The sequence below is a fragment of the Calliphora vicina genome, chromosome 5 (assembly GCF_958450345.1).
Source record: "Calliphora vicina chromosome 5, idCalVici1.1, whole genome shotgun sequence".
Lineage (NCBI taxonomy): Eukaryota > Metazoa > Arthropoda > Insecta > Diptera > Calliphoridae > Calliphora > Calliphora vicina.
In genome coordinates this window covers 19378432-19522610 of record NC_088784.1, presented here as the reverse complement: position 1 = coordinate 19522610, position 144179 = coordinate 19378432, and the positions used below count along the sequence as shown (strand labels likewise).

Sequence of the window (144179 nt, the reverse complement as noted above, 5' to 3'; positions counted from 1 at the left end):
GAAAATAACTATTTGTTTTTTTTTTCATCTGTTTGTACTTCAATTTACAAACATAAAATCCCACTCATCATCAGTGTCATTATTATTACTTGTTCATCATTATTATTACATACTTTCATTGCCACCTCTCGCTCTCTCTATCTCCTCTGCTCCTTTTGCCGTTGTCATCATGACAAAAAATTATCATTGCATTAACAATCAAACAAAAAAAAAATGAAACTGCGAACTGAAAATCAATTTGGAATCAAGCTCACAAGTTGTAGCTATAGTGTTAAAACTGCCGCTGGGATTTATTGCAACAAACAAGTTTGTAATAAAAAATTCAAAAATTTAATTTCAAATGGATTATTGTATGACAGTGAAACAATATAAGCGAAATTTCGTTGGAATTAAATTGGCATTGGTGGTAGGTATATTTCTGATTGCTATATGAAGTGGTAGAAATAGGGATAGAATTACAACGCATGGAATTACAGATGCTATAGGCATAATTGCATAATAGGAAGTACTCAAGATCTTCCTGAACATTCGAACTTCGGTGGTCTCTCCCTTGGCTTACTGTGGCTATCCGTCTATATGGACGGGTCCAAAAAAGGGCAGAGTAGGTGGGTCCAAAAGAATGTGCTTATTATTCAAAATGGGTGTAGTATTATTCAGACCGAGGTATAGGACATTAGGAGATAGGACAATGTGGCTATCCGTCTATATGGACGAGTCCAAAAAAGAGGATAGAGTGGGCGGAGGTGTCTACATTACTGAATTTGGGATAATAATGTCCTTTAGACTTCCAAATGGATGTAGTATTATTCAGGCCGAGGTATAGGACATTAGGAGAGCGGCCAACTGGCAGAGATATTGCAGAATATCTGGTAGGGATATTCGTATATATTCCGGCAGAAAAGCTTCAATCAGCTATTTATACAACATCGTGCATAGTCCAGGAATACCGGGCATTCTTCAATGAGATGGCGAGACATTCAATAGTTGTACTCACTTGGGTACGTAGACACAGGGATAATGAAGACAATTGTATTGCTGATAACCAATTGTGTTGCTGATCCTTGATGTCGGAAGATAAGATGTAGCATTCCGCTGTCCACATGAACTTGCATACTATGAACTTGCCCAAACGAGGTCCACCTATGCGATTACGAGGATGATATGGCCTGCGTTGGACTGTAAACGCAACGTCGTATCTACTTGGTTGACCAAGACTTCGACTCAGCAATATAGTGGCAAGACTTGGGCTGCTTCACCATGTCTTCTGCAGGAGTTGTCAACATGAAGAGGAGAAAGATACACTTCTTCTGTAACTGCCCGGCACTGGGTGATCTGCGCGCCAGGCTTTTAGAGGAACCATCCTTTAGCAACCTCTCCGAATTATCTGGGAAGGAATTAAGGTGTATAGAAAGCCTTTATTAGGAAAAGCAGGTGGTTAATTAGACCGTGAATGCAAATGGCACCGCATAGTGACCCCGTATCTGTCGATGGTCTGCGCTCTCTGGAATTCTTCTCTACTCTAACTCATCTAAGTTCTATCTAAAACTTCTCTAATCAACCCTACTAATACTAGACTCAACTTATCGCCTTTCCTCTTCTCTTTTACTTCTCTATCTCTCCTCTCTTCTTTATTTGTCTCTTCCTTAGGTAACACAAAGGGAACAATCAATGGACACATGGAGCTCTACATAAGACGAAAAAAGGATTTGGACGGCCACCTTTGAACCTAACCTAAGCCAATTTCGGATACTCTGTTGCAAAGTGAAGCGTATTCCAGAGAGAGCGTTCTGCATCGATCGAAACTAATAGACTGTTGTCGCGTCCGGCCCAAAATCCACACCAAAGAGTGACTTTTTCGGGGTGCATTGGAATTGAAAATTAGGGTCAATTTCCAAGTTCCAAGTCACATTGCAAAATTCGTCAAGTTGTGTTCTGCGAAAAGGACGAGTTCTTGTGAGCGACGCGAAATATTTTGCCCTATATTCTCCTGCATACTCTCATGGACAGCGACGATGTTTTCGGCAGATCTTGCATTTCGTCGTGGTACGGATGTTGGTTCATTATTTACTGTACCAGTAGACTCAAATTTATCCTCCACACTGCGAATAGTCCTCTCGTTAGGACGATTATGGTGACCGTAAAATTGGCGAAGCTAGTGGAACATTGCACTATGCAGCCAGTTCATATCACCTCCACATGAGATGACCATGCCCTCAAATCTCGCGTGCAGAATGTCCAATATGGCATAAGCTGTGCAGCACGATGCGTAGTCCTGTTGAAACCACATGCCGTTGGTGTCCATATCATACAATTCCAGCCAAAATAAGTTGGTAATTGTTTACTATAGTAGTAGATTCGAATTTATCCTTCGCAGTGCGAATAGTCCTCTCGTTAGGACGATGGTAAAATTGTCGAAGCTCGTGGAACGTTGCACTATCCAGCCAGTTCACATAACCTCCACATGAGATGACCATGCCCTCAAATCACTGGTGCAGAATGTCCAATATGCAATAAGCTGTGTAGAACGTTGCGTAGTCCAGTTGAAACCACATGCCGTTGCTGTCCATATCATATAATTCCAGCCAAAATAAGTTGGTAATCATCGACCTAAAACACTCGCCGTTGACGGTGATGGCATGGCCCACGTAGTTCTCAAAGAAATATGCACCGATGACACCGCTAGCCAAAAATCCACACCATTAAGCGGACACACGTCGCTTAATGGTTGCTAATCATCGACCTAAAGCACTCGCCGTTGACGGTAATGGCATGGCCCACGTCGTTCTCAGAGAAATATGGACCGATGACGCCGCTAGCCCAAAATCCACACCATTAAGCGGACACACGTTGTTGTCTATGGTCGTTTACCTTAACCTCCTGGGTCATTTGAATTTTCAACGAGTGCTGGCTCAAGTCACGACGCAAACTACGTCATGTTGTGGTCTGCGAAATGCCGAGTTCTTGTGAGCGACGTCGTCGTAAGGATATTGGTTAATTTTTTACTGTACCAGTAGATTCAAATTTATCCTTCACGCTGCGAATAGTCCTCTCGCTAATCTCTTGGAATGTTGCCCGAACAGAACACCCATTTTGATAAAACAATTCTATCGTATGCAAGTGTTGTTGAAACCATTATCATTCCATGAGAATTTGTCACAACAAACTGAATAAATGACAGCTAATTTGACAGATGTAGCTTCAACAATATGGAAGCTATCAACTGTCAAAGTTCCGAAGTCCCTAATGGAGGACGCTCGGTCTTAAATGTTTCTGGCATATTAGGAACTCATACCTCCAAATTATATTGCGTTCCATATTTGACCATAGCTCCTTCACAAAACAAATGGACCTAATTCACAGTCTTCTGTTTAAACTTGCCGCCACACAACTCATTTTAAACTTGAGATTAATTGTTTGAATTTTCAATGGTTTTATTTTAAACCAGACGAACATTTCAAACACTTTCAAAATAAAAATTAAAAAAAAGAAGCTTAACATTTGAAATCATAGCTCCCTTAGTGGGGAAGGAGGGTGTCCCATTGTTGCAAAGCAGTCAGTTGGTGGAAAGAACTGTTGCTGTTGCTGGTGCTGCTGCTGTTTATTGTAGTTTTAATTCAATTAAATACCACAATAACAACAACGTGTATACACAGAAAAGCAGAGAAAAAATAAAGAAAAAGTAAAAAAAAAAACGAAATAAAATTATAGAAAAGTTGAAATGTGTGTTTAAAAGGAGTCTGAGCCAGAGAGTGGGTTAGTGTTTGTATGTATATTTGCAAAAGTGACGATGATGATGTTGAGGAGCCCAGTCAATGATGATGCCATTACTGCCAACATTTCTGCTTTTGCTGTTTTTGATGTTTGATGATAATGACCAAATGTTCATTCATTTATTTCATTTTTATATCTTTTTTTTTCGCTCTCAGTTCATCTTCATTCTTGGTCACTGGAAAACAGCCAACCATTCTGTTAGTCAGTCATGGTGTCTTTCACTCCATCAGTGATGGGTAAATGCTTATTTGTGTGATAAGTATTATATATTATATTCTTTAGTTTGTTGTTGTAGTTGTTTAATTCGTAGAATGAATTTGATATGCTTGAATATTGGCCAACATTTAATTTCCGTCTCCAAACATACAGACAGATACTTGTAGTTGAGGCGCGCGCTCTCAAACAAAAAACTACATGAACATTTTAAATTAGAAAAAAATACGGTGGGAATAAAAAAAAAAGAAGTTCAGTTAATGGACAAATTGAATATGTATAACAATGTTACGGCAACCAACCAACAAACAAACCATCTAGCAAAACAGAAAAAAAAAGATATAAAAATGGAACAGATTATTACACCAATGCCCCAAAATCGGGTTTATTACATTTCCTAAAGATGTTCAATTGAAGAATATAGAGAAGTGATCAGATCAGAAGTGATGATCGACGAGGTCAGCCAAAAAAGTTTGAAGACTACTACTTTGAGGCATTACTCCATGAAGATTGTTGTCAAGCTCAACAAGAGCTTACAAAATCATTGGGAGCTACTCAATCTGCAATTAAAAAAGCAGGAAAAAGCGGTACCATACGAATTGAAGACGAGAGACCTTGAAAGACGATCTTGCATGTCCGAAATTATGCTGAAACGCTATAAAAGTAATTAAGTTTAGCACAGAATCATTACTTGCAATGAGAAATGGATCCACGACTATAACCCGAAACGTTAGAAATCGTATGTGAAGCCCGGCCAACCAGCTGAATCGACACCAAAGCCAAATATCCATGGCACTAAGGTAATTCGCTGTATTTGGTGAGAGCAAAAGGGTCCTATCTATTATGAGCTGCTGCAATCTGGACAGACCATCACAGGGAACCTGTACCGAACTCAACTGATTCGTTTGAAGTGAACATTGGCCAAAAAACGCCCAGAATATGCGGTCAGACATGAAACTGCAATATTCCATCATGAAGTGCTTGGGAAGTTTTGCCTCACCCGCCTTATAGTCCATACCATGCTCCGTCCGACTACTATTTGTTTCGATCGATGCAGAACGCTCTATCTCGTGTACGCTTCACTTAGGAACAGAGTATCCGGAATTCGCTTGATTCGTTCTTGGTCTTAAAAGATGAGTAGTTCTTTTGGCTCGGAATCCATATGATGCCAGAATGATGGGAAAATATCATAGATAATAATTAATACATTGAATTAATTTATATTGTACAAATGTTTCAAAATTAAAGCGAAAAATTTAAAAAAATCCCGCCAATAGTTTGAACCATAGAGAAAACACATAGAGCGGAAACTCTCCTGTCAAAGACCTAACTCAGTTGTCAAAAACCTAAGTGGTGAGAATGTATTATGGTTTGAAACATAGAGAAACATAGAGCGGAAACTAGAAAAAAACTCAAACAAAAAAATTACTCAAAAAAGGTACACATACGAGTGCTTTTATTGTTTTCACATAGCTTTTTCTACTAATACATTCTCACCACTTAGGTTTCTGACAACTGAGTTAGGTCTTTGACAGGAGAGTCCGCTCTATGTCTATTCTCTATGGTTTGAACGGTCTTTTATACAATAATTTATTGAGAATTAAGGAAGTGTTGCTCCCAAACTGTTACCACCAAATAAACCACCGTTTTTAAAAGGTAAAAACGTAACAATAATCTATGTGAATGACTGAACTTACCCAATTTTTTGTTTTTGTGCACCTAAAAGTTGCAGTGACATCAGCTTTCAAACTTCGAAATAGAAGAGCCAATAAAGAAGGGTGCACTTTCTTTTCCTCTAGATAGACTATGAAGGCCTTATTGAAATGAGCAACGATCACTTGCGTCTCTGTATGTCGATCACTGTCAAGAAGACAAAGACCAACAGGAATTAATTAAAGTGAATTGATATACCCTTCTTTCAGAGTTTAAATACTGGTTGTTGATTCGAATTTGATTTACAATGTTTAGGTGATTCGCAGTGAAGATTCACTTAGAAACACAGCATTGTTTTCCTAGGCTCTGGTGTAATTTATTCTTTTAATTTTATGTGCTTGGCATTGTGTAGATTCTATTTTTAATAGAGTATCCTTATAAATTTATGATGATTTCGAAGGACGTAGTACAAATGAGCAATCAGCATTTGACATCTTTTTATAAGAAACAACGAAAACAAAATAAGTAATACACAATAATGCTCTTTAAAAGTTAATACCGTTTTTAATATAGACTATAGGGGGATTTAAAGAAATATTTAACTTGTCTAAATTATAAAAATACACAAAATTTAGGCGATGTTAGCACAAAAAACAATAGAAAGCTGGTTTGTTAGATAACGGAGGAGGAATTTTTCATTAGATTAGACAAGTTAACTAGTCTAAATTAAACAAGTAAGAGAGCTATATTCGGCTGTGCCGAATCTTATATACTCTTCACCAAATTATACTTTAAAATAAATTTTTTTAAATATTTTTAGGTAAACAAAATTTAATTTTTTTTTTAATTGTTTTTCAAAATTGTTTTTTAACTTTTTTTAAATTTTTTTTTTTTGGAAAAAAATTAAGACAAAAAAAATTTTTTTGATGAAAAAAAAATTCGTGTCAAAAAATATTTTTCCCGATTTTGACCCATTGTAGGTCCAACTTACTATAGCCTTGTATACATCGTTGCAATGGACTTTGAAATATCTATCATTAGATATCCATATTGTTTATATTAATGAATTAGTAATCCATATATAGATCAAAACTAGAGGTTTCGAGAGGTATTTCTTGATGATATTTTATACAAATTAAGGTTAATATTGCAATAAATTACAAAATATTGACTTAAATTTTCAAATAAAAATCATTGTCTAATGGATCAGAAAACATTTTTATAAATAGAAAATGTTCTTTCGACATCAACTGATGTTATAGGAGCAAATTTAAACAATATTTCTTTAACACTTACCCCCGTTAACACGAAGTCTGGTTATGCCTTAACTAATAGTTATACTGTCGGTTAAAATTATTTTTGTATGAAAACTGTCAGTATAACTATTAGTTAAAACATAACCAGACTTCGTGTTACTGGGGGTTAGAACGGTTAAGTTTGAATTAGAACTAAAATTTATTATTATTATTAAAATAGTGCTTATTTTATATTAAACAAGTAAACAAGTATACCCTTCACCAAATTATACTTCAAAATAAAAAATTTTAATATTTTTAGGTGAACAAATTTTTTTTCAGGTTTTACATTTTTTGGAAAAAAAAAATTTCGAATTGTTTTTTTAACTTTTATTTTTTTTTTTAAATTTAAAAATTTTTTTTTTTGATTTTTAAATTTTTTTTGGTGAAAAGCCATCTATTTTTCAATTTTGAATTTTAAACAAAGGAAGTAAAAACCAGTAGTAACACAACAGCGAAAAGTAAGTAAGACAAAATTTGTTTTTGATAAAGTCAAAATATGCTATTAAACAGTAAAATATGCTCTAAAAACGCAAAAATATGACATAAATATGCTCATAAAACAAATATATGCAAAAATATGCACTTAAGGGTAAAATATGCAAAAATATGCACTAACAAATCGATGCCAAAATTCTTAAATAGTTCTGAAACGTGTAAATATCTTATCCATGTGCCCAGTAGACTCACCAGAAAAAACATGCATTTGCATATTTTGGTTTCCCTGGTGATCACAGATTGAGCTTATTTTCTTTAAGATCACCTGAAAATATTTGGATCCTTGGAGTACGCTGTTGCTGTAGCAGCTGAAACTGTAGAATTTTCTAATCCGAGTTTTCCGGATGGAGGTTCAGGGTAAGGAAACGTGATACTTTTATTTGAATAGCCCAAAAATCATTTGTCGAAATGAAGTAAGATTGTGGAGATCTACGCTCATGGTTTCTGGTACATCATTCTTTAAATTGTCTTTCTGAGCTTTCAGACATGAATTTAGAGTGCATCAATGCCTTTATCAGGAATAGCAATTGGCTAATTAAACCAGACACGGGAGTATCCACAGTGGGATCTAATATCCGACAATTGACTGATACTTAATATGCTCTTCTCCTTTCTTCTTCAGACCTCTTTCCTCTTCGTTTCTTTTACTTCTTTATTCCATCTAACTAAGATTGTGGAAACTCTGAAAACTTGGCATAAATTGGGACCAGCATTACACCTGTTCCTCCAGCTCTCGATCTCAGTTGTGTCTGAACTAAACTTGCTTTCCACGGCATGTTCTTCTCGGTGCCTGCTATGAGGAGTGGGTGTCCTCCAAGTATGTTATTCATGCGTTATTCTGCGACTGCGGTGTTGTTGATAGTGTCTCTGTGAATGTCTTTCAAAGTTGTCGCATAAGAACTACAATCCAATGAATCGTATACTTCCCTATGTTTGTTCTCCTCTCATACTCTGCGGTGCTTTCTGACATGCATCCAAGGAGAAACTGAGCTAGGAACTAGGTTATGTTCGATGACTGGCAGAACCTTCGTTTCCTCGTATAGATTTGTCCCTAAGTTATTTTCAAGACAAATTTCTCCACTATTTTTGATTCACAGTTAGAATTTGGAGCTGTAGAAGTCGTTGGATTAACTTAAATGCAGAGGCCATGGATCACTTCAGTGGCTTAAAGACACATATTTAAACACCTAAATTAGTTAATCTTAATATTTAATATGACCGTCAAAAAATACTTCAAGGAAAGAGAATGAACAAATTTAAACAAATGTTTCAAATATATTCAAATGATCTCTCCAGATTTTTTTTAATTTAACTATTCGGTTTATTACTTAAAAATGCGAAATTTTGTAAACTTTTTCGCTTTAATTTTGAAACATATGTACAATATGAATTTATTCAAAGTATTGGTCATTATTAGCTATGCACTTTTCCCATCTTTCTGGCAACATATGGATTCCGAGCCAAAAGAACTGCTCATCTTTTGAGGCCAAGAACGAATCATGCCAATTTCGGATACTCTGCTACAAAGTGAAGCGTATCCCGGAGACAGCGTTCTGCATCGATCGAAACAAATAGTAGTCGGACGGGACAAGGTCTGGAATATAAGGCGGGTAAGGCAAAACTTCCCAACCAATTCTCTCTAAATAGTTTTTAACGGTATTGCAACATTGACGATTTTCGACCAATGCTTGCTTCATACGAATCAGTTGCATTCGATACAGGTTCCCTGTGATGGTCTGACAAGATTACAGCAACTCATAATAAATAGGACCCTTTTGGTCACACCAAATACAGATTATTACCTTAGCTCCATTGATATTTGACTTTGGTGTCGATTCGACTGGTTGGCCTTGCTTCACATACGATCTCTTACGCTTCGGGTTATTGTAATGGATCCATTTATCATTGGAAGTAATAATTCGATGCAAAAATGATTTTCTTTTATATCGTTCAAATAGCATTTCGGACATTTAAAATCGCCTTTCAAGGTCTCTCAGCTTCAATATGGTAAACAATTTCCCTGCTTTTGGATGAATCCTGCTGCTTGCAAACGTTTTGAAATTGCTGCTTGAGTAGCTACCAATGATTTTACAAGCTCTTGTTGAGTTTGACAACAATCTTCATGGTGTAATGCCTCCAATTCTTGATCTTCAAACTTTTTTGGCTGGCTTCCGTATCAAAATCACCACCTCTGAACCACACAAACAATCTCTCGCACGTTGAAACCTATGGAACATATTCACCATAAGGTCTCTCGGCTTCAATTCGTATGGTAGACTCTTTTCTTGCTTTTAGATGAATCCTGCTTCTCGCAAACATTTTGAAATTGCTGCTTGAGTAGCTCCCAATGATTTTGCAAGCTCTTTTTGAGTTTGACAACAATCTACATGGAGTATTGCCAACAATTCTTGATTTTCAAACTTGTATTTCTGGCCTGGGCGATCTTTGTCTTCCATGTCAAAATCTCCACTTCTGAACACCACACACCATCTCTCGCTCATTGAATCCGATGAAACACATTCACCATATGCTTCGTTGAGCAATCGGAGTGCTTCAGCGGCACTTTTTTCCAATTAAATAAGTAAAGCAAAACTTCCCGCACTTGACACTTTGTTGGTACAAAATTCGACATTTTCGAAGTAAAAAAAATAATGTTCAATAGCTAATTGAGAATAAAAGACAGACATGTACCCTTCAAAACGTATAAGTTATTAAAAACAAAAGCCGTGTTCAAAAGATACGACATCTATTGTAATTCTCGCATTTTTGAACTCTCTAGGATTTTTTGAATGCAATTAAAATGAATATTGAAAGCTTCATAAGCTACACAAACATGAAAATTGACAAGGAGTGATCGGTATGATTCAAATGATCAGAAAGGTGAAGATGCTAGAAACTATTTGAAACAAAATTGCGAAAGTTTAGTTAATTTAAAGTGTTTAAGGAAATTTCACATTAATTTTTCAAAATTAAAATGCTTTTAAGCAGTATCTAAGATCAGCTCTAATTAAGTCTAGTAAAAGTACTTTAAAATGCTGGAAATTCATAAAGAAATTCTTGCCACTCTTTAATTCATAAACTTTTCCAACTATTCCACAATCATTATCTCACATAAAACCTCTTAAACTTTTGTAAATGCAAAAGCAAATGAACTGAACAAAACTAAACTAAAGTTAAATTGAATTGAATTAAATGAATATTGTGGTAGTAGTCGTATTTAAGATAATAGTAATAATAACTAGAACTATGTAATTATAGAAATTAAAATCATGAATAAAAATGACCAAATGGTATATTTTTCAAAAAAGAAACAAACAAATAAACTCTGACTAGTAGCTGGTTGGCTGGCTAACACTTAAACTCCTTACCACTAATGAGTTTGAAGCAAACAGACACTGAACTGAAATGAATTAAACAATAAAACCGAGGATATTGTTGGAAGTTTTCCTTGCAACATAGACAATTTTATGTGTTACCAGTTAAACATTTACAACATCTTTTACTTAAACTGCAGCCAAAAAAAAAAAATAAGAAAAACTTTATTTCTATCAGTTTTCTACTCTTTTCTAATGAGATTAGAATCTACTAATGTTTGCAACTTCTACTTTTTTGTTTTTGAAAAATAGAATGCGTAAATAAGCAAGTGGAGATGTGAATACATTCAAATACATAATCTACATACAATATAACCACTTATAGCCCTACTACTGGCTTTACATTATGCTGCTTCTTGTGTAGCCACTTGTTTTCTTTAGCTGCATTTTCAAAATTTCTTAAGAAATGCCAGGCAGGAACAATGTACGAACAAACAAATGGAAATAAGGACTGCCAAGTACAAGAACTTGGAAAGTTTGTTTTTGAAATCCCAACAGGCAAACAGCCAACATTTGAAATGTTTTGCTGCATTGGCACAGCCCAGCACAGTACTCACTTTATTCGCGTTAGTGCTATTCCTAGCAGTTTAGTTGTTGGCCATCTGGCATTACAATATTACAATTCCTATTGCATTATTGCAACACTTACACTTTTTTTGTGTTGGTCTGGCTGCTGTTGCTGCTACAAAAGAGAGTTGGAATACGTACGTTTGCCTTGTTCACACATTAATTGTTATAGCATTCTGTGAGGAACCGACACGTTTTGTTAACTTTGTTGATACACTTTGCAAAAAACAAAAAATATAATGGAGGATTTCTTTCCAAGAATGGGAAATTGTTGTCAACTGTTGCTGCTTTATTATGACTTCCAAATTTTTATCAAGTTTCATTTCTTAAATAAAATTTGAGGTATTTTAAAGGTTTTCATCAAAATTGTTTGGAATTACATTCTACAAGGTGGCGTAAAAGTAAACTTCCGATGTTTTTTGGCTGTAATTAAAAAAACAAAATTAAAAACTTTGATTCTTCTTGTGGATTATTTTTATTTGGTCTTTTAGTTTTTTTTACATCAAGTCGAGAATATGATGTCATGTAAATGGCCGCCGCCACAGTTGATTGTCATTTGAGCCCTTTTTATGGCATTTTCCATTACTTTGGCCAAAACGGATATTGTCTTTGAGAGCTGCAAGAGTCTGAGGCTTGTTGACATAAACCCGCGACTTCAAAAAAGCCCCACAAAAAGAAGTCTGGAGCGGTCAAATCAGGCGATCTTGCTGGCCAGTGCAAATCGCCAAAACGGGAGATTAGGCGCCCGGGAAATGCATCCTTCAGCATATCGGTTGTGGCACGTGCAGTGTGTGCCGTTGCACCGTCCTGTTGGAACCACATGTTTTCCAATCCCAATTCATCAAGTTGCAGCAAAACGAACTCGTTGATCATTGCTCTGTAGCGCTCACCATTCACAGTAACCGTTTGGCCCGCGACTTCTTCGAAGAAAAAAGGTCCGATGACTCCTCCAGCGAAAACAGCACACCATACAGTGACTTTGAGCGGGTGTAATGGCACTTCGTGGGTTACATGCGGATTTTCAGTGCCCCAGAAGCGTAAATTTTGCTTATTTACGTACCCGCTAAGATAGAAATGGGCCTCATCACTCATGATTATTTTTGATGAAAGTCACCGACCGATTATTGGTCAAATAAATAGTCAGCAATATTCCGCGTTCTGGAGCAGTGTAGCGTAACATTGTTTATTAACGTGTATTTCGCATGTGTTTACTACACAAATGTCAAAACAGAACTGACATTAGGGGCCAATCGCAAAATTTATAGCATTTTCTGATAGGAGGATTACTTTTGCGCCACCTTGTAGATTAGAATTATTAGGCAGAGGAGAACATATTACTCCATGAAGATTGTTGTTAAACTCAACCAAAGTTTTGAAAATCATTGGAAATCCTAAATAGTGCTGAAACTCCACAATTAAATATAACCAATTAATCACAACTCTATCACACATTGACAATAGAAAAATATCGTTAACAAATCTTTGCATTCACTTCATCCCCAAAACAAAGCCATCATTATGAAATGGGAGAAAAGATCGAGTGGATTACATCTAAAACACAATCCTGATAGAAAAAAATTACAATAAATCATTGTCTTAGTTCATCCTCAAAAGGATTCTCTTGCTAATCCCTAATAGTGGTAAAACTCCTCTGAAGAAAATTAATATAAAGATGGGAATAAATTGCTGTCTTCAGTTCATTGTACCTTCAGTTTAAGTTCCCTTCCTAATCCCTAATAGTGTTAAAACTCCTCTGAAGGAAATGAAGAAATAATTGCTGTCATCAGTTTATTGTCAAAATATTTCTTCGACAATATTAAAGGGAATTGTTTCCCATTGGGAAACAAGAGAAAGACTGAAGGAAGTTAAAGCAAAGATCTTTCAAAAAATCATCAATGGCAGTCATGGGGAAAGAAACAAGTCTAAGAAATTATTACCTTATTGAAAACAAAATACTTTAAATGTTCTCTTTTGAAGATTTAACAAAATCTGTTCAAAAAATTAAGATACATTAAGGACCAATATGACTAAACTGAAACATATCAAAGAACTGGTTCCTCTCCTTTATTTTCCAAAGTCTTTATCCATTTGTAGTTTTCTAAAAGGAAAGAAGGAAACCAAAAATACTGAATGAAATTAAGGAGCAGAGCATTCTAAAAACATCAATAGCCGTCATAGGGAACAAATCTAGGAGCTCATATCCTAAACGGAAACAAACTACATTGAATATTTTTTTGGTAAAATTAACGAAACACTGTTAAAAAGGACTGTAAGGACTAATATGACTAATTTGAAACATCTGATAGAACCCCTTCTTCGTCTTTATTTACCAAAGTCTTTGTTCATCAGTAGTTTCCTAATAAGAAAGAATGAAACCGAAAATACTAATGGAAATTAAGGAAGAGAGCATTTTAAAAAAACAACAATAGGGAAAGGAACAAGACTAAGAAATCATTACCTTAATACTTCAAGTGTTCTTCTTTGATGATTAATAAAGACTTTCTACAATCGGGAAAGAATCAAGTCTAGGAAATCATTATCTTAATATTTCGAATGTTCTTCTTTGATGATTAACGAAGTCTTCCAAAAAAGTAAAGAGACTCTAAGGACCAATATGAATAATTTGAAACATTTTAAAGAACTTGTTCCTCCTCTTTATTTCCCCAAGGCTTTGTCCATGTCTTTAATACTAAAAACATAATGTGACAATCTAAATTGTCTTGGACTTAAAGCAACTGCTTGGCCTTTAGTCATTCATTGTCCAATTGCAAATTACTAACACGTCAGAAGACGAAAACCGAAAAAACTGAAGGAAGTTAGAAAGAGAGCATTTTAAAAGTTATTAATATCTGTGGTAAAGAATGGAACAAGGAGGATCAGGAGATTTATTGGGAACAAAATTCTTTGAATATTTAACAAAAGTCTGTTAAAACATATCAAAGAACTCCTTCTTTGCCTGTATTTTCCAAAGTCTTTGTATACTTTCTTGATACAAACGAAGGTTTTTGAAAATCACAATTTCCATGAACCAATACGAATAATTTGAAACATTCAAAACGTTTGCGAGCAGCAAGATTCATCCAAAAGCAAGGAAATTTTGTAACAAACGAATTGAAGCCGAGAAACCTTGAATTGCTGCTATAAAAGAAAATAATTTTTGCAACGAATCATTACTTGCGATGAAAAATGTATCCATTACAATAACCCGAAGCGTAAGAAATCGTATGTGAAGCCCAGCCAACCAGCCGATTCGACACCAAAGCCAAATATCCATGGCGGTAAAGTAATGCTCTGTATTTGGTGGGAGCAAAATGGTCATATCTATTGTAAGCTGGTGAAATCCGGCCAAACCATCACCGGGAAGCTGTACCGAAAGCATCTGATTCGTTTGAAGCGAGCATTGACCGAAAAACACCCAGAATATGCGGCCAGTCATGAAACCGTAATATTCCATCTTGACAATGCTAGACCACATGTTGCAATACCTGTTAAAAAGTATTTCGAATGAAGTGGTTGGGAAGTTTTGCCTCACACGCTTTATAATCCAGACCTTTGCGGCGTCCGACTACTATTTGTTTCGATCTATGCAGAACGCTCGCTCTGGGATACGTTTCATTTTGGAGCAATGTTCCCCAGTATCGGATATGACACGTTCTTGGCCTCAAAAGATGAGTAGTTCTTTTGGCTCGGAATCCATATACTCGCCAATTAAATGTTATATAGATCCAACAGTTCAAGGAGAACAGACGATCGTAAGTATATCATTTGTTTCCTCGCCTACGCCGGAGACTGGTATAAGAAGTTTTACACACTCTGCTCGTTTTCATATTTGGAGATCCGACAATATTTTTAAGATTCCCTTCCATGGGAATATCCAAGTGATCTTTATGTTAAAGTGCTTAGCCATTTAATCAATTTAAATTCAATCGATCTAATTTACTGGAAAACTGAACTGAATGTCATGTGTGCAACTAATATGAGAACTCAAGTGGCTTAAAGTGGGAGTCCAAGCTTCCTTTCGTTATCAGAAACGAAGATTCCAAGGGCGCAATGGAGATTCAACTGAATAGATATTCAGTGTGTTTACGCAGATGATATTTGATCAAAATCTATGTCCGATAAACTCTGTAGTGTTTCGGGACAGCTCAGCAATCCCCTTCATATTTTGGGCTACAAAATTTCAATTGACCAACTTATGAACTTAGGTGGCTTAAGGTGGTAATCCAAGCTTGTTTTCATTCTCAGAGACGAGGATTCCAAGGACACAATGGCAATTCAACTGTCAGAATAGACATTCTGTGTCTGAATAATGTGTTGTGATACGAGATCCAGCTGTATGCTTAAGATATAAAAGATCAGCAATCTGAGACATGCTTGCCTACTCTTTAGCACTCCTAATCATTCCCACGGCAAACAGTTCTACGCACCGGAATGACCCGAAGTTTTTCAGACAAGGGCTTGTCAACGCAACAACAACTCTACAATTTTTAATTTCGTAGCTGCATCTTTCGGCAATGTTGCTCTGTATCATATTAATTGGTACCAGAGTTTAACAAAATCCCCGTCCTTAGTTCTGCACTGTTTGCCAAAACCCGCAACTTATGTTTGGACTGGTCTCATCAACTTTTTCGAACTAAGTCATGAAAGGGAATTCTCGGAAATTTACATTGCTCCATGCTGTCAACGGCGTTTTCGTCACCGCAATATCAGCGACACCATAGATTGAAGTTCAAAGACCTTGATGCTAGAGATCGATTTCTTGAAGGTATTTCAGTCAGATCGAATACAACGAATTTGGAAATCTATAATGACTATATTCCGTCAGTAGTTACACAGGCTAAAATCTATATATTATGACCTTATTGAATGCTGATACCTGTTTATTCCTTGGGGACTTTAATGTACACTATCAGCTCTCGCATTCACATCTTGAGGACGACCGGAGAGGTGTCGTTATCGGAACAAATTAATGAATAAACCTTCCAAACACTGAATGACAATTTCGCCATACGAATTATGGGAAATTCCAATAGTTCGCCTGATATCACCAGTTTCTCTTGCATCAGATTTAACCATAATTGTTTGTCTGGATATACCTACGAATTGTATCGATCTTCCGATCCAACAAAGGAGAAGCTAAGATGAAGCAGCTAGACTTGCAGACGAGCGTGACGACATGTGAAGTACCAACCCTGATGACCCTAAGACCGTCCAGCTGAATCTGAAAATGGTTTGGTCACTTGAAGAATGGCATGTTGTTTTCTACGGTCCGGTCTCTCTCCAACCAGACAAAAAAGGATGAAAAGGTCGCGATTTACTTTGCGGATACTAGCACTCCGAGATGGACTTGTCGAAAACAAGTAATTATTGTTCGCAAGCTTTATAATCCTTCAGTATCAGACATATCACATTTTTATACACCAACAGTATTTGCAGAAGCCATCAACGCAGCCAAAGACTATTCTAACCGACACAGTGGCGAGCTGAGGCTGTATGGTTTTAAATTATCAGTGAGGAGAGAATGGAGTTTGGAAAATGGTTCGAGTGATCCTGCTGAAACCCAGGAAAATCGAGTGAACTAGATGATCACAAGCCTATAACCATCAGAGGCCTTAAGCACGGACTATTCAAGTGACACATGACCTGTAAAAACCTTCGACGCTGTCAGTCACGCAACGCTGTTCCAGGACACCTTGAAGTCCACAAACTTCGAAGAAATGGCTAGTGAATTAGCTGAGTGACCGACAGTCGTTCATGTAGTGCTTATACAGGAAGTCCCTTAAATCGGATTCCAATCACCACTTTTGTGTGACTGCTATCTTCCCCCCACAAGGATATTTGAGATCAGCTTCATTATGCTCTCCACACATCGAAGAAGATTTGTGAAGATTTCTTCCAGTGTCTTCAATTTCTTTATTTTCTGCTGCACTATGTGTTTTTTTCTTACGTTTGCCTTCATCTTGCTTCTTCCTTATTTATTTATACCCTGTGTATGAAGTCCTCCCGCTTCGTTTGGCTTCAACAGTGTGGTAAAACAACTCTTCCGCTTTTCCTTTTTACCACTCTTATCGGTTTAATTAGTTTTCGAAAAACTTTTATTTGCTCTTTTTGCAGTTTCTTTCCTTTTCTCGTTCGTGGGGTTTCTTTTTCTATGCTTAAGCAAATATTCTAACAAATAATAAAAAAATTAGCTGGAAAATTTTTATTTTATCTAAAATATTTGTTTTTTCCAACAAAAAAGAAATGAAAATAAGGAACGTTTTTGGTATAATCAACTTGAATTTTCGCATGAAATCAAGTGTATGAGAACAACAAATAAGTTTGGTCCTTTTTGCTCCCTTTTCACAAGATATAAAGAAAAAAAACAAGTGATATGAACTTAACAGGACAGGTTACAACATGCACACATGAGGGCAAAGTTTAAATTTAAATGACATGTAAAAAGTCCTGTGTGTATTTTAGGGGTGGGTAGGGCAAAATCATGCAGTCGTATGTTTTCAGGCACCTTTATTTACAAGGACATTAAGCATAAAAATATAAGATAAGGAGAGAGAGAGTGAATGTCACAATATGTTCATGCATGTGGGCGTTTGGTAAAATTGGCCATTAAAACTGAAAGTTATATTTTTCAAGTTATTCCCCTACGAATATTACGAGCAAAAGTACATTTGCAAATGTTTTTTAAATGATTTTTAATATTATTTAAACACATATTTACTTTTTTTATATTTGCTTGGGTAGAAAAATAACTTAATTATTACCAAGAGATACGAATGCCGGCCGGAGTATTTTAAATTTCAATTTAGTTAAAGTAAGAAATTTCACATACTTTTAGTGGCCACATTTTGCACTTGGTGGCTTTTTTAATTGGAGCCAAATGTTGAGGTTAAAATGGAATAATAATATGGCAAAGGAATAGTTTGTTTTAATAACTTTTAGATATTGAAATGCTTAATTGGGAGCTAATAGAAAGTATTCAAGTATGTTTATAGACTAAGATTCAAGAGAACAAAAGCATTACCTCATTTTATAATTTATTTTGATTCCATATGGAAGAAAACTAAGCAGAAGGCATTAAGCCTTCAGTTTTTATTGCTTCGAAGATGTCGAATTTTATGCCAACAAAGCGTCATATGCGAGAAGTTTTGCTTTACTTCTTTAATTTAAAAAAAGTGCCGCTGAAGCACTCCGATTGCTCACCAAAGCTTATGGTGAATGTGTTTCATCGGTTTCAACGTGCGAAAGGTGGTTTGAGCTGTTCACAGGTGGTGATTTTGACACGGAAAACAAAGATCACCTAGGCCAGCCAAAACAGTTTGAAGAACAAGAACTGGAGGTATTACTCCATGAAGATTGTTGACAAACTCAACAGGAGCTTGCAAAATCATTAGGAGCTACTCAAGCCGCAATTTCAAAACGAGCAGCAGGATTCATCCAAAAGCAGGGAAATTGGGTACCATACGTATTGAAGCCCCGAGACCTTTAAAAGAAAATCACTTTTGCACCAAATCATTACTTGCGATGAAAAATGTATCCATTACGATAACCCGAAGCATAAGAGATCGTATGGGAAGCCCGGCCAACCAGTCGGATCGTCATCAAAGCCAAATATCCATGGCACTAAGGTAATGCTCTGTATTTGGTGGGAACAAAAGGGTGCTATCTATTATGAACTGCCGAAATCTGGACTGACCATCACGTTAAACCAGAACCGAAGCGAAAAACGCCCAAAATATGCGGCCCGACTTGAAACCGTGATAATCCATCATGACAACGCTCGACCACATGTTGCAATAGCTGTTAAAAAGTATTTAGAATGAAGTGGTTGGGAAGTTTTGTCTCACCGGCTTTATAGTCCAGATAGACGATCGATGTAGAACGATCTCTTGTTTTGGGGTTAGTTTGGTTGGGAAATTTATCATGAAAAGACTCACGTCATAACCACATTTGCAAATTGTTCAAATTTTGTGTTGTAAATCATGGTTTAATTCGTCAAACTTATCTTGCACTGCGATGTTCATAATCGTCCTGCTCATCAGAGCAATTAATACTAGAAACTAACGATTATTTGGAGTGATGATAATCCTCAAGCTATTGTCGAACCAACATTACATCCAGAAAAACAAAATTTAGCGCACTTTATGTATCAGGAGAATCATTGGTTCATATGTCTTCTCGAATAACGATGATCAGAACATTACAATCATTGATGAGCGGTATAGAGACATGCTTACTAACATGTTCGTGCAACCACTGGAAGGTATTAACATTGTAGACATGTGGTTCAGCAAGATGTTACACTGCACCACCTCTTTCATGTGATTTGACACCTTTAGAAAATAATCTAAAGGCTAAAATCTAATGGGGAAATGTAAAGTACCAGCGTTCGATACGTGAATAATGCATATGTTCCGATATGTCCAATCCTACAGAGTCCAGTAAGTATAGCTGTAAGAATTCTAATGGAGCATCTACTAAGAACCAATAGAGTCTTGGTCCTATCGCTTTCCACTGCCATAGAGTTATGGATATTCTACTAGTGGTAATCGTAGACCACATCCCATACTAATTCGACAAGGTATTGTTGAAGTTGAGCCAGTGAATTTGATGTCGAGAGCCTTGATTGTTGCTAGATATCAATGAACTGTATCAACTCCAACCGTTACATTTGCGTACTTCTTTTCCGGAGTAGTTTGTTCGACCAAGGAATTTATGACGTGTCTATGAATGACGCACAGTGGGGGATCTGAAAAAAAAAGTGGAAATAAATCTGTAACTTCTAAACGAATAGCCCGATTTTAATAAAATTTCCCATGGCTATAGAGGAGGTGTCGATAAGTTTAAGTTTTGAATTTGGCAGCTCGTACATTATAGAGACGTCATGACGTCTCTATAATGTACGAGCTGCAATCCAATAGATCCTTCACATTGATCTTTATGTTCTCCTTTTGCTTACAAATACTTTCTTGATATGTCTCGGTGTAGACTGTATGATGTTGTTTAGAAGTTTCCTTTAAGAAGTCTCTATCAAAGCTGCCATGTACGCGCAGCGATCAAGTGGATCGTTCACATAGATCTGTGTATTCCCCTATTACATACAAATTATATAATGTCATGAGCGGAAGAAGAGATTACGCAGCCATGTACGAGCTGCAATTCAGTGGATACTTGACATAGATCTGTATCGGTGAAGAATGTATGATGTTGTTGTTTAGATGATTTCTTTAAGAAGTCTCTGTGAATGTCGTTCAAAGCTGCCATGTACGCTCTGCGATACATCCTCCGATGACATCCCAGGAGGAACTGCTGTTTCAAGTTGGCAATGTATATCTTGATGGGGATAAACTTGTTTCCTCGTTTATATGCTCCTTTTGGCTGATAATCCAATGGGTATCACTCAACTTTGGAGCAGCGTAATAGCTAGAAGCCCTTTCGAGAGTGATTGCTGTGGAATGAGCTGAGGAGATCAATAGCCCGTCAATGGTGAACTCCACAAATTTTAGTTGATTGACAGTCGGAATTTGAACTCCAATTTTGAGCTTTGGCTCCTACGTCCAGGTTATAATGGTGCAGTCAACCGTTTATGAAATAGCTTTCACTCCTTCTGGAGATATAAGAAGAGAGATAGTAGCCAAATAGGAGTTGCTTCAGGATTTGTTCCTAAACTTTGATAATGCACGGTCCATTGTTGTTGGACATTATGAACTGCTGGATATCCAGAACACGTGATATATTGTCACTAAGAACGTCCTTTCTCAAGGCGACTACTATTGAAGCTCTATGATATCATAGTTTTGGCTATGACGTTTGATGCGGTGATGCTACTGTGATGGGGAGGAGACAGGCCAGTAAGATTTTCCTCGGTTTCTATGTCTCAATACTGTTATAGCTCCAGCTTTTTTCCAGATAGTTTGGAAAGCATTGTCAAGTACTCAAGTCTCCTCTCGCCAAGAGGAACTAAATGATTTTTTCGACTTGGGACCGATCTAAGCCAAAGAAAGTCATGTCAAGCTCGAGTTAATATATCACTTCCAATGAAACAAGATGAAATGATTTTCAATAAGTGTTTGTATGTTAAACAGATGTATCTACTGACAATCCAAACTTTAGGCCTAATTGTCACTTTTAGGCCTAACCATCAATAATTTCGCGTTCTGTTTACTCGCAGAAGCTGTGTTCCTTCCAAATCTCCAACGTTTGGTGGTCGAATTCTTATTCACCTTTTAAAGATATCAATATTGTGTATAAACGAAACGTCAATGAAATTAGTTGAGAGCAAGAGGAGAACTTTCGGATAAATGCTGGTTAGCAAAACCAAAATTAAGGCGAACGATGATATTTAGTTTCCAATTTCAATATATTTTTCAAATATTCCAGTTAATACTAATCTGAACATGGCTTTTGCAAAGGTTTTAATTTAAAACCTAAATTTAAAATTTGTAGCTCTGTACAGCTCATTTGGAGAGATTCACGGTTGGTTTTGGTCTTAAATTGTTGCTATTAAACTATGTATTTTGGAGTATCTCTTCTTTCTTTCTTTCTTTCTTTGCTTTTATTTTCCATATTCAAAACCATTGAAATATCTTAGGGGAATGAGTTTAATAAATTTATGTGTTACCATTATCTCATTTTATAAAACTTTTTCCTTAATTTCCTTAATTGTCTTTTTTTACCTTTCCATTGAAATTAAAAAATGTTCCTCACTTCCGTTCTATATTATTCAAATAAAACTTTTTCAATAATGTGCAACATGTTGCCATTGAAACACAAAAATTATACACAAATTTACGCACAATTAATGCATTAAGACTTGAACACCTTTTATTTTTTTTGTTGTTTGGTTTGTTGGCGCGACAGGCAACAACAACATAAATTAAAACACCTAAATAAAACAACAACAGCAAACCAAAAATCTGTCAATTTTTAACACCAAAAATGTATTTTGTTGTTATTGTCTCTTTTGTCTTTGTTTTTAATTTTATTTTCATCATCATTAGCTGTATTCACATAAAATGGCTTCATTAAAATAATTGACGATGAAAAACACCAGACACCATTAAAATCATTATAGTCACCCGGGTAACAACAACAGCAGCAACTAACTACAGAATCAAAAAAGCAGCAGAACAGCATCAACAACAGCAATAAAAATGGCAAAGAATCAGGGTTGGATGAAAAAGTTGTTGAATTGGTACTTTCGTAAGTAGTTAAAAAGTAAATGGTACTTAAATGGGGTTAAATAAAAATAACAGAAAAAACAAGTACAAAAAAAGTATAAATTTATTCTCAATTTGTCAAGTTTACTTGAGCAAGTCTTGAGTTTATAGAAGAAGGAGGATATTATAAAGATTTCCTCTTTTTCTTCCTCTCTCTTCTATGAACTCAATACTTGCTGAAGTAAACTTGACTTTCCGGGACGGGACTCAAGGCTTGGATTTTCAAAGTCCTGTTACCTAAAATAGCCAGCCTATTCCCCAGATAAAATGATCTAGGTAATAGATTGTCTTGATCTATATCCATCATGGAATCTTTCTCATTTTTGCCTGAGACCCTGTAATATAGGACAGTTACCCAGAATATGTTTATCTGTTTCTAGTTCAATATCCTCGCACATCCTACAGAAGACCTGTGCCCCATGTCCCATTTACCAATGAAGTGTCGCTCCTGCTAAAGACCTGAGACTTTTCCTATACCACCAAATTAGTATTCTGGTTGTCATTGCATCCAACTTTGGCCAAATAGCCAAAGCATCGCTCCTGCTAGACCTGAGATTTTTGCTTGTTGGCTTTGCATATGGCCAAAATTGGATAGAAAAAGTCTTGGGTCTTTAATAGGAGTGTTTAAGCAGTGACCGGTAATCACTCCTGCTAAATACCTAAGACTTTTCATATCCAAACCAATTCGTATTCTGGTTGCCTTTGCATCCAAATCCCCAGTGATAGCTCCTCGTCAGAGAGCATATCCATCTCCTCGAACTTTTCAGTGGTACTAGATTCACCAAGAGAGTCTCTCGACAATTCCAAAAGCCCTCCCACATAAAAGACCCTAACCTGCCCTTCGTACTCCATTATCCTGGCATGAACCTCCGTTATGTTATGACCTCCCTCTAAATTACTATTATTCCCCATGGATTCCCTTTAGTCCCTGAAAGCCGTATCATCAAACCCAACTACCGCTTCATCAGTTCCATTTCCTTGCCATCTACCACATCCTTTCCAATTAAACTTTCATTTTCAATCTTGTTCCCACGAGTATGCTCGTATTGACGGCAAGAGTGGACTAGGCAACTAACATTCAACAGAGCATTGCCCTGACTCTAAAGGAAGCTGTGAGCAGTTGGGCTTAAAAGAGCATATAACGTTTCATCCATCTGTAAATCCCCTACCAATCAAGCAGTGAACCTAGTCTAATGGATGATCCGTTAAGAATATTCTATGTCTAGATAGCAGGACAGACAGCGGATGATGAGATGAGTAACCTTATGTCACGCATTCTTTCAAAAATTCATGACCTCAGAACCACAGAATGCACTTTAGACCACTCATCTTGGCTGATAAGATTGTTGTAATAGATGGTCATTCCTCATTTATAGCTTGATACCATTTATTTGGATATCGATGTGTCAATTCCCGATTTACCTTTATAATTCTTTCTATTTAAGGTAGGTTGACTGTGCTGTGCCCACTGCATGAAATTTACACCTTCCTGTTCTAAAGACCACTTCACCAATTTGAATGTGTGTTTAGGATCATTGTCATGTTGCAATATCCATTTGGTGTGGCATGAGACAGCAGCTTTTCCTACAATATATTTTTATACACACAATACCGCAATACATTTTGTGTAAAGGTTGTAAGAATGTCCATGTTTAACTGTCCCAGTACAGTATTTTGGATTTAGTCTGTTATTGACAGGTCGTCGAACTCTCCACATTCCATCAGAATCCATAAAATGAAATATATATTCATCGACAAATAAAACGGTATTCCATTGTTCAAGTCCATTCAGTTCAAGTTTTCTCGAGCAAATTTAAGTCAAGCTATTGAATCCAGCTGAAACTGCTCTTCATTGTACAGTTCGTACACTTAGCTTTAGATTGAGAAAATCTATTAATCTAGAAGCTGACGTGAATGGATCTTTTTTGAACTCTCTCACAATCCGTGCATCTTCCTTAGTTGTCTTGGCGGGTCAATAAGTCCGCGACTTTTTGAATGAAACACAGGTTTTTGCTTGGTTTTTGACAACAGACTTGGGTTTTTGGCGCTCAGTTACCTATCTAGTTGTTTTCTATGGGTTTTTGGATAAAAAATCATTTTATATTTCAACATTGTCTCCTTTGAGCTCTATACACTTTGTTCTACGCTTCTGCAATTTTTGTATCTCTTCCGAAAAATAAGATTTGTCGAGGTCATCAAAATAGGTATTTGTTTGTGAGATGATTTCATCGTAGTCAAATCTCTTTCCTGAGAGTCATTTCTTCAGGTTTGGAAAATAGCCTAATTCAATGATTTTTGCCATGGAAACTGCACATCATTGCATTGTTCTGGTGAAAAACAACTTTTTTCTTGGCCAAATGCGGTCTCTTTTTTTCAAATCCTCAGGATTGAAACTTTTCGTATGATATATTTTTTTGTTTTTAAAAACCAGCAAATTTATTTTCCCTTTAGAAATAGTATAAAAGCAAGTTATTTCCAATATGTATTGATAGACACAGTTTTTTTCCATTACCCCTCTTGGGGGCATTTGGCTTCCACAAAGCATCTCCATCTAATACGATTTGTTATAGTAGATTTTCGTGTATTTTCCCATGTGAGATTGCACTGTCCTAGTTATTGGATTATAGTGCGGTTCCATGTACGATGTTACGATTAGATCCAGTCTTTTTGTTATTTTGTAACCATTTTAGTTAAATGGATAGACACTGTAACTGGTGTGTATTTATTACAAAATTTTAAAATAACCCAAATCAATGTTGTGAGTTTCTTTAAATTTCTTCAAAAATCAAATGTTTATAAAACTAACTCTGTAAGGACATTTTAAATAAAACCTTAATAAATTCAAAATTTTATAATAAATAAGGCTGTTTACATGTATCCTTGGAACATTTAAGGCCAAAAAAGTACTTTTTTCCAAAGGTAGAGAAAATCTTTTGCATACAACAACACAAACAACAACAAAAGGGTTCAAAAATTATTATAACGGGATTGTGAAAATAAACACAAAAATAAAGATGCTCCTCGTTCGTATGGACTACGTCCAGTTTGACCAGTTTCATTGCACGCACACATGAACTCTTTTTTTCGCATCCCCAAACACCTTCTCACAAACACCTTCCCACTCACTCACCCATTCAGCAAAAACATAAACAAAACTGTAATATGGCTGAACACAAGAAGAAGCAGGGGTGGGGGGTAAAGAAACAAAACAAAAATAAAAGTAACAACAGCAACAACAAGGACACATTATAAGAGAATAATTACGGTAATTATTAAAAAGTTTCTCTCGAACAATAACAACAACAAACAACTAATTTTATAGGAAAATACGTTTAAAACTCTGCAGCAGAGACATCAACAACAGCATTCTAGTAGTGGTGGCGGCGGCATCACATGCAAATACCTGTGTGCAAAATACCAAGCAGCAACAGCAGCAGCAAAAAGGATCAACAGACAGGATGATGGTATTTTTAGAAAGTTTGTTTATGGCAAAAAATTATTTTGTTACACTCGATGGTCGTTGGTCCTTTTTGAAGGCAAAAATTAAAACATCAAGTGGTAGAGAAAGAAAGAAGTGTTGGGGTTGGCAGGGGGAAATTGAAAATATATAAAATTATTTTCCAATCACTGAAGTTATTAAACCGAAGAAGAACAAGGTTTAACCTTTTTATGACACTTTTACTAGATGTTATTATTTTTTTTTCCTGTTGTTAGTTCTACTTTTTTTAATTTTTCCTTTTTTAAATGACGTTAAGAACAAGTAAAAGTTGGGTTATGAAAAAAGGTGGACAAAACTGATGTTATAAATAAATATTTTGTGGGACAATTTAATAAGTATTTATTAAAATAACTTAGTTTTAATAATATTTATTGAGTTTTTCATAAAATTGCATTTTATTTTAAATTTAATTAGGGACCCACCCACGAAGCCGTTATATTGTAAACTTATATAAAATTGATTTTTTATGAGACTATAGAGACTATTTGGGACATCGTTCCTTAAATAGTCTTTTTGATCTCTCGGACATGAAGCTAAAGTGCATTAATGCCTTTATCAGGAATAACAATTGGCTAATCAGGCCAGTTACGGGAATCTCCACGGAGAGACTTAATATCAGCCAATCGACTGGTGTTTAATAATATTATCCTCTCCTCTCTTTTTCGGACCTCCTTCCACTGTCCCCTTCTTTTTATACCCTTCACCTTCGTGAGAAGGGTATATATAAGTTTGTCATTCCGTTTGTAATTTCTACATTTTTCATTTCCGACCCTATAAAGTATATATATTCTGGATCCTTATAGATAGCGGAGTCGATTAAGCCATGTCCGTCTGTCTGTCTGTCTGTTGAAATCAATTTTCTGAAGACCCCAGATATCTTCGGGATCCAAATCTTCAATAATTCTGTCAGACATGATTTCGAGAAGTTTGCTATTTAAAATCAGCAAAATCGGTCCATAAATAACGGAGATATGAGCAAAAAACCGGGACAACCTCGATTTTTGACCTATTTTTGATCTATATCTGGATTACTAAGTCATTAATATAGACAATATGGATATCTAATGATAGATATTTCAAAGTCCATTGCAACGATGTAGATAAGGCTATAGTAAGTTTCATCAAAAAATTTTTTTTGTTATACATTTTTTTCCAAACAAAAAAATTTAAAAAAAATTTTTTTAAAAAAATTAAAAAACAATTTAAAAAAAAAATTTGAAAAACAATTAAAAAAAAATTAAATTTTGTTTACCTAAAAATATTTAAAAAAAATATTCAGGCATGTGATGAAAAACGATCGTTTTCAAAACTGAAATCAATTTCAAAAACGATTTAGGTGTGATGAATTTCGATTGATTTCATATTCAATTTTTGTTTAATTACGTATCATTTTTATAACAAAAAACAACAAAATAAGCAACTCTCCATTTGTTTACCTTAATTAATGTGAAAATTTAATTTTAATAAATTCGCTTTTAAACAAATTCGAATTTGAAACTAATATGACAAAACGATTCAAACAAACACATCGCACCTTTTGTCGTTTTCAAATTGTTTTTGCATCTAAATCTAAACTAAAATTTAAACTATTATTACAATATTTCCTTTTACGCCATATCGTGGGCGCATATTCCATAATAAATTTCAAGGCTTCGTCTTCCTTGGGGATTCCAGTCAAAGGCTTCCTGCAGATGTCATTGTTGTCAACAACTATTGTCATAACATTACACCTTCAGTATAATTCGCCATTAAATATCGAGTTGTTTGGCCGACAAATTCGAGAAATGCTCTCAATTTTGTTGGAAAGGTTTTGCCTTCATTATTCATTATGCACCGCCACCTGGTGAAATTTTACTGTACAAGTAGCAGAATTCGTCTACCGATAAATTGATCATATACAGCCCAATTATGAAAAAAAATTCCCCGGGAATTTTTTTCGCTTTTCTTTTTTATACCCTTTACCTTCGTAAGAAGGGTATATATAAGTTTGTCATTCCGTTTGTAATTTCCACAATATAATTTTCCGACCCTATAAAGTATATATATTCTGGATCCTTATAGATAGCGCAGTCGATTAAGCCATGTCCGCCTGTCTGTCTGTCTGTTGAAATCAATTTTCGGGATTCCAATCTTCAATAATGCTGTCAGACATGCTTTTGAGAAGTTTCCTATTTAAAATCAGTAAAATCGGTCAACAAATGGCTGAGATATGAGGAAAAAACCAGGACAACCTCGATTTTTGACCTACATATGTATATCTGGATTACTAAGTCATTAATATAGACAATATGGATATCTAATGATAGATATTTCAAAAACCTTTGCAACGACGTATATAAGACTATAGTAAGTTGGACCTACAAAAGGGTATATAAGATTCGGCACAGCCGAATATAGCTCTCTTAATTGTTTTAACATAGAATTTGAATAGGAAAAATGAGATAAGGGAAAAAACTCCTGCGGAATTTTTTTTTTCATAATTGGGCTGATAAAGCAAGAGGCTGCGGATTGAGAGTAGTACAAATCGCGGTCTTGATTTTGATAGCACTAATTTTGAGACCGTATTGGTTAGCTGTACTTGCTACGTTGTTGTTGTTGTGAAATCGGGTCATTCCGGTGCGTAGAACCGGCTGTCATGGGAATGTACTTGTTACGTCATTTATTTTGCTTTGCATAACATTGTGTCGTTTGGATAGGAGGACAATATCGTCAGCATACACAAGGTTATTCAGATCTTCCATTCGAAGTAGGTGCCAAATTATCCCAAGTCGTTGTGCGATTTTGAACCATTGTAGGTCCAACACCATTTGTAGGTCAATGCATTAAGCCTTCAAAAGCCATTAAAATTTGGGAAAAGAGCGATGGATAATCATGCAGGCGGATTTATCTTCTGTCACTCGTAGCAAAGACATTCGAAGATCTTCTCCTCCCCCAGCTGACCAGCTAACTACCAGCAGCTCGCTACCAGCATGGATTTCGAAAGATGCACAGCAGCAGCACATCATTATCCGGCAGTCACTCAGATCTCACATGGCATAAATCAGCAGAGGCCTTGTAAAAAAACTATCCTAGTGGCACTTAACCTATCGAAGGCGTTGTCAGTCACGCCACAATCTTTCAGGACATCCTGCAGTCCACAATGCCCAACAATACGAAGAAACGGATAGTGTGAAGTTTAGAGACAAATGTTGAAAACACTGTAGAGTTAAACAAGGGGTCCCTGAAGGCGGCGTCTCGTCGCCGCTCCTGTTTAACGTCTACTTATCTAAACTTTCATCGCCCCACAAGGAAATCTACAAATTCTTCACTCATCATCGGCAACACTCTTCACTAGGCTGATGGTCGTCGGCTCACAAATTCTAACAGTAAACCACCCGAAATCTTGGGTGTCACTTTTGATAGCCTTTTTACCTCCTCAGCACATGTCATTGCGAGGTCCTCAAGGTACTAGCCGGCAGAACTTTTGTTTTGAATAAAAAAAAACTTTCCTAACTACCAATAAGACGATTGATCGGTCAGTGGTCAGCTATGCTGCTCCAGTGTGATCACTTTCGTTGAGTGATGCCTAGTGGAGAATATTCAAAGCTGTCAAAATGCAACCTTAGGGACCATCACCGCCACGTTCCCACGACAATTGGATCTAAGCTCCGGAACGACCCTATTCCCGTCGCAGGTTGTCTTAACCTCCGAACACCGTCTTCACGATGAGATTAAGGTTTTACAGGTCAAGGTACACAACATCATGTTGACGCAACAGTTTCTTCTCAGATTTCACCGGAGGAGCCATCTAAACTTTAACATCACAGTTGGAGTCAGCCCCGAAGCATGTCAGACAGGTCCTACGTACATATATACGAGAAGAACATACAGAGATATGTGACGGATCCATTTGAATGCAGCTCGTTTATGACAGCTTTGAAAGACATTCATAGAGACAGCATCAAGTACACGGTAGCAGGATACCGTATGGATGTTGTACTTGGAGAAGATTCTGCCGCGTAAAACAGGAATCCTTCTGGCACAATAAAGGTCAGAAAGGTGCAACAGGCTTAATGCCTTCCGGTACAGTCCTCATGACACCCCCCACATATTCAATGTCCGCGGACATTACTTCTCTACGTTTAGTGGATTTAGGGACTCATTCTTTCGAAGTAGCACAATTCCTTGGACTTGATCTACATGCAGAACCCCCCGATAAAATGTTGTAAAATTGTTTATGCTGCTACAACAAAAATTTTGGACATGTATAACTATTTCAACCTGCTGAGCCTGAAAAGGATTTTATTTACGACGAGATTCCACAGAAGTGGAGAGATGACACCACCTTGTGGTGTGCCTCTTGTCACAACTTTCCTTGTCCTACCAATGCCAATATTAGAGTTAATGACCTTGCTCCTAAGCATATTTTCTGTCCAATTTCTTATCCGCTGATCAACACCTAAGTCACCCAAAGCATCAACTATTGCGGATATGTTCACATTATTAAACGCACCCTCTATATCCAAGAAAGATGCCATAACATACTCCTTTTTGTCAAGTGTCCCCTCTATAGTTCCGACAACGTCATGCAAGTCAGTCTCCACCGACCTCCCTTTAAGGTATGCGTGCTGTGCCCTACAGAAATTATAAGGGGAGAGGATGTTCCTTCAATAAAAACGATGACAGACTGATCGGTCTATAGTCCTTGGCGGTACTGTGGTTTACCTTTCCCGCTTTGGGGATAAATACCACTGTAACCTCTCTCCATTCTTTAGGAATATATCCTGTTTCCAGGCTGTACCTAAATATCATTATAAGCCATGGCATGATGGTTAAAATGGATTTTCGGAGTAACGCTGGGAATATGCCATCTGGCACCGGAGATTTATAGGGCTTAAAAGATGACACCACCCACGAAATTTTCTCCACGCTAACAATGGAGCTAACTAATTCACTTATGTGGATTTGAGAAGCTGCAAGGTGCTCCGAAGCGGAGCCCTCATTTTCATCATCCCTGCAACCCGGAAAGTGTGTGTCCATAAGCAGTTCCAAAGTTTCGGTACTACTTTCAGTAAAGTTACCATCCGGCTTCATCAGGAATCCAGGCGTACCAGGATCTTTGGATAGTACCTTTCGTAGACGCGATGCCTCCGTGGTATTCTCCAGTTCCTCACAGAAACGCTCCCAAGATTCCTTCTTGGGAGCCCGTCTGGTTTCCCTCTTGAAAGAGTTTAAGCTTTGAGATTATCGTCCCAGCTCAACAAGTCTTGGTCCCTCTTCGCCTTATTAAAAAGTTTTCTACATTCCTTCCTTAGCTGCATTAGTATAGGATTCCACCATGGTTGCCGGAATTTCCTAGGTCCTTGCCGCTCCCTACACGAAGCATATTAGGCTATGATAACGTAAAATCTAGAAGGTGCTGATAATTTATATTTAATATTTTCTCCTTATATATATCTATTTACTTATCTTATTTAAAAAATACTTTACAAATTTCAATACTCCCTTATAAATACATAATTATCTGGCCTTAGACTTAATTTCCTACAACAATAATCGCCCAAATTAAATTTAAATAAAACTTATTTCATCGACACAACACCATCCAGCCATCTCCTCTGTCCTAGGATAATAAACAAAATCCCCAACAAACTAACAAAACAAGTTTAAAACGTCAAAACGTTGACATACATACATATATATTTTTATTTATTTTTTTTTAATTAAAACAAAAACACCACAACACACTTCCGTTTCCGCTCCAATGAGTTGACTAAGAGCAACTTTTAATTTTATTATTATGTTGTTGTTTTTTTTCCGTTGTATTACTACGTTTATTTTTGGGGTAGATGGGGTGCGTATTTGTCGCCGAGTTGGTAGCTGGTATAAAATTAAATAGGTGCTCTAACGCTGTGGTTTATTTTGGTGACAAAAACATTTCACGGATTTAACACCTCTCGTTATATGTATGATTTTGATTTTTTGTGTAGTTAAATTTATAATTTGTTTTCAAATGTTTATATATGATGGTTTTAGCAGGAGCAGGAGCAGGAACAAATTTAGGGGAATTCTATGAGGGATAGAATTAAAGAGCTTAGGTGTTGACTATTAATTAAATATTAGTTTAATTGGGGGTTAAGGTATTTTTATGTTTAAAAAAGGGATGTTGTAACTGGTTCCAATATTGTTGATAGTTCTATGCTGGGGAAAATACTTTCGGTGTCGCTGAGTTGACTATGTTTGACAGACTATTAGACCGAACTAAAGTTGCGTTGTTAGTTTCCAAAAGAGCATTACAGATGACAGCTAACTGGCAGCTATCATTTTCTGTTCCCAAAGACTCAGTACGTTCCGGATCGTAGGAACGTACTGGAACCATAAGGTCCAGTAAGTATTAGCGTAAGTGGGGAGTTTTAATTCGCCGAAACTAGACGGTGTTGAGCTAATTTGATCAGGGGAAGCCAAGTATTTAGGGACCTTCCTTGATAGCAAATTATCATGGAAGATAAATACTCAGGAGAACTTAAAGTAGGGCCTTAATGCCTACTATACATGCAGGAACTATGGTGTATTGGATCTTTACATCTGTTGTAAGTCCTTTTATTACTTATGGTAATAAAGTGTGGTGGAAAGCAATGAGAAAGCTATTTATAGGATTATAATCAACAAAGATCAAAGGTATGCATGTCTAGGAATAACAGGTGGCATCACTCCACAGGCGGCCTTGGATATAATCCTAAACCTACTACCTATTGAGAATTATGTTGAGAGTGTGGCGGCAAGAAACTTACTTAGCCTATTTGAGTCCTCGTTAGTAAAACCATTGCGGGAAAGTCACACTAAGATATTGCATGAGGCAGGTCTCATTGATCAGTATAATATACCCACGGGAATCTCGGATCACTTCGACCTTTAACTTCGGAGTCTCACCCACAGTAGAGATGAATGTAATGGATACGTCAGTTTTCACTGATGGATCCAAGATGGATTCAGGTACAGGTGCCGGGTTTTATATTGTCGACAACGGTATTAAACGATCAGACTCTCTGACAAATGCAACGCCTTCCAGACAGAGATCTTCGCGATCTGAAAAGCCACGAAGTTGATAAAAGCACACATCACAGAAGGGTCTGTAGTGACAATTTATATGGACAGTCAGGCGGCACTTATGGCTCTGAAATGTCATGTTATACATTCTAGCATAGTCGAGCACTGCAGGAGAGCTCTTGAAGAGCTATTAGTATACAACTCAATCAGATTATGTTGGTTACCAGGGGGGTTACTGCGTAACTCAATCCGAAAACGTTCGAAAATGTGTGTTAAATACATTGTAATTCGAAAAGAATTCCTTTCGAATCGAATTAGGGAGTAACCCCCCAGGGCACTGTAACATACAGTGAAATGAGGTAGCAGATCCCCTATTTGTCACTACTACAGGCTAATCTTTGAAAGATTCCGTGACTCCACCAACCAATGCTGGAATAATGGGACGGATTGTCAGGTGTCCAAGACCTTTTCAACAAAACTGGATGCAACCAAAACACTAATTGGGTTGGATAGGTGTAGTCTCAGAATTCTAGTAGGAGTTATAGCCAGTGACCGTTCAATTGGAGCCATTATAAGTAAATTGGATTATAGCACACAGGATTTTTATAAAGTGTGTGGGGATGTAGAGGAGTTGGAGACAGTAGAGCACATTATTTGCAGCTTTTCGAGACTACAAAGTCATAAATCTAAATGGATAGGTACTAGATTTCTTGGTAGTGTTGCTGGCTGTAAATTGTATAACATACTAGGTTTTATCAGGGGAAAAGGCTGGCTATTAAATTCGAATCTGTAACCACTTTCACCCTCTTTACGCAGATTTGGAGTTTCTCCTTTTACAATCTCTAAGACACTATCTTTCTTCTTCTTTCATGTCTTTATGTCCCCTTTTTTAGGCATGGCATACTTTTTTCTCTGAAGGAAATCACAGTGAACCTTATGGTCTTCGAGTGGAAGTGCACACCCCTTCCAAAGTAAACTAATACCGTAAGTATTACTATGCCGCCCCTGTTGAGCGATAATAGCTTCTAGGATTATCACTTTGACTGCGTTACAAAACGCCTCGTCTTTATTAGCACAAATATGGTACCCAGTAGCTCACAAATTTCGACTCAACACGGTCTTCTTCCCAGAGATGCTACCCACAAAGTAACGTCGTGCCTCCTGTAGGTCAACCGAATCTGTAACGACTTTCACCCTCTTTACGCAGTTTTGGATTTTTCTTTTTGTTTCTCCTTTTGCTATCTCTAAGACACTTTTTCTAAGGGGATCTAAAGAGTCCTCTTTTTTAAGAATGTCATACTTTCTTCTCTGAATCTGAATTTTGAAGTGGACCTTATGGTCTTCGAGTGAAAGTGCACACCCCTTCTAAACTAAACGAATAGCGTAAGTATCATAATCATAATTGAGCGACAATAGCTTCTAGGATTATCAACTTGACTGCATAACAAAACGCTTAGTCTGTATTAGCCCAAATATGGAACCTAGTTGTGTACAAATTCCAACTCAATCCAGCAACCGGTCTTTTCCCCCCAGCATATCCGTAAGAGATGACAAAGAAACGCTCAGGCCCAAAGAAGTATGTTGTGCCCCATGTCATAATAGTGGGTCTCTATTTCGTGTATAGACATCTCAAGAATCCTTGCAGCCGTTAAGCATCTCCTCAAGCACTCTATAGCGAAGATGGTGTAAATTTCCGCCTGAATTTTTGAGCGATATATTTTCATTACCGTGACTCTTTTTTAGATTCGTTTATGAATATGATGGTCTAAATTTACGCCTGAACTCTTGTTGGATCCGTTTGTGAATCATACTTGATCTGCCACCTCATGCCTACAAGAATATGGAACCCAATTGCATACAAATTCCGACTGAATCCAGTAACCTGTCTTTTCCATTAGCATATCTATAAGATATGCTCTATGAAAGGCTCTGTACCCACAAAGTAATGTTGTGCCTCCTGTAGGTCAAGTAATCTCCCTTGCTTTCATTAAACGACCTTCAGGGCCAGGTATCCAGCTAAATGTCAAAAATGCCATAATTGTGGCTGCCTATTTCGTGTATAGATGTAGAACATTCTATGTAATATACGAGGTTGTCATATAATCCAATTATTGTCGGAATCGATTTTGAAAAAGACAAGACATTATGAAATCCAATGTAATTTATTGTTTAATCGATTAAGAATTTACTTCTAGATCGAATATAAAACCAATACCATTCGATTTCACGAGTCCAATGAACTTTTTCTATCGTTTTCAAAACCGATTCCGACAACGATTGGATTCTATGACAAACCCCGATAGTCCTGAGTGAAGCCTGTCTATCTGTTTCACCATTTCAAGAATCCTAGATGGTGTAAATTTTCGCCTGAATTTTTGAACGATATTTTTCCATTAGCATCTCACTTTCTGGATCCGTTTGTGAACATGATGGTGTAAATTTCCACGGATCTTGTTGGATCCGTTTGTGAACCATTCTTGATCGTCCACCTCATGCCTACAAGACTGTTCAGTCCAATTGTCGAATGAACTATTCAATACCAAAACCAGTAACCTACAGTCTGGTACCCTGATGAATATTTTCATGTGTCTCACTATGTCTTCGCCTTTAATGTCGTCTATTCCTGCTAAGCGATTTGCAGATTTACAAATCTCGTCCTTTACCTAGATGTTCAAAGGCGGAATGTTCTCATAGCCGCAGTTATAACTGAGTCAAATTAATTTTTCCTGAAATCTGAGCCGAGGAGCCACAGTTTACAAAATTATTATACGATATTTTTAATATCCAAGCAGCAATTATAATAAGCATCCATTTTAGAAGGAGTTAAAGCCAATTTTTCCCTCCATAAAATCATGGAGAACTCAAATAATCTCAAATTTTCATATTTGACTCTGTACGCTATGTAGTTTCTATAACTTTATAAGTTTCATGCTATTTTTGAATATCTTTCCAAAGATTTCCTTCATTTTTTATTGAGTACAATAAGAGATTGACTGTTTAATTAAAAAAAAAAAAACACTTTATTAGAACGCATTGTTCTTTACACTCACAACAATCACTGATCATTTAAATATATGTTTGTTATATTACAACTTTTGTTTTATTGCTAAATTCAGAATAAACTAGTTTCCACAGAAAATTCCAACTTAAATAACAGCTAAATGATGTATTTTACATAATGTATGTATGATCAAATTAAAGCCGCAAAAATTTATAATACAAAATTAAAGTTATTTATTAAAAAAAAAAAAAAATAGAAGAAAGGAAATAATAATAAAAAGTAGTAGAACAAAATCAAAGTTGAAAATTTTTCAGAGGATAAAAACCAAAATGAGTAAGACGAGTGATTAAATTAAGCATTTAAAGGAAATATAAATCAATTATTTTTAAATTTGTAAAAAGTAAAAAATGAAAGCCTACTTTAATGGCTTCAAAACTCAGTTATTTTACAAAACAATATTACAACAATTGCCTGTATTACGTGACTGTTGTTAGCTAGATATTTATCTTTGCAGATTTATTAAGGCACCACACACAATAAGTATCTCATTGAGATACTGATAAAGCAATGGCTCTTGAATGGCCAACGGCTGTAGAATCTTAAACTCGTGCAGACAATTGATCATGTGACGTATCTGCAAACGACACACGGTATCCCGTACACGCATTGTGGGTATGCTAAAGTTTTTCACCCGCCTTGAAGTCAACTCACTATTTACCACCGTCAAACTTTGATGGGAGGCCAGCTCACCGGCCACTCGAGATGTTGTGTACTTACTTAAACGTCCCTCTTCCGTGTCGTCGCTTTGCACAAGATCATCTGCTGATTCGTCGGCCGAATCGGTTGTTGAATCCGTTTCACCATTGTTGGTGTGAAAATCTGGTTGCTGCTGTTGTTGCTTCGCTGACGATGATTTTGGTTTGCGTTTGCGTCGTATCGCTTTGCCGGGATCGGCTACTAATGATAGATACTTGGGTATGACATCTTTAAAGTTGGCCGCATTGAAAATGGTTAAGTCATCGTGGTGGCCCACAAAAGCGTCGGATATATAGGAAATAATGCCTGGGAAGGAGTAAAAAAAAAATAAAAAATGTAAACGTTTGTAAACTACCGCAATATAGAAAAGATGCTTTATGACTTTCAGGTCACACTTCAGTCTCACAATACCAGTTAATGGTACATGCTACTGCCTAAAATATGTTAATTTCATGGTATAAGGGTCATTATGGGACGCAACTGATTCAATAAGGGTACTCATTTAAACGCTTAAGTTTCCCATTTGTGCAAATGGGCAAATTTGCGCGACATGTTTCATGAACCCACCTTTTCAATTTTGTGCAAGTTTATACAGAAAATTTATATTTGTCAAATAAAAATACATAAATTCAACAAAAGCTTTAATAATTTTTTTTCAAATTGTATACATTTTAATTTTAAAATGTTGAATGAAAGTTAAATCTTTGGAACAAACGGTGGTATACATAGTTTGGAGGATTTTGTTTATGTTCTAGCTGGTTAATGTTTTCATACACAATGTCATTTAATACAATCATTCTGTTCCAAAGTTACACAATTTTAACATGCACAAAATTTTTATATTTTATTTGATTTTTATTTCTTATAAATAAAAGTAAACTAAAGCAGCTGATTCATCAAATGCACAATAAATTCAAGTTTGCGAGTCTAAATTGTCGCGCAAACTTATCGGAGTTGTGCAAACGAATTTCCATACATTTTTTGACATTTCATTTGCGAGAGTGTAAAAATGCACAGATTGCACAGTTTGCGAGGCTTTTAAGCGTTTACATGAGGACCCTTAATATACCTTGTCAATCCCGAGATAAGTACAACTCATTAGATAGCCGAAGCGTTGCGACAAAAGAATTGCGTAATTTTAACTTCATAAATTATTATTTTGAAATTGTTGTGCCCACTACCACCCTAGAATCGGACGAAACGTTAATGGACTACTTTAGTTTTAGTTGGTAAATTATTGGTTGATGGCATTGACGAAATTTTATTTTCGCTAATGCTCTTTCAAATATAATGAATTCACTTTACGATACCAAGGTAGTAATAAAGTCAAAATTATTGTGTATTAATTTAATTAAATTATTGTGTATTAATTTAATTAATTTTTCAATTATTAATATAGTTTTTGCAATTTTCGATTAAACTAATAATAGATTTTTTTACCATAATCAAATAATAGAGTTATCCATTTCATTACACTTGTTATTGCATACTTTTCTACAATTTCAAACAATTTTAGTAAATTATACAACAAATATAGGAAAATGTTTACAAACAAGAGAGCTAAATTCGGCAGTGCGGAATCTTACATACCCTTCATCAAATTATACTTTAAAATAAAAATTTTAATTATTTACCAACAAAATTTAAAAAATAAAAATTTTTCAATATTTTTTTTTAAATTTTTTTTTAAAAAAATTTTGTCTTTGAATTTATTAGTGAAAAGAAAAATTTATGACAAAAAAAATTTTTTGGTGAAAAAAAAATTCGGGTTAAAAAATGTTTTTTTTTTTTTTTTATTTTGGCCCATTGTAGGTCCAACTTACTATAGCCTTATATACATCGTTGCATTGGACTTCGAAATATCTATCAGTATTAGAGTTTTTCAATTACGAAATCCCGGGAAGTGGTACGAGAATTCCCGGTAATTATATTCCTTAGTTTTATGTGATGTTTTTTGAACTTGACTTCCTCTAAAAGGTACTTAATACTCCAAAACAAAAATTTAACCCAAACAGACTAATAACAAGTTTATTATTCAAAATATTCCAAAAACTCATGAACGTTCAGGGCTGTCACAGAATTATATTCCGATCGAAAGTGGAATTATTTTAGTAGTTTGCTTTTTCACAAAGGGGAAAACGAAAATTTTTGGAATTGAATTTTGTCTAATATTATTGTAAGAGAGCTATATTCGGGTGTTTTTTTTAAATTTAAAATTTTTTTTTTTGTTTTTTAAATTTTTTTTTTAATTTAGTAGGGTATTCAATAGATTAACCGTTAATCGGTTAACCGATTTATTTTTTCCGGTTAACTTTTTGAATAATTTAAAATTGACGATTTTCAAATAACGAATAAACCGATTAACCTTTTTTTAATCTCCTTTTTTGCACAGACATATTTTTTAAATTTTATTTCTTAACTCGTGAACATTTCCATTTAGCAATAGTTTTTTGAACTGTAGTACGAAAACTGAAACTAAGGAATTTGGAAATGACATTTTTCTAGAATATTCTATGTTGAACTTTGTCCTAATGAGTCGAAGGACGACATGGTAATAGACAAAACTAAAGACATTACTGAAACGAGTTTTTAATCAGAACTTAACAAAACTATTAAAGTATTAGAAATCTAAAAAATATGCTTAAAAAAAGTTTAATTAAAACTAAAAAAAATCGTTTAAAATGGAAGCATTTAAATTACCTTCTTTTTTTAAAAGATTATTTCAGAAGATCTCCCTAAAATCGAAAAAAGAACTCACATGTGTATATATTTATTTTTTTGTTGAATTATTATGTTTTGTTTGTTTTTTTAGTTTTTGTTCTTTTTATTAACAAAATGCTTATATAATTATTCGGTTAATCGAATAATTTGCTCGATTAACCGATTAATCCAGAAACCCGATTAATTGAATACCCTAATATTAGTGAAAAAAAACTTGGTGAAACAAAAATTCGGATTAAAAAATATTTTTTCCGATTTTGACCCATTGTAGGTCCAACTTACTTGGTTTTTTCCTTATATCTCAGCCATTTGTGGACCAATTTTCTCGATATAGCAACCGAGCCGGAAGAATTCCGGGGATATTGATGTATGAATCGAGTATGTAAGTTATTTGGGGGTTTAGGAAAGTTGATTTCAACAGACAGACAGACGGACATGGCTTAATCGACTCCGCTATATATAAGGATCCAGAATATATATACTTTATAGGGTGAGAAAATTATATTGTGGAAATTATAAACGGAATGACAAACTTATATATACCCTTCTCACGAAGGTGAAGGGCATAATAAAAAAATATTTATTTTTGGCGAATTAACAGAATTAATTGGAATCTAACGATGGTAGAACAAAATCTAATGGAAATTCAAGTCATCCTGATACAAATGACAGGTTTGTATATAACCAAAACTAGAAATCGAGTCAGTTTATCTCTTTATATTAAAATTTTAGAGGATTTTTTTATTTGCATCCAATTACATTTTAAAACCAGACATTTTTTAGATTTTTAAGGAAGTCTATGTAGATTCTAAAATTTGAATAATTTGCTCTAGGCAGGAATTCCCGGGATCCCGGAAAATTTCAAAATAAATCCCGATTTCCCGGGAAATGAAAAATCATTATATAACATATTGTCTATATTAATGACTTAGTAATCCAGATATACATAGATTGTGGGGTAATTTACAAATAAAATAAAATACGTCCGACTCAAATAGTTCCAAAATTAACAATCATAAAATTTTATTTAAGAAAAAATAATAAAAATCGAGGATGTCCTGGTTTTTCCCTTATATCTAAGTCGATTTTAAATAGCAACCGAGACGGGAGAATTCCCGATATATTGATGTATCAATCATGTTTGTAAGTTATTTGGGTGCTACGGAAAGAATGGCTATATCGACTTCGACCCAGAATATATAATATACAGTGGTTCAAAGACAAACTCGTACACCTAACTCTTTATTTTTTAATATTAAAACGCTGATTATTTAAAAATGATACATGAAAACAATGTATGGAGGGTTTATTGGGTAAATTGTTCTCTATCGGATGGGTATTTAAACAAAGGAATTATGTTAGAAGGTAAGAAATTATGGGCGGTTTAATTAAAAAAACATAAAAGCCAAACTCGTACAGCGAACCTTATTTATGAAAATAATGGCCCATAATCATAGTCAAACACTAAAGTCGGTTCTTTTTAAAAACAACTTTAAATTAAAAACCCACTATATATTATTTCCCAACTATAGTCAAAATTAAAGTATGTTTTAAATTGAACCGACTTTAACTGGGTGTCACCTCACATGTAGAAAATGTTTTCATACAATATACAAGGAAATACAGACAAGTGGCACCGCTGAACAGCTGACATAGAAAATTAAAACAAAAACCAAAAAAGGTAAACAATAGAAGTAACCGGGAAAACTAAAGAAAAAAAAGTTTTTTGTGGTGGAAAAATGGAAAAGATAAGATTAGTATCATATTTAGAATATTTTGGTACTAATTTTATTGAAAACTGTTCAATAATTGCAAAATCTCTCCCAAATTCTTGAACTTAATACTTTTTGCCGAACTTTTTTACATGGCGAAGAACAGCAGATGCTGTTGTTAAATGAGTTAATAACAGCTTCAGCTTGTTTTATATTTACAGTCGACTTTAACGTCAAAAATATACTTTAACTTGTCTATGGTAGACCTAAAGTCCACTCTTAAGTAAAGACGACTTTATTTCTATTAAAATATACTTTATTTCTGACTATGATTATGGGCCAATATCTTTAATTTGTGCATTTAGATGTAGTGAGCCAAAATTAAAAACCATAGAGAATAGACATAGAACGGAAACTCTCCTATCAAAGACCTAACTCAGTTGTCAGAAACCTAAGTGGTGAGAATGTATTAGTATGAAAATCTATGTGAAAACAAAAACAAGTAAGAAAGTGTGGTCGGTCAAGCCCGACCATATAATACCGTACACTAAGTAAAAGAGCAAAAAAAATGTTTCTTTTAAAATTTCAATAATTTATATTTTTGAGTGATTTTCGGAAGTGGGCCTTATATGGGGGCTATGACCAATTATGGACCGATCGCCATGAAATTAGGTCGTGTGATTTATGTCTATATTAAAGTTAACTATGTTGAATTTTTTGTGTTTACCAACATTTTTAAGCGATTTATGCACGTTAGAGTGATTTTCGGAAGCGAGTCTATATGGGAGCTATGACTAATTATGGACCGATCGTAACAAAATTTGGTGACATGAATTTTGTGTATATAAAACTTATTTGGAGCGGAAAGTGGAGATACATATATAAATTAAACATTTATGACCGATAAAGTCCAATTTCTAGTTTCCGCTCTATGAAAACCATCAAATATTATCATTATATTATAAAGTTTTATCCAAAAAATATCCAAATGGAAGACAAAACGGACAAACAACCGAAGAAACCCGAAAGCTTGCTGTAAAGCTTCCGGGGGATGGAAAATCTCTTTTTGAAATTCCCAAAATTTTTGGGAAGGAGTGATTCTACTATCCAATACATTCTAAAACGATACAGGTAAAAACAAGTAAGAGAGCTATATTCGGCTGTGCCGAATCTTATATACCCTTCACCAAATTATACTTTAAAATAAATTTGTTTAAATATTTTTAGGTAAACAAAATTTAATTTTTTTTAATTGTTTTTTAAAATTTTTTTTTTTTAAATTTTTTTTAAAAATTTGTTTAAAAAAAAATTTGTATGACAAAAAAAATTTTTCAATAAAAAAAAAATTCGGGTTAAAAAATATTTTTCCCGATTTTGACCCATTGTAGGTCCAACTTACATCTTATCTACATCGTTGCAATGGACTTTGAAATATCTATCATTAGATATCCATATTGTCTATATTAATAACTTAGTAATTCAGATATAGATCAAAAATAAGTCAAAAATCGAGGTTGTCCCGGTTTTTTGCTCACATCTCCGTTATTTATGAACCGATTTTGCTGATTTTAAATAGCAAACTTCTCGAAAGCATGTCTGACAGAATTATTGAAGATTTGGATCCCGAAGATATCTGGGGTCTTCAGAAAATTGATTTCAACAGACAGACGGACATGGCTTAATCGACACCGCTATCTATAAGGATCCAGAATATATAACTTTATAGGGTCGGAAATGAAAAATGTAGAAATTGCAAACGGAATGACAAACTTATATATACCCTTCTCACGAAGGTGAAGGGTATAATAAAACCAAAAATGCACACAATAAAATATTCAGTGAAGCTGAAGAGCGAAATATTGTCGGAGCGTGTAAAAAGGATCTCTTTGCATGCTCTTCCAAACTTACGTCCATTTCGGGAAAGAAAGCTTGCGTCCAAACTATCCGGAATATACTCCATAGAGCGAATTTGAATGGTAGAATGGTTAGAAAATGCCTTTGCTTAGCAAGAGAAATAAAAAGGACTGCTTAAACTTCGCCAAGCTACATAAATCAAAGGATTTTTCTTTTTGGAAAGATGTGTTGTTCACAGACGATAGAAAATTTAATATATTTGGCTATAATGGAAAACCATATTTATGGCGAAAGGCTAATGAGGAGCTCTTACCAAAACATGTTAAAGCTACTGTAAAGCATGGTAGGGATCGGTGATGGTTTAAGGCTCTTTATTGGCAGCTGGTCCATTTTGTAAAAATAGTAAATTTTTCATTAGCAATAATTTGATGCGTCTTCTAAAATTTTTTTTAGTTCACATAAGGGAACCATATAGATTACGATAAATTTGTGAGCAATCAAACCCAAAGAGTTAGGTAGTAAACGATTTTTTGCAAATTTTTTTTTTTTACTTCATAACTGAAGTAAATAGCCGTCTTTTTTAACGCAATTAGTTTCAATCCAACGACTCAGATGCAGCGCAGTGATGCATTTCCGAAAAGGCCCATTTTCTCTGATTTAACAATATCTAACCTGAATCCTATTGAACCCAATTTGAGTAAAGTACTGCCAAATTTTTCCAACTCTTCCACTTCATAAAATTATTTTAAAATATCTTATATCTCTACTTTTACTTACCATTTGTATTAATGCTTAAAATAAACTTGTAATTTGTACAATCAATCTGCAGCGGACTAGTTGGCATATCAGTTTCCACACATTCAATCAACGACTGCACATGCGAAAGATTCTGCCTAAAGGTAAAAGGCAAATTTTTATGCCTATCATAGTATTTCTTACTATCGGGCCAACGTATCAGAAAACGCAAATAGCGAGCCAACTTAACCACAGTCTTGGCAAATATTTGCTGGATTTCACCCTCAGTCATCTCAAAGTATTCAGCGAGCAAAGAAAAATCTTCATTCTGTTTCAATTTCTTCAAAGTCAAGTAGCAATCGAGAAGTGTAATGTTGGCCCGAGTACAAATGACATTTTTAAGCAGAGGTAAACGGGTGGTATGTAGCCCCAAATGTATGTGGGGATTCTTTTCGATAAGCTCTAGCGTAACTGAACGTATGCTACGTTTAGGTAATTCACGTTTAATATAGATTGTGGGACGTCTGACATGTAAAGCAGAAGAGCTGCTGTTAAGAGATGTGGACAAAATGGAAGAATTGCCATTGTGGTTTTGTAAAGTATGTGTATTGCTGGGTGCTGTGGTGGCCTTTATGATGGTATTTGGTGGTAAAGAGCTAATGGCTGCTCCCAATTGTTGCTGCTGTTTTTTGGCATTGACTGCACTTGTGCTGCCAATTGTCTGTTGCCATTGAAAACTAGTCAAAGGTGTACCTGCTGAAGCCACAGTTTGCAGAGAATATTTGGTAGATTTGAATGCTGGCTCTGTAAAAGCAAATAAATTAAAACATATTTCAATTGAATAGGTATAATATATAGTAGCACTTACCTCCCGTGGTAACACCAACACGTTTCATGGTGGCTGGTTTTATTATAGCTGGTATTTTATTGATAATCAAACCAGAGCCACTTTCTAGTTTTATAAAGGGTTTCTAAAACAAAATAAACATGATTTAGTTGAAAAAATACTGTACTTAAAATTTCTAGTCAAATTTCCCCCCAAAATATTTTTATTTTACCAACCGCTTTTCTGTCTGTTCTCGTGCACAAATTTAAAACATGGTTTTTTTCTGTATGTATTTCGATAAATGTTAATAATTTTTCTTTAGCACACAATAAGAATTAATAAATTTTATTTATACAAAAAAATAAAAACTTAAAATTCTCTAGCCTGCCTGCATGCAACGCGTGATAAAAAAAAATTACACTGTTTGTTTGAATATATAGTTGTCTCTTGTTCTCTCATACGTTTTAAGCAAATAAACAAAAGATAATGAAGTGTGTTGAAGTTAGTGGTGGGAAAAATTTCACCACTAATGAAAAAATGTAAATAAAAACAGGGCTGTTATTTACTAGGGTTAACGAGTTTTTTATAAAATTATTTGTTAATGTTGACTAAATTTAGTCGAGTTTATAGGGATTCATCTGAATAACCTAGCGTTTACACATGCAAGTAACAGTTCGAAAAACACAATACATACATACTTTTGCACTAACACAATCACACATGCAGCCACTTGCAGCTCACTGCCTACTGAATTTAGGTGGACAGTGATTTTCGACACTTTCATACAAGTGATGACAAATAGAGTTGCCAATAAATAGCTTTTAAAAAATTTATCAGAAGGTGGTAAAATAATAATTATATTTTTAACTTATTTTATGTATTTTTGTAAAAGAAAATAGTACAAATGACCACTAATGCTTATCGTTTTCGTAAAAATAGCAATTTCATTAGTTTTAATAAATAAAATTGTTACTAATATCTATAAAAATTGTTAACCTAACATTTTCCCCAGAAATTTTTATATTTGAATATCATGGTAACACTTTATTGTTATGAATAAAAATAATAAAATTTGGTTTCAAGCCGCAAATGGACTTAAAAATAACAAATGCTGATATATAAAAGGTTTATTTATCGAATTAGCTGTAATATTCTTATATTTGTGGCATTTTGAAGACATCATTCTCCTTCGCTAACATTTACAAAATGAACTTTTACTTGCATGTGTAAACGCTCAAGCAACTTGTAGACATTTCGATGTATTTTCGACATTTTCGATAATAATACGTATTATCAACTTTCATCAATCTACTTGCATGTGTAAACGCAGCGTAAAGCAAGGTTGACTACTGTTACTGCTAGCTACCGTTACAGCTAGCTAGTAGCATAGTTGCTGCCGTTATCGAAATAACTGCAATTACCGTTACTGAAAGAAGTTAAAATATCGTAACCGAATTAATCCAAATAAATAGAAAAAGTATGCGTTTCCTATCTATGTCTCTATAGTCTCGGGAAGTTGCTTCAAACTGTTCTCTATATACCCCACCACCTCATGAAATGCACTCTCAACAGACTTATCCTCAAGAAAGGCACGATTATAAGCATTAATTCTTTAGTTTTATTTCTTTCTGGGAAAATAGTTATTTATTGAGTTTTAAAAAATCTGGGCTTAAATTTTGAACATGTATATCTAAATATTTGTATTCAAAATATTTATAAACATTTTGTTTAAGATAGGTCGAGTAAGAAAAATTAGTTTACTCTATATTCATGTTTAATATATTCAGTTTGATCATTATATAAATCAACTGAGTGCCTTTTAAAATTTAAACAAAATTTCGAATCGAAAACTTCGGCATCTACCTCTGATAACGAATTGAACTTGTAAACGCAAATGTGTTGAAAAAACTTACAGAATTGTATGAAATGTACCTCTAATAAAGTCTATAGTTATAACATAAAATAAAATAAATATTTTGTTGGTAAAATTTAATTACTTTTGCACCCATTTTTTAAATTTATAAAAGATTTATAAAACTAATTTCAATACAAAATTCGTTTCTAAACTTTAATAAATTTAAAAACTGATTATGAATAAGGCGATTTTAAAGGATTAACAAAATCAACTACACCCACGACAACTCTGTTGCATCAAGGACAACAACCACTACACAACTCACCACTTAAAAGAAGAAAAGTGGTGTAAATAACTATTTTTAGCAACAAAAAAACAACACCACAAAGGGCATAACAAACTACACTAAACCCCCTTAAAAAGAAATGAAAAAAGAAATTTACCTTTGTATTATCCTGCGTAGATTCTTGTTTAACAACAGTGCTTGAAGATGAAGGCAATTTGTTTTTAATTAAAATTGCAGGAGTAGCTGTAGTCTCACCAGTAGCAGATTTACGATATTTTACCACAGTCAAAGCCATTATTGGTAGTGTTTTTTTGTTTTGTTTTATATGATTGTTAGCCAAAAATAGCAAAACAACAATAGAAGAAAAACTAAGGGTGACCTGCCCCAGTTATTTGCGCCAATTATTTTCTATTTTTATTTCTTCATATAACACACACTGGATATCGCACTTTAAACAAACTTTCATTTATATACACTTTATTACACGTAAGTTTAGTTTCATTTATTATTTGTTAAATTAATTTTTCTATATTTTGTTTTAAGTTTTATTTTTATTTAATGGCTGCGAAACAGTTTTATTGTTTTTCTTTGCTGTGCAAAAAAATTGCACTTTGTTATTGTTGTAATGGCGACTGCAATGTTAAATAATAAGTGTGGTGAAAAATTAAGTTAGTGGGAGAAGTGAGGAATATGGCATCTCTTAGGCACTAACACATGATTGCCAAGATTTTGAACTGAAATAACTGAATAATATGGAATTTTGGGAGTAAAAAATAAAAAGAATGAAAAACATGTATAATTATCTTAGCGCCATGGATATTTGGCTTGTTGTAGTAGCAGCAGTGATTGCTGAGTTGACAGCCCTTGGCCAAGTGAACTCGGGACATTCCGGTGCGTAGAACCGGCTACCGTGGGAATGTTTTGGTGTCGATTGCTTGGTCGAATGCTTTGTTATTGTAGCAGCAGATTTTGCTGAGTTGACAGCCCTTGGCCGAGTGAACACGGGTCATTCCGGTGCGTAGAACCGGCTGTCGTGGGAATGCTTTGGTGTCGATTCAGCTGGTTGGCCTGGCTTTACATACGATCTCTTTCACTTTGGGTTATCGTAATAGAACCATTTTATATCGCAAGTTATGATTCGGTGCAAAAATGATTTTCTTTTATAGCGTTCAAGCAGCATTTCCGACGTTCAAAATCGTCTTTCAAATTTCTCTAAATTTGGATGAATCCTGCTGTTTGCAAACGTTATGAAATTGCTGATTAAGTAGCTACCAATGATTTTGCATGCTCTTGGTCTTCAAACTTTTTTGACTGGCCCAGGGCAAAAAACACCACTTCTGAACAGCAGAAACCATCTCTCGCACATCGAAACCGATGAAACACATTCACCATAAGCTTCGGTGAGCAACTAGGCGTCATTCAGCTGCACTTTTTTTCAAATTAAAGAAGTAAAGCAAAACTTCCCGCTTATGACGCTTGGTTGGTACAAAAGTCGACATTCACTAATTAATCATAGCTCCTATATAAGGCCCACTTAAGAAAATCATTCACGAAAATAAAGTATTGAAATTTGAAAAGAAAAATATTTTTGCTCATTTACGCCGGGTAGGACAGGCTTAAACAAACGTCTCTTCTTTCTTACTTCTTTTTAATGGATATGAATTAAAGAAAACTGGAATGATTCAATAAGAAATTAATTCTAGAAAGAATCAATTCTCAAAGGAATAAAGTCAATATGTTTGTAGTACTTAGGAATTAAGCCTATGAATTAATTCGTAATGTATTCTTTAATGTAATGGTAAAATATATATATATTCAGTGTAGGTCATACATAAATATATGGTCGGGCTTGACGGACTATTATTTCTTACTGTTAATTTGTGTCGAAAAAAAAACCGAAATATTTAAACCTTTATTTATAAAATTTAGCTTTGGCTTTAAATTAATCATTCATCATTCTTGTCTAAAATTATTTTTTATTTGAACCAAAGCTCATTGATCTTTTAACAAAAGGGAAACTAATCTTATTAACATGTTTCATATTATTAATACTTTCTTAGGCTTGTTTCGAAATGTTTGTAGATGGATAACGTTGCGCAAATACAATTTACAATGTAATTTATATGGATTAAATTGTTAATGAATCCAAAGCGAATTACTCTACTAGCAAATTGCAGATAATTTGGGTCAAAGTGCCTTAAGCGAAAATATGATAAATATCTAATTATTATTATTTATTTGCGGTATTGTAAATAATAGTACACAGTGTTATTTACTGTATTACTTATAAAGGCTATCACAGTTTAGGAAAGTGGCAAATTTCTATATATTCTAACAAAAATCTAAATCTAAGTAAACATTTTGTTGATAAAAATTATGCTTAATATAATTACATTTAACAATTTTCTCTAGACTGTGATATCCCTAATGTTTTAAATAAATATTCATAAAAACAAAGACTTATGGTAAAATCTATATATGCCTGAATTTCCCATTATAACAAGATGACAAGTTAACTAAATTTCCGGTTAGTTACCCCTATTATTTACTCATCTCTTGTTTATGTTGATTTTTCAAAATTCCCTTTTAAAATATATCATTGTCTACCACTTACAATTGTGTCGTATATTTGCTAAATATAAAAATAAATAGTTGATTAAAAACAATTTTATTGATGTTATTATATTAAGTGTTAATTATTTATTGTATACACATTTAATTGTATAAGTACTTGCTCGTAGTTACTTACATATTGGTTTAGCTTTTTTGTAAAAAAAAAGTAAATTGAAATTTTTGCATTGTACCTAAGTGTTTTTCAATAGTAAGCGAGCGCTACACTAAATAAGTCAGGATGATTGGAATAAATGCAACACTAGACTGCTCCAAGCTTACATACATAATATACATACATATTATGTATGTACTGAAGGTTCAAAATAATTAATTATTAATTCAATTTTGCAAATCAATCTCTATCTCATAACCATTCCATTAAAAAATTCATTGCGAATTTGTTCACGAATATTTTGCTCTGAAAATTGTTTTTAATATAATTAATTTCATATTGAATCATTCATGTATTCTTTAATTCATATCCACTGAAAAGAAGGAAAGCTCACCCATTAAGATATCATAAGCTAATATTACATTATACGTCCTAGTACAGTAACCATCCTGTCCAGTTATTAAAGCTGTAGTTTATTCCCATATCACTAGTAGAGAGACATGTCTTATTAATGATGGTTATCCAGACAATTTTCTATAGAAAATACGGTTACACACAAAATTGTCTATAGAAAATAATGTAATCCTGAAGATTTTCTATAGCAAATACTCTTAAACTAAAGATTTTCTATGTAAAATATTCACACCTATCGCGAATCAAAATTTCACATGAAGTATGTTCCCATTTTTCGTTCACAAACTTGTTCACGTGAAAAAATTCCCCATGTTGTGAAATTTTTATATGAAATTTTGTAAACAATAAACAGCTGCTACGAACAAAATCAACTATTGTGAATGAAAAGTTTAGGGGAATATCACGATAGCTATTTTTCCTTCGAGGGAAATGAATATTTCATGGGAACATAAATTTCACATGTTTTTCACGATAAGGGTGATTGTTAAAATGGAAATGTTATATAGAAATGTTAAAAGAATAAACTGTTTACTGAAAATATTATATAGAAAATACTGTTATACTGAATATTTTCTACAGAAAATACTGTTATACTGAATATTTCTATAGAAAAAACTATTTACTGGACATGTTATATAGAAAATACTATTATACTGAAGAGTTTCTATAGAAAAAATTATAATACTGAAAATATTATATAGAAAATACTTTTATACTGAATATTTTCAACAGAAAATACTGTTATACTAGAAATTGTCTATATAAAATACTGTTATACTGGAAATGTTATATATAAAATACTGTTATACTGGAAATGTTATATATAAAATACTGTTATACTGAAGATTTTCTAAATAAAATACTGTTATACTGAATATTTCTATAGAAACAACTGTTTTACTGGAAATATTATATAGAAAATACTGTTATGCTGAAGAGTTTTAATAGAAAATATTGTTATACTGAAAATTTTCAATAGAAAATACTGTTATACTAGAAATTGTTTATATAAAATACTGTTATACTGAAGAGTTTATATAAAAAAAACTTTTATACTGAAGATTTTCTATATAAAATATTGGTATACTGAAGATTTTCTATAGAAAATATTGGTATACTGAAGATTTTCTATAGAAAAAACTGTTATACTGGAAATGTTATATAGAAAATACTGTTATACTTAAGATGTTCTATAGAAAATACTTTTTCACTTAAGAAGTTTAGGGTCCCACAGTGGGGCAGAATCAATTTTTTTTGGAAATGAACAGGACCAGCCATACCTTGGTCCGCTTTTTTTAAAAATATAGGGCGTATTTTTGGACCGAATGGTCTGGATTTTTTTTTGTTAGTTAAACAACTAAATTATCAATAATATACAAACAATTTCAGAGCAATATATTGTGGATCCAAAACAAACAATTTTTAATTAAAAATTCAAAAATTGTAGATTTTTCCTGTTTTTTTTTTGCGAAAAGATGACTTAACTCTTTTTTTTATTAAAAAAAACTTTCTTTAAGAACATATAGCAATTTTATGTTTTTCTGTAAGGTATCTTTACGAAGAACATTTTGGTATAAAAAACATATCCTATTCGAATATGTCGCCCCTACTCCTTTCGGAATTTGACCTATTTTTTATACAAATTTCAACTTTGGGCCACATGTTCTAAACTCCCAAAGCTGTGATCAAAAAACGGAAGCAGCTTTAGAAACATTGATGTGTTCCCTATTTATTCAAAAAGTATTTTCCCAGCCCTAAAGGAAATGTGGACCCTATGGGCAAAATTGTAAATAACACCATTTTTTGAATTTTCGCTCCAATTTTTAGGAATTGCGGGATTCCCATGGACATAATGAAAAGTTTTTTTACACTTTGTTATTTAGAATGACAAACTTAAAAAACGTTCAAAGTTTCATTAACTTTTGTTAATAAATAAAGATTTTATTAAATATTAAATATTTATTAAGTTTCTAAAACTAAAATTTTTATCAACATTTTAATAGGATTGCAAATATTAGGAACAATTTGATCCACAATTATTCCGAACCTTTTTTTGGTTTAGATTAGTTCATTTTTGGTCTTAAAAAGAAAAATTCAAGTCAATATCTCAATTAGATTCAAAAATATGCCACTTTAAAAATCCATCCTTCAAAAATCTTTGAAATCGGATGAGAAACAAAAAAATGGCACGTGTTTAAAAATTTTACATTTCTAGCCCCCATAGCCCATTTTAATAACTTGAATTCGAATACTACTTGGCTACGCCCACGTCAAATTTTATCCCGATCGGACCAGCCGTTTAGAAATGCCCGATTTATTCCCAAAAAATTTTGATTCTGCCCCACTGTGGGTCCATATACCAGTAAGGGATTAGTGAATAAATCAGACATGGTTCGAAACAGGCTATTGGTGACACTGTGGCTGGTATTTATCGGTACAATTTTCAAAGGGGTATTTCCGCTCTAATGAATGTTTAAGAAGGAGTTGTTTGACATCGGGATGAACCGATGTTGGGGTTATTTACCAGCAGTTAGATAGTCCAAAAGGTTCATTACTCTGTCCAAACGTAGATCTCAATTGCTGCTATCGCTCGGAAAGGGTGACTTGAGAATACTTACTGGATTATTTACTGGATACTGTGGTTTTAGGTATCACCAATTTCTTTTAGGTAATGTTGAGAATGAAAAATGTAGATTTGGTGAACATCATGTTGAAACCTCTGATTATATTCTATGCGACTGCCCAATGCTGGCAACGTATAGAACAAAATGGCTCGGAAGGGCTATTCTGGCGCCGGGAGATGTACTTGATCTCTCATCAAATAGAATAATGGGCGTTATACGCTGTCTAAATCTGTTATGATTAAACTTTAAGGCTGCACAAAAGATCCTTTGAGTGGCAGGGCTTCACGCACTAGCTAATATAATGTACTGTTTCATTCGGTGTCTGTAAAATTTAATAAATTCACTAATATGGGCCCAGATTTATCTGATTTTAATGCATTTCCGCATCCATATTTATTTAGCAATGAGATGTAGTCTCTGTTCACAATCCGATTCAATATGGTTTCAAGAAAATTACCTTTAATGTCTTTTTATTCAGGAATCCAGATGAGGATGACAGCTGAATGTCTCGTTATCTCCTCAAGAGACAGCCGAAATTGATTTTCGATATGATACTCACTTTAGCTAGGGATCTAATGTACGCGTTTCTACATATCAGTGTAGATGAGGATATCACTGCCGGATGACACTTAAAATATTGTGCGCCTGTATTTGTAGTCATGACATCAGCCTAAATTATAACTACTGTACCTTAAATAGTCTTTAATTCAGCTTGGCTTAGTAAATGCCTGATTTTATTATACCCTTCACCTTCGTGAAAAGGGTATATAAGTTTGTCATTCCGTTTATAATTTCCACAATATAATTTTCCGACCCTATAAAGTATATGTATTCTGGATCCTTATCGATTAAGCCATGTCCGTCTGTCTGTCTGTTGAAATCAATTTTCTGAAGACCCCAGATATCTTCGGGATCCAAATCTTCAATAATTCTGTCAGATATGCTTTCGAGAAGTTTCCTATTTAAAATCAGCAAAATCGGTCCACAAATGGCTGAGATATAAGGAAAAAACCAGGACAACCTCGATTTTTGACCTATATCTGGATTACTAAGTCATTAATATAGACAATATGGATATCTAATGGTAGATATTTCAAAGACCAATGGGTCAAAATCGGAAAAATATTTTTTAATCCGAATTTTTTTTTTCACAAAGAAAAAATATTTAAAAACCAAAATTTTTTTTTTAAATTTAAAAAAAAAATTAAAATTAAAAAAAAAAAATTTAAAATAAGAATTCGAAAACATGAAAAAACAACTTTGGAAAAAAAAATTTTGTTTAACTAAAAATAATTAAAATTTTGAAGTATAATTTGGCACAGCCGAATATAGCTCTCTCTTGAACAATTGGAAATAACTTAGTTAACAATTGGAAATATCTTAGTTAATGTTTACACCGATAGAGCAATGGTGGTTTTGAGTTGACTTGTATTTAAATAGATTCGTAGTTGGAATGAGGCAAAATAGTGGGCATATGGCAGATCGTTTTAGAAATTTCGGTATTTCAATAAAGACAGTGGCAAAAGTTATCAATACATTGAATAAAACATATTTAGATCTATATTATTTTCAAATTTTATTACGGTTTCTTAATTTGTATGAAAATTACACTAATTTTTCTTCATGAAAATGTTTCTGCACTAAAAATCAATATGAAGGTAAATGTAATTCTGAAAATTGTTCGGAAATATTTTTTGCTTTAAAATGATAATACTCAAGTATCAAAGCCTTCAATAATACCAACGACTTGTAAATAATCCTTATATTTACTCTTCAGAAGACTCACAAATCTTGCCCTCTCTTAAAATGTTATCCATTCCAATCGAAGAGTGGCCCAAATATTGTTTAGTTCTTAACTGTTTGTAGAGAATTTTATAACCGACCTTAGCCACCGATGAGTCGAATGTCTGAATTTGATGTTTGTTTGCATTTGTTTCTATAGACTTTTTTTGTTTAAATGGTATTTTTATAACATATTTATACCACTTGTTGGACTGTTTGTTTGTTAACTATTTGACTCGAGTTTTACTACTTATTGTCAATGTTGTTGTTGCTTTTAGTGCCCGGTTTAATTGTCCGTCCGCCCATTTATTTGTATGTCTGTCTAACTGTCTATAATTGTTTGTTTATTCCCTCTCCAATGACGGATAAAAACCAAAATAAAACAAAACCTCTATGGTTTTTTTTTTGCATGTTTTTATTTTTGAACATCCCAGCAGTTCTTGGTGAGTGTCCCGAAGTAGTGATTTTACCTATCGCATAGGGTGACAACTAGTTACATAAGTATTTGCGGGACTAGGTCCCTTTTTGATTACAATATTACTACTTTCTAAAGTGTAGTACAAAATAAAATTTGAAAGTGACTACATTCTAAATTACTTAGGGACACTAAAGTGACAATTGTCTTCCCGCTAGATTACCAGGGATGTATAAAGTAACTACTAATAACACATACGTGTTAAATGACACAAAATATATAAATTGGATTCAGCCTAGTGATCAAACATTAGTGACAATTACTGTCTATAAGGGATACATTGACTACTTGCTTAACTGTTGGGATTTTTATGATGCATACTCTCTCGTATAAGTATTCGTACACCATAGTAATATGGTGTGTAGAGTACACTACACAATACACATGTTGTTGTTGTTGTTATTGTTATTGTTTTTGTTGTTAATAATGCTGGTTGGTTGGTGGTGTTGTATTTTTGTTTGTACAGTTTAATAACAAACAACTTTTGAAATAATTTTCTTAAGAGCGCAAGTAGAGTACAATTTGAACGCTATTTGCAAGCGGACGTAGTAAAACGGAAAAAGCGGTTAAAATTACTTGTATCTATAAAATTTCCCCCAAAATAATAAAATAAATAACTTCAATTAACGAGTATTATCAAAAATTATTAAAAAGTTATTGGTGTTTTGTGTTTTTTTTTTAAAAAAAGAGAAAATAATTGTAAATAAAATTCAGGCAAAAATAAAATGAAATTAATGTAAATAAGTTAATATTGCATAAAAATACCTTGTTTTTGTGTTAAATAAATAACATACAAATGTTTTTCCATTATTAAATACATATTGAAATTGTTTAAACAAATTTTCAATATAATTTTTATGCATTTGTGATAAAAACAAAGTACGTATACAATAATTTTAATATTTTAAAAATACACTGAAAAAATAAATTAAGTTTAGAGAAAAAATACATTTTCATATAAAAGAGTGAGTCAAAAAACGTATACTTCTATTAAGTTAAATAAAACTTAAAGCGTTCAATATAAAAATTCTTAAAAAATACTTAAATTTATTTGAATATTGTACAAATTTATTAAACAGTAAAATATTGGAATATTACTCGGTATTTATAAATTTATCCACTTTTAACGGAAATCCTCCCATTAAAAATGTTATAGTTGCTTTGGTTACCTTATTGACAAGGTGGTCCACTTACGCTTAAAATCTGACATGTCCTGGGATACCATTCCTGTGTTCTTTAATTCTTTTATTACAAGAGAGTTCTGGACAGATGGTTGGATTTGTCTAATGTGTTACAAAACTGACTGTTTGAATACCACTCAAGGGCCTTTTTTCTATAGTGGCATGATGCCAAATCGGCCCTGAAAGATGAAGGCACTCTGTGCTGTTTTAAGAAAGGTAAAAGCCGTTTTTTGTAGACATTCCGTAATATACATTTCTGTGTTTATCGTGTCTGATGTCACAAACTATTGGCTTCTTTTGCCACAACTGCAAATGGGTTGCCACACTAGGGTGGCCCTTAATAAACGAAAGTTGGATTTTGGCCATTCTCACCCCCCTAGTTTGGTGAACATTGGTAAAAAAATTCATCCTTAAAAATTTTTAGGTAAATCGGTTGGGGTTAAGACGTGCCATTTTCAAATTTTTAAAAATTTTGTTAAACAAATTTCAGAATTTTTTGATCATCTCATTGGGATTTATTGAGAACATAATAGGGAATAAAAATATGAAAAAATTATGAAAATATCTCTTATAGTATTTCCATACCTGCGATTTAAATTTTGTAATTTTCGAGAAAAACCAATTATATGGCCATTTTTTGGCGAATGTGCTCTATTTCATTACTGTAATGAATTTTAAGTAAAACCTATTCAGAATATTATAGCCCAAATAATTCTAAATAGACTCTGAAAGTTTTATTAAAATTGGAAAACTTTAAACCTTAAGTCGTGAAGGAATTTCTAATTTTAAGATAGCGGAATGTTATTTATTTTTGGGTCGATTTTGATGAAACTTAAGAGAAATATTACATGAAGTCTAGTATTTATAATAATATAACAAAAATTTAAATTAACCCTTAATGGCACTTGTGGTTGAATCGTCCATCAGCCACATAAAAATCTTGGCCCCGAAAATAAACAGGTGTATTTTTTTTATAAAATTTTACTTAAATTTTTTCCCTCGTTCGCTTGCTTCTAAGTTGTTTACCGAATTGCGATCTGGAACATTCTGAACTTTATTCGACTTTAATCCAGCATTAGCTCTGGCTCTGCGCTCAAAAGAATCAGAACATTTAACTTTATGAGCTGTTTTTCTGATAGAAGTGTTCGGTGCTCTTCGAAAGAGTTGTTCAACTTCTTTTGCCTTACCAATATCTGTTAGACCTTTTTTTCTTCTAGATCCAGTTTTCCTTTCAATGTTCAAGTCTTTCTTATGCTGTTTAATGACTTTGGATCCTAAAAATGGATTAAGACATTAAAATATTATGCCAGAAATTACTTAAAAAATTTTAAATTATGTAGTTCAAATTATGAGGCAGATAATAGTTTAAGATTGTGAAAGAAACTCTACGAAAATCTAAAACAAAAACAAAAACACATTTAGTTTCAGTAGGAGCCAATTATAGATTTGTTTCAAATAATATCAAAAACTTATGAAAACAAGTAAGAGTGCTATATTCGGCTGTGCCGAATCTTATATACCCTTCACCAAATTCTACTTAAAAATTTTCAATATTTTTAGGTAAACAAAATTTAATTTTTTTTCCAGTTGTTTTTTTTTAATTTTTTGGAAAAAAAAATTTTTAAATTTTAAAATATTTTTTTTAAAATTTTTTTTTTGTGAGAAAAAAAATCGGGTTAAAATTTTTTTTTTCCCGATTTTGATCCATTGTTGGTCCAACTTACTATGGTCTTATATACGTCGTTGCAAATGTCTTTGAAATATCTATCATTAGATATCCATATTGTCTATATTAATGTCTTAGTAATCCAGATATAGGTCAAAAATAGGTAAAAAAATCGAGGTTGTCTTGGTTTTTTCCTCATATCTCAGTCATTTATGGACCGATTTTGCTGATTTTAAATAGCAAAATTCTCGAAAGCATGTCTGACAGAATTATTGAAGATTTGGATCCCGAAGATATCTGGGGTCTTCAGAAAATTGATTTCAACAGACAGACAGACGGACATGGCTTAATCGACTCCGCTATCTATAAGGATCCAGAATATATATACTTTATAGGGTCGAAAATGAAAAATGTAGAAATTACAAACGGAATGACAAACTTATATATACCCTTCTCACGAAGGTGAAGGGTATAAAAATAATGGCTTAAAAACAATACAAAATAATGGTTGTCAGTTAAATGGTTCTTTGAAGTTATTCTGGGTGTCAGGTCACTTTGTTGTACTCGGCAATACTATCGCGTATGAACTGCCCATAACAGGTTCACGACTACAAGACGACGAGATCGATCTTTTGGTCTGTTTATAACTCTCATGTTGTAATTCACTCATACAGCATACATTTTTTGAGGCTGCTCAGCTCAGATGGTCTAGTTTGACAAACTGCTCGGTATCGAAACTTATATGACCCATTTACGATCATCATAGGTCAATGCCCCTTACGGGGCTAGCACGCGCTCGGCTACGAGTTTTGATAGCCGTGCTAATAGGGCACTGCTTAATTGGTGCGCATGCTGGGAGACTGAACACTCCTTATAATGACTTCTGTAGAAGTTGTCATGACGAAGACGAGGAGGAAACGGATGAGATGTTCTGTCTTTGCCCTGCTCTATCAGGGATCCGGACTACGACAATGGACAGTCCTTTTATGCACAGCCTAGCGGATCTATCGAGAGTAGATGTTGGGAAGGTGGCTTCATTTATTCGTGCATCAGGTTGGCATCTAACCCCTTTCCGAAATGTGAAGGATGTCTTGAGGACCTGAAAATGATCCTTTAGGGTTTCACTAAGGTAACAATTCATGGACCCAAGTGAGCTGGCTGCCTTTATAACCAAACCTAATGATTCTAAAGTTAATTCAATTTTAGTTTTTAAAAATGGATCACTAAATTCTCCTGATGTATTTTTAATTATAAAGAAATTTCAGGAGTCCTTAAGTCCCCATACATACTGTGAAACATTTGCTGCAAAACATTTCAGTTTGTTGACGAAAGGGGAAAGAGGAATGGAAAAGGGTACTATGTTTCATGTACATGAAGTTTTTGTTGAGTATGACATTCACATTTATTGGTTCTGTACAGAAATGTCAAAAACTGAAAAGCAAAAACTTCACTGTGTAGACACGAATGCAGTTTCAAAAGAGAATTCAAAAATGTTTTGCAGCAAATGTTTCACAGTGTGGTCCGGTACTAATGGCTTGAATTAATAAACCTTGCCTGAAAGCCAACCCCACATATTTACAATTATGTTTAGATCAGGAGAATATGGTGGCCAATTAAGAAGATGAATATCTTGGTTTGAAATAAATTCTTTTATAACTCTGGCATTATCTTGTTGCAGAATCCATGGAATCGTTTCACGAATATCTTTTAATTTAGGGAAAGATAATTGTAACAGAGTCTTGTAGGTTTCTCCAGTGATATTTGTACTTTGAAATTCTAAATCAATTGTGCCGTAATACGTTATAGCACCCCAAACCATAACCCCACCCTCTCTGCTCCTCTTTTCTCATATCGTGAAAATAATAATTGGCCACAATCCGCCAATCATTACCATGACCTCTTATTTGAATGTGCCATGTCATATGCTCTCTAGCTAAATGTAGTAGTAGTTTTCTTCGGTTTTTTTAATTTCTGGTATTCGCAGCTTGCAATGGTCCTTTTGACCGTGGAGATACTTGCCTTGATTTTCTGTTGGGCTTAAAGCGGTTAGAATCCTCCCTTAGTAATTCTTCCCATAGTTTTCAATATCTTTTAAGAATCCCAGTACAGTTTTGTGACTTCTTCCCAATGGGAGAACTCACAAAAGGAATATCCTTGCGAACGGTTGGAATATCCTTACAAGCTGTAAACATCGATTTTGCCTCTTTTCGTTAAAAATATTAATGGTAGAATTACACGTACAAAATCTATGGACTCTATCTCTTAAAAGTAGTATCGATTTTTTAAATTTATTTCCCTCAAATATTTATAAAAACGGCAGATATGCTTGTGAAAAATTTGAGGACAGTTTTGTTAAACTGTACTATTACGTCTAGTCTTTTAATAGACTTACACAAGAAGGTAGTAAAATTGCATATCACACTGATGTTAAATGTAAAATGTAAAAAATTGTTTTAGTCAAACACCTTTTCAACATGTGTTTAGTCTAGTTTAGTTTTAAGACAAGATAATTCAACAGAGTTTAAGAAATTCCCAAAAATTACTCCCCGGGAGGTTATCGATAATCTAAAATTGAAAATTAATTCTCGAACTGTTAGCAACAGGGCAAATGAGGCTGATAGGGATTGGTATCGCCCCTCTATGTGTCACGATGTTCGTAAACAATTTTCCGAAGAACATTTAATCTTGTCGAGAAATAAATTGAAAACTGCTGTCTTTTCGGATGAATCCAAATACAATTTAAGAGGCAGTGATGGGCCGTAGGGAAACATTTATCTGAGGGCCGTAGGGAAAGAGACTGGACCTCAAGTATAGAAATAAGACAGTCAAGTATTGGCATGGTTGTTTTTCAGGGCAAGGAATGGAACAAATTCATTTCACAAAATATACTATGACTGGAATCATTGGGAAAAATATGTCCCGAGTTTGGAGATGTAAGTACGGCAATGACCTCAAACACCTATGGGTTTGTAACCGCTTGGTTACAATCAAATGAAGTACGTGTTTTGAAGTGGCCTGCCCAATCCCACAGAAAACCTAGAAGAAATTTCAGAACTCTTAATATGGGCTCAAAATTATATCACGAAGGTAGCTTTGACAGATGCTGTTCTAAGGGAATGGCGAAATATGTCAAAGGACACGATTGAATCTTTATTTAGTTCAATGTATCGTCGCTGTAAAGCTTATGGGCTGTTAACCACAAAAGAGCCACACAATTTTTGTAAAAATTAATCCCAAGTTTCCATTGTTTTGTCAATATCATAATAATAAATACATTTTAGTTTGTTTCCTATATTTAGAATTTGAATTTTGACCTATTAATTAAATAATTGAAAAAGTTTCCATTGTATTGTCAGCCACTTCACATATAAAATATTTACTTTTTTCTCAGTGTTGACAGAGTTTAACTCTTTCAATTAAACAAATGTTGACTAAATATGAAAACGAAATGGAAAAATCTTTAACTTACAATATTTATATACAAACAGATCATAAGGCGGCTACACTCCCTATTTTTAAAAGTTCTCTTCCGCCACAATTTTAACGTTTATCAGACACATACACATTTTTGAATTGGAATTGTTGGATTCAGTGTTTTCATAGCATTTAATAAGTTCTTGTTATTTGTATAATTTATTGTATACAATTTTGGTTTAAAGTAAATAATAATCTGTTCAGTTTTATGGAGGTATTTTAAGTTGTTTACAAGAAGGGGAAGAATAAAGAAAATAAATACTATAATAAGAAATTCAATTGCTAATGATTTGAGTTGATTTAATCTATAATTAAATTTTTAATTTTTAAAATTTAATGCATAAAAAAATTAAATAAAAATACACTTTCACCCTAACCACAAAGGCCTTAAAGTCGATTTGAAGTCCATAAAGTTGACTATTACAAATTTCGTACCATAAAACAAGTATAGAGTTGTTTTATTATTTTAAAATAATCCTTTTTGTTTTAAAATAAAGTCGACTTTAACAAAAATTAATTTTAAAAATTTCTTTTATGGTTAGGGTGTTTCTACTTTATTTTACATTAATAGTAGTTAAATTCTAATATTAATCATGAACAAATATGTTCTTACAAACGTTGGTTTTGAGAATACAATGGAAACTTTTCCAAATATTGAATTAATAGTTAAAAATGAGAAACACGGTAGGGCCCAAACAAAAGGAACTAGCTGGCTGAAATATACTCTCTGTTAATAAAGTTATACGAATAGAGAACAATATTCAATTTCTGTTTAATAATTTTATTTTTGTTATAATTCTTTTAATTTTTCAGTTGAAACTTCTTCCCCGAATACCCTTAATATTAAAATCGATAAATATGCAAACCTATGCAATAAATATCATTAGTATGCTGAAAAAGTTTGTTATTTTTACTTTTTTTTATAATAATTATTTGATTTTCAAGTCAGCTAATGTATAATTTTTATCATTTCATTGTCATTATTACGTCAATGTTTTTAGCTGTTCTTTTTTAGTTGTTTTGTTATTTGCTTTCAGTTCATTACAAATATTTGGTTTTAATAATGTTTTAATGATTGTTTTGGTTTCAGTTTTTGTTTTTTTGATAACGTTAAACAATTAGTGCTAGCTCGCTTGATACAGTGGTAGGTATTGGAAAGTAACTCCCTGTCTATACCTGATACATTTTTAATCATGATAAACGTCAAAATGGTTCTCATATTTCCAGGTCTTCATTTTCCCCCTGTCTATACCTTATAAGTTTTTATCATAATAAACTTCCAAAAGTTTGTCAAGATAAAAAAATTATCAGGTATAGTCTGCATTTATTAGTATTATTGCTGCATTATGTCAAAATTGTTAGTGTTTTTTCTCAGACAACTTTGTGTTGACAACAAAAGTCATTAAATGTTATGATAAATATTTGTCAAGTATAGACAGGGGGTTGTTAGTATTATTGCTTCGTCTTGACAAAAACGTCATTAATTGTTATGATAAATATTTGTCAAGTATACACAGGGGGTAAATGTTGAAATGTAAATATGAAATTTCCCATGTAATTACAAGTAATATCTACATTAAATTGATAAGGGCCGTTTTCTCATTATGCGATTATCTTTTTTCCCAACGAAAAGCTGCAGATTAAAGAAATTTGGTTTTCTCAATGTCTCATTTGCTTCTATTCTGTCGCAAAGCTAACCCGACCTCATCTGCCAATTATTTATGCTGTTCATAGTTTTTATGTGTTTGTGTTTTTGTAAACGATATTAAATAGATTTTATAAAAAAAAGTATAATAGAGGAATTAACATTAAATTGATGGAGGATGAACTCGAAGAACATGAGTTTCAAGTGAATGCTGAAAGAGTTTATCATGCCAGGCCTAACTACCTGTCAGACATGAAGGATAATGAATGGCTGATTTATGTAAACATGTTGTCACTTGAAGGCAGGGTTCCCAACTTGAACCAAAATTGTTAACGGACAGTTTATCGGCCTAATAAATTGAGAAAACGGGCCTATGAGCTATATGCTTATAATGATTAATATAATAAACACTACTGATATTAAAAGAAAGAATTAACTAAGCAATTGCTTCATATATTGTGCCGAATATAACACTCTTAGACCCCTTTCACACTAGGCAATTTAGTTGCGCAAGTCTCTTGTGTTTGTAGATACTAGAGGTAATGTCGGGTTGAGGAGAAGAAAATTTTACATGCTGTTTTGTTGTTGGTAAGAGACTTGCGCAACTAAATTGCCTAGTGTGAAAGGGTTCTTACTTGTTTACCCCTGATTTGTCGAATAATATTTGTCACAGACCCACATTATTATATATATTCTGGGTCCTCATAAGATTTTAAGACAATCTAGCTATGTCTGCCAGTCTGTTGAAAACACGATAGGTTTCGTTAAGTACTTAAACATTTTAGGATATTGTCTGTAACTTAGTGTAATTTACTTAAAATTTTATTTACAGTTTTTGAAAGTGTGTTGAAAATGTTTAATTTTCCTAAGAAATTCAATACTTACATATGTGCTAATTTAAGCTCCATAAATTGCAGTCGTTATTGTTTTGCAAACTCCCGCTTTTAAAGATTTAAAATTGTATGTATAAAATGTCCAAAACCTAGACACTTTGGACATTAACATTATTTAACTTTATTATGGTAGCATTCACAGCAAATCATACATAAATGACATTTCACAAATTCAACATGTTGCTCTCGCTTAAATGTCAAAAATGCTTGACAGTCAGTGTTGCAAATCTAAACAATAAACCATTGTTCAGAATTGTAAGTTTAAAGGTAAATTGTCTGTAGGTGGCGGCATACAAAGTGATATATGTTTGAATATTACATACATTTGGTTCTCAAACAAGTTACTCAAGTGTTAAAATTTAAATTGAAAATTATATTTGAGAGAAAAAAAAAATACAATAATTCGATAAGAATTGTAAATTAAACAAACAATAAAACAAATGTAGGTGGAGTCACTGAATAATTTATTTATAGCATTTTATATAGAGATAGATATAACAATAAGTATAGATTACATACCATTTTAATCTAAAGCGACGACATTTTTTTTGGGGATAATTAAATTTAATTAACAAACAATAATGATACCTACCTACCTACCTGTATGTGTTTCATATTAAGGTGTTTGCTAATTGTTAAATAATTTTATTTCTAAATAAATTATTGTATTTTGTGTTATTGTTGGCTTTAGATAATATTAAAGGTTTTCTTTCATTATTATGTTAAAGTATTGAAGCGTAAAAACGTGATTAAATGTCATTTAATATGTTTAAAAGTATAAAACAAAGTAGGTATTTAACCACAAAAGTACATTAAAATTATTGTCTATTTACTCATTGCAATTAATAAAGTTCAATTTGAATATGTAATAGGTGCGGTTTAAAGTCACAACGAATTTGTTTTCAGCTACTCGAAATAAGTGCTAAATATTTTCAAATATTTTGGGACAAATGAGGTAAAAATTGCAACCAATGATAACTTTTAAAACATACTTAAAAAGAAACATTATTTATGATTCAATCGTAGGTCATTATGCAGTTGTATTTTAACTTCAATCGTAGTCATGTTTATACAGTCATATTTAGGTTACAATCATAGGTCTTTATACAGTCATATTTACGCAGCAATCGTAGGTATTTATACAGTCCTATTTATGCTTCAGTAGTAAGTTTTTATATAGTTATATTTAAGCATTAATCGCTGGGTTTTATACAGTACTATTTAAGATACAATCATAGGTTTTAGAGAGTCCTATTAAAGCTTAAATCTTTGATATTTATACAGTACTATTTAAGTTTCAATCGTTGGTTTTATACAGTCCTATTAATGTTTAAATCGTTAGTCTTTATACAGTCCTATTTAAGCTTCAGTAGTAGTAGTTTTTATACCGTCATATTTAAGCTTCAATCGTAGCTCTCATACGTCACTTTTAAGCTGCAATCTTAGGTATTTATACAGTCATAAATAAGCTTAAGTAGTTGGTTTTTATACATTTATAATTAAGCATTCATCGCAGGTTTTTATACAGTACTAGTTAAGCTTCAATCGTAGCTCTATACACAGTCCTATTTAAGATTCAATCATAGGCTTTAGACACTCCTATTAAAGCTTAAATCGTAGATATTTATACAGTACTATTAAAGTTTCAATCGCAGGCCTTTATACAGTTCTATTTAAGCTTCAGTGGAAAGTCTTTATAAAGTTATATTTAATCATTAATCACAGGTTTTTGTGCAGTCATATTTAGGGTTCGTAGGTCTTTATGCACTCCTATTTAAGCTTCAATTGTAGCTCTTCCTATTTAAGATTGAATCATATTTATTTATACCGTCCTATTTATGCTTCAATCTACAAAAGACTACATCATGAGCAATGGAAGAAGTTATTTTTGGCGATCGCAATTGATTGAGACTTTCGGGCGCTACAAAGTCCCCAATGAAAAAAGCCCCCAAACCACAAATAAATTAAAACCCCAAAATTGGGGGCTTAATTCATCATGAATTAAAACCCAAATGTTCTAAATGAAATAAATCCCCAGCAAAAGGAACTAAACCCCCAAACCAAAATTAAAAACTTTTCTGAGCCAGTTTTTGATACACCCCAGAGGAGAAAACCTTTTCGCCCAGCCAAAGGCCGGCAATGCAAAATAACTTTTCTAAGCGAAGCCAATTTTTAATAAACACCAGAGTGATTTCATAATGAATTAAATCCCCAATTTTAGAATTGAAATAAATCCCAAAAAATGAACTAAGTCCCTAAATTTCTTTGTTGGTTTTTTCTATATAAAATGTTGGGCCTTAATTCATTTGCGGTTTGGGGACTTTGTTAATTGAGAACTTAGTTCGTATCGCCAGACTTTCGTACCTTGAGTTAAAGGAGTTCTTTCATTGAACCTAGATCTATTTTAAACTTCACTGCGAGCTCTCCATAAACAATCTGCTTTCATCAAGCTTTGCAGCTTGAGAGTCCCATTTTCTTAAAAGGGCACCAGTGTCATTACAAAAGACAACAAAATTTTCTAAACTGAAAAAAGGAGAAGTTCTTTTTCGCGATTGAATGAGACTTTCGTACCTTGAGTTAAAAGAGTTCTTTCTTTGAGCCTAGATCCCTCTTACGAACGGTCAAGGTCTCTTAAAAATATTAGTGGTAAATTTTACTTCGTAATTCGGATCAAAATATGTATACTACAATTGAGTCTTCGATTGGAACAGAATAGCGAACCTATAATTCTTAAAGGGCATGTTGAGCAAATAATTTTTGTAGAATACAATTATTGTCCATCTGGTCTGAGTTTTTTTTTACAGTTTATCAAACTTTTAATTTTTTGATCGAAGGGTTCATTATACTAAATAAAAAAAATGTTGTAAGTTAATGTCTGAGAGAATTCGTATTGACAGAGTTATATTGTAGAATTTTATGGGGATCATTTTTGTGGAAGATCTTCTCTTTAGGGGACAATTTGACCCTTTTTTCCAGAAAATCTAAAATATTTTATAAGAACCTACAATATACTATAGACCTTTTGGTTTTATGACCAATATTCCAATATGTTACAAACGGAATGACAAAAACAATATACCTCTCATCTTTTTGGTGATGGGTATAAAAATATTCAATAAACATCGGAATTTAAATTTCCATACTCAGACAAATTTAGCTCATTTGACTATAAATTTATGTTGTCTGTCTCTAACCTCAAATTTAAGAGCTAAATATTCTCTAAATTTCCAAAATAGTTTGATGGAGTACTCAACCAGGACTAAAATATAAACATATCTACTTGGCTAGTATCTTTTAAAGCTTATTTAAATGAACTAAATAAAACCACTAACGTTTCAAAATATTTGTATGGAAAATATTCAAGTTTCTTACCTATTCCCAGTAATTTACATACACAGAGCCTCCGACTTAAATCTTTGTTTTTCGGAACCGAATCTATTATTCAACCCAATCTCCAACAAACCGAAACTTTTAAATTTTAATAATGAATACTCACTTTTGAGGCTGTTTACATTTAATTACAAATGAGGAACTTATTTTTTATTATTTTGTAGCCCAGTTTTATTAATTAATATTACTAATATTAGCAAATTACAAATGAATTTCATATTAAATATCTATGAATATATTTTTGCGGTTTAAATGTATCAGTTTTGTCAAATCATTATTAATTTTTAATGAAATTAATATTGTAAATAATTTTGCATTATAAATTATTTTTATTGTGAATATACATACATGTGTAAATTTACTTATTTCGTTTCCCATAAAGCAAAATTACTCTTTATAGCTAGTGTTTCTCAGTAAAGATCTTAATAAAGATACAGTGGTGGACGATGATGCTTGAACGCTATAAAAGAAAATCATTTTTGCTCCGTATTTGGTGGAAGCAAAAGGGTCTATTATGAGCTGCTTAAATCTGACTAGACCATCACAGGGAGCATGTACCGAATGCAACTGAATCGTTTGAAGCGAGAATTGGCCGAAAAACTCCCAGAATATGCGGCCAGAAATGAAACACTCGACAACGCTCGGCGACGTATTGCAATACCTTTTAAAAAGTATTTACAATGAAATGGTTGGGAAGTTTTGCCTCTTTATAGTCCAGATCGTGCCCCGTCCGACTACTATTTGTTTCGATCGGTGCAGAAGGCTTTCTCTCTCTGGGATACGCTTCACTTCGGAACAGAGTATCCGATTGGCTTGATTCGTTATTGGCATATATAGCTTTTATATGGGATGGAGATCTGGCGATTGGTCAAGCTCCTTAAAAACATGTAGAGGTAGGTTTGGGGTCATTGTCGTGCTGGAATCTCCCAACTAGGTGCATAATTACTTCAGCTTATGGATACATAACTTCGTTTAAAAAGAATATGTATCCGATTCAAGTCATAGTACCATTTATGATAAGAATTGAACCAATACTTTGCCCTGGAAAGAAACCACCTCCAAACTTGACTGTCTTATTTGTGTACATGGGTTTCAGTATCTTTCCCTCAGTGTTGCATGTTGACTCAAAAACGAACGACAGATCACTTTACTGTATGTATGGGTGGTGAAATATTGTGGAATCAAACGCTCTTGATGTTCTGGGCATGAGAATACAATGTCATGTCCGCTACACTAAGCACATTTTTCGAAAGAAGCAATCAGCTGTCTCGTTTTTTGAAACGATATAATATAGGATTTACATCACTCCATCTGATCTCATCATCTGATTTACATCTCATATATCCGACCGAAAATAGAATACAACTCAGTATAGAATGGGCCGTTGCTTCAAAGACTATTTTGGAGCTTCTCGAACGTGTACAGTAGCTTATCCGACTGTATTGATTTGCTGGAGCACCGTCGTAATGTAGGTTACGTTTCACTGTTTTATCGGTACTACAATGGAATATATTATTGATGACATTAGGGAACTTGTTCGTGACACCCGCAGATTTTTACGTAATACACGTTTTTCATCAAGAACCCATGCCTTTGTGGTCGATTGGTCAGTGGACCGCACAACACACTACAGGGGAAAGAGGAAATTCGTATGTGGAACAAACTTCCCGATGTAGTATTTCCTGTCACTTTCAATGTAGAAAAGTTCAAGTTCGAAGGTCAACAAACACTACTCGCTCTTTCCTCCCTCCCATAACCTATTTTCCTAGTTCCAATATAATACTTTGGATGACACCTATCCACTGGTCCCAAGTCCATGTTTTTGAAAATTTTAATTACGGCATATACAGGGGGGCTGGTGAATTTTGCAATAGCATCAAGAAACTGCCCATCCACACTGTGAAGCGAATTGGATGCAAATCCCTATCATGCAGTATTTCTGGGTTGGAACCACTCCAAATGCAAACATTTTGTTGGTTTACTTTGCCGTTCAGATCATTAGACATGAAAAGACAATTTAGTTTTCTTTTGGAGGCGGCTTTCATCAGCCACCATGTAGTTTTCAAACAAGTCTCCATTGTATTCTCAGCGATCGAAATTGGAAAACAAATCCCTATAATAAGATAGATCTATTGATTCACTAGAGAATCGTCGCTATTTCGATGGAGTTTACATATTCTATCGATATTATAACCCCCTGTCTATACTTGACAAATATTTATCATAACAATTAATGACGTTTGTTGTCAAGAAAACAAACTAACAATTTTGCCATAACTATGGAATAACACTAACAAATGGAGACAATTGGTCAATTCACAAGGTATCTTATCGTGTCACATTGTCATAATGTCCTAATATTTCACGATGGTTTTTATTGTCTTAAAATAATACTACTCTGAATGCTATGTTTATCGTAACCAACAGGCAGAGACCTGCGCCGAATGCCTAAGAGTTGGTTAAGACGAGCTGCCGAGTCGTAATATATTAGGACATTATGACAATATGACTGATAAAAAAAACCTTGTGAATTGACCAAATAATTGATAATTTTTTCTCTTGACAACCATTTTGAAGTTTATCAAGACAAAAATGTATCAAGTATGGACAGAGGGTAAGGGAATGTTTTCAGTTATATTGAATCCCTATAGCTTTACATTTGTATTCTCGAAAATTTGAGAACTTTTTATCAAATTCTATAATTCTGATTAGATCATAAAGTTTTGTTTGGCATAAATTATAAAGCTTTTTAACACTCTCTCTTAGCAATCACCATAAAATGACTTGATATTTCAATATAATAACCATGGAACACCCATATTAACAAATAAAAATTCATAAATTTTTACTACACAATAAAAAAAAATCACACACATTTAATTGAAAATTTATACGAATAAATACATATTTTCCAAAAATCCCAAAAACACAATAACCAAACCAACCAACCAAAATCCTATAAAGTTATCAATGACTTTAACGAGCAATAATAACGTATTGTATTGTACAAACGTATAAAATGTAGACTACGAGACAACTCAGTCAGTCAGTCAAGTCAGAGTCAGACTCAGACTTGTTTGATAAACATTTCACGTACGTCCTCTAGTTACTAAATTAACAACTGACTAGAAGTTGTGACTGGACATAAATTAACGCCAAATGGCGGTACCTAGGAGCCAGTAGACAATTTTTTGTTTGGTTTGCTTTGTTTTCTATACGACCATCTAATGGAGCAGAGCTCAAAAGTGACCAAAGGCTACATACTGGTTGTAAATGTGCATTTTTCTTGTTTATTTCTTAAATGATGCCATGATTTTATTACAAATCTAATAAACGGATTGTATAAATGTAATAAATTGTATTTTAAAGACTTTCAAAATGTTCATTCAAACTTAAAGGAAAACTATAGCAAAGTTTAAAGTATTAGAGAAATATACAAAGAAAGGAAACTTTAAAAAACTCAAATAAAAAAATTACTTAAAATAATCTTACATAAAGGTAATGTTTTTATGTTCACATTGTTTTTTTTTTAATAATACCTTTAACAACTGAGTTAGGTCTTTGACAGAAGAGTTTCCTATTTTGAGAGCGTGTGTTTTGTAAGTGAGCGCGTCTGTTAATGTGATAAGTTTTTAACTAAATTAAATAAAAATTTGTCTATTTCCATTTAATAGCATTCGAAATAATTCTAATGATTTTCATTGGTCAATTGCATTTTGTAATTGCTGATAATGCAAGTAATGACGGACTGACTACTGGCAACAGGTATTTTTTCGAAATGTTTTTTATGGAAGAAAAACAAACAACAAAACAAAAACAACAATAGTTTACTTAAATATTTTTGAAGAGTTACCATATTAATTGAGTGTAATATGCCCCGGCAGTAAGAATTAGTAACAAAAGAAGAGTATGAATTAGTAACAAAAATTCCCTACAGTTCCATTTTTCACAACTTTTATAAGAGTGCCGCTCGCATATTTTTGTTGTCGGTTCAACAGTGGAACGTTTGTTCGAATTGACTCCCTCAAGGCATCGCAATCATATAGTTTTTTGCGTCGTAACTCTTGACTAAATGCGTCGTGCATCGGATAATACCTTGTTCGCCATCATCAAGCCATGTCCTCAATTAATATCAAAGTCTCGTGGTACATTTTCTCGCTCAGTTTCAAAGTTGGATTTGATGTTCTAATACGCATCTGATGCAGTTTGGATGTTAATCATGTTGAGATAATTATCGAAAACAATGTTCGTATTTGATGAGCATCTGCTGAAAGCACTGCACACCATTTATAGTTCGCACATCTTGGAATGATGTTGGGCCACGAACGTTGACTAATAGCAAACGAAAATAGAAACACTTGGATGGACTGTGTAAATGCGACCTAATGCGTAAACCTGGAACTGGATTTCCTTGTTTCCTCCGTTGAAAATTCTTTCACGATTGATTCCAAGTATTATATCTTCACATTTCGTAGTTAGCAGCGTTTGGGCAAATTCATTGTTCCGGCACATTTCAAAAAATCTAGTCAATGTTGTGATGACGTTCGATCAACTCGTTGTAACATTCTTCTCAGTAAAGTACACTCTTTGACCATTTTTCAGATGTACGGTTAAATAAACAACAGTTGGATGTCTTTCATGAATGGCAAAATGCTTCATTACTGATAGCGTCCCATTTGAAATTGAGTGACTTCATCATTGGAATTCTCTAACTCTAACTAATTCAGCCATGTCACTTCCTTTGATTGCATATTTGCAGATGTATTTGATAACTGGGCGCATTAGTGGGCGTGAATACTCTAATTTCTACCCACATACTGAAATAATACTGCCAATCATTCGTACATTCTGGGAGAGCGAAAATCTCGACAATGAGCTGACTAAGGGCTTGATAATAAATATACTAAAAAAGGGATATCTCACGGACCCTAATAACTGTCGCGGCATTACTCTACTATGCGTGATTAATAAGGTAATATCCCAGATTATTGCCAAAAGGATTTCCGACAGGGTATCACTAACTTTAAGGCAGGAACAAGCTGGATTCAGACCCCATAAGTCCACCATCGACCATATAAATAATCTACGCAATCTTCAATGGCAATGTAAAATCTACCCGTCTGTACGGCTGCGAAACTTGGAACGCTGCCAATCGTGATATACGAAAAATGCAAGTATTCATGAATCGCTGTCTTCGCAAGATCCTACGTGTATTCTAGCGGAGAACCATATCTAATCACATAGGAAAAAACAGGCCAACAAATCCTATCGATTGCAATAAGGAGTCGAAAATGGCGTTGTACCGGCCACACCCTTAGAAGGCAGCCTAACAACATCACTAGAACTGTCATAGACTGGAACCCACAAGGAAAGAGAAGAAGGGGACGCACAGCTCATACATGGAGAAGGCAGATTGTCTCCGAAGTAAATGGCAGTGGCAAGAGTTGGGGCCCAATGCTCCTTGTTGGAACGACGGGAACTTGTATATAGTAGAACTGACTTTACGTTGGAGTTAAAGATTTTGAGCTTCGATCTTTGTGAAATAAGCCTTTTCTTGATGATGTGGGCAATAACTTTTAGCAGCATATTCAAAAGAGTGATACTCCTCCAGTTACTACTATTCTGATAAGTCTCCTTTTTTCGGTATTTTTATGATTACACCTGCGAACAGTGAATCTGTTAAGTAATTTCGAAGACCAAAATCCATCCATGAGCGGTAGCAGTAATTTTAAGCTTGTCATTGGATCGACCAGCTGCAATTCGGGAGGGATATTATCCCGACCTGGAGATTTGTTGTTTTTCAATGCATTTATATCTTCACATATTTCGGGAGTAAAGGGAAATTCCGTAATGATATTTTGGTTTAACTCATGTGTGTTGGGGGTTTGCGCTAGAATGTTCCTGTAAAAATCTGTCCAAAGCTGCATTTGTGTATGCTTTGATTTTGTTAGCTCCCCATTATCATATTTTAAGGGCTTTCCACCGAGTACAGGAGTCTTTGTTAGTCTGCTCCGATTTGTTTCCGCACCATTTGTGCATCTCTGGCAATATATTCTGTCCAGCTTCTCTTATCGCGTCTTGCGCATTTCTTGACAGCTCGAGCTAGATTGGAGTGCTTCTCCTGACTTGTCATCCTACCGAGGCGTATTTTCAGTAAATAGTTCGACATTTTCCGTCATTCTCCCTAATCCATGTCTGCCCATCGTACTCTCCATACAGGAGTTTTCAGCAGCAACTTGGAAACTAAATAAAATGTATTTGGTTCAACCGATTTTGTTAATCATATGCTATATATTTTATAGTGAGTGATAATAAAATATAAAGGAATTTTCATTAAGCTCTTCCTATCTTTAAATTTAAATACAACAAAGTGGGTGTGAGATATCAATTAACAAAATGACCAAATTATTGTAAAAAATTTGGTGTTTTTCGAAACCCATAATGATCAAATTTTTTTATCTTTCCCAGAAAAGAAAACTTTATTAGTTTTGATCAGAATCAATAAACGTAAGATAGTTGGCATCCCTTAAAACATGTTGAAAATTTATTTGATCATTTGTAAATCGTATTAACAAACTTGTGCGTAAGTTTATTACAAGTATTTATGAACATTAAACTATTGGTTTAGAAGTGTTACCAATTGATTTGGAGAGCATTTGGAGTACAGTACTTTAAACATATTAAAACTATTGAATAAAATTTGTTAAAGATCACTTACAATTCTTACCCCACCCAGAACAAGCAGACAATTTTCCTGAAACAAAACATAAATTAATTTTATAACAAGGCAACATTTTCACCCCGAAATAATAATGAAAGCAATAATGTGACCTTTCCTGATATTTTTAGAGAACCATATGCTGCCCTTTTACAGTTTTGCCTTTTTTCCCTTAAAAACACAAAAAGCTACAATTGCCAGTTTAAGGGGCAACATTTTTGTGAAAAGCAAATGCCTTTAATGAATTCATTACATTAAACTTTTGCCTTAAATTAGACACACACATGTATGGCACAAAATTTATGACATATGCATTTCTTATCGCGAACATAAACATGAATTGAAAATTGTTATTTATGGCAATCACTTTTTTCTGTGATTTGTAAACACTTGTCCAAAATCTCCACTCTATATTGGGCATGTTCAATGCAATACATTCGATTTAAGTTTATACATTAACACATATTTTGGCTCATTTTTATAGAGAAAATTTTGTCAGAATCTGACACAGTTTTCTATAGAAAATTTTTTCAGAATCTGACACAGTTTTCTATAGAAAATTTTTTCAGAATCTGACACAGTTTTCTATAGAAAATTTTTTCAGAATCTGACACAGTTTTCTATAGAAAATTTTTTCAGAATCTGACACAGTTTTCTATAGAAAATTTTTTCAGAATCTGACACAGTTTTCTATAGAAAATTTTTTCAGAATCTGACACAGTTTTCTATAGAAAATTTTGTCAGAATCTGACACAGTTTTCTATAGAAAATTTTGTCAGAATCTGACACAGTTTTCTATAGAAAATTTTGTCAGAATCTGACACAGTTTTCTATAGAAAATTTTTTCAGAATCTGACACAGTTTTCTATAGAAAATTTTTTCAGAATCTGACACAGTTTTCTATAGAAAATTTTTTCAGAATCTGACACAGTTTTCTATAGAAAATTTTTTCAGAATCTGACACAGTTTTCTATAGAAAATTTTTTCAGAATCTGACACAGTTTTCTATAGAAAATTTTTTCAGAATCTGACACAGTTTTCTATAGAAAATTTTTTCAGAATCTGACACAGTTTTCTATAGAAAATTTTTTCAGAATCTGACACAGTTTTCTATAGAAAATTTTTTCAGAATCTGACACAGTTTTCTATAGAAAATTTTTTCAGAATCTGACACAGTTTTCTATAGAAAATTTTTTCAGAATCTGACACAGTTTTCTATAGAAAATTTTTTCAGAATCTGACACAGTTTTCTATAGAAAATTTTTTCAGAATCTGACACAGTTTTCTATAGAAAATTTTTTCAGAATCTGACACAGTTTTCTATAGAAAATTTTTTCAGAATCTGACACAGTTTTCTATAGAAAATTTTTTCAGAATCTGACACAGTTTTCTATAGAAAATTTTTTCAGAATCTGACACAGTTTTCTATAGAAAATTTTTTCAGAATCTGACACAGTTTCTGACACAGTTTTCTATAGAAAATTTTTTCAGAATCTGACACAGTTTTCTATAGAAAATTTTTTCAGAATCTGACACAGTTTTCTATAGAAAATTTTTTCAGAATCTGACACAGTTTTCTATAGAAAATTTTTTCAGAATCTGACACAGTTTTCTATAGAAAATTTTTTCAGAATCTGACACAGTTTTCTATAGAAAATTTTTTCAGAATCTGACACAGTTTTCTATAGAAAATTTTTTCAGAATCTGACACAGTTTTCTATAGAAAATTTTTTCAGAATCTGACACAGTTTTCTATAGAAAATTTTTTCAGAATCTGACACAGTTTTCTATAGAAAATTTTTTCAGAATCTGACACAGTTTTCTATAGAAAATTTTTTCAGAATCTGACACAGTTTTCTATAGAAAATTTTTTCAGAATCTGACACAGTTTTCTATAGAAAGTTTTCTGAGATTCTGACACAGTTTTCTATAGAAAGTTTTCTGAGATTCTGACACAGTTTTCTATAGAAAGTTTTCTGAGATTCTGACACAGTTTTCTATAGAAAATTTTCATAGATTCTGGCACAGTTTTTTATAGAAAATTTTCTTAGATTCTGGCACAGTTTTCTATAGAAAAGTTTTCTCAGATTCTTTAGGAAATTGTAGAACAATCTTGCAGTCGTTGTAACCAATCATCAGTTGCACAATTATTTTTTGTTAGAAAAAAACATATTTTTTGTATCACTATTTTTGGATTTAATACGAGTATTGGACATGTTTTAAAGATTGATTTGAAAACAAACAAAAAACGCACATAAAATTATAGAAGACATACATCTTGTAAATATTTATTATAACATTAATATAAATTCTTCGTACAAGTATAAATTAATAGTTTCTAAATATGTTCAACTAGACAACGATTCCAATTGAACCTTTAATATCTTAATAAATTAATATTTTCTAAATTTGATTAAAGCGAAAATGCCCACACCCATTAGAAGAGCGATAAAACCCAAAGAGCCAAATAAAATTAATGATTTCGATTGGGCTTTTAGACTTGCAGGTGAATAGTTACTGTCAGGCACTTCTTCTCCCGGCATAATAACTCTAAATGATATTTTTGAAATCTCCGAAATTTCCGTATTATTAGCAGTCGTATTACTATTCAACATATCCCGTTTACGTCGCTTTAAATTGGATGTATTAAAGTTGTTGCATTGATCGGCATTCACATAGCAATCTTGGTGCTCCAGACAGCCTGTAATGCGCATAGACATAATCAATTCCTCGCCACTTCTCATGCCCTGGAACATGACTGCCTTGAAGGGCAGTTTGTAGCCCAGAGGAGCATCAAAAGAGGGATTCTGTGTACAAATGCCCTTCATGGAAGGATTTAAACAGCCCTGTGAGGTGATGAGCTGTACATTGTTAAGTATTTCACCAGATGGTGAGATTCTTTGAAGGCTGACATCGGTGAGTTTGGTGTAATTCCAGCCTGTAAAAAATTAAAAGAAATCAAAGTGTTTAAAAAGGTGTCTAGTTCTAATACTCACCATCTCCTGTTATAACATGAGCCCTTAACAGCAAATCTTCTCCCAGTTGTACTGCCTCATTCGTTTGCAAATGTCTGCCATAACCTTGATTTGATTTTCTCAGTAACTCCACATGAGTGCGGAAAGAGTTTTGTGTACCTCCCTTGGCATAAGTGCCAATGCTGCGGGCTTGTCTAAAATTCAAAAGTTTAGATAAAATATATTTAAAATCCTTAAACAAAATCACTTACACATCATTTGCCACACCCATTTTAAGGGCATGTGTCTTGACAGCCACTCTACTCTGTGACTTACAATGCAACGTCAAAATACTATCCGAACCCGTGCGCATTCCCCTTAGCGCGGGAAAACGTACACGCAAACATAAATCTGTGCCACACTGTTGCACACCACAGCGTGCAAAATCTTCTCCCGCTATATCCACCACTACATAACTCTTCTGCAGTTTCAGCTCACATCGCTTATCGCTAGAATCATTATCAACACTGGGCGTGGCACTTAGGAAATTATCGATTTTTAAAACCGCCCTGAAGTAACCCGAAATTTTGGGTTGTTGCTGCAAACAGCGCATTTCGTGGACTCGTAAACGCAAAGGATTTGAATTGTCTGAATTTTGTACAATCGACAAGGGTTGCTGTTGATCTTTTGAGGGTGGCAAATAACCGGGAGCTGGTGTGGATGGGGGACGATTAAAAGGAGAATCAGCTGCCACTATTACAGGAGTGGAGGGTATATGATAATCGTAACCCTGGGTGGGAGATGGTAAAGGGACCTGTTCAAAGGGATCGTTATTTATGGGTGGCAGAATAATGGGATCATTGTTAATGGGCTGTAAGAATTCTGGTGGATCTACCACTACTATAGCTTGGGCGGGTCTGGGTGTTGTGGTGCTTGTTGTCGAAGGTTTCTGATAGATGTAGCCACCATTAAAGGGATCATATTGTTGGTTACTGTAATGGAATTGGAATATATGTAGATAAAAAAAAGTTTAGACAAAGTTTTCTATAGAAAATTTACTCAGATTCTGACAAAGTTTTCTATAGAAAATTTACTCAGATTCTGACAAAGTTTTCTATAGAAAATTTACTCAGATTCTGACAATGTTTTCTATAGAAAATTTACTCAAATTCTGACAAAGTTTTCTATAGAAAATTTACTCAGATTCTGACAAAGTTTTCTATAAAAAATTTACTCAGATTCTGATAAAGTTTTCTATAGAAAATTTGCTCAGATTCTGATAAAGTTTTCTATAGAAAATTTGCTCAGATTCTGACACAAGTTTTCTATAGAAAATTTGCTCAGATTCTGACACAAGTTTTCTATAGAAAATTTGCTCAGATTCTGACACAAGTTTTCTATAGAAAATTTGCTCAGATTCTGACACAAGTTTTCTATAGAAAATTTGCTCAGATTCTGACACAAGTTTTCTATAGAAAATTTGCTCAGATTCTGACACAAGTTTTCTATAGAAAATTTGCTCAGATTCTGACACAAGTTTTCTATAGAAAATTTGCTCAGATTCTGACACAAGTTTTCTATAGAAAATTTGCTCAGATTCTGACACAAGTTTTCTATAGAAAATTTGCTCAGATTCTGACACAAGTTTTCTATAGAAAATTTGCTCAGATTCTGACACAAGTTTTCTATAGAAAATTTGCTCAGATTCTGACACAAGTTTTCTATAGAAAATTTGCTCAGATTCTGACACAAGTTTTCTGTAGAAAATTTGCTCAGCTTCTGACACAAGTTTTCTATAGAAAATTTGCTCAGCTTCTGACACAAGTTTTCTATAGAAAATTTGCTCAGCTTCTGACACAAGTTTTCTATAGAAAATTTGCTCAGCTTCTGACACAAGTTTTCTATAGAAAATTTGCTCAGCTTCTGACACAAGTTTTCTATAGAAAATTTGCTCAGCTTCTGACACAAGTTTTCTATAGAAAATTTGCTCAGCTTCTGACACAAGTTTTCTATAGAAAATTTGCTCAGCTTCTGATAAAGTTTTCTTTAGAAAATTTGCTCAGCTTCTGATAAAGTTTTCTTTAGAAAATTTGCTCAGCTTCTGACAAAAGTTTTCTATAGAAAATTTGTTCAGCTTCTGACTAAGTTTTCTATAGAAAATTGCTCAGCTTCTAACACAAGTTTCTATGGAAAATTTGCTCAGCTTCTAACACAAGTTTCTATGGAAAATTTGCTCAGCTTCTAACACACGTTTCTATGGAAAATTTGCTCAGATTCTGACGAAGTATGTTTGGACCAACCAAATTACTCCCTCAGCATGATATTGCTTGGTAACATCACAGTAAATTAACCTTCTCTATATTTTGTTTTAATAATTTCTAACTTTAATACTTTACCCCTGTTGTGGACTTTCATAGTTAGGCCTTTCATCGGCCACTGGTGGTGCGGGTGGTAGATACTGATTAAACAAAGGTATAAAATTCCTACGATCCTTGACACTGCGATTTTCCACAATTTCTGGCAGCAATAATTCAGTACTACTGGAAATCGGGGCCACTGGTGCTGGTGTCACTACTTCAGCAGATCCAATAGGATTAGGATAAAGACCTGACGCATCAGCGGCACTAGATGGAGGTGGTCCATAAAGTGATGAAATTCCTGATTGAAAAGCTACCGGAATATGCGTTTGTTGTGGCTGCAAATGATGATGATGTTGATAATATCCAAATTCCGGAGCTTGAGCGAAAAAATGCGATACATCCTGATAGGATTTTGATATGAAACCCAAAATCAATAAAACTAAAATACACTTTTTTGATCTAAACATTTTGATGGAACACTTTGAACTGTTTGATGAATTCGAAAATGTCTTTTGTTTTTATAAGTTGAATATTTCTTTTTGGTTACTTTTTTTTAATAGCAAAACCGTGATTTAATATATAAAAAATTGTCGTAGGCATTAAAAATCATGCAGAGATTTTACTTTTACTTTAGTTAAATGTATGTTTTGAATGTTTCATCCAATAGTTTCAAAAAGTGTTTTGAAACTCACGTTTTTTGTGTTCCCCTTAGTTGTTACACTTTCCTTTATCACGCTGCTGGTTTTGTATTTGAAAATTTTGTTTATATTGATACAGGTCAAGTCAATGACTTGTTTTATTGATAATGGTTTAATTTTAAAATAAAAGATTGAAAAGATTATCCAAGCTTCCGGAAATTATTAAATTTTCCATGACTCTGGCCGAATTTGATTGATGACATGGGTTATGTTAGCTTTGAGGACCGCTGTGGATAGGAGGCATAAGAAAACCCCACAAGAAAAAGTCTAACGGGGTCAAATCGCACAAACTCAGAGGCCATTTCACATCACCTCCACGTGAGATGACCATGCCCACAACTAGCTCATGCATAATGTCAAATGTGTTGAAACCACATGTCGTTTGTGTCCATATTATCCAATTCTGGCCAAAAGAAGTTGGTAATTATCGACCTATAATGCTTGTGAATGCCTCGTTCTCAAAGAAATATGACCCATGATGCCCCCAGCCCTAAATCCTGTTATCTTTGACATATATGTACATTTATATTTACAAAGTTTCCATTATATTGTCCCACACTGTATATTTTTATTTTTTTCAATACTGAAGGACAAATCTTAAGCTTAATTTAAACATATTTAATTCAATATATTTTTTTTGTTTTCTAGTTTTCAAATTAAATGTCAAAATTTTCTATATTTTCATGTCGTTAGTTAGTTTGGCTTTGCAATAAATTAATTAATTTGGTTTTAAAACCACTTATTTTTTTGCAGCACAAAAACAAATAAAATCTTGTCTATCATATTAATCCTTAAGAATCGTATAACAAGTTTGATATTTTTTACCTACAAAAAACAAGCAACATAGATATACAATATTTATTACTTCTTATTCATTAATTTTTTCTCTCTTCAGCATATTTGCAATAAAAACATAGTTGTGCACATTATTTTATGACATTATTAAGCATTATGAATTTCAAAAATTCCACTAACCATAACGGTAGTTAGTTAATATCTGAAATTATTATGATTTTAACCATTTGTGGTGGATTTCGAATGGTGGACGAGAGCTAGACTTTGCAATGTGAGTAACATAAGTAGCAAGACATGCAGAGATTATAGGAATATAAATGGTTACCTATTGGATTGTTACACGGAGAAAAATTAAACCTTTTCTTTTCCTTTTTAATTACATAAAATGAACTTCCAAGAACACTTTTACATGGTTCTATCTTAAAAGTAATGAAATGTTTGATACTTTAAGCTCTAATTCGAAATGTGTTAATGGCAATATTCAGTTATAACCGCCCGTCTTGACATGCCATAAATTTGTTTACTCAGCGGACAATTTTTTGTCCACACATGACCATTGCGTGGCACTTCAAAATTGGTCATCTAGGGTATCAATTTTTTTTAAAAAAATCGCCAAAAATCAATTTATGATCCGAATGAGCTGAAATTTTGAACATAAATAGTCCTTGAGAAGATCTACAAAAAATACGCTTACAAGTAACCATATAAAGATCGAGCAAAATTAAAAAAAAATTAATCAATAAACCTGAATATCTCTTTAACTAATAGAGATAACCTACACTTATGAGCGTATTTAGATCTTCTCAAGGACTATTTATATTCATAATTTTTGCTTATTCGGACCATAAATTGATTTTTGGCGACTTTTTTAATAAATTTGAGACCCGAGGTGCCCAACTTTGAGGCGCTACGTACTGGGCCCTATTAGAGCTAGGAAACTGAGCAAACGTAAATCAACTCGAAAACACCATGTGAAATTTCGTAACAATATCTCCAATAGTTCCCAAGATACCGAATTATTTCCAAAAAAAAAAGTTTGTAAACCACTGTGCATCATTTAGCTAAGCTCATTGATGGCAACTATTTTAATTCGAAACACGTCCAAGGTTCCGTCTAAAAAAGTTGGAAACGCGACAAATTCATTTGTGGACAAAAAATTGTTCGCAGACAAATTTTTGTCCACACATAAATTTGTCTAGTGTGGACAGGAACATATAACACTGAAAAGAGGTGTCCAAACGCGACAAATTCATGTGTCGGCAAGAAATTTTTCACTGAGTAAACAAATTCGTTGCTAGTCAAGACGTTGGGTTAAACAACTGGCGTCAATATGTCACCATCATTTAGCTGGGCCCATTAATGTCAACTATTTTAATTCGAAACACGTCCAAGTTTCCGTCTAAAAAAGTTGTAAACATGCATTGGGCATATTTGTTTGTTTTGCATTAAATGTTTATTAATGATTTGTTTAAATCAAAAAATAGTCTATTGTAATTCTAATTACATAGAATATTTTAAATTTGTTTTATGGTTAACATTTTTTAGTTTTCTGTTCCTACCCTTAAGGGCGTAGATAGACTTAAATGTAAATACAGACTTCAAAGCCGCACATAAAGTTTAAATAATTCTATATCTTTCAAATGTTGACAGTTATTGCATGATAATGATTTCATATATCTTTCTGTTAAATTTATTTTCAAGTTTATTTTCATTGATGACAACTAGATAGGTAACTGATAGACAAAATACATAGAACAGAAGGAGAGAGAAATGTCAATAAAAAATTTAACAACTCTTTTCACACTTATAGGTAATACCATAGAGAAAACACATAGAGCGGAAACTCTCCTGTCAAAGACCTAACTCAGTTGTCAAAAACCTAAGTGGTGGAAATGTATTAGTAAAACAAGTAAGAGTGCTATATTCGGCTGTGCCGAATCTTATATACCCTTCACCAAATTATACTTCAAAATTTTAAATATTTTTAGGTAAACAAAATTTAATTTTTTTTCCAGTTGTTTTTTGAATTTTTTGGAAAAAAAATTTTTCGATTGTTATTTAAAATTTTTTTTTTTAAATTTAAAAAAATTTTTTTTTTTAAAATTTTAAAATTTTAAAATTTTTTTTTTTTTAAATTTTAAAATTTTAAAATTTTTTTTTTTGTTTTTTCAATTTTTAAAAAAAAAAAAAAATTCGGGTTCAAAATTTTTTTCCCGATTTTTACCCATTGTAGGTCCAACTTACTATGGTCTTATATACGTCGTGTCAAATGTCTTTGAAATATCTATCATTAGATATCCATATTGTCTATATAATGTCTTAGTAATCCAGATATAGGTAAAAAAAATAGGTCAAAAATCGAGGTTGTCTTGGTTTTTTCCTCATATCTCAGCCATTTGTGGACCGATTTTGCTGATTTTAAATAGCAAAATTCTCGAAAGCATGTCTGACAGAATTATTGAAGATTTGGATCCCGAAGATATCTGGGGTCTTCAGAAAACTGATTTCAACAGACAGACAGACAGACAGACGGACAGACAGACAGACAGACAGACAGACAGACAGACAGACAGACAGACAGACAGACGGACATGGCTTAATCGACTCCGCTATCTATAAGGATCCAGAATATATATACTTTATAGGGTCGGAAATGAAAAATGTAGAAATTACAAACGGAATGACAAACTTATATATACCCTTCTCACGAAGCTGAAGGGTATAAAAAAACTATGTGAAAACAAAAACAACACTCGTATGTGTAACTTTTTTGAGTAATTTTTTTGTTTGAGTTTTTTTAGAGTTTCCGCTATATGTTCTCTATGGGTGATACAATAACAAAAGCATTGACAATACATTCTCGTGAATTAGGTTTTTGGCTCTCAGTTACCCGTCTGGTTGTCATGTATGGACAAGATCGCGCAATTTCGATTTCACTCGGCAAAGGGCTGTCAACTCTGCAACCATTGTTGTCACAATAACAACAACCTTTTTTCAAAAATGTAGATTTGTTGGATCAGACATAAGAAGATTGATAAAGAACGACCATTTCACCTATTGTTTAACGTTGGTATGAGAATTATTCATTAAAGTTGTTCGAAACATCCTTGCTAATAAAAGTAGTAACGACTACAGGGCAATTGCTGTAATTGCATGTTCTTTTAATGTCGTTGAATTTCATCTTATATGCTTCACCATGAGTGGTAAGGGTAGAAATGGGGGTTTTTAAGCACGATATAACATAGGAAAGGGCTAACTGTCAAACGAACTATCAATACTGCCCTCACTTTTTGACATTTATGATCAGTATACTCTGACAAGTGTTCGGCATCGATTGAAACAAATAGTCGTCGAACGGGGCAAGGTCTGAACTGAACACCCGCCTTAGGTGAGGCAAAATACGTTTCAACAGTTATTGCAACTTGTGGCCGAGCGTTGTCATGATGGAATACGAATCAGTTGTGTTCGGTACAAGATCATTGTGATTTCAGATTTTAGCAGCTCATAATAGATAGGATCCTTTTGCTCCCACCAAATACAGAGAATTACCTTAGCGACACGGATATTTGACTTTGGTGTCGATTCGGCTGGTTGGCCGGGCTTCACATACGATTTCTTACGATTCGGATTATCGTAATGGATCCTTTTTTCATCGCTAGTAATGATTCGACGTAAAAATTATTTCTTTTCGCACATGCAAAATCGTCTTGCAAGGACTCTCATGCTGATTTTGCAGGCTCTTGTTGAGTTTTACAACAACTTTCATGCAGTAATGCCTCCTATTCTTGGTTTTCAAACTTTTTTGGCTGGCCTGGTCTTCTGTGTCAAAACTGACACTTCTCACGCACGTCGAAACCGATGTAACACATTCACCTTAACCCTATAATGCTTAAGCATGCCTCAAGGCACTCATAGCCAAATAACTGATATTTTATTTCAAAAACTTGGAAAGCTTTTTAAAATAATTTAAGTACGTTTTTTTTAGCAACTGTTACATGAGTTTTTGAAATGCAAAATCAGTTATATTTGCATTTGTTGACATTTTTGCGATGAATGCCTTGGATATGCTTGGGTATTAGAGGGATAAGCGGCACTTTTTTCAAATTAATGAAGTAAAGCGAAACATCCCGATTTTTTGGTACAACATTTTTCGCAGCAAAAAAACTGTGTTGTTTACACTATAATGTTCAATAGCTAAGTGAGAATAAATGAGAGATATGTCAAAATGACACATAAGTTATTAACAACAATAACCGTGTTCCTAAAACCCGTATTTTTTAATCTAATTATTTTCATGTAGTAGCAAAGTCACTAAAATTTTAATTGAATCTTATATTAACCAAGTTTAAGTTATGAATTCTTTATTACATTTATTTTTTATAATACTGTTACGTTTTAACCTTTTCAAAACGTTTGTTTATTTCCTTTAAATAAACCGGATACTTTTGATTGCAAATAAAAGCCATTTAGTAGTTTGAAAATTGTAACAACTCTTTATTTATTTAAAATGTACAACAACAGAATTAAATAGTCACTCAGTGTATTTTATACACGTTTATAAATTTGCAGAAATAAAGACACACTTTATAATGTACACGAATTCACTTGAAAAACACAGCACACTATAAGGCACTCAGTTGATGTTTATTTGAATAGCGTCTCTGATAAACTCACTAACGACTGCAACCTCTGCCATTATTTATAACACTGCCATCTGCATTCTAGATTGATCTTTAACTGTCTAGAGCTTTTTAATACATACGCCATCTGTGGTGTACTTTCTACAATGTTCTTTAACTGAATATTCGAATTCGAATATACGGTCGCAGCAAACAGCGTTGCCAACTTATGATCAATGGTCAACTGAAAGCTTTTATTCAATGTTAATAATGCCCACAGATATGTTAAAGTTTGGGCACTGCTATTTGAAAGCATTATGCAACTTTAAATCAGCCGTTAAAATCGTTATATTTGAATTCAAGTACAATTTCGTAACAATACTTTGAAATTTTCAAAAAAAAAAAAAAATTTAGTGCATATTTTTTATAGAGCATATTTTTGGTTGCCCTGATAACTAACTTGTTTTAGATATTCTTAGAGTTTTATTATACATAATATTTTGTAGCACAATTAAATAAATTCATATGAGGAGCCGCAGAACAAAAGGTACTTTTTTAAAAAATTTAAAAATTTTGGGAAATTGATTTGTTCTAGAAGATTTCAAACCAAATATTATAAAAATACCAAAAAAATCAATTTGTAGAAAAATTCGAAAAAGTACCTTTTGTTCTGCGGCTCCTCATATATAACTGGAGTTTAAGCCCAATGAAGAATGTAGTTCTTGTAACAGTTCCACTGTTGTAGAGGGTTCTATTCTAGGGAAAAAACTTTGGGTTGGTACAGCTGTTGCTATTGACAATTTTTTAACGAGAGAGACTCGGGTCATTCCGAATCGTAGATCTAATTGTTGTGAGAACGAATTGACAGTTGTCTTATTTAGGACTTCAGTTAATTGTTAGAGTTTTATCTTCATAAAAGAGATATTGGACATAAAGTATATGCTATTTGAATTTAAAAAGTTTTTAACAAATCGAATATTTCAGTTGTATTAACTATTCCATGTAGTTCTAGCCAAACCTATTTTTTTTAAATTCTAAATTCAATATTTCATTCTCTGCGTGTAAACATATTTGCGTCAGTACATTATGTATTTAGCGGGCAGGTGTGTTTATGAATTATGGCTGTTAAAAAATGTCAACTAAAATGTGCTGTCATTAGTAGTTGTCATCAAATACGTACAAGATTAAAATGAATGTAAAAATAAATAGGAAAATACAAACATACAATCATACACACAAACATATAAAAGAAAAAAAAATTAAATAAAATATTGGAAAAATAATGATTTGTATGACAAGTTATCCATAAATGTTTGCCCGGCCTGATGTACGGTTTGATTTAGTGCGGCATTTCTATGATTATTGTCTGTAGTTTATAAATTAAGATAAGAAATTTATACAACAATTTATCTTAATATGTGCACACAGAAATAATTCATTAATAGTATTTCTGTGTATCATGTTTGCCATTTAGGTAATTTAGCCAACGGGTGGTAAAAGTTGGTAATTATTTGAATGTAAACATCTTTATAAAATTTGCTAAATAACCAAATATAGATGACATGAGACGAGTGAGTAATGTAAAAGTGATGGCTAACTTTAAGATTTTCTTATATAAATTCTATATAAAATGGTAAAATTAATAAAAGATTTTAAAATTGTTATTATTTGTTTATATACTTTTTTTTAGCAACTCTGTTAAAAATGTCCTTTTGTTTATAACACTAATTTACAGTTTGTAAAGTATGCCATACAAATTAGCTAATATATATGTTGTACTCTTCTTCTTGTTGTTTATATATTTTTGTTTGTTTACTATTTGTTTATTTAAATAATTATCTTTCTATTTTGGTTTGTAATAATTAAAATCACTTATTTATGGTTTCGTGCCGCAGCCATATACAGTTGTTTTTAATTAATTGTCATTACATGAGGTGAAATTTAATTTCGTTGTCAGGAATAAAATCTTACCATTTGTAATAATAAGTCTACAAAAGTAGTAATAACATTAGACACATTAAACACATCATTATCATAAACCATAAAAGTTTACATTGCACTGCAAAATGTTTACAGAAATGTAAAATAAATGTCTTTATTAGCTTTGGCAATTAGTCGTGTATACGCAAATTTCCTTTTAGGAGATGTTAACAAATAAATGGTAGCAAACTTCGCCAAAGATATTAGATGTCTACGCACAGTTGGTATGACAATTGCTCCCATCTGATTTTATCAAATGGGTGAGTTAAAATCATCTATAAAAGGTTTAATTATGTAAAATGCTTACGTTAGAGATGGTTTTGTGTATAATGAATATTTAATTAATATTGTAGTTACATGTTGTAGATTGATCAATCAAGATAAAAGTTATTTGGTAAATAAACAAGTAAGAGAGCTATATTCGGCTGTGCCGAATCTTATATACCCTTCACCAAATTATACTTCAAAATACTAATCTATATATATAAAAGAGTAACGTTACTGACTGACTGACTGACTGACTGATTCATCATCGCACAGCCCAAACGGCTGAAGCTAGAATCACGAAATTTTAACTGTGGGTTCCTCCCTCCCCGAAACGATCCGATAAGAAGGGATTTTTGGAAATTCGAACGTTTAGGGGGTAAAAAAGGGTAAAAACGTGTAAATTCGGTAACCTTATATCTTCAAAACTAATAAAGATAAAAAAAAACTTAAAATAGCATGTTACTCCATTTAAAAAATAAGCTGACAGGTGTTTCGTACTTTTTGGAAATTCGAAACTTTTAGGGGAGAAAACGGGTAAAAACTGTATTTTGGTACTTTTTTTGCACCCTATGTATCTTTTAAACCAATAAACATAGAAACAAATTTTAAATCGTATTCTTTAATTAACAAAAAATAAAAAATATAAGTTTGGTACTTTTTGGAAATTCGAACCTTTAAGGGATAAAAATTGTGTTAATTTTTGGTACTTTTTCATAAAATATGTTTTTCTATAATTTGACATAGACATACGATTATTTTATTATGAGCTCCCACCACGTTACAGAAATTTATTTGAATGAAATTGTACCACCTCAATGGGGATAAAAAAGGTACCAAAAAGGGGATAAAATCGGGAAAATACATTATATTTGAAATTATTAAGCCAATTTTGATAATTTTTTTTAACGTTGGTTCCTGGATTCATACAAAAATAACACCGTGTTATTTGGAACTCGAGTACCAAGGTGTATATTGGGCCAAATCCGGGTAAACAGTTTGGTACTTTTTTTAAAACATATTTATTCTTGGGCACATTAACACAGATTTTAATATTTTGATACATGCCTATAGCATAAACAATTTTGACAAAATGGAATATTTTTAAATTTCAAACTTGAGGGGTGTTCAAGTAAGAAAAGGGAAATTGGTACTTTTCTCCTAATGGTACTTTTTTAAAATTTTAAATTATTTCAGTTATCGACATTAAAGTTAGCTGATATGTATTTGAGTGAAGTTAGTGTTAGGAATAGGGGATAATATTTAGGTACCAAAATGTGTGAACTGTACTATAGGTACTTTTTTGTTCATCTAATGGTACTTTTTTGAAATTTCTATAATAATGGACTTAGAAATATGAAATTAAACATATATGGTCCTAAGTGAGTGAGAATTCTAGCGGGAGACTTTTTGGTACTTTTTCTTTATTGGAATGGTACTTTTTTTAATTTCTTCACCAATGAACCTAGAAACATGAAATAAAGCTTATATATAAACCGAGTGAGTGGAAAACCACAAGTGTGGGTTTTTTGGTACTTTTTCTATATTCTAATGGTACTTTTTTGAATTTTCTATAACTATGGACTTAGAAACATGAAATTAAGCATATATGGTCATAAGTGAGTGAGAATTCTAGGGGGAGACTTTTTGGTACTTTTTCTTTATTCTAATGGTACTTTTTGAATTTTCTATAACTATGGACTTAGAAACATGAAATTAAGCATATATGGTCCTAAGTAAGTGATAATTCTAGGGGGAGACTTTTTGGTACTTTTTCTTTATTCGATTGGTACTTTTTGTAATTTCTTCACCAATGAACCTAGAAACATGAAATAAAGCTTATATGGAACCGAGTGAGTGGGAAACCACAAGTGTGGGCTTTTTGGTCCTTTTTCTATATTCTAATGGTACTTTTTTGAATTTTCTATAACAATGGACTTAGAGACATGAAATTAAGCATATATGGTCCTAAGTGAGTGAGAATTCTAGGGGGAGACTTTTTGGTACTTTTTCTTTATTCGAATGGTACTTTTTGTAATTTCTTCACCAATGAACCTAAAAACATGAAATTAAGACCGGAGTGAGTGGGAATCTACAAGTGACTCCTTTTTGGTACTTTTTCTATATTCGAATGGTACTTTTTGAATTTTCTGTAATAATGGACATAGAAATATGAAGTTAAGCATATATGGTCCTAAGTGAGTGAGAATTCTAGGGGGAGACTTTTTGGTACTTTTTGTTTATTCTAATATTACTTTTTTGAATTTTCTATAACAATGGACTTAGAGACATGAAATTAAGCATATATGGTCCTAAGTAAGTGAGAATTCTATGGGGAGACTTTGTGGTACTTTTTCTTTATTCGATTGGTACTTTTTGTAATTTCTTCACCAATGAACCTAGAAACATGAAATAAAGCTTATATGGAACCGAGTGAGTGGGAAACTACAAGTGGGTGCTTTTTGGTACTTTTTCTATATTCTAATGGTACTTTTTGAATTTTCTATAATATAATGGACCTAAATATGAAATTAAGCGTATATGGTCCTAAGTGATTGAGAATTCAAGCGGATACCTCATGGTACCTTTTGTTTATTCTAATGGTACTTTTTTTTAATTTTCTATATCAATGGACTTAAAAACATGAAATTAAGCATACATGGTCCTAAGTGAGTTAGAATTCTAGGGGAGACTTTTTGGTACTTTTTCTTTATTCGAATGGTACTTTTTGTAATTTCTTCACCAATGAACCTTGAAATATAAAATAAAGGTTATATGGACCAGAGTGAGTGGGAATCCGCAAGTGGCTGCTTTTTGGTACTTTTTCTATATTCTAATGGTACTTTTTTGAATTTTCTATAACAATGGACTTATAAACATGAAATTAAACATATATGGTCCTATGTGAGTGAGAATTCTAAGGGGAGAATTTTTGGTACTTTTTCTTTATTCGAATGGTACTTTTTGTAATTTCTTCGCCAATGAACCTAGAATCATGAAATAAAGCTTATATGAACCCGAGTGACTGGAAAACCACAAGTGTATACTTTTTAGTACTTTTTCTATATTATAATGGTACTTTTTGAATTTTCTATAACAATGGACTTAGAAACACGAAATTAAACATATATGGTCCTAAGTGAGTGAGAAGTCTAGGGGGAGAATTTTTGGTACTTATTCTTTATTCAAATGGTACTTTTTGTAATTTCTTCACCAATGAACCTAGAAACATTAAATAAAGGTTATACGGACCCGAGTGGGTGAGCAACTACAAGTGGGTGCTTTTTGGTACTTTTTCTATATTCTAATGGTACTTTTTGAATTTTCTATAACATAATGGACCTAGAAATATGAAATTAAGCGTATATGGTCCTAAGTGATTGAAAATTCAAGCGGATACCTCATGGTACCTTTTGTTTATTCTAATGGTACTTTTTTTTAATTTTCTATAGCAATGGACTTAAAAACATTAAATTAAGCATACATGGTCCTAAGTGAGTTAGAATTCTAGGGGAGACTTTTTGGTACTTTTTCTTTATTCGAATGGTACTTTTTGTAATTTCTACACCAATGAACCTAAAGCCATGAAATTAAGCTTATATGGACCCGAGTGAGTGGGAAACCACAAGTGGGGGATTTTTGGTACTTTTTATATATTCTAATGGTACTTTTTTGAATTTCCTATAATAATGGACCTAGACTTTCCAAAAAATCGAAGAATTTCAAAACCGCGGTTTCGGTTTTAAAAAATTAAAAACCGATCGGTTTCGGTTTTGTGATAATTTATTAAATCTTAAGTATTATAGAAACAAAATTAGTTGATAATATAGGAAATGATATACAAATCTAAAATTCAAGCTTGATGGGTTATGGTTTAGTGAATGCGAATTTAAAATTGATAATCAATGGTACTATTTCCTTATTGCAATGGTACTTTTTGAATATTTTATAATAATAAACATAAAAATTTAAAATTAGGAACACATTTTGCATTTTCTATAATAATGGACCCAGAAATATGAAATTAGACATTTACAATTAGATTCACAAAGTGAGACTTGATAGTACTATTTCTTTCTTCTAATTGGGGTGGCGAAGCGCACCGGGTCAGCTAGTTTTAAATATTTTTAGGTAAACAAAATTTATTTTTTTTCCCAAAGTAGTTTTTTCATTTTTTGGAACAAATTTTTTCGAATTGTTATTTTAAATTTTTTTTTTAAAAATTTAAAAAAAAAATTTTGTTTTTTTAAATTTTTTTTTTTTTTGGTCCAAAAAAAATCGGGTTAAAAAATATTTTTGCCGATTTTGACCCATTGTAGGTCCAACTTACTATGGTCTTATATACGTCTTTGCAAAGGACTTTGAAATATCTATCATTAGATATCCATATTGTCTATATTAATGACTTAGTAATCCAGATATACATATGTATGTCAAAAATAGGTAAAAAATCGAGGTCCTCATATCTCAGCCCTTTGTGGACCAATTTTGCTGATTTTAAATAGGAAACTTCTCGAAAGCATGTCTGACAGAATTATTGAAGATTTGGATCCCGAAGATATCTGGGGTCTTCAGAAAATTGATTTCAACAGACAGACGGACATGGCTATCTATAAGTATCCAGAATATATATACTTTATAGGGTCGGAAAATTATATTATGGAAATTACAAACGGAATGACAAAGGGTACAGCCGAATATGACAGTCTTACTTGTTCACATTGTCCTTGTAGAATCTAAACATTTTCACTATTTAATTAAATTTGAGTATTTTAAATGAATTTAAAATTAATTCCCTTAATTTCTTATTCTCCTTTACAGACACTCTCCCTAGACACCATGCCCAATTCATTGCCCCATTATACCAATGAAAATTATCAAAATGGCTTTGGTAGCAACAACTTTGGTTCATCGAACTTCCTATCACCCAACAGCCTCAGCGATCGCCAGTCCATGATGAACGCACAATCAAGAAGAAAATTTAGTTTTCCGGCCACACTACATTCGACTTCATTGCTGGAAGTTAATCAGAATTCCACCCGTAGACGTTTAAGTAATGTCAGTGATGTGGTAACGAGAAAATTATCGTATACGATAGGCTGGAAGGCGGCACAAATACCGGCACAGGATATAATAACACAAGTAAGAGATAAAGAAATATTTAAAACCGATTTGGTGCAAAAACCAGGTCCAGACTTCGTTTAACAACAATTTCTATTATCTGTTTTGAATTTAATTATAATTTCTATTAAAATTCTTTCTTTAAGGGACGCTGCTTATGTGGCCAGTATATAAAAAGACGCTTGCGCAGATCGGGTTTGTTCAATAAAAAGTTGGGTCTTCAACGTATACGCAGTATTTTGGGCACATCGACAATGTCTGTGGTGCGAGAAGTATTTCCAGCTGTTATGGTGGTAAGTTATTAAATAAAATAATAAAAACTTTATTAATACAAAATCAATTTGAAAAGCTGAAAATCGAAAGACCGATTTAAATATTAAATCGATGTTTGTAATTAATCTGTCCTTTTCCTTGTAACAAAATACAATTTCAAACTAATAATTTCTCTTAATTATTCCCATTTCTAGTTAGGCGACGAATTAGAACGCATGCATCCTCGCATCTATACCGGTGTAGCTCGTCAAATTTGCCGTAATCCCGGCGGTGAATTTCAGTCAGCCGATACAGTTATTTTACTATTAAGTGCCGTTGCCAGAGACCTCTTTCGCCTCGATATAACATGGAGTAAAATAGTTTCATTATTTGCCATTGCTGGAGGTTTGTCGGTGGATTGTGTGCGTCAAGGACATCCCGAATATTTGCCGAAACTTATGCAAAGTGTATCGGATGTTATAGAAGATGAGCTGGTGCCTTGGATAAATGAAAATGGTGGCTGGGTAAGTTGCAATAAGATTTTAAACAGTAAAAATATAAATTACATATATACAACTTGCAGATTGGCATTAATAATCATGTTCATCCGGCCACTAATAAACTAAATCCTTTGGAATGGACCACTATAATAATTGGCAGCGTATTTGGTTTATTTTTAGTTTTTATTTTAATAAGATTTTTAATAACTTATGTTATACCTAAACTATACCAGCGTATAACTGGTAAATGAAATCTGAAATAGTATTTTAATGTACCTATTAAATTGTACCTAATAATAATAAAAAATATGCTAGACCAAGAAAATAATGATATTTAAAAGTAACGTACAAATAAGTTTTCATTTAAAAAAGTTTAGTGAAAAGCTTTTACTTATTGATTGGTTAATTGTAAGAAAAGCTTTTGCTAAAGTTTAGTTGTTAGGGTAGCCAAGTCAAATGAAAAGCTATTTATAAAATTTGAGTGATCACAGATTGAGCTTATTATCTCTAAAAGTATTTACGATATTATTAAAGACTAGCTGACCCGATAGACCTGTCCAAATTAAAAAAATGCTTGTGTTCGATTTGTGAGAAGCGGTTTGAAATGGATAAAAATAGTTAAAAAGAATGATAATTTTTATTCATATAGGTTTGAGAGACAAAGAATCTAAGTCTGTTGTCAAAAACCTAGGATCATCATCAATGTACATATTTTGAGATTTTATATAAAAAGATCGAGCTCCTTTTCTTGATTAAACGCTTATTGGCCAAATTGATTTTTGGTCAGAAATGAGTGATCACAGATCGAGCTCCTTTTCTTGATTAAACGCTTAAAGGCCAAGTTATTAACGAATTTAAATATTTTGAGTTTTTATATAAAAAATCGATTTTTGTTCGGAAATACGAGTGATCACAGATCGAGCTCCTTTTCATGATTAAACGCTTATTGGCCAAGTTATTACCGAATTTAGATATTTTGAGTTTTTATATAAAATCTATTTTTGGTCAGAAATATGAGTGATCACAGATAGAGCTCCTTTTCTTGATTAAACGCTTATTGGCCAAGTTATTAACGAATTTAAATATTTTGAGTTTTTATATAAAAAAATCGATTTTTGTTCAGAAATATAAGTGATCACAGATCGAGCTCCTTTTTTTGATTAAACGCTTTTGATTATGGGCCATAGTAATTCCGACTATGTTAAATTAGGAAAACATGCGTTGTTCGTTTCGAAAGAGACATTTTTATTCAACTGTGCCGAATATTTATCACCCTACACTAAAATACACTAAATTAAAAGAAAAAATAATTTTTTAAAATTTAAAAAAACAAATTTTTTATTAAAAATATAGTAATTCCGACTATGTTAGGAAAACCTGCGTGGTTCGTTCCTACGCAGGTTTCAGCTGTGCCGAATCTTATATACCCTACACAAATTTTTTAAAAAAAAAAACTTGTTTAGTTTATTAGTAAAAGAAATCTTTTATTTATTTTTTAATTTTTAAAAAAATAATTAATTTTTTAATGAGAAAAATTTTATGACAAACAATTTCTTTTGGTAAAAAAAATTCGGGTTTAAAAATTATTTTCCCGATTTCGACCTAAACGGGGGGGAAAATGTAAAAAAAATGTTTTTTTTAAGTTTTTTGGAAGTTTGATCTTGAAGATTAAGTTTTTTTGATTTTATATGTTCACAATTTTTGTTCTTTATGATAAGAGCTATAACTTTGCCTCAGGGAGTAAATCAAAATTCCGAACGGTTTGCAAGATATGAGACTGAGAAAATTATGACACCGTGGCCCCCACTTAATTTTGGGGTCCATAAAAAAGTAGATGACTTTGTGCAAAACTGGGAGACACGGGTCTTTATTTTTGGTTTTTTTATCACGTAGTGGTGTCTGTGTATGGTTATATTATTTCGTGTTGCACTATGTAATTCTATTCTTAAAATTTTATAAATTTTAGCGATTTTCAAAGTTAAGTCTGCTTAATACATGTTATAGTTATCATCACTTATTTTTAATGCAAGAGAACTTGGGGCTCAAATATGGGGAACAGTTACTCTTCTAATCTCTCTCTCGTTCTCTTAGCTTTTTATTATTATTGTTATTTTTAATATTGTTGGGGAGATCAGTGCTGCCAGAAAATGTGTGTAATTGAAAGAACACTTAAAGCTTATCAAAATTAGCTTAAACTATTGTTATTAAAGAATATTTGTTTTTCTTAAGATCGTATCTTTTTTAAGTCAGTTTAAATCACTGCAACAAACTGAACATATCGCACACCCAGTTCAAAAGTGACACAACTCATTCAGCATCGATAGAAAAAAATAGTATTCGGAAACAGGTATTTCATAATGTGTCCGAGCGTTGTCATGAATATTACAGTCTGGGCATTTTTCAGCCAATGCTCGCTTCAAACGAATCAGTTGCATTCAGTACAGGTTCCCTGTGATGGTCTGATCAGATTTCACCAGCTATTAAAAGATAGGACCCTTTTGTTTCCACCAAATACAGAGAATTACCTTAGCGCCATGGATATTTGGCTTTGGTGTTGATTCGGCTGGTTGGCCGGGCTTCACAGAAAATCTCTTACGCTTTGGGTTATCGTAATGGATCCATTTTTCATCGCAAGTAATCATTCGGTGTAAAAATGATTATCTTTATAGCGTTCAAGCATCATTTCGGAAATGCAAAATCGCTTTTCATGTTCTCTTGGCTTCAGTTTGAATGGTACCCAATTGCCCTGCTTTTGGATGAATCCTGCTGCAAGCAAACGTTTTCAAATTGATTCTTGAGTAGCGCCCAATGATTATGCAAGCTCTTGTTGAGTTTTACAACAATCTTCATGGAGTAATGCCTACAATTCTTGGTCTTCAAGCCTCGCAAATACTTTGATCAAGAAAACTTTGTTTGCGATCGAAAATCTTGGTCAAGTTTTTAAATTTCTAATTGCTAAATCTAAGAATGAAAGTGCTAACATGGCAACACTCTTGGGGATCGTTCGTTTTGGAGCACCGTGCTCACACTCAAACACACACACACTCTTATTATCTAGACTTCTCAGTAGACTTGGGGAAACAAACATTCACAGTCATTCGTGGTTTGTGAAAGATCGCATCGATCTTTACAACGGCAGAAAATAACTAAATAAAATATAAAAAAAAACTCGAATAATTGTGTATATTTTTACTGGTTTTTTGTTGTTGTGTGGTGTTTTTATAATTTTATTTTTTTTTTCTGTCATGTTTTGCTTTTTAAACCTTAATTCATTTTATACTACTCTTTGATTAACACTCAACTAGTTGAATTTTTGTTATTTTTATGTGATTTAATAATTAAAAGTTGTTTTTTTCGGAAAAATACTTTAAACAAAATAAGAAAACAAACAAAAAATTAAAATAATTAAAGAAAATGTGAAAATCGTAACTCGAAACTGGAAATTTAATGAAAATTAAGGTAAATTATTATAAAATCAAAGCAAAAAAGTTCTATTTGAAATGTTTAATATAAAAAAAAAAATAAAACAAAATGTTTCTATTTTAGAGAAAGAAAAGAAAACACAAACTTAAATAAACAGTTGAAAAAAAGTCTAAGGTTACCCACGTAAATGAACTGAATTGGAACACACTCGAAACAAAGAGATCTCATACAGACATTCAAACAACATCTCCCAGTGGGAAACATTGTACACACGGTAGCGTTTATTTATTTATTTAGCAACATTCCTCTAATCTGCTGCTAGACAAATAGCTTTTCAAGCGTAACAGGCCCACCAACCAACTCAAACAACACTTAACAGCGTTTAAAGAAATTTCCACACAACAAAATTGTCATTATTTTCTTGAAATATTCTTTATTACGAGGCACGTATGCCTTCGCCGCCGTGTACACCACGCTCCATACGCAATACACCCGCTTTTCCACCAGCTCCAAAATTAGCTAGAGCTAAATTAAAATCATCATCGTTAGATCATGAAATATTCTTAACCTCGAATCGCAAATTGAGACCTTTGCAGGCTAGTTCCTCGTTAGAATGGCATCAACATCACCAGCTACAGCATCAAAACTCAATAGCTCATACTATACCGCGCACTGGATCCACCTCATCTTTAGCCAGTAGTATACAATTTCCCTCCTCACTAGCGGCAGCAAATAATTATCAAGATTTTAAGCTCGATATCATTAATCAGGTGAGTGTTAAGAAAAATACATCAATAATAATTTTCAAATCCATATTATTTGCTAGTGCCCTCTCTTGACAAATTGATAAGAATTTCAAAATGTTCAAGACCTGTCCTTATCTTTTAAATATGTACTCTGTACCTTTCCTACAAAATATTCATATGTAAATATACGGCGTACCCATCACTTTGTGGGTGTCTCCATGTATATGTTACTCCCTACGTTCGTCCGTCCCCTACGTAGTAGTAATTCATTTATTTTTATACCCTACAACACTTTTAATAAGGTTGGGTTTATATTCAGATTTGTCACTTAGAAGAAATACAAGTAAGAGAGCTATATTTTATATACCCTTCACCAAATTATACTTCAAAATAAAAATTTTAAATATTTTTTGGTAAACAAATTTTTTTTTCCAGTTGTTTTTTTTTAATTTTTTGAAAACAAAATTTTTTCGAATTGTTTTTTTGTAAAATTTTTTAAATTTCAAAATTTTTTTTTTAAAATTTTTTTTTTGTTTTTTAATTTTTAGCGAAATAAAAAACTTTTAGTAAAAAAACTTCGGGTTAAAAAAAATATTTTCCGATTTTGATTCATTGTAGCTCCAATTATGGTCTTATATACGTCGTTGCAAAGGTCTTTGAAATATCTATCATTAGGTATCCATATTGTCTATATTAATGACTTGGTAATCCAGATATAGTTCAAAGATAGGTAAAAATCGAGGTTGTCCTGGTTTTTTCCTCATATCTTAGCCATTTGTAGACCGATTTTCTCGATTTTAAATAGCAACCGAGCCGGAAGAATTGATGTTGATGTATGAATCGTGTATGTAAGTTATTTGGGGGCTTCGGAAAGTGATTTCAACAGACAGACAGACGGACATGGCTTAATCGACTCCGCTATCTATAAGGATCCTGAATATATATACTTGATATACTTTATAGGGTCGGAAAATTATATTGTGGAAATTACAAACGGAATGACAAACTTATATACTATACCCTTCTCACGAAGGTGAAGTGTATAAAAAGGGTTATCTTCATAAATATGTTGATAAATAATAAAATATAACACTATATTTATACCCTATCCCACCTTCCGTCCGTCTACGTAAACCTAGTAATCAAATTGCAGGTTGCAACTTTCAATTCGATTAAATTCTGCACATAATTCTTTATTGATACAATGACCTATTGAATTTGGATACAATCGGTCCATTATTTCTCCATACAAATTTCCTCCCGAAATATGACATTATGTATGATTTATATAGTTTAGTTTGGAAGGAGTGTGCACTATGTGCACTTCCACTCGGTGACCATAAGGTTCATTGTAATACCCTTCAATAGTCCGACAAAAAGAAGAAGAAAGGTGGTGTCTTAGAGATAGCAAAAGGAGAAACAAACCGAAAAATCCAAATCTGCATAAAGAGGAAAAATTGGTTACAGATTTGAATTTACTGTAGAATATCCTTTAAAAAGCCAACCTATTCCCCTGATAAAACCTACACAAAGAAAACAGATTCGTGATAGCAACAGGATTTGCTGCCAATCGAATGAATTTACCTTAGTGACTGAATTTTTCAGTTGTGGCTACAACATTTTAGAAGAGTTAACAAAAGTTTAATTGCTTCAACCGAAATTCTTCTTTATCAACTAACTTTCTGTTTATAGAACCGAAAAATTCGATTTTCAACAAATTCGTTTGTTACTATGAATCTGAATCTGTTTTGGTTGCCTTTGCTTCCTTCCAGTTTTGGTCAAAAGGCCTTGGAAACTTGAAAGTACGTCCTACTATTCTGCGAATTCTGAGACTATACCTATCCAACCCAATTAGAGTTTTGGTTGCCTTTGCATCCAGTATTGTCCAAAAGGCCTTGGACCCTTGACAGTCCGTCCTACTATTCCTGGATTGGTTGGTGGAGTCACAGAATCTTTAGTAGTGACAAATCGCAGGTCTTACTCCTCGTTCCCTAGTACATTGGTCTAGATCTGGACCATGTCTAGCCAGTTCATCTGCTACCTCACTTCCCTGTATGTTACAGTGTCCTGGTACCCAACACAATCTGATTGAGTAGTGTACCAATAACTCTTCAAGAGCTCTCCTGCAGTCTTCCACTAAGCTAGAATGTATTAAACGACATTTAAAAGCCTTAAGTGCCGCCTAACTGTCCACATAAATTATCACTACAGACCACTCTGTGACGTGTACTTTAATCAATTCTGAGGCTTTCTAGAACGCGAAGATCTCTGCCTGGAAAACGCTGCACTATAAACCCCGGCCCCTGTAACAGAGTCCATCTTGGATCCATCAGTGAAAACTGCACCCTCTTCGAACAGTTGATCGAATCCAATCCATTTATCTCTACTGGGGGGTGAGACACCGAAGTTAAAGGTCATGGAGTAATCCAAACAAATTTCGCCAGAAATAAATTGTGTATAAAAAGAAATCACTTTTAAAAATTGCGTGCGGATAGCTTAATAATTAGAAATAGCTACCATATAAGGTCCACTTCTGAAAATCACTTTAACAAGCATAAATGTCTCCAACGCAAATAAGTTTCTAATTCCTGCTACCTATTTTTATGACGATCGGTCCATAATTACTCAAAGCTCTTTCTGGCAGCATATGTATTCCGAGCCAAAAGAACTGCTAATCTTTTGAGGCCAAGATCCAATAAAGCCAATATCGGATACTCTGCATCGATCAACTATAAGGCGGCCGAGGCAAAACTTTCCAATCACTTCATTATAAATATTTTTTAACAGGTATTGCAACTTGTGCAGCTCATAATAGATAAGACCCTTTTGGTCCCAGCAAATACAGAGTAGTACCTTAGCCCTATAGATATTCGGCTTTGGTTTCGATTCGGCTGGTTGGCCGGGCTTCACGTATGATCTATTACGCTTCGAGTTATCGTAATGGATACATTTTGCATAGCAAGTAGTGAATCGGTGCAAACATGATTTTCTTTTATAGCGTTCAAGCAGCATTTCAGTCCTGCAAAATCGTGTTTTAAGGTATCTCAGCTTCAATTCGTATTTGTTTCCCAATTTCCTTGCTTTTGTATGAATCCTCCTGCTTGTAAACATTTTGAAATTGCTGCTTGAGTAGCTCCCAATGATTTTGAACGCTCTTGTTGAGTTTGACAACAATCTTCATGGTGTAATGGCTCCATTTCTTGGTTTTCAAACTTTGTTAACTGGCGATCTTTGTCTTCCGTATCAAGATCACCACTTCTGAACCGCACAAAACCATCTCTCGCACGTTGAAACCTATGGAACACATTGGTGTGTTTCAGCATCACTTTTTTCAAATTAAAGAAGTAAAGCAATACTTCCCATAAATGACGATTCATATTCCCTGAAAACTGGACTTATCCGTTATAGAGTTTCAAGTTTTAAAATTTCAAACAGAGTTTTTAGTTAGATATTCTAATTTTGGATTATATTAGCCATTCACCTTTTTTTACAAATACTGTTTGCATTCCTCTATTCCCTTAAAACAGGACTCATCCCTCAAAAAATTTTAAATTTTAGAACTTGGAAAAATCTGAATTACTCCTTCCATCTCGCTCTGTTAGATATTCTGATTATGTATTATATTTGCCATACACGTTGCTTTTATATAAACTGTTTGTATTTGTCGGCTTATGTTGCCTCTATTCCCTGAAGTCTAGACTTATCCCTTAAAATTTCATTCTAACTACATAGTTTTTTCAGGTTCTTATACGTTACTCGCTCTGTTAAAGATTTTGACTATGGCTTATAATAGTGGAGCATCTTGTACACAAATCCTCTTATTTTTTGTTCGCCAACGTTGCTTGGCCTTTTATCCTGGTCAATTGTGTCCATGAATTTGGTAAAAAATCCGTTTTTTATACGTATATAACTAAATATGTTAGCAGTATAACAGAACTCTGATATCTCCAATGGTTTGTGTCTAGGGTTATTCACACACTTTCAATTAATGATGTTTGTTGTCATGCATGACAAAGTTGTCTGAGCTAAAACACTAATTAATGGAGACTATACCTCATAATTTTGTGTCATGTTAACAATTTTAAATTTTATCATGGCAAACATTTATCTAATATAGACACAGATTTAAACATTAAGTCAAATATGCGTTTATTATGCAGCTTTAATTAACTGCCATAGCGCATCATTTGTTCGGCTTTACTCTCTCTCCCACACTCTCCTATTTGTTTTATTTTAGTTTTGTTTACTTTAATATTAAAATATATATATTTTTCTATTTCATTTAGATTCTTTTTTTCAAGCCGAGCGTTTTTTTTTTCATTATTATTATTTTGCTTATTTCCTGATAAAGCTGTTTAAATAATCACTTTATATTTTTTTGTTAAATGTATGTTTGTATATTTTTGCTTCTTTGGTTTTTGCAAATTTACTTTATTTATTTAGTAAATTTATGCATATTTCTGCTTTTTAGAACATTTAGTTATTTAGTACAGAGAAACATAATAAATAATTCTTAAGATTCTACAGACGGTGTTTTATTTATTTATTGCAGTCATGACAAGTAATGCGAAATTCCCCAGTGTTGTTATTGTGGCTAGAGTTTATTTTTAGATCCTATACAGTCTAGACCACAAATCTGGGTTAATATTATTAATGCAGAGTTGAATGAGAAAAAAGATTTATTTGTTTGGATTTATTATGTTGGAATCTATTCCAACAATTGCTAAATGTTATTTAAATCATTGATGATAGGAATCATTCTAGCTATTTTTGGCTACCGCTACTAATTATATTCATATCTTTAGAATATTATTTAACTTGCAACAGTGAGTGCTAAAATTTTGTGAACTCCATTTTTATACCCTTTACCGTGAGTGGCAAGGGTATATATAAGTTTGTCATTCCGTTTGTAATTTCTACATTTTTCATTTGCGACCCAAAAAGCATATATATTCTGGATCGTTATAGATAGCGAAGTCGATGTATTGAAATCAACTTTCCGAAGCCCCAAATAACTTACATACACGATTCATTAATCAATATCTCCGAAATCCGAAAATCGGTCCACAAATGGCTGAGATATAAAGGAAAAAAAGGACAACCTCGATTTTTGACCTATAACTGGATTTATATAAATTTATTCAAAGTATTGGCCATTGTTAGCTATGACCTTTTCCCATATATCTGACAACATATGGATTCCGAGCCAAAAGAACTGCTCATCTTTTGAGGCCACGAACGAATTAAGCCAATATTGGATACTCTGTTCCAAAGTGAAGCGTATCCTAGAGAAGGCGTTCTGCATGGATCGACACAAATAGTATCCGGAAGGGGCAGGTCTAGACTATAAGGTGGGTGAGGCAAAAATTCCCAACAACTTCATTCTAAATACTTTGTAACAGGTATTGCAACATGTGGCCTAGTGTTGTCATGATGGAATATTACGGTGTCATGTTTGGCCGCATATTCTGGGCATTTTTCGGTCAATGCTCGCTTTCGGAGATCAGATTTCAGCAGCTTATAATTGTCGATTCTGATGGTTGCCTGTTGATTTTCTTTTATAGCGTTCCAACATTATTTCGGACATGTCTCTCGGCTTCAATTCGTATGGTACCCAATTTTTATGCTTTTGGATGAATCCTGCTACTCGCAAACGTTTTGAAATTGCAGCTGACTAGCTACCAATGACTTTGAAAACTCTTGTTGAGTTTGACAACCATCTTCATGAAGTAATGCCTCCAATTCTTGGTCTTCAAACTTTTTTAACTGCCCTGGGCGATTTTAGTCTTCAAAATTAGAAGCAAAACTTCTTTTCAGCCAGTATACTGGATCCTGCGATCTAGTGGTTTGAATATCTCGAATACGATATCTGTTGCAATATTGCAATGGCCCAAAGGTCGCAAAGTTGATCCAAGTAGAAGAAGATCAACGTATGAATCGTAACCATTTCGACAGGACTTGTTTTTAATGATTTTTGCCGAAGCCGTCGAAAGAATGGATCTCTAAGTTGGCACAAGGGGCCCAAAAAACCTTGGTGGAGTTATTTTATCTTATCTTTAAAATTAATAATATAATTTCATAAATTGTTTAATGTTTATGTGGACCTATAAGATTTTTTCCATTACATTTTGAAATCAACTGGCCACCACCATTGTTGGTACCATTGTTCGTACTATTTTTATTAATATTCCCTTTCAAACATTCCAGAATCTGTGTTGTTCACATAGAACCGTAATTTAAAAAAAAACCCTAAAGAAATAAGTCTTAAATGGTCAAATCGTGCGATCTTGCCATCTATTGAAAATGTTTCATTATCGTGCGGGCTGTGTAAGATAATTTCCACCCCAGTAGGCGCCATACAAGTACCTACGATATTGTTTAGATTTGACAGGCAATTCCATACAATTGCACCGAAAAAAGTTCGTTTCAGAAATCGGCAACGAAAATTGGGAACAAAACGGCAACGATTAATAACGAAAGACCTGTCATTTGGGGCCGGAACGAAAACAACTTTCAAGTAGGTTGTTTCGGTGCTTTAGGAACGAAATTATTTTAATTATTTTTTTATTTCAAATTTAAAGAAAATCAAAATGAATCAAAAAATAAAAGATTTTGACAAAAATAATGAAATTCTATTTAATTTCCAAATGACAACTTAAAAAATTATTTCGCTTCTGTTTTATGTCGCAACGCACCCAACTGAAACGAAAACAATTCAGAAACGATACGGTGACGAACACCAACATTTTTCAGTTTCAGTTTTCGTTATCGGTGCCGATTACGGTGTATGCGGAAACCCAGCTTTAGAAGTTTTTTTGAATCTTTGGCGTTGATTGTGGGGTTTAAGATTTTAATTATGTGAAGTGGCTTTGGATTCTCACTACTTCTAAGATGATGCCAGACTAAATCCTTAGTTTCCAAAATGGTTTATTTTGGATCTCTCTTGTAGACTTTTCTCAAATTAATTCAGATGTGCCTAGAGAAAGTGTTTTAATTTGATTTATCAGCAAAGTTGTTTACTATTTTCGAAATAAAATATCGTTTACAGATTATTCTAAACGATCTTCAATAATACTCTTTTCACTGTCATTTGAAGTTTTCTCGTTTCATTTTCAAAATGGAGTTATTTTAATGGAATTATTATAAGAATTAAAAAGATTAATACTTAGAAATAATTATTACTTCATACAAATAGGCATTTTTAAAACACTAAAGGGTTTTCCTATAAAAGTGTGTCTATTTGAGAGTATGGTTATTTTCGAGGAGATGTCGGGAGTTGGCTACCAAGATCGTACTGATTGATTTCGTTAGACTTTTAATTGTGGGGTTTTCTGAAGTCAATATGTCGAAATTGGTTAATATTGAAAAGAGTTCTTAAGAAAAATGGCCAATAGTTGAAAACTTAAGTTCGTTGAAAGTTTACGATCAGCGATCATATTTTAGATTATTCACATAACTTGAAGATCTTTTCTGATATGTCTCGAATGGCAAATTAGAGGTATATTAATATGACGTTATGTTCCTTAACCGAAAATATCAAGGTTTTTGGATGATTTCTATACTTCTCCAATGCGATCAATAACATTTTGTATGCTTTTCTTGCGAATTGAAAATTTCCCTGAAGTTATGAATCTGTTTGTAAAACTGTAAGGAATTTATATCTATTAAAGAAGATATCCCCTAAAACTGAATTTGTATTCCCATATGTTGTGTGTGTTTCACAAGCGTACCATAACATTTACCATGTACTGTAGCTATTAGTTAAATACAATATAATTCATTGGGCTTGTTAATTGTATTGCTCTCTAAATGTTTATTTCATTCAACAACAATATATTTATAAAAGTAATTACTTACTTACATACTTAGCCGCACACTATTTTTATTATTAGTATTTTTGTGTTGTTTTTTTCCCCCACTTTTTAAAAGATAATTGAGGGTATAAATAAAAAAAATAACAAAATGTATTTTCAAAAGCAAATAATTGCTTTCCGCAACTGATCAGCAAATCAGATTTGTTTACACTTTTAAATGTTTCCAGATTTTATGAGTTAATTTGAAAATATTTTATGGCTATGAGTTTAAGAACAAATTTATCTATCTACTGTACAATAGAACAGAGACATTTATGCCGAGAACAACCAAAAAATTAAAAAATAATAAAATAAACAACAAGAATTCAGTGTTTAGGTGTGAATTGACATTTTGCAGGTTACGATCGGTTTGTTAGAATTATTAAACAGATTACAAAAAAAAAAAAAACTTTTAAAAAGTAACAATGTCATTCATACTCGTTACTGCAAATGGGTTTTGTGTGCAATTATTTATTTATTTTTCAACTAAATATGATTACATTTTTCCCATATGGTTTAAGGAAATACAACAAAATGTTACATTTTCAGTTTACGTTTTCAAAACAATTAACTTTTGTCATGCTATTTGGAACAAAGCGTAAAAAAAGATCACAAGTTATGAATTTTTTTTTGACAAATATAAATAATAAGCATCATTTTTTTGTTCTAAACACAATACTTTTTTAACCTTGTGTAATTTTAGAAATGAGATAAAATGTAGCTACACTTTGGAATATTTATTACTTAGATCTTGTTAATGATCTTCAAGAAATATTTCATTTTACAGCTGTTAGATAATTTGCAAACTTACTTGCTGTTTTCTTATCCTCCATTTATTTAAATAAAGACCTATGAATTAACCATATCCAATTTATTGGGGTAGTCAATAAAATTACCACAAATCTAAAATTAGTTCTCAAACTGATCTTGGTTGATATTGCCCCCGCGAAAAAACCCTCATATTTCTAAAAAAAAAAAAAACATACTGCATTTACCACAGAACATTTAAACTGATCGAGGCAAAAATGGAATACTGTCTTCATCTTTTTGGATGAATCGAAATACAATTTAAGAGGCAATGATGGGAGAATATTTATAAGACAGCTGAATGAAGGGAGTCTAGACCCCAAGTACATAAATGAAACAATCAAGTTTGCGGTCGCAATATTATAGTGTGGTTGTGTTTTCCTGGGCAAGATATGGGTCAAATTCATATCATAAAATATACGATGGCTGGTATCGGATACAGATACATTTTAAACGAAAAATTATTTAAAAAATCCCAAAAGTGAAAATTTTAGAATTTTCGTAATAATATAGACAAAACCATAGACGAGACTATAGATGAGACCATAGATGAGACTATAGACGTGACTATAAACTAATCTATAGACGAGACTTTAGACAAGACTTTAGACGAAACTATAAACGAGACTGCAGACGAGACTAAAGACGACGCTATAGAGGAGACTATAGACGAGACTTTAGACTATACTACAGGCAAGACTTTAGAGGAGACTACAGACGAGACTAAATACAACTTTATAGAGGAGACTATAGACGAGGCGAGACTATAGGCGAAACTATAAACGAGACTGCTGACGAGACTAAAGACGACGCTATAGAGGAGACTATAGACGAGACTAAGATCGAGACTAAGGACGAGACTAAGGACGAGACTATAGACGAGACTAAGGACGAGACTTTATACTACAGGCAAGACTTTAGAGGAGACTACAGACGAGACTAACTACGACGTTGTAGATGAGAATATGAACAAGACTATAGACGATACTTTAGACGGAACTATAGACGAGACTAAAGACGATTCTATATAGGAGACTAAAGACGAGGCTATAGAGGAGACTATAGACAAAACTATAGACGAAACTATAGACGAGACTAAAGACGACGCTATAGACGAGACTATAGACGAGACTTTAGACTATACTACAGGCAAGACTTTAGAGGAGACTACAGACGAGACTAAATACAACGTTATAGAGGAGACTATAGACTAGAGACTTTAGACGGAACTAAAGACGAGACTATAGACGAAACTATAAACGAGACTGCAGACGACACTAAAGACGACGCTATAGAGGAGACTATAGACGAGACTAAGGACGAGACTATAGTCGAGACTAAGGACGAGACTTTAGACTATACTACAGGCAAAACTTTAGAGGAAACTACAGACGAGACTAAATACAACGTTATAGAGGAGACTATAGACTAGACTTTAGGCGGAACTATAGACGAGACTAAAGACGAGAATGTAGACGAAACTATAAACGAGAATGCAGACGAGACTAAAGACGACGCTATAGAGGAGACAAGGACGAGACTTTAGACTATATTACAGGCAAGACTTTAGAGGAGACTACAGACAAGACTAAATACAACGTTATAGAGAAGACTATAGACTAGACTTTAGGCGGAACTATAGACGAGACTTTAGACGGAACTATGGACGAGACTATAGGCGAAATTATAAACGAGACTAAAGACGACGCTATAGAGGAAACTATAGACGAGACTAAGGACGATACTTTAGACTATACTGCAGGCAAGACTTTAGAGGAGACTACAGACGAGACTAAATACAACGTTATAGAGGAGACTATAGACTAGACTTTAGGCGGAACTATAGACGAGACTAAAGACGAGAATGTAGACGAAACTATAAACGAGACTAAAGACGACGCTATAGAGGAGACAAGGACGAGACTTTAGACTATATTACAGGCAAGACTTTAGAGGAGACTACAGACGAGACTAAATACAACGTTATAGAGGAGACTATAGACGGAACTATAGACGAGACTAAAGACGAGACTATAGACGAGACAAGACGAAACTATAAATTAGACTGCAGACGAGACTAAAGGCGACGCTATAGAGGAGACATTAGACTATACTACAGGCAAGACTTTAGAGGAGACTACATACGAGACTAAATACGACATTATAGAGGAGAATATGATCAAGACTATAGACGATACTTTAGACGGAATTATAAACGAGACTAAAGACGATTCTATATAGGAGACTATAAAGGAGACTATAGACAAAACTATAGACGAGACTAAAGACGACGCTATAGATGATACTAAAGACTAGGCTATAGAGGAGACTATAGACGAGACTTTAGACTATACTACAGGCAAGGCTTTAGAGGAGACAATAGACGAGACTAAATACGACGCTATAGAGGAGACTATGGACGAGACGAAGCTATAGAGGAGACTTTTGACGAGACTAAAGATGACGCTATAGAGGAGACTATAGACGTGATTTTATATGAGACTATAAACGATTATCCACGCTGAGGAAAATTGCCACTAGTTGGAAGATTCCAGCTCAAAAATGACCCCAAGCACACCTGTATAGTTGTAACAGAGTAGTTATCATCCAATGAGGTACGTGTTTTGAAGTGGTCTGCCCAATTACTAAATCTCAATACCATAGAAAATCAATGGGAAATTGTATTGGATGTATGACTTAAAAATGCGGGATTTTTTCAAATTTTTAGGTTTTATTTTGAAATATTTCTACAATGTAAATTTATTCAAAGTACTGGCCGTTGTTAGCTATGACCTTTTTCCATCTTTCTGGCAACATATGGATTACGAGCCAAAAGAACTGCTTATCTTTTGAGGCCAAGAACGAATCAAGCCAATTTCGATTACTCCGTTCTGAAGTGAAGCGTATCCCAGAAAGAACGTCCTGCATCGATCGAAACAAATAGTTGTCGAACGGGTCACGGTCAGAACTATAAGGCGGGTGAGGCAAAACTTCCCAAGCACTTCATTCTACAACTCATAATAGATAGGACCTTTGCACCCACCAAATACAGAGTATTACCTTAGTACCATGGATATTTGGCTTTGGTGTCTATTCGGCTGGTTGATCGGGCTTCACATACGATCTCATACGCTTCGGGTTGTCAATATAGATCCATTTTTCAATGGTTCTCGGCTAAAATTCGTATGGTACCCATTTTTCCTGCTTTTGAATGAATCCTTCTGCTCGCAAACGTTTTGAAATTGCTGCTTCAGTAGCTCCCAATGATTTTGCAAGCTCTTGTTGAGTTTTACAACAATTTTCATGGAGAAATGCCTACAATCCCTATTCTTCAAACTTTTTTCAAACTAAGTGACAGATATGTACCTTTGAAATTAGTGAAATATCTTTTCTTTTATTTTAATTAAATAACAAACTTATTAATTTCCATTCTCATTTATTCCATTACAGGGAAAATGTCTTTGCGGCCAATATATACGGGCCCGACTGAGGCGAGCGGGAGTTTTAAATCGTAAAGCCATACAAAGACTACGTTGCATATTGGAGCCATCATCCGAAGTGGTGTATGAAGTATTTCCAGCACTAAATAGTGTGAGTAATACAAATATTAACCAAACAATTATATGTATCTCTTACAATATCTCTCTCTGCATATTTCAGATGGGCGAAGAACTGGAACGAATGCATCCTCGCGTGTATACAAATGTCTCGCGACAATTGTCACGAGCACCCTATGGCGAATTGGTGGACAGTGATACGGCACCAATGCTCTTGAATCTGGTGGCCAAAGAGCTGTTTTCACGCACTCACGACAAGGAGCGTATAACATGGGCGAAAATAATTTCAGTATTTGCTGTATGTGGTGGCTTTGCCATAGACTGTGTACGTCAGGGTCACTATGACTATTTGCAATTTCTGATCGATGGTATGGGTGATATAATCGAGGATGATTTGGTACAGTGGCTGGCAGAGCGTGGTGGTTGGTTGGGTTTACAGCAGCATATACGCCCCAAAGGGTCACAAAACATTAGTTTCCTGGATTGGTTAACGCTGTTCGTGGCGATTTCAGCCAGTCTATATGTTATAGCGAATTTCATTAAACACATCGGTTGCCATTGTTATTCATTGTTATTTTAATTTTTCTTTATTTTCTTTTTCTTAAATTTCTTATAAGTTGCGTTTCATATTTAGAGCGTTAGTTTATTGTTTTAATACTTGTTTGTTAAATTGTTTAAATTAATTAAGAATATTATTCCACGTTGGATTCGCTATCGATTTATATCTCGATAAAAAATATAACAACAACGTTCCCAGTGACACCAGTTGATAATAAGGCCATGGGGTTACAAACATTCCTAAATGATTTGACCTGTTTTAAAATATTTAAAAAGATATACATAAATAATAAACTAACATTATAAATATGAAACTTAACTTATTTCAAGTAACATTTTCCTTAAATTATTAATTTTCCTTTATTTTACACTACTATTTAGTTTGTTAAATTATAATAATGTTGGTATGTATTTTAAAGAAATTGTTAAAAAATCTATTTTTTTATTATTATTCATTTTATTTTTGTTTTTTTTAATGTTTTCTTAGTCACTACATATTATAAAATAAATAAAAACAATTTATTTCGAAACGAATTCATAAATGGTATTTTTTCAACATTTATAACAAAGAAAAAATTGGCGACCGGAACTTGTCTGTGCCTATTCCGGTCTTAATGTGATTCCATCCTTGTCTAGGGGAGTGCTAACATGCTCTCCTTTTCAACTACACATTAGTAAGAATTTTACATCTGTTATTTATACTAACAAAGAGATAAAAAAGAATAAGGGAATTATAAGCATTTTTTTACAGTAAAAATTCACCCCTCAAAATAGCAGTGTGAGGTTTAATAAGGTTGTTGACTTTGCTAAGTACTAGTACAAACATATGTTTAAGGCTTTTGTCTTTGCTAAACTCCAGTGGTGAATTACTTAAGTATTGCCATTTATTCGTAAAAGAGCATTGCCAGCGTAAATATTTATTGCAAATTGTAAACAAATGGCAAGAGATTTGACCCCGTTAGACTTTTCTTATGTCGCAGGTCTAGGCGAATAAGCCAAAAACATAGCGGCCATAAAAGCCAACATAACCCATGACATCAGCCAAATTCAGCCTGATTTATACACCAGAACCACGGAAAATTTGACATTTTGAATACGCTCCATCCAGCTAAGCTGTGGCGGTCATTTGCAAGATGTTATATTCCATGTATTATTTAAATTTTAAAGATAGGAAGTGCTTCATGAAAGACCCATTATCTTAAACACTTCATTTAGTTGCTATCTTGATAACTCCAATATTTTAAAACTTCACTTGACTGTGGCTAACTATTATTTGGTTATAAAAAGATTGTAACTTGTTTTATTTTGCTATTGAGCAACTTTATTAAATAATAAAAATGATATTGTACTAATAGTTTGTTAAATTGTAAATAACTTATAAATAAATTAAATATACGAATTTAAGTTTACGCTAGGTAATAAATCAAGTTATTGAGGGATGTGGGTGCTTCATGTGATGATTATGAATTTAATTAAACGAACAACGAATACAGGCAGCAAAAAATGTAAATTATTTTATTAAATAAGTTTTAATTTTTCTAATATAGAAGGAAATCAAACACATAAAATTAAAATAATAAACAAAACTTTATGTACTAATAATTACCAATCAATAACTATAACTAATATTTATAACAAATAACTTATAAACTAAAATAATTATAATAATAATAATATTAATAATAATAATCAGCATGTCCAAAGAGAAAACGTATTATATTTTAAAAGAAAAATTAAATGGAACATTTCAAATGTTAAGGATTGTGTTAAACTTAAACTATTTAGTTATATTAATAAGGGTAAAATGGATTTATTAGGGTTAATCGGGGAATTTGTTATTAGTTTTTGTTAACATTTTTGTCTGTGTTAGTCTTCTAATTACATTTTACTTTTCTCATTGGCCACGGTTTCTAAACGCTCTATGATCTTGGTTAAATCCATGTCTTTGTTGATTTTCAAATACATGGTCTTGCGTACCTCATGGAATGCCAACCAGGCGGGCACTTCCTTGGCAATCAGTTGTAAATGAGTCTCAATTTCTTTTGGCGTCAGACTGGTACGGAAGCTATTTTCGATTTTCTTAATGATAACTTCTTGGGTGAGTACACCTTTGCGTTCGGTGATGAAAACATTGCGCAAGTGGCGAGCCAATTCGGGTAGACGGGAATATTTAGTAGCCTCCTGATCCTGAGAAGGTCTACGTGTCATAGCATCTAAAGCTTTGGCAGCCTGTTTGGCGCGTATCTTATCTAATAACGATTTGGGTACACCCTTTAACAAATTTAAGGGCACTGCAGGTGGTGCTGCAGCTTCTGTTGTTGTAGTTTTACTTGTGGTGGCTGTTGTAGGTTCAGCGGTTTTGCTGATATTGCTAATTTCTCCTGCTTTACTGGTGGTGGCCTCTAGATTTTTCAAATTCTCTGCCTTGACCTTGTCCGCATCCAATTTAGCTTCATATCTTTCCATTACCCTTTCCATGGGTGTAGCACAGTTGAAGAGATTTCTGGCTGTCGACAATATGTCTTTAGCCGATGAGTATTTCTCTACATTTGGTGGCTGAGGCAAATGTCCCAATTCAATTTCGGGACAATTCTCCAAATCAAAATCTGGATGCCAGCGTGTTACTTTTTCCTTGGGTATAGAAAGAGGGGGATCCAGTGATTTCAAAAACTTATCATGTACATTCTTCACTTTCTCCAACAAAGCACTCTGGAATTTCTGCAATCTTTCGGTCATTACATGAGGATTCATTGAAGTACTCTGGGCCGCAGCCAATATATCATCTTCATCGATCTTATTCAGTTTCAAGTTATCGGGCAGATTCTGCACATTTGGTGCTATAACCAACTGGAAGTAGTCAGCCTTGGAGGCCGAACCATAATTACGCATTTTCATTTGTGTGAAGATAAAAGCCTCCGGGTAGAGATGTTTTATTTGGGCCAAATGTGTTTCATAGAAATTCTTACGCATCATTCTTTGTACGGCTGGCTTGAGTTTCTTGAATGTAATGCATTCCTTGCGATTGTGGAACATGGCACATACCGAATCTAAGGCCTTGAAAATCTCTATCAAATGACGATACTTGTAGGGTAGAGGTAATTGGCCAGCTTTGCTGCTTTCGGCCAATGACATGAAACGTTGATAGGCCGGTGGTACCACCATTTTCGATGGTGATCCCATTTTGGCGGGACTGAAGAGCACACGTTTGGAGACATCGGTGTGACGTGGTGACATAAGTTCATTTTTATCGGGTGTTTTGGGTGGAAGTTTTGTGGGTGTTTTAAAGGTTTTTGAGGGGCTGTAAATAGAGAGAATAGAATTGAAAGTTAGAATTTAATCAAATACATATGTAAATGAATAATAACAAAGAATAAATAAAAAGAAAAACAGTTATACACTATATTTTGTGTAGAGAAAACTGTTATACACAATGTTTCCTATAGAGAAAACTTTTATACACAATATTTTCTATTGAAAAAAAACTGTACACACATTTTCTATAGATAAAACTGTTATACACAATATTTTCTATAGAGAACACTGTTATACACAATATTTTCTATATAGAAATCTTTTATAAACAACATTTTCAATAGAAAAAACTGTTATACACAACATTTTCAATAGCAAAAACTGTTATACACAACTTTTTCAATAAAATACTGTTATACTCAATATTTTCTACAGAAAAAACTTGTATACACAACATTTTCTATAGCAAAAACAGTTATACTCAACATTTTCTGTATAGAAATCTGTTATACACAACATTTTCAATAGAAACAACTGTTATACACAATATTTTCTATAGAGAAATATGTTATACACAACATTTATACAGAAAAACAGTTATACACAACATTTTCTATAGAAAAAACTGTTATACACAAACATTTTTTATAGAAAAAACTGTTATACTAAATATTTTCTATAGAAAAAACAATATTCGCTACAAAAAACTGTTATACACAACATTTTCAATAAAAAAACTGTTATACACAATATTTTCTACAGAGATAACTGTTATACACAACATTTTCAACAGAAAAAACTGTTATACACAATATTTTCTATAGAGAAATCTGTTATACACAACATTTTCACCCAAAAAAACTGTTATACACAACATTTTCAATAGAAAAAACTGAATCAGTCCTTATTCCTATTTAAAACTCTCAAACAATGTAGTTTTTTCTATTTTTAAGATCAAGAAGTTTTTCTCCATCAAATTTAAGGCCCCATTTCAAAAGTATTGTAATATTTTAGCATCAGATTAATTATAATTTAACTAAACTCTCTATCCTGTTAATTCTCATAAATTCTTCAAAACATTTGTTTGCCATTTTTAAGAGATTTTCAAGATATCATTCTTTAGATACGTGATCATAATAACAAAACCATAAGGGTTGTTATTCTTACTCACAAGCTGAGTTTTAAAGATCAAAGACATTTAAAATGTGTATACACATTAGAAGAAAAAAAAGGAAAATTACAGGAATTCTACCTAAGGTACACAGACAGACAGACACAAGAGACAAACACATGTAGCTAAGAAACTAGTTTTCAAATATGTAAACAAAATAAATATTACAGGCTTATCAGTAACAAAGTCAGCAAAGCAAGCTGGGTCTCTTAAAAAGAAAACAATATTCTTATTATTTAACAACAAAAAATACAAAACAAAACCCTGAGAGATCATTTAGTTTTGTAACGGTCAAAAAACCACCCCCGGAGAAAGAAAAGTAACGAACAAAAATAATAATATTTGAGGAATAAAAGGAAGAGAGTAAATAAGAAAGTAAATGCAATAAGTAAGTAATTATTGTTTACATTGTATGTAAACATATATACAAATACATATGTATATATATATGTAAATATGTATATAAACCCATATAAAATTGTAATTATAGTCAATTTCTGTTTACATAAGCTAAATATAGCAAAAAGAAACTGAACTATTAAACAAACAACAGCAACCACAAAAATAGTTAAAATATAAAAACATTTAAAACATATGGTGGTCACTTTTTCATTAACTTCTTTACAAAATTAAGTCATGTAAGCAGAATTTTTGTTTGGTAGAAGATACAAATAAAAGTAATGCAATGATAAAGATCTTACACTTTTATTTATCAAAATTTAAATAACAGAAATACCCTTATAGAATGAAAAAAACGTTAAATAAATACTAGCTAGAGGTAGGTCCTTTTATTTTTAACGTAAAAGTAACGTTCATTCATGGTAATTTTATAATAAATATTTGTTTTTCACTTCATTTTCTCTTTATATTATTTGCCATTAATAAAATGACCTCAATTATTCTATAGTTGTAGTTAAATATTCTTTCTTTCAAGTAAAAAATAAAATGCTGTAAACACTAAAAACCAATTTTTAACTTTGTTGAGACCGGGGTTTTTTGCTTAAATAACTTTTTGTAGGCCAATTGTATGTAGTTAAGTCAAGAATTTTATACGTATTTAAATATGAATGTCATGAATTGGTTATAAAATAATATATATTAATATATTATTTATGTAACTGCAGTTTTGTTTTAAATAGAACGGGAATAATAGTGAGATAGGTCAAGGTTAATGGAAACGTGCCAAAATTAAATGATTAATACATTTTTAAAAATAAATTTTATTTTAAAATGATGACTGATAATATGGCATAAAATGGAAAGCATTTTAATGAGGTTTTAATAAATTTTAAAGGAATGTTAAACACTTTACAATAAATTCTTAAAATATATTTGATTTTATTTATAATTTTGCCAAAATATCACGTTTTGAAGCTATAACGGAAATTTTAGAAATTTTATGAAAAATTCTCATTGAATAACAACTAGTTTTTGCTTAAAAGTATTTAAGATTTTCTTTTAGCTCTAAAGTTAATTTTAAATTTATGAGTAAAAATATTAAAAAATTAATCCAGTTCAAGGTTTCATTCCAAAATAGTCAGAATTATGGAGAAAAACTAGAAAACATATTGAACTTTTTTGAAACGGCACAAGATTTTTCTGCAAATTCGTCAAAAACTAAGTCAAATCTATAATAGAATTGTGTTGAAATGATTCTAGTTTGAAAATCATATGTAAAAGATTATCTCTTAACTCTTTCGTTAATGAATTAATTCATAGGCGTAATTCCTTTGTACGTCATTTTGTAAGTGATTAAAAAAAGCAAAACAAAAAGAAAACTGAATGAAGAACATTTTGATTAGATTTGAATTAACAAAAATTTAAACATGCAAAGGTTGAATGGATTGTATTATGAGTTAATTCTATTACGAATTAATTCTTTTATCAATTAATAAAACGATGAATGAATTGTATTTAAATAAAAGCTAAAGAATTAGATATTCAATTTTTTAATTCCGAATTAAAATTTTAGTGCATTAAGTTAAAAACAAATTAATTAATTCGAAGCTGTGATTAGAAAGCATTAAAATACAAAAAAAATTACATAAATTCTCACTAAACATTGACATGCTGTTACATTTGTATGCTTTTATTATGTTTCAAATGCTTCGAAACTCTTTTTTCGAGGGTTGTTATCAATTAAATGCTTTTGACCACCAGTATAATTGTCATGGCAGCCACAAAACCGAACAAATTATAAGAAATTTTCGACATTAAAACAAAATTTTGTGAAACGTACACAAAACAAGAAATAATGCAAAATAAAATTAAAATAATCTAAATAATTTGTATCACTTTTTATGTAAATAGAAAATTTGTTCAATATAGTAGGAACATTTAGAATTCTTTGTTTAATAGTTAAAAAAAAAATATTCAACTAAACAACACTCCAATGTGTGATTATTTTAAAAAACATAAAACAAATTTTGTATAAAAATACAAATTTTATTTGATAAGACCTTTAAAAGTCTTTCTTCAGTGTTGAAGTGTTATTATTTCAGTTCACTAAAACTTTCTTTTTCTATTTCAATTCTTCAAACATTTCTAGAAGCTAACACCGAACCACAATTTGTTTAATTCATTGTTTCCCGCACTTCTTATTATCACACAAAAAACCAAACCAAAAGATAATATCAACAACTTACCTAGTCAAAACTTCCAATTCAATTTTATCAAATTCTTTCAACTGCACTACAGGAGTTTTCTTGGCTGGCGATAATAGGCTCTCCTTCAATTTACGATTACGTTCCTCTTGGGCCTTGCGTGTCTTTTCCAATTCTTGTATGCGGGCCAAGGAAGCCTTAAGTTCTTGTAGTTTTGCACTACGTGTTATTTTTGTTTTAACCTCATCGAAATTCAATTCCTTCTTGACCATGCTTTTGATTTCGCCCTGTTTGAGGGGGGTATTTGAACCCTTGATTATTTGTTTAGTGGGAGTTTTTAAACCTTTCTCCACATTGTTGGCACTATTCTTGGAGGTGAATGCTGTAATCAATGTGGTGGAGGGTGTATGTTCATTTAGCTTTTGTCTAGTATTGGATTTGGGTGTAGCTGTCGCTTTTTTACGTGGCGACAAGGGGCCCTTTTGTATAAATTGCACTAATTTCTGTTGTTGCTTAATAGTTTCTTCAATTTTGGACATTTTCTTGGGTGAGACACCGCTGTCAGGTATTTGTGCTGGATCCTGGACACCAATGCGTTTGACCACATTGGAGGAGCGTGTGGAACGGGTGCGTAAACCCATTTTCTTAAGTACCGCAATATCATCATGTTGTTCTGGCAATTGTTGTTGGGAAGAAGTATCATTTGTTTGGGGTTCAGAGTTTACATTTGTTGTGTTTTGTGTAGTTGGTTCTGTGCTATCCAGAAGACGCTAAAAATTTGGAAGAAAAAAAATAAAGTAAATAAAACAAACTTCCTTTAAAATGTCTCAAGGGTTTTTATAACACATTCTCTTACTGTTGTTACCCTATAAGGGTAAAACAAACTACAACAACAAAGACCTCGGCCACGATGCATTAAATTAAAGAGAAACTAAACTCTCTCTATAGGGGTGGCTTTTTATTTAAAGCATATGCCGCGACGTAATTAAACAAAAATCCATAAATTCCTTTGCATCGTGGCGTCATCCAAAGTATTTTATATAGCCACATTTATCATTATTCCAAATATATTACAACTTACTCTATTCTTAATGCTGGCCACATCTTCAGCCGCAGCACGTTTCCTGGTGTTAAAAAAGGCAGCTATCGAAGGTTGAGCCATTTTGTAACTTTTATTTAAATAATTGTTTATGTAGGTATTTGTTTATTAATAAATTATTTAATGCTTTCAGTTAATTATATATCTTGTTAAAATTTTATATTTAAACGCGGTTTTACTTGTATTTAATGGAGTTTTTACTACAAATTATTTCAATCTGTTCACTTTTCTTTCTATGCATGTAGTGTGTATGAAGTAATAATCACCGACTGACTGCTTATGGTTGGTTCTTAGCACACGTCTATGTGTTATCCCGCTCAAATTTCAACTGACAAGAGTTTTTCCCTCCAAAAGTTCAGTCACTACGCACGACGATGACGTTGACGTTTACTTGACAGCTCTGTCAACGTCGTTGCAAACGCGCCAAAAATTTTCTTCTTACTTTTGTTTATATTTTGTCTGAGAGTTGATAGTGGTGGCCCACTTCAATCAGCTGTTTGACGAGGTGAAAAAAACCACAGCTGTGGTAAACAAAAACCCACCACTTAGCAACGCACACACACTCACTAAAACTGTGTAAACCTAGTTGAACAAAGAAGAATGAAAGAAAAAATGATAACCAAAATTGCCATATTATTTTTCATTATACACTTTTTGCATTACATAGCTATTTTTTATTTTTCCACCATTTTTTTAAGCACAATGCAATTTCATTTAGTACTTACAATTACAGCTTTACTCTATGAGGATTATAAGAATTTCGGTTGATATTTTATATTCTCCAAATTCACATTATGTTGTGGCACAGCAGACTGCAAATGCGGTGGTGATGCTCTGGCCAGTGGTGATAAAGGCAAACGCCCAGAGTATGGTGAACATTTGTTTGTAGGTGTTTGTCTTTGATGAATAGGTGTGTTTCGTATATTATTGTATTGTGGTGAGTTATATTCTGGCATTTGGTTTTCGTTGGCATTTTCCATGTTCCCCTCTACCCCACCATTTCCATCATTAGCTACATGATCTTCTGGTAAAAGCCTATATTTCTTTAGATATTTATATGAAGCATTTGATATATCAGAGGGGCCCTTCTCAAATTTATCCACATTCCCTTTTATTGGCGTTGTGGGAACATTTGAAGCTGCTAATGAAGGCTTTCCGTTGGCAGTTGCTGCTAATGGGCAATCCATGTTTAATTCATTTAACAATTCAGCCAACTTTTCATTAGGCAAATATTTAAGCGCAAGTTCATTCATTGCCAGGCTCGTGTCGGAGGCTGATTTATGCATTACAGGGTGAGGTTTGCAATTTACTTGCTGATATATTGGCGCCGAGGCCATTTCTGGTAGATCTTGTTCAAAACGTTGGCGTTGGGGAGAATTTGGTCGATAGGTGGTTGATTGAGCCATAGGTTTACCTTTGGGCGTTTGCAAAATATTGTTATTGGGCTTCAAATGTTGTAGAAACTTATTTTTAGGCACAGATTGCTGCAGGTTGTCAGGTTGATCTTGTGTTAAAACAATGCCACCATTTACATAGGGAGATTTGTCTGCCAATAAAGGAAATTTATAATAAAATAAATATATTTTTCGTAAAAATTTATTTTCAAATAAATTTCTTTAAGCTCTGTTATATATAATTACCGTTTTCTATACAATCCACTTGCACACCGATATCTTTTGATTGGGGTTTCACTGTAATTTGTTGTTGTTGCTGTGGGCTAAACAAAAGTGTTTCTAGCATTTTTACAATACGCTGTTGTTCATGTTTCATTTCTTCCAACATTTGTCGAACTTCATCCACATCTTTTTTGGAAGCTAAATTTGACAACGTTCCGGTATGTAGATTTGTGGGAGAATCCAACGATGCATCTGTTTGTGTTCCAGCACATATAGTTAAAACATCGCCTAAATTTTTATTCGGCGTTTGATTTATTACAGGCTTTAAAGGGGGCAACGTGGACTGAGCTGGCAAATGTTGCATCTGTTGATACATCATGTTGTTGCTGCAACTCTCCAAGCTGCGGCGATATATCATAGGGTTTGATTGTGCACCAATGCCACCAAAACCATTTTGATTAGCATTCGAGACCATATTTAACTGTGGCGTAGTATTTGATCTAAGAGGATACAAATTTGTCCTGGCTGTATTATAATCATGCATATTCATGTTATTATTCACATTTTCTTGCAATTGTGTTTCCGCCATATTTGTGGCAGCTGGATAAGTGACTTTGGGCAACATTTGTTTTTTCCAGGCTGCATAGGTCTGTTGTGGATTATTGTTTTTATATTGTTGTTGTGCACCCGTATTTAATGTTTGTTGTGGTAAACTTGCATCCTGCTGGCCGAATAATATTGAAACTTCAGGCACTTGCGGCCGTATAATTGCTTCACCAGCTCCTCCACTTGGCACTGCGGAACTAGGCTTTGGTGCCATTCTAGGCAACATGTCTTCTGTTTCTGGTTGGTACATATTTTCAACTTTTTATAAATTGTACAATTTAATTATAAAATTACAACTTTGTTTTCAATAATTATAAAAATTAATGCTTTTAAAGCATTTTGTAAAAAATATCTCGTGAAAACAAAAACAAATTCAAATTAGATCTTTTAATAATTAACTAGAGGTGAATAAGAAGTAATTATGCAGAGTTGCATTTAAACAGGGTTCTCGACTCTCTCGGATTATAATTGTATTCCCGTATAAAGTTGTATGAGAAAATTATTTTGACTAAAAAAATTTAAAAAGTATTTCAAAAAGTCAATGTTGATAAAAATTTTAAAAGTTACAATGGCTTTTAATTCTAATAAAACGAAAAATCAAGCATTTTACAATACTTAATAAGTGCAACAAAACATCATAAATATGTTTTGTTGCACTTATTCGAATCTATCTCCTATGATTTAAAATCCATCCATAAACATATAAAAATAGAATAGTGAATATATAGTTTGACTTCCCTGTATCTCTTCAAGACAGTACAATGATTAAAATAAGTAATAAAAAGCTAATAAAATCAAAAAGTTTTATTTAGGTATTTTTAACCAAAATTAACTTATAATAACTTGCATGTTATTTTAAAGCGTAATCAGTTTTCATTCCAAATCCGTTAAAAAATTAAAATCGGACAAAAACTGACTGAGCTACAGGTCGATAAGTTGAATTTGAGGGTATTTCTCAAGCATCGTACGTCGTACAAACGATCAATTCTGTCGATTAATCAGCTCAAAGTTTTTTTTGTCTACAGCTTGTTTCGATAAGGAAGTACAGAGACAGATGGCTAAGCTGAAACAAGTTGGCGGCTACTAGCTGATCGATTTCGTTAAACATTTGTACCAGATTTTGCCTGAATTTCTATTTTATCTGTTTCGTTGCAAGTGAACACAATATTTGCTATATTTTGAAACCGCATATAACTTACAATAAAAATCTTAAAAAGGAAATATGATTATTATCTATTATTGCATTATTTATTTACTTTAAGGCAGTTTTCTTATGTCAACAATTGTTTTGTTTTTCTGCATAATGATAAGATGTTTCAAAGGTCGATGTTTTTATTTTAACCACAAATTTTATCTTGAAATTTTCCATCACATTACATTTCTTTTTTGATTATTTTTAAATTATATACATCATTTCATAGTTTTATTAAAATTTACCTAAAAGATTTCACACTTTATATACATAAAGTGGGAATTTTCATCCTTAGGTTAGGTTCCATGGGCAGCCACCAATCAAGGTCCATTCAAAACTGATCCCATTGTGATACCCAAGAAGTAAACAGCAGGATACTTATTCGACATCCGTTGTTTCCAAGGTGAACATACCAGATTCTCCGATGAAGGAATAGATGATAACTCATCTAAACATGAGTGGAAGGTTTCAAGAATACATTCCCTAAAGTTTGTTCGATCTGGGCAATTGCAGAATAGGTGGGACACTGTCTCCTCATCTTCGTTAAACCGTAGGTCCATTCTTCTAGCATGTGTTCCAATTATGCAGTGTACGGTAATAAATGAAACAATTATCGTTATTTGCTCACGACAGAATTCTATATGTAGATTCGGTATAGTCACCTGACTAGTCTGGATTACAGTAACATTCGACTCACCACAGCCCAGTACCATCCACGCAGATTATGAAGCCCCGAACCGGGTAAGAGGGGCATGACTCGGGACCTTCCATTGTGTCCTTTCGGACCTTGGGTTTCATTTTATATCTGCTGCCAGGTGTTGAATAATTGCAGGCCCATTGGGGAAGAATTACACGCAGACCACCAGCAGTCCAATATGGGAAACAGATGCTGGTGATAGAACTTCTGACAGCCGCCCAAAGAAGAACAGACACTACAAGACACTAACAGACACAGAAGTCTAAAAAGACCTCATCAATTTTGGGCTCGGTAAAAATAGCATATAGTTGCACGAAAAGAGAAGAAATTCTGTGAGAGGTAGAGATGACGAGAAAGTGAAGGTGAAAATTTGTGAGTTCCTAGTGATTTAACGGATTTGAGCTCACACTGAGGAGATTCAAATGTTTGGCTACGGAAACCAATTGCTATTGCAAATAAAGGCAGTAATGCACTTTAATTAACTTCATGTCCGATAGTTCAGAGAAACTTTAGAAGGAACGGTGTCCTAGCAACCTAGTACCTATATATCCTAGTTTCATCCTCTCCTTCATTATAAAAATTCGATCAATTTCTGAATTGGACTTTGTAAAGTTGTGAGTGGAAAGGGTGAGTATAAGTTTGTCGTCCGTTTGTAATTTCTACATTTTTAATTTGCGAACCCAGAAAATATATTAGGGATAGTCCGTCTGTCTGTTGAAATCAACCTTCTGAAGACCCCAAAAAACTTATATACATGATTGATACATCAATATATCCGCTATAATCCGGGTTCAGTTGCTATCGAGGAAATCGGTCCACAAATCGTTGAGATATAAGCAAAAAACCAGGAATACCTCGATTTTAAACCTATTTAGTTTGTACATATGGATTAATAAGTCAATAACATAGACAATTTGATAGTGATAGATATTTCAAAGTCCTTTATATGGACGTATATAACATCACGGAAATTCGGACTGACAATGGGTCAAAATCGGGAAAAATTGTTATTTAACAAACAAGGAAAATAAATTCACCATAAAGTAGATTTCAATCTCTATCTTAAAGTATACTTGGATGAGGGTTATGTCTATAAGATTCGGCATATAACGAATATAACCCTCATATTTATTTAATTAACCATTTCCTATGCTGTTATTTTTCTCGTTAAGTGTCACTTTGCTATTAACAGTTTCCATTCTTCAAATTAAAAAATGGTGTAGAATAATCGTTTACGCTTAAAAATGTATCTTTTATAACTGGAATTCATTTCTAACAATAACGAATTTAAGTCTGTTGAAATTTATTTTTATTAAATATTTGCTTTGCTATTATTTTTCTCGTTAAGTTTCACTGTGCAATTAAATTTCACCACTTACCAATCTTCATATTCACCACAGATAAATAAGCTGTCAAAAGCATATGTTTATAAAAAATAAAAAAAAATATCATCCGCGTGAAGTTAGGTGTGGACAATATTATTTTAAGTTGCTTTTATTTAAATTCAAATAATCTCAAGTTTGTTATTGTTAAATTGTTGTTTATACTCATATAATTTAAGTGCAGGCTGCATACAAAATAATGGCTGGTAAGTAAAAACATTGTAAACAAATAAATCATATATGTCCTATGGGCGACAAACAAAATATACTACAACATTTATCCTATTGGTTTTCACAGAGGAAACGGTCGATTTAATAGAAGAATCTAACGATGAAATGGAAAGTTGGTTATATTATACCCAGGATAATAAAACGGAAGATAACAGTGATATAAATAGTCTTAATGATGTAGATGCAGAACAACAATTAATTTATATAGACTCTACGGACCTAGTATCAAATGGTAATGAACAAGCTTTTCATTATAATGATGAGGAAAATGAACTAATAAATAATGCAGTAGATGACCAAGATATACAAGATAATGGTGAAGTGAATGAAGAAGAACCACTAGATAATGTAGATGACTTATCAAAGCACAACTTAATTTTAAGAGAAACTATTGATGAAAATGGTCAGCTGGTGGAGGGTTATTTTTGCCAACAGTGCAATTTAGCATTTAACACTATCGAAGATTTTTTGAGCTATCATCCCTGCATGGAACTACTAAATGAAATTCCCGAACAGCAAGAGCAACAACAACAAGAGACAGTGCCATCAGCTACTCCAGAAGATAAATTATGGGATTTAGTAGAAAATTTAGATGAGGCAGAAGATGATGATAACGCTTTTGATGAAATTATCGAAATTAAACCAAATATAGATAGTCTAAACGAAAATGAAGTAGCCAGCAGTACTGTTGAGTTGGATAAGGAACGATATTTCTGCTACGATTGCCAACAAGTATTTACCGACTTAACTACAGCCGAAAATCATGATTGTATCAATCAATTGCCAAATTCTGAAGAATTGACTGAGGTATGTTGTGTTATGTATTATGTGATATGTTTTCTTTGTATATTTTGAGTTTTTCTTTTTAGCCAAAGTCTACTTTACTTGTAGATAATGAGGTAAATAATGTTTACAGATGCCATTTATGTGATAAAGACTATACATCTTTACGATCCTTTAACAATCATCAACGTTGGCATAAAAAATCTGAAGAATTATTGGGTCACCCCAAGACTTTGCATGATGTAGCTGTAGTCTGTGATGTTTGTAATACGGTATTTGCATCGGAAAAGAATTTAAAGTAAGTATTTTTTAAAAGATCATGTTCAGACATGATTTTTCCTCTGAATGATACAAAATTTGGAATATCAATAGAAAAGTAGTTAAGCTTCCATATATTGTTTGTAGAAATATCATATTTAAACACAGGGTGCCCCATAATATCTTATTGTTGATAAGAAAACAGTCATATAAAATTTTCAATAGGAAACTGTTATACAAAATTTTCTATAAAAAACTGTTATAAATACTAATATTTCTATAGAAAACTGATGTAAAAAATTTTCTATAGAAAATTGTTATACAAAATTCTCTATAGAAAAATTTTCTTTACAAAACTGTTATATAAAATTTTCTTTAGAAAACTGTTATACAAAATATTCTATAAAAAAAACTGTTATTTATTCAAAATGTTCTAAAGAAAACTGTTATACAAAATTTTCTTCATAAAACTTTTACATAAAATTATCCATAGAAAACTGTTATACAAAATTTTCTTTAAAAAACTTTTATATAAAATTTTATATAGAAACCTGTTATACAAAATATAGAAAATGTTCTAAAGAAAACTGTTATACAAAATTTTCTTCATAAAACTTTTACATAAAATTATCCATCAAAAACTGTTATACAAAATTTTCGGTAAACAACTTTTATATAAACATTTCTACAGAAAACTGTTATACAAAATCTTTTATAGAAAACATTTATACAAAATTTTCTGTAGAAAACTGTTATACATAATATTCTATAGAAAACTGTTATATAAAATCTTCTTTAGAAAACTGTTATACAAAATGTTCTATAGAAAACGGTTATACAAAATTGTCTGTAAAAAACTGTCATACAAAATTTTATATAGAAAACTGTTATACAAAAATTCTAAAGAAAACTGTTGCACAAAATTTTCTATGGAAAACTGTTATACAAAACTTTCTATAAAAAACTGTTATACAAAGTTTTCTATGGAAAACTGTTATACATCATGTTCTATAGAAAACTGTTATACAAAATATTCTACAAAAAAACTGTTATACAAAATTTTCTATAGAAAACAGTTAAACAAAATTTTCTATAGAAAACTGTTATACAAAATTTTCTTCAGAAAACTGATATTCAGTGAAACGCAACTAATAGCTCTTTTCTTTGGCAAAATGTTATACAGTGAACAATTTCCTTTTGCAAACTGTTATACAGTGAACAATTTTCTTTAGAAAACTGTTATACATTGAAGAATTTTCTGTAGAAAACGAAACAATTAAATAATGAACACAATTTATGATTTTTTCATGACTTTTATTTGTCCAGGTTGCACATGAAGATGCATAAAAAGCAAACCATTAAAACCATACAGGAGGCATTACCAGTTGGTGCGCAAAATGAATACAATGAATTGAATCAATTCTTTTGTGAAATTTGCAATAAAAGGTACAGCAATTTGTCTAAATCAAAATTTATTTATCACAACTTTTATTTAAATTTCATTTTAAAAGTTTCGATCAAAAACTTTTGGTCATCCACAAGAATATGCATCAAAATCTGGAGGAATATAATTGCGGCAAATGTAATAAACAATTTGAAAACTTGCCAAGTTATGAAATACACATGCAGATGCATGTGGACAATATAACGAATGTTAAGAAATTTGCTACGGTTAAGAAATTTAATGATTTTATAATTACTGAAGATGTGCCATCTACCTCGGCCCAAGGCAGCTCTAAAGATGCTGGTGGTAAACGTAAACATGCATGTCAATATTGTGGCAAAGAGTTTTCACGTCCCTATGAGAAAGTTAAACATGAACGTGTACACACAGGCGAGAAACCCTATGAATGTGAAGTGTGTGGCAAGACTTTTAGGGTTTCCTATTCCCTGACTTTACATTTGAGAACCCACACGGATATAAGGCCTTATGTGTGTGCCACCTGTAATAAACGCTTCAAGCAGCAATCCGTTTATGTGCATCACCTAAAGACCCATGTCGTTGAGCGCGGCTATAAGTGTGATGTTTGCGGTAAAAGTTTTCGCACTTCTGTGCAACTAAGTGGCCATAAAAATATACACAGTAAACCCTACAATTGCACCGAATGTAATCGTCCCTTTGCTTCGTTATACTCTGTAAAAATTCACATGAAAACCCACAATAAATGCCATAAATCCAATAAAAATCTCAAAAATCGCTGCAGTATATGTGATGCCTCCTATGCCCGTATATTTGCTTTACGTTTTCATCTTAAGGAACAACATGGTCTCGATGTACATCCCACACAATTGTTAGCGGCGACCAGTAGTTCGAATGTAAATACGCACAAGGAAATGGATGTTGAAACAGCCATACTAATGAATGCCGCCCATGAGGCTAGCAATCAACAAATGCATTTTATAAATGCCGATGATGAGGATGACAATGATGACGATGATGATAATGAGGACCATGATAATGGGGATGAGCGGATATTTAGTAATCAAGTGGATCATGAGGAAAATATACAAAATCCAGCTTTGACACATAATAGTTATTTGGATGAAACTGAGGCGGCTACCCAGGCTATATTAAATACACAAGAGGTAAAAAATTGTTATTATTTTACAATTAATTTAACTTTAAAAATTATTTTTTTATTTTATTGTTATAGATTTCTGTTGATAATTTTCCTACCGAAGAAATTATCACCGATTGGTTATCCAAATAGTAATTGTTAAGTTTATTATTTTTGTTTTTTATTTTTTTGTAATAAAATATTAATTAAATTAGCTTTATTTAACTTTTTGTATAAATAGTAATAACATTTTAGTGGAAAATATTGAAATAAAATCGTATTAAAAAAATCTTGGATTGAGACCTTTTATATTCTATTTCTGTCTCAATCTGGCCGAGGTATCTGCCATAAAAAGAGCGGACAACTGAATGCCGGGCATTCCTCATCATTTGTACTTACTTGGATACATGGACACAGGGATAATGACGGCAATTGCATTGACAAGGTAGGAGAATAAATCTACTTGTTCTATTACGAGGATGAACTGGCCTGTGTTGGACTGTAAGCGCACGTCGGTGGAGCAATATGGTGGCGGTGATCCCCGGGCATTGTACTTTTGACATCCACGCTGCAAGACTTGGGCTCCTCAATATGATTTTGCAGGATTTGTCAAAATGAGGAGGAGGACGAGACCATTTTACACTTCTTTTATAATTGTCCGGCACTAGGTGATCTGTTGCCAGGTTTTTAGGGAAACACTACTTTAGCAACCTCTCCGCATTATCTGGGAAGCAATTGAGATGGATAGGAAAAGCAGATGGTTATTAAGACCAAACATGCAAATAGCACCTCAGAGTGGCCCTGAATCCGTCACATGATGGTTTTTGCTCTTCATTATTCTTTTAGCAGTTAACATAACTGTGGATATTATTAACATAGATGTGGAACATACAACATTGAATTATAGCATTGAGTGGATCATTGTAAAAATAGAATATTCATAACACTATTGGAAGGAAGATGGCGCTGTGTATAAATAGAGGCAGCACTTGCAGTCAGTGATTTAGTTTATGATAGACTCTGTTAGAAGTAACATCAACTGTAGTACCAGTGTATACTTGTACATTTTAAAGTGTTTTTAAAGTGTGTAAATTAAATAAACAACCGTTTTTAAAAGGTAAAAACGCAACAATATTTGACTTATCGCCCCACCTCTTCTTTTCTCTAATTCTCTCTCTATTCTCTTCTTTATTTTCTTCTATTTTCTGGTAACTCAAAGGGAACAATCAAATGGACTCACGTGAGCTGTACAAAAGACCGGATAAATAAATGACTTTGCTCCAATAATAAGCTTATCTCGGTCTTTGTCCAGTTTTTATACCCTTCACCTTTGTGAGAAGGGTATATATAAGTTTGTCATTCCGTTTGTAATTTCTACATTTTTCATTTCCGACCCTATAAAGTATATATATTCTGGATCCTTATAAATAGCGGAGTCGATTAAGCCATGTCCGTCTGTCTGTTGAAATCAATTTCCTGAAGACCCCTGATATCTTCGGGATCCAAATCTTCAATAATTCTGTCAGACATGCTTTCGAGAAGTTTCCTATATAAAATCAGCAAAATCGGCTGAGATATGAGGAAAAAACCAGGACAACCTCGATTTTTGACCTATATCTGGATTACTAAGTCATTAATATTGACAATATGGATATCTAATGATAGATATTTCAAAGACCTTTGCAACGACGTATATAAGTCCACAGTAAGTTGGACCTACAATGGGTCAAAATCGGAAAAAATATGTTTTAACAAAAAAAAAAAAATTTAAAATTAAAAAAAAAAATTTGAAAATTTAAAAAAAAAATTTAAATTTAAAAAAACAATTTGAAAATTTTTTTTCCAATAAAAGAAAAAATCTGTAAACAAAATTTGGTTCACTTAAAAATATTTAAATTTTGTATTTTGAAGTATAATTTGGTGAAGGGTATATAAGATTCGGCACAGCCGAATATAGCTCTCTTGTTTTATATAAAAATCGGTCTACATAGTAAGTCGAACCACAATAGGTCAAAATCGAGAAAATTTCAACGGGTTAAGTTTTTTTCACCAAAAAAATTTGTTTCCCATAAAATTTTTTCATTTTAAAAAATTAAAATTTGTTTTTTTTTAAAAAAAAATTTTAATTTTTAAAAAAAAAAAATTTTTTTTTAAAAAAAATTTTACATTTTTTTTTCAAAAAAACAAATTATTAAAAAAAATAATTTTTTTACCTAAAAGTATAATTTTGTGAAGGGTATATAAGATTTGGCACAGCCGAATAAAGCTCTTTTTCTTGTTTTTGATTGGCCCCACTGTGTGTTGTTGCTTTTAATAAACACAATAGCCTAAATTTATTAATTTTTATATCTATATATTTTATTTATTTCTCGTTTACATAACACATGTGGTTGTTAATTTGTTTAAAACATAATTGCATTTATAAATGTTAAGAAGCAAACTATAAAAAATTTGTAGCTAATAATGAAAAAATAAACAGCACTTTCTTAATTAACAGAAATGTTAACATTTAAACCGAACATTTAAACACAGAAAATAGAGTAAAATTAAAATAATTAAAGCCAGTTTTTTTTTTAAATTACCAAAACAAAATAAAAAGTAATAAACAACAAGATAAACTTAAAAATGCAAATTAAACAAGCAAGAAAAAAGAAAAAAGGTCATATCATTTGTATAGCGATAATGGAATATAATATTGCAAAAATTATTGAATTAATTATATGTTAGTAAGTTTTTTTGTTTGCTGATATTATTAGTTAAACACACAAGTAATACAATCTATCGTAAATACACTTGTAATTCATTGGCCGATTGTATGAGCACCTTGAGGCCCGGCATAAAACCAGCACATTGAGAAAAGTCTGAACCGAATGCGATTTGTGTGTGTACCTGCAGGGCATTGCCATAGTCACCGATTTGTATACATTGTATAATTTGATTTAAAGCATCAATTGTAGCAGGATTAAGCTGAAAATTTTAAGGGGAAAAAGTAATTGTAGTAATTGAAATGGAATATTTAAAAAAAAAATATAACAACTTACACGGCCATCTCTTAAACAGTCATAGAGATTTTCCATACGCTTATTGACATCTACAAATTTACGTTTAGTGCGCTAAAAGTGATTTGTTAAAAGGAAGATTAGTTAATTTTTTTTATTAGAATTAATTTGCAATGTCCAAAGACTTTTCGATGATTGTGATTTTAGTAATCATTTGTTGGTGGAACTAATTTTTAATGATTTTTTTTTAAATTTTTTTCAAATTGTTTTTTTTTAATTTTTTATCCATTTTTTTTTTTTAATTTATTACCCCCATTAACAAGATGTCTGGTTAGGTGCTAACTAATAGTTATACTGTCGTTTAATACTATTTTTGTATGAAAACTGTCAGTATAACTGTTAGTTAACACATAACCAGACTTCTTGATACTGGGGGTTAGTGAAAAAAAATGTATGACACAATAATTTGGGTTAAAAAATATTTTTCCCGATTTTGACCCATTGTAGGTCCAATATACAGCCTTATTTATATACATCGTTGCAATAAACTTTGAAAATTTCTTACAACAAAATTTAAATTTATTTTTTCCGAAATTGTTTTAAAGTTTTTTCCAAATTTTTTTTTTTAATTTTTAAACATTTTGGAAAAAATTTATGAAAATAAATTTGTTATGAAAAAAACAAGAGAACTAAATTCGGCTGTGCCGAATATTATATACTCTTCACCAAACTAAACTTAAATTTTTTTTTTCAAAATTGTTTTTGAAAATTTCAAATTTAGTTTTTTTCAAAATTTAAAAAAAATTTTTTTTTCAAAATTTGTAAAATTTTTTTGTTCAAAATTTGTAAAATTTTTTTCTTCAAATTTGTAAATTTTTTTTTTATTAGTGAAACAAAATTTATAAACAAAAAATTTTTTTGGTTAAAAAAAAAATCGGGTTAAAAATTATTTTTCCCGATTTTGAATATCTATCATTAGATATCAATATTGTCTATATTAATCCAGATATAGATCAAAAATAGTAAAAAAAGTCACTTATCCCTTTCCTTATATCTCATCCATTTGTGGTCCGATTTTGTCGATTTTAAATAGCAACTGAGCCGGAAGAATTTCCGATATATTGATGTATGTAAGTTATTTGGGGGCTACGGAAAGATGATTTCAACATACAGACGGACATGGCAATATCGTCTTCGCTATCAATAACGACCCAGAATATATATACTTTATGGGGTCGCAAATGAAAAATGTAGAAATTCCAAACGGAATGACAGACAGAATTATATAATCAGGCCTGTCACACATTTTGTTTGGAATGGTTTCAATTAATTCCGTAGTTTTTATTCCGATCGATTTCGTTTTAGGTTCTTTTTAATTCAAAAATATTTAATAATTCTATGTTTCTATTTTAAATTTGACAGCGTTTTTTATATTAAAACAAAAGGGAAGCTTTTGGTACAGAAATTGATTAAAAATTTTAGAAAAACAAATAATTACAAAGAAATATCAATTCCACTTTGAAAACTTAAAATGGTTTCATTCCAGAAGAAATTTTCGTTTTATTTTTTCTGAAGAAGCAAAATACTGAATTAATTCCACTTTCGATTGGAATGGAATTCTGTGACAGGCCTGAATATATAAGTTTGTCATTCCGCTTGTAATTTTTATACAATCATTTTTAGTGAACATTTTTGGATGAAACTGATTTTTAGTGCAAAATTTGTTGGTTAATCTTATTGTGAGTGCAAATTATTTGTTGATGAAACAAATTTTCAGTGTACATTTTCAGACTTACCGGATCATTTGCGGCATTCAAACAATTTGTCTTCAACTCTTCGAGTACAGTCTGCAAATAAATGTATTCTTCGGGTAGTGGTGGCTTCTCCTTAGGCGGTTCTGGTTGCCTAGGATTAATTTGCGGTTGTGGCTGGGCAGAGTGATCGGGATAACCCATCATGCCCTGCTGAGTGGATTGATTTTGCCAAGATTGTGTATGTTGTTGCTGTTGTGAGGGAATAGCTGATGTTTGGAAATTCATTGGCTGATTGGGTAAATTATTATTTTGCTGCATTTGCGGATTATAATATGAACCGCCGCCACCACTCATCATGGGTGGTTGGCTGGGATTTAAAATATTTGCTTGCTGTTGAACTCCAGTTTGTGAAGTAGGCGGTGGCATACCTCCCTGCAATAGCAAATAATATTTAATATTTGTTTATCTGAAAAATCTATAACAATAATACTAACCTGTTGATAATGAGCATTAGGATCCATATAACCGTTTTGATTTTGATTGGGATCAACACCAAACAAGGGATGAGTAATTGGGGCCGCACTTGTTTTACTTTCAACTTTTTTAGTCTAAAAATTTTTCAAGGAAATTTAAATTTTATTATTGTTATTTTTATTTATATATAACAATTTTGGTTGTATTATTTGTTTAAAAAATAAAGTTAAACAAATGAACATAGAAACATTGCAAATTAACAGAAGCTGTGAACACTTTTTTGTAATTGTCTTTATAGTAGTTTGCTAACTTGATAAATACTAAACTTTAGAAAAGTTGTATCAAATAATAAAACTAAATAATTTCTTTAAGGGGAGTAAATAAAGGGAATTTCATTGAATCAAATATGTATAACGAATTTTGTTTATTTTTCACCAAATTTAAAAAATGTTATTTTTTCTGCTTTCTAGTAGAGCATTTTCTTAAAATATAAATTCCATTCATATATCGAGGAACTATATTCAATACCCTCATAGATTTCCATGAAAATTAGATTTTCAAAGAAAACAAGTAATAGAGCTTTATTCGGCTGTGCCGAATCTTATATAGCCTTCTCCAAATTATTCTTAAAAATATTTTTATTTAAACAAAATTAAAGTTTTTTTTAAATTGTTTTTAAGTTATTTTTAAAATGTTTTTTTTATTTTTTTTTAATTTTTAAAACAAATTTTTTGGAAAAAGAAAAAATTTTTTTTTATGAAAAAAAAATCGGGTAAAAATAAAAAATATTTTTCCCGATTTTGACCCATTGTAGGTCCTACTTACTATAGCTTTATATACATCTTTGCAATGGATTTTGAAATATCTATCATCAGATATCCATATTGTCTATATCAATGACATAGTAATCCAGATATAGATAAAACAAGTAAGAGAGCTATATTCGGCTGTGCCGAATCTTATATACCCTTCACCAAATTATACTTTAAAATAAATTTTTTTAAATATTTTTAGGTAAACAAAATTTAATTTTTTTTTAAGTTTTTTCAAAATTTTTTTAAAAATTTTTTTTTTAGTTTTTAAATTTTTTTTTGGAAAAAATGTATGACAAAAAAATTTTTTGATGAAAAAAAAATTCGGGTTAAAAAATATTTTTCCCGATTTTGACCCATTCTAGGTCCAACTTACTATAGCATTATCTACATCGTTGCGATGGACTTTGAAATATCTATCATTAGATATCCATATTGTCTATATTAATGACTTAGTAATCCAGTCAAAAATCGAGGTTGTCCCGGTTTTTTGCTCACATCTCCGTTATTTATGGACCGATTTTGCTGATTTTAAATAGCAAACTTCTCGAAAGCATGTCTGACAGAATTATTGAAGATTTGGATCCCGAAGATATCTGGGGTCTTCAGAAAATTGATTTCAACAGACAGACAGACGGACATGGTTTAATCGACTCCGCTATCTATAACGATTCAGAATATATATACTTTGTGGGGTCGCAAATGAAAAATGTAGAAATTACAAACGGAATGACAAACTTATATATACCCTTGCCACTCATGGTAAAAATAGGGCAAAAATCGACGTTTTACCGGTTTTTCCTTACTATATCTCTTTGTGGGCCGATTTTGTCGATTTTAAATAGCAACCAAGCCGATATATTGATGTATGAATCATCTAAGTTATTTGGGGGCTACGGATAGTTGATTTCAACATACAGACGGACATGTCTATATCGACTTCGCTATCTATAACGATCCAGAATATATATACAGAATATATATATACCAACTGGCTGAGGTATTATCGAATATCTGGAGATATATGTATATTTACTGATAGCAAGGCTGCCATAACAGAATGGTAGGTGTCCTCACGACATCTAGGTTAACCGATTAATGCCGGGTATCCCTAAATGAGCTAGGTCCCTGGACACGATGGAAATCAGGGTAATTTTATAGCGGACGATTTGGCTAGATGGGGAGCGATGAAACCAGGTGGCTTCACGACATCTAGGTTAACCGAGGAATGCCCGGTATACCTAAATGAGATAGAGAGACATTCTAGGATAACGCTTGAACGACACGATGGAAATCAGGGTAATTGTATAGCAGACGAATTGCCCAGAAGGAGAACGATGATGGCTGAGGAGGAGATTGATCTATTTTCTGGTATTTCCCTTACAAAATGTAAGATTGTTGTACAGCAGAAACTATATGAGACTGCACAGAACAGGTGGACAAATAAATACAACTGTGTTATCGCGAGGTTGACCTGGCCCTTATACGATGTCGGCAGGACGAGTCTACTTATTGAGCAAATATTACAGGAAACTGCATAATTGGAACACATGCTACAATAATGGGCCTACGGTTTACCGAAGAAGTAAACAGCAGTATACAATCCCGGCAGGTCGAATCTACTTATAGAATTCCGTCGAGAGCAAATAAGGCTAATTGTTTCTTTTATTACAAGATACTGCATAATTTTATTCGGTTTTGAAAACAACAAAAAATTTACATCTGACTTATGAAATCCAATGTAAAGTTTTGTTTAATCTATTCAGAATTTAATTCTAGATCGAATATAAAACCGATAACTTTCGTTTTCACGAGACCAAAGTACTTTTTGTGTCGTTTTCAAAACCGATTCCGACAATGATTGGATTCTATGACAACGCCGATCAAGGATGAATCTGAGACCCCTTCATTACTTCATCAGAGAATCTGGTTGATTCACCTTGGATCCTGCTGTTTACTTCTTGGACATCACAATGAGATCAGTTTTGAATGGACTCAAGTGGCTGTCCATGGAACCTAAACTAACCTAAAAACCTTTGAATGAAGCTAAAGAATTAGATGTTGGGAATATGGATGCTGGAATTACAAGATTTAAAAATCATAATATACCCGGAATACAAATTTGTTTACGATAATTTGAATTCAGAAAGAACGAGCCTTAAAACTTTGTTACCTAAGATAGAGTGTTTTGAATATATGTACATAGTTCCACGATATTCAATTTAAATTTGATGAAAAATATTTATTAAGTTCTGGTTCACACACGTCAATTTTACTTCCACAAGTCTTGAGTTTGTAGATGAGAGAGAAGAGGAAATTGAAAAGATTTTCCTCTTTTTTCTTCCTCTCTGTTCTATAAACTTGACGCATGAGAACCAGCACTTACATTTAGTGCATATACAAATTATATATAAGGCAAATCAAACGTGTAATAATAACGAAAAACAAAACACAATTTGCAGGTTTTCAGAATACCTGATAAAGTGAAGAGTTTTGAAAATTATTAGAAGTACAAGAAGTAGAAGAAGAAGTAGTAGTAGTATTGAAATCATTGCTAAAATTTGTATTTAATAAATTGAATTCATTGTTAGCAAATGTAAGAAGAGCAGTAGTGTCCTTTTCATGATTAATAATTTTTTGCCATTTGCGGGTGCCCGCATGATGAGCAGACATTTCATTTTTTGTCTGTGAGTAGAAATACATGTTCTAGGCGACGAGAAAAAGTAAAAGAAATTAAACGTACGATTAATATATACAACAAAGAAACCAAAAAAAGCAAATTAAGAAAATAAAGCTTACAAAAACAAAAAAGAATAAATCAGATTTTGGAAAGAATATTTAAGTTGTTTAAATATTTGTTTATGGAGTTTTTAAAATTTAAATATACTAATTTGTTACACCTAATTTGAAGTCAAATATTTGCAGAATTCCATTAACAATGTTGTTATTTGCTTAAATGTTAACAAAACTCTTACCTGTCTGTTTGTTTTTAGGGCTGGAGGATCATTCCAACCTGGTGGCGGTGTGGGATTACGTTGTATGGTTTGCATGGGTGGTGGTGGCACCACAGCTTGAGCTGTCTCAATGGGTGCTACACCGGGCATGTAGGAGTTGTTGCTGAAGGGTGTAGGATTAAATGAGGGCTGCATAATAGAAGGTGCCGGAGCTGCTATGGAATTAGCATTAAAGGGTGTAGTATTAAAGGAGGTGGGTACAGTTTGTTGAGGAGCTGGTGCTGGATTATAGGTATTGCCATAGCCGCCCATGGGACCGCTAGGTGCTACTGAAGGATCTAATACATATTTGGATCTGGAAGGTAAACCACCACCAGTTGAAGTGCCGCCTTGAGAGCTGGCTGTACTGAGTGGACGTGGTGGCTGTGTTAAGTTTTCATTAACCGGTGGCTTGGCGGCTGCTGGCATAGCCGAGGCTGGATTAAATAGGGTGGGTGGAGCAGAGGGAGCCGCAGTAGCTGTTGGCATGGGTTGCGTAGCATAGGGCGAAGTCATGGGATTGTTTACTGGATTCGAATTCCAAGTATTAGCAGCTGGTGGTCCATAAGGATTGGTCATGCTGACTGGTGGCTGCATGGCAGTTGGTGCTGCTGCTCCCGGATAACCACCCATATTTCCTCCAGCTGACATTTGCGAAAATGAACCTCTGGGCTGTTGTTGACGTTGATACATGCCTTGCTGTGGCATAGTTTGCTGTTGGCTTGGCACTTGCACCGGTTTAGGCTGTGCCGGTTGCACAATACTATAGATTCTTTGTTTCAAATCATCCAAATCTGGATGTGAAGCCGATGCTTTAATTTCCATGATATAAGACAGAGCCGCAGTGAAAGCTCCTTGGGCCACCAACAAACCACCATATTCCTTAATAAAATCAGCCACTTTAGAGTTCAACTCAACCGCTATACCCTGCTCTTCCAGTGATTTGTTCATTAACATCACGATTTCCGCCAACTCTTGCAACTCTTCGGTATTCAATTTATAATTGGTATTTTGATGTTCCAATTGCTTCATTTGATACCAAGCCAACACCAATTTATCAATGTTACCAGCACATATATAGCACAGCATAGCATTGCGTGTGTACTCAATGTTTGACGAGGCGGTAGACTCTTTCAACAGGCGATCACCTAGTTTTTCACAGATATCGACCACTTTACGTTCACTGTGTTTGAGAGCGGCTACTAAAGCCTCTTTCCAGGAGTCGATGGTGCAACGTGTAACAAAATCCATCCAATCGCGTGTTATTAGAGCGGAAATAACATTTGATAGTTCGTTTTGTTGTTCTTGCAAATAGTTGTTTTGAATTTTCGTTAAGAATTCTATGCCAGCCGTTGAAGCGATTATAAAGGCTTCGGCTGTGCGTTTGGAATTGAGACATAAATGTACAGCGGCCTCCAAATTGCCGGTAAGTATGGCTTCGGTAATAAGGCTGTCGGCATCTAAAATAAACAAAAAAAAATTGTTTGTAGTTATTTGAAAAATTGGGATTTGTGGTGAAAATCCGTTTTTAATAAAAGTAACAAGAGAGCTATATTCGGCTGTGCCGCATCCATAATAACCTTCACCAAATTATAATTTAAAATAATTTTTTTTTTTTAATTTTTAAAATTTTTATTTCAATTTTTTTTTTTTAATTTTTAAAATTTGGTTTTTAAATGAAAAAGAATTTATGACAAATATATTTTTTAATTTTTTTTTTCAAAATTTAATTTTTTAAATTTTTTCGTTTTTAAAAATATTATGAGAAAAAAAATTTTTTTGTGAAAAAATATCGAGTTAATTAATTATTTTTCCCGATTTTGACTCTAAAATAAAAATTTTAATTAAAGTTAAACAAAATTTAAAACAATTTTTTATTCCAACTTTTTTTAATTTATTTTTATTTTTTTAATTTATTTATTGAAAAAATGTAATGAAAAAAAAAATATTTTTGTGAAAAAAAAATTCTGTTCAAAAAATATTTTTCCCGATATTGACCCATTGTAGGTCTGACTTACTATGGCGTTATATACGTCATTGTAAAGGTCTTTGAAATATCTATCATTAGATATCGATATTGTCTATATTAATGACTTATTAATCCAGATCTAGATCAAAAATAGGTCAAAAATTTTTTTCCCGATTTTCCGATTTTCTCTATTTTAAATATGTATCGGATATATTGATGTATGAATCAATATGGAAAGTTGGACATGGCCATATCGATTCCGCTGTCTAAACGATTGTTGTTTGAATTTTGCTAATCAATTTAGTGATTTTATTTTCCACTCGGATTTTTCCTTATTTAAGAAAAGTTGTCGTGGGTAGGATTTTATTTTGACGTGTACGGAGGCATAACACTAATACCACAGAGGTCATTCTCTGAAACTTGCCATATTTGGAAAGCAACATTAGGACGCCATTGAACGTGCTTTCGATTGTGTATTAGACAATTTAATGTACACTAAATTAGATAATTTAGCGTACTGAGGCATAACACTAATACTACAGAGGTCATTCTCTGAAACTTGCCATATTTAGAGAGCAACATTAGGACTCCATTGAACGTGCTTTCGATTGTGTATTAGATAATTTAATGATTTGCTCTATAAACGGAAGTTCACAATTCTAGGCTACATTTTGAATATCTTCAAAGGGTTGAGTTTTGGTACCGGGATTCATGTGGATATTGTTTAGATCCCAAATAAAAATGTGCGTTTCCAAGAGATTCCTTTAGAATGGTTTAAAGTTCAAACTACTAACAGAATCTGTTTGTTTGACTCGTTGTATCTGAACAGTTGCCGGCACAATATGAGAAACATAGACATTATAGAGCTCTAACTCATGATCTAATGATCTACTGAAGATCACGGTACCAGGTCACATTTAGTTTTTATGCCTAATTTTTGGGGGTGTGGTATTTTTTAGATCCCATATAAAAATATCCGAATCGGAAACACACGTAGCCAAGATATTGGACCTGTGTATTTAACTCGTTGTACCAGAACAGTAGCCGGCATAACATGCGAAACATAGACATTATAGAGCTCTAACTCTATATCTAATGATCTACTGAAGATCACGATACCAGGTCACATTTCTAACATCTTCAAAATATTAAGTTTTAATGCCGGGATTCATGGGGATATGGTATTGTTTTGATCCCATATAAACATATCAGAATCGGAAGCACACGAAGCCAAGAGATTGGACCTGTGTGTTTCACTCGTTGTATCAGAACAGGTAGCTTTCACGACATGCGAAATATAGACATTATAGAGCTCTAACTCAGTTTCAACTGATCTGATGGAAATATGTTGAAGCTGTAGTAAGTAGTAAGTTTAAATCAGTTAGGTATTTTAAAAACCTTCTGAAGTGAAACTAATTTAATTTAAATTAGCTTCTTAGCTACTCGCTTCGTTATAATGGCTAAGATTCATTAAGTCTACACCAATTGGTGCAGACTTAAGTTTATATTTAAATGTTCATTATAAAACTTACGTTCTCCATTGGGTATTTTGAATTGTGGCAAAGGTTTCTGTAGCTCTTCACTACTATTCAAGTCCTTTTGGGCAGCAGCAATACCATCAAATACAGTATTATTGTCAAACTGTTGCTGTAAAAATTATACAAAAATAACACATCAATAATTGCAAAAACATATTTTAAAAATGATAGTAATAAATTTTATTTTTAAATTAAAAATTTGATGATGAGATTAATGTACATTAATGTTGTTATTTTAGCCTTAAGCTTACCGTATAACTATTAGTGCTGTCATCAGTACTTTGATCACATTCAACATCCGTTGAATCACTCTTGTGTTATTTTGGTTTTTAATGGGATGAAATTTTGTTATTTTTTTATTATAAATGGGTATTAATTGATAAAAAAGTGAAATGTAAAATTGTTTTAAATATTAAAATATGTACAAATAGTTTGTTTTTTTTATATAAAATTCTTTATCATGTCTAAGTGTTGATGATTAGATGCTGTATTAGTTAGTTGTTGTTGTGTTTTAAAGTTAGAAAGAGGAAAGAGTGTTATAAAAGAAATTGTGATAAGAAATCACTGTGGACTCTAAACTAAACACAGAATACATAGAGTTGCACTAGCTCTTAAGTAAATAAACAAAAAACTAATAATATGCCACGTGGAGTTTCTTATCAGTTTTTCTTTCAAGAATATTTTCTTGCGGAAATGCTGTACCCATACAATATATATGAAAAACATTTATAAAACCAACTTACATGTGTTAGTTGAGCCATACGATTGTTTAATTGATCCACATCTTGGCTTTGTTGAGTTGTTTCCTCTTCGGGTACATATTTTGAGAATTTACTGTCAATATCTTCTTTGTTGAAACCTTTAAAATATAATATTATTAATAATATTTTTATCAACAGCTTTTAATAAACGTAAACAAATTTACCCAATAAATTGAGAATTTCTTCTTTGGGATTACGTTCAAAATTGGCTTTAATGAAATACCATAAATAGCGACCATTTTGATCGGTTGTTTCATCGGCCTTTTGGCGACAGTACTCTATAAAATTGGCCTCACTTAGAGATTTTTCCAAAGCTTTAGCTTTTTCCACCAAGATGGGCTCGGTAGTAACTTGAGAAATATTAATGGTTTTGGATTTATTGTTAAAAGACACCAATTTGCCTCCAAACTAAAAGAAAAATAAAAATTATTTATTAAAATGTTATTAAAATTAAGAAAATATATTAACACTTACACCAAATGTTACACCGCAGGGTTTCTTTATCCATTTAGGAGCATATTTCAAATCGTGGTACACCACCGGAGCTGTTTGTTGGGGCATAGGTGCCTGAGCAAACTGATCCATGCCTGGAAAAGAGTCAGCTATCTTATTGGCGGTTTGTACTTGCTGTTGAACACCTCCGAATAGCGAATAAATTGAAACATTGCCATCCAAACTGGAACTGGCAATTAAAGCGGGATTTCTGGGACACCATTGCACGTCTGAATACCAACTGGCCGTTGTGGCTACTTCAGATAGAATTTCACCTTCCGGAGCTTGAGTATTGGGATTCCAACAGAAGATGCGATTATCTTTGCCGCAAGAAACCATCAAATCAATATCGCGAGGACACCAAGACATGCCCAACATACCGCGTTGATGTATTTGCATGGTTTTGGCGGGTGCGGTGGCATAACGCAAATCCCACAACTGCACCACCGGCGCCTGGTCATCCTCTGAAGCTAGCCATACCTGGGTAGCCACCTCAGGATGCCATTGTATGGCATGCCAGCGTACTCTCGACTGTGTATCAGATAATTTAATGATTGGTTCACTTTTACGCAAATCCCATATCACACAACGTGAACTGAAAACGGAAGCCAAAATATGTTGCACCTGACGATTCCAGGCCACATTTTTAACATCTTCAAAGGGTTGAGTTTTGGTGCCGGGATTCATGTGGGTGGTGGTGTTGTTTAGATCCCAAATAAAAATCTCCGATTCGGAAGCACACGAAGCCAAGAGATTTGTTTGGAAGGGATTAAAGTCCAAACCACTAACAGGACCAGTGTGTTTGTCCTGGCGGGCAATGAGGCCATCTTCATTGGCCAACATTTTGGCAGGGGAATAAATCATAACATGGCCGCCCTCACAGCCACCCACAATTAAACCATTGCCATGTGCGGCTCCATAGCCCGTGGGACTCCAAATAAGTTTTTGAAATCTATAAAAAATTCGATTATCATAACAAATCTTTCAATGTAATCACATTTTCTTACCTATACTGGCTGGGCACTGAGGCTTTCAATTCTAAATCATAGCTGGGATCACTAAAATTGGTCGAATATATTTCCAAATTAGAATTTGCATTTGAATCGAATTGTTGAGCAGCAGTACCGGCTGCCAAATAAATGGGATGCTGTGGCAATGGTGACCAGGCTATGTTTACCGTCTTCTGCAACTCCTTAATCTTCATCTTGCGTCTCTAAACAAAACAAAATAATACTATAAAATATGTTAATATACTCTGCACAACTAACTATAAGTTATTCTTAATTAATTGGAATTTCAAAATCTGTGCCTGTAATAACTCATAAGAAAATCTGTTTATTGCTGGCACCAATTAAAAATGTCCCCGTCATCAATTTTCTTTTTCTCTTTCGTCACTGGTCTTGTAGTTTGTTTATACAAATTTTCTTGTTATATTTTGCATTTATCAGCGATATTTTTGTTAAATACTTGGCAGTAATGTTTAAAGTACCTTTTAAAATAATAATTAAATGTTTTTAATACAATTTAATAGCAATAAATTGTTTAAAAATTACAAATAATTTGCCGACGTATATTTTTTCGTTGTTCTCTGCTCTGCGTTAAAATAAAATCTGACAGCAACGGTGGCAGCGTTGCCATTGTGGTTATTTATAACCAAACTTGATTACTTTTTATGTTGATGTGTACTTTTTTTCTTATTTTGGTTACTTTATTTCAAAACTATTTTGTTTTAAAAAAAATCGGTGAAAAATTGTAAAAAAAAAATTAGAAATATTGTTCAAAGAAACCATGTTAAAAATGTGATTCCCAAAAATTACAATTTGAACGTAATTCACTAAAATCTTAATTCGGAATTAAAACTAATTCTTTAGCTTTATACAAAGGCTTTTATTTTAATAGAATTTATTCATAATAGAATTAATTCATAACAGAATTCATTAAACCTTTGTATGATTAAATTTTTTTTAATTCAGATCTAATACAAATCGAATTTAAATATTTTTCTTCATTCAGTTCTGTTTTTGTTTTGCTTTTAATCATTTACAGAATGAATTAATACAAATTTACTATGGCCTTTTATTTAATAGATTTGAATTGACTACAATTTTTATCATTCAATTCATTTTTGAAGCTATTTTCTAATGGAGGTGAATTCAAGAAAATTTTAATGATCCAATAAAGAATTTATTTTATAAATAATGAATTTTCAATGGAAAGAATTCAATACATTTGAATTCGAATTAATTATTTCAAACGTTTAACTGAGAATACGTATTATTATCGAAAATATAAAAAAATACATCCAAATGTCTACAAAAACAGTAATTGTCTCTAATGTCTGATTACTTGGATGTCTCCAAGTTATACATTTTGTTTCATTTGACACATATGTGCTTATTGTAGTACAGAGAGAAGTCAATTGGTTACTTTATATAACCTAGGTAATTTAGCATTAAGTCAATAGCCACTTAAGTGTATCCAAGTAATCTAGTGTGTAGTCACTTTTCTTTTTTTGAGTGATACGTACAAAATTTCTAAAAAGTACCGAATTTATATTTCATGGGTTCAGATTTCAAAAAAAAGTTCCAAACGGTTGTCTGAATATTT

The 144179-nt window shown here is 33.0% G+C and overlaps 8 protein-coding genes and 1 non-coding gene across 12 annotated transcripts; 3 read left to right on the top strand and 6 right to left on the bottom strand.

Annotated features, from left to right (window-relative positions):
- Positions 1-36185: 36185 nt before the first annotated feature.
- Positions 36186-47343, bottom strand: Camp (Cathelicidin-like antimicrobial protein). 3 transcript variants are annotated; one of them, XM_065514486.1, is made up of 4 exons: positions 47016-47343; positions 44760-44862; positions 43934-44695; positions 36186-37175 (listed from the first exon to the last, which is right to left on the bottom strand). In XM_065514486.1, the coding sequence occupies exons 1-4, from the start codon at positions 47151-47153 to the stop codon at positions 36616-36618; spliced, it is 1563 nt and encodes a 520-aa protein (XP_065370558.1). In that variant the 5' UTR covers positions 47154-47343; the 3' UTR covers positions 36186-36615. The 3 variants fall into 3 exon arrangements, with proteins under 3 accessions (XP_065370558.1, XP_065370559.1, XP_065370560.1); XM_065514487.1 differs by lacking the exon at positions 47016-47343 and adding an exon at positions 44954-45106; XM_065514488.1 differs by lacking the exon at positions 47016-47343 and adding an exon at positions 44950-45050.
- An 8115-nt stretch (positions 47344-55458) lies between these two features.
- Buffy (BCL2 family apoptosis regulator buffy) lies at positions 55459-93707 on the top strand. Its single transcript, XM_065514490.1, has 5 exons — positions 55459-55757; positions 92337-92657; positions 92783-92929; positions 93104-93412; positions 93472-93707. Exons 2-5 carry the CDS (start codon positions 92355-92357, stop codon positions 93637-93639), a joined length of 927 nt encoding a protein of 308 aa, XP_065370562.1. The 5' UTR covers positions 55459-55757; positions 92337-92354; the 3' UTR covers positions 93640-93707.
- Positions 76238-79626, bottom strand: LOC135961132 (uncharacterized). Its single transcript, XM_065512628.1, has 4 exons — positions 79196-79626; positions 77072-77791; positions 76842-77014; positions 76238-76783 (listed from the first exon to the last, which is right to left on the bottom strand). The coding sequence occupies exons 1-4, from the start codon at positions 79624-79626 to the stop codon at positions 76239-76241; spliced, it is 1869 nt and encodes a 622-aa protein (XP_065368700.1). The 3' UTR covers position 76238.
- A 2987-nt stretch (positions 93708-96694) lies between the features above and the next one.
- Debcl (Death executioner Bcl-2) lies at positions 96695-110866 on the top strand. Its single transcript, XM_065514489.1, has 4 exons — positions 96695-96847; positions 96935-97581; positions 109668-109808; positions 109878-110866. The coding sequence occupies exons 2-4, from the start codon at positions 97261-97263 to the stop codon at positions 110352-110354; spliced, it is 939 nt and encodes a 312-aa protein (XP_065370561.1). The 5' UTR covers positions 96695-96847; positions 96935-97260; the 3' UTR covers positions 110355-110866.
- A 36-nt stretch (positions 110867-110902) lies between these two features.
- LOC135962599 (U6atac minor spliceosomal RNA) lies at positions 110903-111002 on the bottom strand. The gene has a single exon (XR_010576687.1). It is a non-coding gene; the product is annotated as a U6atac minor spliceosomal RNA (small nuclear RNA).
- Positions 111003-111627: 625 nt separating this feature from the next.
- dup (double parked) lies at positions 111628-118947 on the bottom strand. The gene is made up of 3 exons (XM_065511515.1): positions 118440-118947; positions 117401-118128; positions 111628-113630 (listed from the first exon to the last, which is right to left on the bottom strand). Exons 1-3 carry the CDS (start codon positions 118518-118520, stop codon positions 112211-112213), a joined length of 2229 nt encoding a protein of 742 aa, XP_065367587.1. The 5' UTR covers positions 118521-118947; the 3' UTR covers positions 111628-112210.
- Positions 118903-120626, bottom strand: ana2 (anastral spindle 2). Its single transcript, XM_065511516.1, has 3 exons — positions 120098-120626; positions 119183-120003; positions 118903-119039 (listed from the first exon to the last, which is right to left on the bottom strand). Exons 1-2 carry the CDS (start codon positions 120621-120623, stop codon positions 119207-119209), a joined length of 1323 nt encoding a protein of 440 aa, XP_065367588.1. The 5' UTR covers positions 120624-120626; the 3' UTR covers positions 118903-119039; positions 119183-119206.
- A 3297-nt stretch (positions 120627-123923) lies between these two features.
- Opbp (Optix-binding protein) lies at positions 123924-128046 on the top strand. Its single transcript, XM_065513842.1, has 6 exons — positions 123924-124156; positions 124249-124988; positions 125051-125262; positions 126549-126668; positions 126734-127808; positions 127877-128046. Exons 1-6 carry the CDS (start codon positions 124150-124152, stop codon positions 127931-127933), a joined length of 2211 nt encoding a protein of 736 aa, XP_065369914.1. The 5' UTR covers positions 123924-124149; the 3' UTR covers positions 127934-128046.
- A 2066-nt stretch (positions 128047-130112) lies between these two features.
- On the bottom strand, positions 130113-143181 carry Sec31 (secretory 31). 2 transcript variants are annotated; one of them, XM_065514147.1, is made up of 11 exons: positions 143062-143181; positions 142580-142805; positions 141555-142524; positions 141245-141488; positions 141063-141178; positions 140314-140428; positions 136795-138272; positions 133028-133141; positions 132576-132965; positions 130822-130893; positions 130113-130747 (listed from the first exon to the last, which is right to left on the bottom strand). In XM_065514147.1, the coding sequence occupies exons 2-11, from the start codon at positions 142774-142776 to the stop codon at positions 130559-130561; spliced, it is 3885 nt and encodes a 1294-aa protein (XP_065370219.1). In that variant the 5' UTR covers positions 142777-142805; positions 143062-143181; the 3' UTR covers positions 130113-130558. The 2 variants fall into 2 exon arrangements, with proteins under 2 accessions (XP_065370219.1, XP_065370220.1); XM_065514148.1 differs by having other exon boundaries at positions 142580-142785; positions 143062-143180.
- Positions 143182-144179: the final 998 nt, after the last annotated feature.

Excerpts from the sequence above, each read along its gene's own strand:
- Camp (XM_065514486.1), bottom strand. The coding sequence starts at position 47,153 with ATGGCTTTGACTGTGGTAAAATATCGTAAATCTGCTACTGGTGAGACT. Across the intron at positions 44,863-47,015 it reads CTACGCAGGATAATACAAAG|AAACCCTTTATAAAACTAGA; the intron begins GTAAATTTCTTT and ends ATTTTGTTTTAG. Across the intron at positions 44,696-44,759 it reads TGTTGGTGTTACCACGGGAG|AGCCAGCATTCAAATCTACC; the intron begins GTAAGTGCTACT and ends TTGCTTTTACAG.
- LOC135961132 (XM_065512628.1), bottom strand. The coding sequence starts at position 79,626 with ATGTTTAGATCAAAAAAGTGTATTTTAGTTTTATTGATTTTGGGTTTC. Across the intron at positions 77,792-79,195 it reads TATGAAAGTCCACAACAGGG|TAACCAACAATATGATCCCT; the intron begins GTAAAGTATTAA and ends ATTCCATTACAG. Across the intron at positions 77,015-77,071 it reads ATGGGTGTGGCAAATGATGT|ACAAGCCCGCAGCATTGGCA; the intron begins GTAAGTGATTTT and ends TTTGAATTTTAG.
- Buffy (XM_065514490.1), top strand. The coding sequence starts at position 92,355 with ATGCCCAATTCATTGCCCCATTATACCAATGAAAATTATCAAAATGGC. Across the intron at positions 92,930-93,103 it reads TATTTCCAGCTGTTATGGTG|TTAGGCGACGAATTAGAACG; the intron begins GTAAGTTATTAA and ends TCCCATTTCTAG. Across the intron at positions 93,413-93,471 it reads TAAATGAAAATGGTGGCTGG|ATTGGCATTAATAATCATGT; the intron begins GTAAGTTGCAAT and ends TACAACTTGCAG.
- Debcl (XM_065514489.1), top strand. The coding sequence starts at position 97,261 with ATGCCTTCGCCGCCGTGTACACCACGCTCCATACGCAATACACCCGCT. Across the intron at positions 97,582-109,667 it reads AGCTCGATATCATTAATCAG|GGAAAATGTCTTTGCGGCCA; the intron begins GTGAGTGTTAAG and ends ATTCCATTACAG. Across the intron at positions 109,809-109,877 it reads TATTTCCAGCACTAAATAGT|ATGGGCGAAGAACTGGAACG; the intron begins GTGAGTAATACA and ends TGCATATTTCAG.
- dup (XM_065511515.1), bottom strand. The coding sequence starts at position 118,520 with ATGGCTCAACCTTCGATAGCTGCCTTTTTTAACACCAGGAAACGTGCT. Across the intron at positions 118,129-118,439 it reads TGGCCAGCATTAAGAATAGA|CGTCTTCTGGATAGCACAGA; the intron begins GTAAGTTGTAAT and ends CCAAATTTTTAG. Across the intron at positions 113,631-117,400 it reads GAATTGGAAGTTTTGACTAG|CCCCTCAAAAACCTTTAAAA; the intron begins GTAAGTTGTTGA and ends CTCTATTTACAG.
- ana2 (XM_065511516.1), bottom strand. The coding sequence starts at position 120,623 with ATGAATATGCATGATTATAATACAGCCAGGACAAATTTGTATCCTCTT. Across the intron at positions 120,004-120,097 it reads AGTGGATTGTATAGAAAACG|ACAAATCTCCCTATGTAAAT; the intron begins GTAATTATATAT and ends CTTTATTGGCAG.
- Opbp (XM_065513842.1), top strand. Across the intron at positions 124,989-125,050 it reads ATTCTGAAGAATTGACTGAG|CCAAAGTCTACTTTACTTGT; the intron begins GTATGTTGTGTT and ends TTTTCTTTTTAG. Across the intron at positions 127,809-127,876 it reads CTATATTAAATACACAAGAG|ATTTCTGTTGATAATTTTCC; the intron begins GTAAAAAATTGT and ends TTATTGTTATAG.
- Sec31 (XM_065514147.1), bottom strand. The coding sequence starts at position 142,776 with ATGAAGATTAAGGAGTTGCAGAAGACGGTAAACATAGCCTGGTCACCA. Across the intron at positions 141,179-141,244 it reads AGAAATTCTCAATTTATTGG|GTTTCAACAAAGAAGATATT; the intron begins GTAAATTTGTTT and ends TATATTTTAAAG. Across the intron at positions 133,142-136,794 it reads CCCTAAAAACAAACAGACAG|ACTAAAAAAGTTGAAAGTAA; the intron begins GTAAGAGTTTTG and ends AAAAATTTTTAG.